Source organism: Magnolia sinica, chromosome 6 (genome assembly GCF_029962835.1).
Source record: "Magnolia sinica isolate HGM2019 chromosome 6, MsV1, whole genome shotgun sequence".
NCBI classification, from domain to species: domain Eukaryota; kingdom Viridiplantae; phylum Streptophyta; class Magnoliopsida; order Magnoliales; family Magnoliaceae; genus Magnolia; species Magnolia sinica.
The window spans coordinates 52687709-52831887 of record NC_080578.1 but is presented as its reverse complement, the minus strand read 5'-3'; positions in this window follow the sequence as shown (position 1 = coordinate 52831887).

Genomic DNA, 144179 nt, shown 5'->3' with positions numbered 1-144179 from the left:
GTACCTAACTAACAAGCTGTTTGGCCAGTACGTTCTTGGGCCAGCATGTTCCAGAGAGAGAGAGAGAGAGAGAGAGAGAGAGAGAGAGAGAGAAGAAGAAGAAGAAGAAGAAGAAGAAGAAGAAAAGCAACAATATTCTAAAGTTGAATAGAACTACTTCCAAGTTTCCACCCAAGATTGAAGGGCAGTTTGAATTTTGTCCTGGTGCGTTAGCTTGTTAACATAATGAATAAACTTGTCCATTTGTTTGAACCAAGATTCAGCATATTGGTACTGAAAATCATCACCCATTGTCCACATGATGTGATTTGTACGTGTCACATTTTCTGTTCATCAAAGCCAAATAAAATGCATGGGCTGCATTGTACTCTTATCAGAAACCACTGGGACACTTCATATGAAGAGTATACAAAATTCTTACTTGAGTCCTAGCAGCATCAATGAAATCATTTATGCATTGTTCAACATTGTAGTCATATAGACGAGGATCATCCTACAATTGTTCCATGTTAGCAATGAGGAGATACACAGTTATAACAAAATCCAGATGAGTACATCAGAACTGTCATAAGAAGTAGGTACTGTATAGGTGAAGATTCATCACTGACTTCAAAATGGAAACCATTTGGAGGACTATAATGAATAGGAAAGGCACTTGTGAAAATCTGGTGGTTGGACAACATGATATGTCAGCAAACTATAGAAATTTAAAATAATAAATAAATAACAGAGCAAGAACTTGAAGTTTCATACCTGAGAAGAACCGAAAGTCTTTGAAACAATTTTTCAGTTTCCCCAACAATGCATGGGTACAGATTTCCATAAAAAGTTTATAAAGATTGTAAAACAGAGCAAATTCATATGTATTATTCTGAACTCCAAAATTGGGCACTTTTGTATTGTACTGGTAAGGAGCTATTTCACATCCATGTGACAAACCATTGTAATACTTCAAAGAACCAAGTTCAAGCTTGAATCCTACTTTAAGTTCTTGAATGTCATTGACAATAGATTAAGACCACATACAGTGAAGAGTAGAAACAAGAAACTATATGCAGAAAACTGCTTTGTGCTTTATACAATTTACCAATAAGAGAAATATGCTCAGCTGCAGATAGTAATCAATCAGTTCAATCAAGTCAAAGATAACCCCTCAATCTATTTCACAAAAGCAGCTCTGTTTCAAGTTGAAAATGTCATATATGAGCCATCATTTTTAATTGAGCATGACATTGAGAATTCTTCAAAAAAGACAACAGAAAAAATAATAATAAAGAGATCTTGGAGCTCAGTTTCAGTTGGATTTTGCCAAAGATCTCATCATAGTACACACAGTTCTTTGGTAGTGATGCAACCTACATTAAAGAACATCAAATTTATATTACCAAAATACTTGTGTTGCAATTATAATTCAAACACCGCACAACTACATTTTACCTGTTGATGCAAAAGTCTTGATAGCAAAAAAAAAATAAAAAATAAAAATCACTCTTCTTCATCCAATATGTCTCCAGTTGAACCCTTGCCAAATGTGGCACTTGTCTAGTTTCAAAACATCAGAGTGTGTCATATCAAAGGTACTTCAATAAATACAAAACATGTGACATGATGCATTCAGACGACATTTGGAACCATGGCATCTGGCAAGAAAAAGATCACAGGCATAAATGATAGTGAAATTTGAACTCTGTGTGCATATGTTTCTCTTATTTTTGTAATACCATAACCAAAGCCAGAGCAAAAAAGACAAAAAATGAATATTGTATGCAGACAAAAACTAGAAGAATAACCCCAAAGTGCAGTGTCAGAGAGTATCCACAACCAAGACCCAAGATAGTTTCCAGCCATATAGAGTAAAACAGATCCAATTTTCCCACAAGCGGAAGCAAGAGTGGATGAAATCGAATACAGTTGCCAGCTTGAAGTCTTTTTTAGGGTGTTTGAGTTGGAGTCTAAGTCTAAATCTTCGTACTGAGTTTGATATCCTTATTTAAAGAGTTGTAATTTTGTTTCCAAAGAGCTCAGTGAGACGGTGATCGACCTCATCATGTCCTTGCTTGCACCACACCGGGGTCCACATGTAAAGAGAGTCCAATGATTTGAACCAGAAGTGGCTGCATTCTATCGAGCCATATCCCTGATGCAAATGCACTCATTGACAATGAGCAGCAATGTTTGTAGCTCCACGTGTGACAAAAAAAAAATAAAATGAAAAACTATGCTACGGAAAAAACAAAGGAGCTGAAGGACTTGATGACTAAACCAAGGACCCATGCTTGTATTTGTTATGTGATGAGATTGTCCATTTTCCATGTAATAAAATAGGGAAGTAACTTCGATACTCTGGCTAGTGCGATGGATGATACGCAGGCATTTTGAAATTACTTAGAAATTGCATAAGTGGCTTACAAGTACTTCAAAATTAAACTGTCTAAGTAACAGGTCGCATCTAGATGTATCATGAATTAAACATTATACTCATTTGATTATGTGACTATCGGATTGGTTGACATTGATTGGATGGTTATAAATGAAAAATATCTAAATGATCCTATTTCAACAAAATCTGAGGTTAGGATGGTTCCACGAATTTGATTTTGGGACTGCATCTTAGAAACAGTTGTTTACACAGCTTAGTCAGTTTGATTTGAGTTAATGCATGGCGCATGTACAATTCTGATTGCCTGTGCATCAAGTGTCCTACCAGAGTATTAAATAACTCCACTGTAAAATACAAGGCTTTTGGCTTCTGAAGGCCGGACACACACTCCCTTAAGCTTTTGATCTACCTCGTCAGATGGGCCACAGTTTATGAAACAAATGGACGCCAGATGGAAAAAAAAAAAAAAAAGGAAAGAAAGAAAGAAAAAACATTCCATCAAAACCAATATCACAACCAGTTAATGCATTCTCTTCCCAACCATCTGTGTGATATCAAGTCTCAAACAAGTATCAAATAAAAATAAATAGAACTGCTCTAACTAATTAGCCTATATTCTCATCCGTAGTTAGACTACAGAGATGTTACAGACATAAGAAAACAGGATTTGGTTTATGCTTTTCAACTGAAAATTGCTTTGGTTGTGTTGATTATTGATTTTCCAATGTTGTTTTACTTGTCTTCACCTTACAAAAGACATTATTCTTCTATTTTCTATTTCATGGTCCTCAGATGCTATTGTCACTGGCCATAGTTGTCAATAAAAAGCTTAGACCATAATTAGCACTAAAACAGGTAATTTCTCAATCAAACTGTCACTTACAGTTGGCTGAAAGTTGTTCTATCCTGAATGTTTGAGTTCTATCTTTTCCCTACACAGGTAGTGTCATGTCAATCGAGGAACCGGGATTTGAAAATGCAAATGGGGAAACAGACTTCCCGAAAAGAGATAATATGGTAAACTAGAATCTTCATGGTTTTCTAAAGCAGGGAAATAGGGGATTTATCAATATTGGAACAGATGCTGTAAGAAGGGGTTGGGTGTACCTGTCTGCACATTGTTGTTGTTGCTGCTGCACTCACTCCCTCCCTTCAGTCTTCCCCATTCAACCGTGGAGGACAGATATGGAGCTGCTGTTACTACTTCTACAATGTTAGATTTGGGGACTATCGTGGGATGGTGGATGTTGTAAGGAGAGGGAGATCGAGAGAGGGAGGGAGAGTGAGAGGGAGATTGAGAGAGAGGATTAAGATCGGGAGAGGGAGATCAAGAGAGAGGGTTGAGATCAGGAGAGGGAGATCGAAAGAGAGGGAGATTGAGATTGGGAGAGGGAGAGGGAGAGGGAGAGGGAGATCGAAAGAGAGGGAGATCGAGAGAGAGGGTTGAGATCGGGAGAGAGAGATCGATAGAGAGGGAGAGGGAGATCGCGTTTTGGCATTATGGGCGTTTTGGAGGGATTAGGGCGTTTTGGCAATGAAAATAATTTAGTAGTCTGCGGCATATTTATATAAATGTGATTGTCGGGCCATGTGGGGTCCACATAGAGGGTTCTAATAGAATTCATTCTGTCCATCTGTTTCAAAATAATACAATAAACTATAATAATAAGAAATAAGAATATACAACAATCAATCGAGACACACCAACAACAAAGTGAAAGCAACAACGTACAACAGCAACTATTCGAGTACGGTTCACTACCGTTTCAAATCAGATATGGCTTAAAGCTGTTTCTGAACCAAAAAGCCAACTGTACCGGTTTGGCGATTTTGGTGTAGTGTTTGTTTGTTGTTTGTTGTAGCTTGAGTTTGGGAGCATTTTCATTTTGTTTTTCCTCCACTGCTTTGTGTTGTTTTAAATTGGACTTGGGCTCTTAGATGGTAATAACATTCCATTAACAAAAAAAAAAAAAAGGTCCACTGAGACTTAATTACTACCATGTGAGAACGTGTTTTTATTTTTTATTTTTTTTCCAAGACGTTTTCTCAATTATTATTTTGGGATGGAAGAGGTGTCTTATTTTCTGTTTAAATGTCTTTTGTTCCTCTCACTGTATCGAAACAGATCTCCTTTCCCGTACATTTCTCATCTCTTCCTTCTATTGTCTTGTCTGTTTGTTGATTTGAAGAAATGGAAGGAGAAGAGTCGAGTATTACACTAAGGAGACAATAGGGTAAAATGGTAAATGTTGTTGACGCGGGAGTAGAACAGGCGGCAGAGACCGACCGAAGTGTTTACTTTAGATAAAGCTGAAGGTAAGATATATACTACTGCCCAGCGACAGCTCCCACCGTTTTGAGATTCTCTTTTCTAATGCTAAATCACCGTTTTTCTGTTGGCACTCCTGCTTTTACGCTACCCACCGAGGGCTGCTTTCTGCTGTTAAAGTTTATGTTTCGAGTTTCAGCAGTAAAGTATAGAAATGGAAAATTGTAATCCTGTTTATTTATTTTTTGGCTGCGTTTTGGGCAGGTGTGGTTTTGCGGTAGCAAAGAAAATCGGAATTGTGTTAGGTGGGCTTCCGTTTTCTCTAATCCGGATGATTATTTGATGAGCTTCGGTGTGAGCTTAAATGCCTTGAATATGAAGCACTCCGGTTTCTCTCAATACCATGGGACACCCAAACAGCGGGAAAGCTTGATCCTTTTCAAAAAAAAAAACTAGAATTAGCATGTTGGGTTTACCAAGGGACACCCAAAGAGAAGGAAAGCTTGATCCATTTCAAGAAATAGAATTAGCATATTGGGTTTATCTTTGACCCAATATGAAACAGTTTTTCTGTAGGGATTTTTCAATATGACCTTCTGTCTTTTGGGTTACGGACAAAAAATAAAAATAAAAAATCGACTTTTAAACTATTTTCAAAACCCGCCTCCAGTTCCTGCCAGTTTAAAGAGTCTTGTAATTTAGTTCCGTAGCAAGAAATTCTCCTAACCACCTCATGAGTTAAGGCTCACTGGACAATGCTTATTGACTGCTCTCACTCCCACCACATGTGGGGCCTCGTTTGTGACAAATCCACTCTGTTCATTTATTTTGGCATCCCATATTAAAACACGAGGCCAAAAATCAAGCAGATCCAGATCTCGGGTGAATTTCTCACAGACCCCGTTGTGGGTCCCACCTAACTTCCCGCCAGGACACTAACAGCCCCGTCCCTCCCAGACACACAAACGAGTGGTGATGTGGGCCTTATCATGATGTATGTGTTTTATCGATGTTATCTATTTATTTTTTGTAGATTATTTTATGGTATGACTAAAAAATAAGCAGATCCAGATCTCAGATGGACCACACCATGAGAAATTGTGGTGATATGGAATGCCGACCATGAAAAACTTCTTGGGGGCTACCAAAATTTTGGATCAAGTTGATATTTGTGATTTCGCTTCATCTAGATATATGTGACCGAATCAACAGGTTGGATGGAAAATAAAGATGACAGTGGGCCCTAGGAAGCTTTTAATGGTGGGCTTTGAATCACCACACTTTCCTATGGTGTGGCTACTTGAGAGTTAGATTTGCTCTCTCTTTTTTATTTTTTTTCAAGCATTTGTACGCTTAAATGAGCGGGAAAAATGGATGGGCAGCGCGGATAAGACACATATTTCTTGGTGGGCCCACACAGCTTTTTCAGGCGTCGGTGCTGTGTGATGCACTACGCCAGCTCCCTGCCAGTTACAGCTAATAAGTGCACTAGAGCGAGCTTGAATGACCCGAGCCCTTACTCCCACCGCAGGTGGCGCCCATCGTAATGTTTACAAGAAATCCACAGCTCATGATAAGATATGAAACCAAATATTAGGCAGATCAGAAAATTAAGTGGTCCACACAACTGGAAACAGTGGGATGCCATCTAAACCGTTTATAATTACGCCCAACCGTTCAAAAGGTCATTTCAATTGGGATGAAATGTAAACAGAAAGATATTAGCCAAACGAAAACTTCTGTAGCCCACGAATGTTTCAACGACAAGCATACAATCTCCACTCTTTTCTGTCACCCGGCCTACTTAGAGCTGATCTGCTTATTTTTTGACCCACTAAATAAAATAAACCGGCAAAACTGATTGACGTCCTGGATTTGGCAAGAAACGTCTCTGGCCCAGAAAATGTGTCAACTGCGGTCTGTTAATTAAATCCCCATAGTTTCCTTGCCGATTGGGTCCACTTCAGGGTTGGATCTCAGTCATTTTTTGCGCTCGTGCCCTAAAATGAGTTCACAAAACAGATAGATTGGGGTGGATATCTCACAAACACCATGGTCGGTCCCACCTAGTTTCTGACCCAGGACACTGGCAGTCCGTTTCTTGGCCCGTTGTACCCTATTTCGGTTCATCCTGATAAGAGCGGGTAAGAGAGACGTGGGTAATTTTACAAGAGATGCACGGTGAATTTGAGACATGTAGCGATATTTAAAAAGAATTTTGTGGTGACACAGTTGATATCTATCAAGCAATGCCATGTTATCTACAAAACAAGGGTGGCTGAACAAAATATATTCGAGTCAATAAGAAAGCTTAGATCAGTCTATAACATGTGGTAGGCTAAGAAGGAAGGCTAAGAAGGAAGGCTCCGGAAGATCACCAATGATAAAACAATGATATCAACCATCAAAACATGGGAAGCATCTAGATAATCCTTTTAAGGCTATAAATAGTAAGAAATTCAGTAAAAGAATAGCCTCGTACCAACAAACCAAATCAAATTTATCTTTCAATTACCTTATGCTCCTAAACATTATCAGTCATTTTGCATTCCTTAGTGTAATTAGCATTATCAATTGTTTACATTCCTTAGTGTAATTAGTAGTAGTAATCAAGTAGCCATTAACTTTAGTTGTAATTTGAGTCTACGCACATACTCTGGATTCAATCTGAGTATGAAGCAAATTCTACATTCCGAAAGGTGCTTTGCAATTGTTCTCCGCAGCTGACTATAAGAATTTACAATTGGTTTTATCTATATTGAAAAAATCATTTCATATGGAAGGCAAAGGTGCAACTCATCTTCAAAGGATGAAATCCACCCTTTGGTAATTACCTGATCATATTAAACAAACGTTGTGCAAGTAGCTGAATAGGTGACCGATCTCATTCAATCTCGGTCACATATGGTCCATTCCAACATATATGCCTATCTTGACACTTGGGGTCATACTTGTTCGGTTTGAGTTGAGTCGCACATTCAATTCTGGTACGCCCGCATAAAACACATGACCGAATTTGAAATTGAGAGGCAACATATATTTTAGCATCTCTAGTTTACTTACCGGTTTAACATTGCGATTTGACCAATCTGAAATATGAATACAATGAGCAATCAAATTGCTGGGGTTGAACCCTTCAATGCTAATAGCACTACCTCCAATTGTGGACGTGCCGGTTCAAGCTGTCGACAAATCATTGTATTTAAACCCTAGTTCAACACCCAGTCTCATCAACCAAGAAGGGTATCAATCTCCTGGACTATTTCTCGTGAAGAGATAACGGTCATATTTCAGCATGTGCAATTGAGTATTTAACATGTGTAAGAATATGGAAGAGCTCAGGCAAAGTTAATAATGCCAGCTAAGAAATTCCATATCTAGATTGAGAATGTTAATAGATGGATGGAAAACTAGACTGAGGCCATGCATTGATTGATGTCCATCATTCACAAAAAGCACCTATGGCGACACAGTATAATACTGAAGGAAGTTCTGTCAGCAACATCCTTTATCCGCCTTTAATACCTCGCCTGCAGTGAAACACACCACCCGTTCTGATCTAGGATATGCGAAATGCTTCATTACCCGCCAAGTTAAGCCAACCGAAGTGGGAGGTCAGGAATTTTATCCCTGAAGCTCAAAATTAGGGTATGCCGGGACGTCAACCTTTTCAATATTTTCTCAGAAATTTATTGTTCTATGAGGGACAGAACTGGGTACATCCTTATTCACTGCTGAAGATTGAACCCCAACAGGTGGATTGTGACCAAATCATACAAAAGGTCCAACAGGTAGCAGGCCAAGTCCTTGACCGCAATATTATTCCAATCTACCAAAAGCCATATCCTAAATGGATTGACCGACAACACCCATTGCCGAGGAATTATCAACCAGATTTTACACTATTCTCGAGCGATTCTGGTCATTCAACCATTAAATATGTAGGTCCATTCACTGTGTAATATGGTGAATACTGACTTTCATCCGACCATCGAACTGAGCAAATACTAACTATCACTAGTTGCAACTATCTAGTCATTCATTGACTGTAGTGGCCTTCACATGATTTTGCAACTTATTGTCAAATACAATCCATACCTGGCAGGATATGGATGAAAAAAAAAATTATGCTTAGTTCTTTTTTAAGGATAAGAAGATGACCATGGCCGATCTCGCACACCTTTAAAAGTTACCAGGGGAATCTTGTGAGAGTTACATTATCCGGTTCAAAAGAACAAGAGGCCGGTGTAAAGTGTCACGACCAAGGATGAATTTGTACAACTTGTATAAGATGGCCTAGAATACAATCTCTGAAAGAAATTCATCAGAACTAAGTTTGTGGATTTATATGATCAAATCAGGAAAGTTTTTAATTATGAGAAACTTTTTCAGGAAGGAGTTGGATAAAAGAACTCGACAATCGGGAATATTATCATGACAAGGAGCCAGACAAAAGAACTCAACAATTGAGACATCTTATCATGACCCTAGCTATGAGCTTGTGATTGCTTAAGTAGTTACAAAAAATCCACTCATATACTCAGTACTAGTCAAGGTAGAAACAACTGCACCAACCGCACAAAAGGCTCAAAATATATACACCTTTGATATTACTCCAGGTCAATGAAATATTAGAAATACTATTCGTCAGGAAGTTTATTGAAGTTCCTAGTAATCCCAAAATACCCACAACCGATAAATTGAAAAGGGTCAAGTATTGCAAATGACAGGGATGCATTCTCATTCCACTAACAAGTATATTATGTTCAAGATTATCATCCAAGATAACATTGATTGGGGATTATTGAAATTCCCTAAGAAGGGCGAAGAAGCAATGCTGATCGATACTGATCCATTCCTGCCTAATCTAGATGTTAGCATGGCCATGGTGAATCCATGGAAAATTTATCAACCATGATAAAAGGTTGATCTTGGTTCTGGTAACTACCATGGCACATCATGACAACCAAGGTTAATCCAATATCAATTCTATACACCTACCACAAATTTCACAGAACAATCGAGAGTAGTACAGTATAAAGATCGAGACTGGCAACTATGTGGCCGATGTGCTAGAGTGGTTTAGGACTTATAAGTTCCACCTGACTTAGAAGCTCCACCTCGGCCAACGAGGTAGGTTGGTGTAACTTTGAGAGGGACCGAAAAGAAAGAGCCCTACTGATTGTAGAAAACGTTCTCGCCCAATGACCGCCAACCTTAGTAAAGTACTATAAATCAAAAAATGGTCAAGCCTCCACCAACTCAGGAGGAAGTCTGGAGAAGAGTCAGACATCCTGATTTCCCTACCACCCCTAAAGCCATGACTCAAACGTAGAATCATCATTGGTCGTGGCGTCAAGCAGCTAAAAGAGGAGAATTGATAGCAATCGAGAATGCATCTCGGTTAGGGAGTCATGCAGCCACGTCCATTTTGGAGAATTTCTCAACCTGAGGAACAATTGACTGTAAACACAATCGAAGCAATTTTAAAACCCATCATGCACAATCAAGTCACCAAAGATGTTATCCAGCTTAATAATATAGTAGAATTTAGAAACATTGACAATCGTGATGACTTGTCAAATTATCTCAGTGACGAGCAGGTCTTTGGTGACGATTTGCTAAATGAAGAACTAATAGTGACGACAGAAGCATTGGGAGTGTCTTCACCCACTTTCAAGAAGTTAGGGGTGACTTCGGCAATCGATGAGAATGCCAAATATTTCAGTGTAAGCTCTAATGAGTAGCACGGTTCGAAAACACTCGAGGGGGAGGGGAATAATGTTTGGTTCAAAGTTTGTTTTTGGATCATTGCCACCCATGATGTTTGATTACAACATGGTGCTTAGTCTCCTATTAGTTTTTAGCTTAAGCTATCTTAGCCTAGTGAGATGGTAGGCGATGTGGAGGAGCTCAGTCCTCCTGTAGTGATACAACACACTTCTTTTTCCCAAAAGATGCAATTAAAGGAGTACAAAATCAAGCAAACACCATAGGTGAACACTATCACCGTGGAGTCAGGTGTATCATATGAAAGAGTGCTTATAGAAATGCCCACTCATATCATGACACATTACCTTAACCACTGTACATATCCTTCCATCTTGAGGGCTGCACGGCCACTAGAATTTTGGTCGACAATGGGGCTCCCGTTAATCTTCTCCCAATGTCACGCCCCAAACTCGAAAACCGGGCTCACAAATTCCCGATCGCGGAATCCGGTGCCGACTTCCTCCGTAGTACCCCACTCTCGGCTCCCGGCACCCATATACCAGATTCTGATCTTGGGATCCGAAAATGAGGATTTTCAATATGAATTTTTTTTGATAAATAAGCATAACCACAAGCATAACCAAGAACAAAATAACATCACCACATATCCACTATATCAAAAACTTTGAGTACAATGCGGAAAGGAAAATATAAATATAGATATCGGAACTCTAAAAGCTCAGCTACATGCTCCTGCCTCAGTGCTGTTGCGATCCAACGTCACCTGCACGCAACGATCGTGCATAAGCTTACGAAAAGCTTAAAGGGTGGTGTAAGTGTGTGTGCAAGGCAAGTGCAAAGTATGTGATATTGGAGTACTGTGGAAATATGTTGGTGAGTCCATGAATACCATCAGTCGTACCAAGGCTATGCAATGCAATGCATGAATGTTATCAGCCATACCAAGGCCATGTGATGCAAGGCCTATGTAGCCAAATGTCATATGTGAGATGCAATGCAAGCATGTCAGTCCTCATCAAGTACATATATCAGTATAGTTCCCTATCTGGGATATCACCAGGGTCTAGTAAACTTCACACTGACTGCCGCCTCCCTAGCCGCATAGCCCAGCGAGTGGAAGAGAACACACTATCCGCCTGACCAGTAGTCTACCAGTACCTACCCAGCTCATCGATAGCGGAGCCATCTACGAGCTGGTCAAACTAAGCCTAGCTTATAACCCCCTCACTCGAGCGGATAAGGCTACACCCCCTTCCAACCAACCACGACATAGTGGGAGGCACGGCCTACTGGTATTCGGCACCCGTGCGCTCGTGTATTCACTTGGTCTAGATGTTGGATCATCTCCTAGTACCAAAAAGTTCTGGAAGTTTCACCTAAGGACATCTTATGTGCCCATAGTGATAAAGCCAATATTTTTGGTATCCAATCCGGCCATCCACGATGTGCCTGTGGAGGCCACGGCCGTGATGTCACTAGGGCATATAGTGATCATGTCACACCAATGTGAAATGCATAAATCATACCATCCATTCATGGACCAGTCTTGCATGTACCGCGCGATCATGTGGGCCACTCCGTCTCATAAGGAGTCCCATAAATGTCTCATCCCAATGGCGTATGATATGATTAAACACTCCTCATAACAGGCCTACAAATGATGCATATGGGCATGTATCATGATGCTATGCTAAGCATATTCTCAGTGTGTTTTACTAGACTAAGTAAACTAGCATGATTGTCAGATCTAGCAGGCGATGATCGGCCTTAACCGGTATGCCACTTACAAGAATATGGGCTTAACAGTATAAAAGGTCTATATGGAATGGTCCATGTTAGACTATCATAATTTATTCAAGGTACTAGTATATCATATATCTTAAGGTGGGGTCCACTTGAAAGGACGGTGGAAGGTATCATCATTAATGGGGGCCCAACAGTTTGGGTTAGCCCACTAAGGGAAGATGAGAATGGGCCCAACAATGGGCCTAACAATGGGCCCTAAGGAGAGTTACAATGCAGACATTTAATGAACATTGCTTTTACAATATGGACATCAAGCCATCATTACTCTCAAGGCATGGCCCGGCCCATCAAAACATTATTACATACATCATAGTGGAATCACACATCGTAATGGACCTCATATACATCAAGGTGGGCCACAACAATGGGCCTCATATGCATCAAGATGGGGCACAATAATCGGCCTCATATACATCAAGATGGGCTACAACAATGGGCCTCATATACATCAAGGTGGGCCACAACAATGGGCCTCATGTACATCAAGATGGGCCACAGCAATGGGCCTCGTATATATGGGCCTCATACATTCCCAAAAAGAATCATATCGAAAGATCATCTGGACCGAACCACAAATAGCAGTGGAGATAATGATTTCCAATATTAACAATATACAAGGCCCGCCATAACGTTGATTTTCCATCCAATCTGTTCATAAAGGTCTCAAAGACCTAAATTAAGAGGAAAACAAATTTCATATTTATCCAAAACCTCTGGAATCCTAAACGAGTTTCAATGGTAGACATTCGATTCTTCACTATTTTTGTAGTGTGGTCCATTTAATAGATAGATTTGCCTTATTTTTCTTCTCAAGCCTTAAGACGAGCAAATAGGTGGATGGACGGTTTGGATCTAACATATACATCACGGTGGTTTTCACCGTCCAGACCGCTGGAAATTGTGAATAAAATACATAAATCATGTGGGGTCGACCACTCATCAGGGTAGGCATGTGGGATTCCACCGTCCAGAGTACTGGACGGTGTGAATACAACATATACATCATGAGTGGGTCCACAAGCGTGGCCCACCAGAGATTTGAATCTGCCACATCTTCTGGACAGTGGCGTACTCCACCTGATATTTGAATCTGTCTCATTCCCTGGCCCATGGCCAGGGAGTTGGGATGGATGGTGTAGATATAGCACATACCTCATACGGATATAAAATAGATGGACGATGTGGGTATAAAACATACATCATGGCGTGGCCCACCGTCCAGCCATCTGGATGGTGTGGATGAAGGACATACATTACAGTGTGGCCCATTGTCCAACCATCTGGATAGTGTAGACCATCACATATACATCACGGTGATCCCACAAAACTTGCTAACTGTAATATAACGTCTATACAGTTGGTGTCCACGTACACCAGTCAATCCCCTTCCCTCATAGGTGGGTCCCACGAAGGGCCCACCATATAATAATAATAATATTATTATTATTATTTAAAAAAAATCATGCTAGCGTCCAGGCGTCTGTAGCTACTGGACAGCAGTCCAGCAGCATGCTGCAGATGGATGGCCCGGATGATCGCGGTTGCATGCATCAAGTGAGGTCCATGTATGCGTGGCCCCCCATTGAGCCAAACTGATATTTGTGTTCTCCTTCGTCCAGGCCCACATCTAGATGGAACATGTCCATCACGGTGGGCCCAAAGATGTAGGGTTTGCCCTTAAAATACATACATCATAAGGAGGCCATAAAATTAGGAGAGAGAGATGGAGAGAGAGAGAGAGAGAAAGTCGCGTGTGATGGAGGGACCCCGACACTATGGGCCCTCCCTTCCATACATTACAACATACATCAAGTGGGTCCCATTACATGTGGACCCACTAATCAAAATCAACGGTGGAGATCCCTTCTCCACCAAAATGAAAGGTCTAGATGACCCTTTTGATATAACAAAATTAAATATCATGATAGTGTCCATGGAGAATGGCCCCATCATGGAATGGATATATGAATCATGGTGGGCCATCGGCCACACCTAGGGTCCAAAGTGAGATCCATACCATCAATTGGTAGGCCCCACTTGGTCCATCATCAAAATATAAAATATAAGCCTATAAAACACCCACCGTTGGATCTTCTTGGTTCGATGGAATGTCAAACTCCTTAGCTCTCTCTTTGATGGAGGTTGATGAAAGTTAGAGGGTTGAGATGGGAGATGAGAGTGGTAGGAAGTGGGCCACATACAAAGCTCTCTCACTCCTTAGGAATGCTTGGACGTCCACCTCTCTTGGTCACTTGGGAGAATGGGGGGAGAATGAGAGAGAGAGAGAGAGAGGTTGTAAGAGAGGTGATGGGTGTGAGTGATAAATGTGAGTGATAGATGTACTTAACTTGAGAGTTGACTTAGGGTAGGTTGCTTGTCTTGGGGAGAAAGAAAGTATGGGCTATAGATGTGACGTGTACTTGACTTGATGTGATTGATTGATGGGATGGGTTGTAGAGATTCTCTCGGGATTGAAAATGTGCGATGTTTCTTTGAGATAAACGCAGGCCCAAATCTCCTAGCCTGCGTATCGCATCGGTGCACAAGATGCGGTGTTGGAACCGCGGCGACGGTGCGATTGTAATAATACAAGTCTCAGGTCGAACGGACTCAGATGTACGGGATACGACTTAAGGTCGCGCGCAAACGTTAATTATAGGTCACAGGTTGCTGGAATTTAACAGGGTGGATAACGGTAGTCTACAAAATGGTTCAGACTAGGATATGGGCCTTACATCTCTCCCCTCTTAATAAAATTTCATCCTCAGAATTTACATAATCATTGCAACTAAGCATAACTCATAAGAGAATAGGAAACATAACATCATATATAATTAAAACACAATACAAAATATAATCAAACATCAAAGAGATGAGGATAATGCTCGGGAATCTCAGCCTTGCGCTCTTGAGATGCCTCGTATACGCTATGATGACCCCACTACACCTTCACCAAGGGAATAACCTTAGTTCAGACAACCTGCTACTTCCAATTAAGGATACGAACTAACTGCTTAATATAGGAACATCTTCATGAACCTCCAATGGCTGCCAATCAATAATAAGAACGATGTCTGACTCACACTTCTACAACATAGATACATGAAAAACGTTGTGGACGCTAAACAAGCTGATAAGACACTGCGTCAATGCGCCGAGTGATCTCAAAAGGTCCAATGAATCTCGGGATAAGCTTACCCTTCGCTCTAAAATGAACCACACCCTTCATCGGTGAGACCTTGAGATACACATGGTCCCTAATGGTAAACTCCAAGGGATGACATCGACAATCAACAAAACCCTTCTGCCGGCTCTGAGCTATGTGCATCCTCTGCCTGATGATATCAATGACCTCTAATGTCTACTACATAAGCTCGGGACCTAGGTGTAAGACCCGTGTCCTAGTCCGTACCGTTTCGTTAGCTTCCGCGGTCCTTTCGGTCAAATTCCGGTAACCTTCGCACCGTATCCAGTGTTTGCGCACGATCCTAAGCCAGGTCCCGCGCACCAACGTCGGCTCGATCAGAAAGTTGTATCATAGCGACCGCGTCGTCACCACGGTTCCAACGCAGTGACTTGCGCACCGAACCGATACCCAGGCTAGAAGATGTCGATATGCGTTTATTCCGAAGAAACGCCGTATGTTACGAATCTTGAGGGAATCTCTACGATATGTCCAATCAATCAATCAATCAATCAAGGTTAAGTATAAGTCAAGTCACTCCATACCTCAAGTACAACAACCCATCCCTCTTTCTCCACAAAGTCAACTCTCTCTCTCTTCACCCATCCCTCTTCTACCCATTTTTCAAACCAACCCATGCTTCATTAATTACACCCATCACTCCATCACCTCATATCATCCATCACTTCTCTCTCTCCCTCATTTTCTTCCAAGAAAAAAAATTCTCACGTCCAAGCTTTCCTCTCCCTCCCAAGTGTGGTCCACCTCCTCATCTTCCATCTCAATCATCAAAAGTCCATCAACCTCCATCAAAAGGCAAGCTAAGGAGCATTGGAGTCTAAGGGACCAAGAAGAAGGAAGATAAGGTGGGTGATCTACCGTTGTTTCCAATTTTAAGGGCCACTTGTTGTGGGACTCACTTTGATGTATGTGTTGTATCAATGGAGGGCCCATAGTGGCGGGGTCCCTCCTCTCTATCATCGTATATCTCTTTTTCTCTCTCTTTCTTTCCTCTCCCTGGAATGAAGTGGGCCCCACCAAATCATGTTAAATCCACTCCATTCATCAATGGTGTGGCCCACCACATTTTAGGCGAAATCCATCGTCCATTTTGGGATGGTGGAAAGTTCCGTATGTTATATGTTATATTATATTTATTTTTATATTAATATATATAAATGTATACTTGGTGGTGGGCCATGTACATGTGGGACCCACCATAGTGCAAGTGTTGTAGCAACACGGTCCAGCGTCCCTGGACGCTGGACGTGTAGCCGTGGTCTGGGGTGGCTAACAGTGTGTGCACTGATAATGGATGTGTACTGATAAGTTAACAAAAAAAAACTTATAACTTTTAATGTGGGCTGCTCCTGCAGGCCCCACCCTGATTCATGAGTCTGATCCACGCCGTCCATTCCACTCTTCAGCCCATTTTAGGCGTTGAACCAAGAAATGAAGCTAATCTCATTTTCTGGCAGGCCATACCATAGGAAGTAGCGGCGTTACCATTACAATCCACCCTGACCCTTCTATTCGCCAAAAGCGGGCGGCATATTGGACTCTTTTGGTCGATCTTGGACCAAGGAATCCAATTGCCGGAGTGGATCTTGTTTATGTGGGCCCCATCTACTAAAAATCACTGAAAAACCAAAAAAAAAAACAAAAGAGCAAAGACAGCAGCTGCTACTGCTGTCAGCGTATGCAGCAGGCGCTGTCAATGTATGCAGCAGGCGCTGCCTGCGGCTGACGAGCGGGCGGACGGGCTAGGGCTCACGGCCCCAGCTGTGGGCCCCACGTGATGTGTTTCAAAAATTAACACCGTGCGTTTGGTGGGCCATCCTCCTGGCTACAGTCCAATTAAAAATCAGCCATAAACGGAATTCAGGTAGACCATACCATCTAAAATCATGTGAAGACATGCCTAAAACATATAAAATCATTTGGTGGGGCCTACCTGAGTTTTGGATGTGATTGAAACTTGATTTGGACCCTTACATTTGTGGGACACACACAATGAATGGGCTGGATTTGTGAACCACATCACGGTGGGCCCTAGTCCACGTGATCTCATCAACACTTTGAATGGCAAATAAACTTTATCGTGGGCCCTGGTCCACGTGACCTTGCAAACAGATTGGATGACTGATAAAAATCATGGTGGGCCATGCCCTGGACCACGTGACCTTATGAACAGTTAGATGGCAGTGGGCCCCAGTCCAGTGGGCCCTCCCCTAGTCCACATGATTTTATGAATAGATTGGATGGCAATAAACGCTACTGTGGCCCATGGTCCATGTGAACTGTTTGGATGGCAAACAAATATCACAGTGGGCCCTACCTTAGTCCACATGGATTTATGAACAGTTGGGTGGAAAATAAACATTATGTTGGGCCGTAAGTTGGGTGGAAAATAAACATTAAGTTGGGCCCTAGACTGGGTGGAGAATAAACATTATGGTGAGTCCTACTTAGAACCCACCTATGTATGTATTGTAATCCACACCCTCCATTAGTGTGGGCTCCACCATGATGCATGTGTTTCACCCAACTGTCCAATCATTTTGGAAATAATTTAAGTCCCATTGTTGAGGCCCATCTTGATGTATTGGTGGTCCTTGTTGAGGCCTACCTTGGTTTGTATAAGGCCCATATTATGAGGCCCATTGAGGCCCACCTTGATATAGATATGGGGCTCATGCTATGTAGCCCATTTGATGTATTTGGGTCCTTGGGTCGAGGCCCAATAAGATATACAAAAGGCCCATTGCAATGTGTGATTCATGGAAGGCCATCCCTTGGGAGCAATGTTGGTTTGATGTCCACATTGAATGGATAATGTTGGTTAAATGTCTGCATTATGACTCTCCCTAAGGCCCACTGATAGGCCCATACCAGTGGTAAGTAGGCCGTCTAGGCCCATCTCCGTTATACATAGAGCCCATCTCTTTATATATGTTTAGTATAGATCCATGATTCATGATCATTCGCATCATATGTATGCCTGATATGAGAAGTGACTGATCATAGCATATGCCTTTGGGCAGATCGTTATGGGCTCCCTGATAGGCGAAGTCGCCCCACATGAGTGCTCGGTACGCGCGGGATTGTTGCATGTTTGGTAGTGTGATTCATGCACTTGCATCTATGTGATCATGATTATTGTATGCCCTAGCAACATTAGGGTCATAGCCTCCACAGACACATCATGGGAGGCTAAGTTGGATACCGAAAATGTTTGATTCTAGCATATGGGCATCATAGATCTCCTTGGGTGAAAATCCTTAAACCCGATGGTACCAGAGGATGACTCCAATGTCGAGACCGAGTGGATATATGAGCGCACGGGGGCCGAGTACCAGGAGGCCGCGTCTCCCACTATGTCGTGGTCGGTTGGAAAGGAGTGTGGCCTTACTCGCCCGAGGGTAGGGGGCAATACTAGGCTGAGTTTGACCAACTCGTGAATGGGTCCACTATCGACGTGCCGGATAGGTATTGACAGACTATTGGCCAGGCGGATAGTGAGGTTTCTTACGCTCACTTGGACTGTGCGGCTAGGAGAGCTACAGTGCCATTTGGAGTGTATCGAACCCCAGTGATTATCCAGAATGAGAACTGTACTGATACATGATGAGGATTGGCATGCTTGAGTTGCATCTCGCATCGCATGGCCGTGTTATGGCCGATAGCATTCATATCTTGCACCGCATAGCCTTGGTACGGCTGATTGCATTTATGTGCTCATCACCATGATTCCGCATTACTCTGACCTTACATTTTGAGCACGCTTATATTGCGGACATACTTACACCACCCTCTAAACTTTCTATAAGCTTATGCACGATTGATGCGTGTAGGAGATACTAGGATGCAGTCGCAACCATAGTCTCGCCGTAGTTGGAGCGTGCAGCCGAGCTTCTGGAGTTTTGTTTCTTTTGTTACATTATATTTTTCCTTTCAGACGCATTGTACTCAAAAGTTTTTAATCATAGTGGATTTTGTGGTGGTGTTCTTGTGGTTATTGTTCATGGGTTATGCTTTTGGTTATGCTCATTATGAATCAGACTGATGATTATAAATCGTCCTTGTATTATCCCAGGATCGGAACCTGGTGAATGGGTGTTGGGAGCCTAGAATGGGGTTCTACGGAGGCTGTCGGTGCCGGATTCGGCGATCAGAAATTTTGTGAGCCCGGTTTTCGAGTTCGGGGCGTGACACTAGGAGATACCGATCTCTAACATCGGTCCAACAACTCAAAGATTTGCACGGTCTACCGTATAATGCCTCAAAAGGAACCATGCTAATGGTCACCTTATAGCTATTGTTATATATGAACTCAATCAATCACAGGTGCTCATCCCAGCTACCCGAGAAGTCAATCACGTGAGCTCGAAGCATATCCTCAAGGATCTAGTTGACCCTCTTGGTCTGCTCATCGTTCTACATATGATACGCAGTGCTGAGCTGCAAAATAGACCCCATCGCCATCTGAAAGCTCCTTCAAAACTGAGACGTGAACCTCATGTCTCAGTTAGAAACGATCGAAACTAGAACGCTGTACAGTCTCACAATCTCCTCGATGAATAACCTCGCAAGCCGATTCAAAGTCCAGGTCGTACGAATTGTAAAAAAATCCGCCAACTTTGTCAAACGATCGACGACAACCCAAAAGGGATCGTGATCATGTTGAGTCCTTGGTAAACCCATGATAAAATCGGTGGATACGTGCTCCTACTTCCACAACGGGACGCTTAATGACTGTAAAGGACTAAGGGATCTCTGATGATCGACCTTGACACACTGGCACATGTCACACTCGGCCACAAAACTAGCTATCTGACACTTCATCCCTACCCAAAAATATTGACGCCTTATATCGCGATATATCTTCCTTTAGCCAGGGTCGATAGAGAATCGCAATTGATGTGCCTCCATCATCAGATCTCTGCACAACTCGGGAATATCTGGGACACATAATCGACCTCTGAAGTGAAGTTCACCATCAGAACCAATCTGCCAATCTGACTGACTCTCAGATGCTACATCTGCGTGATAACTCTGCAATGTCTCATCTGCCTGTTGAGCCTCGATCACCCTTACGATAAGAGAGGTTTGAATCGATAATCTTGATAATTGCACAATAGAAGACTACAAGCCGATCTCAAAGTCGAATACCGACACATCCTTAAGCATCTTCCGCTCTTGAATTATCATGTGCGCCATCAAGCCTTGTGGCTGACGGCTGAGGGCATCTGTCACCACGTTCGCCTTACCGAGGTGGTACTGAAGATCAAAGTCATAGTCCTTCAGGAGCTCCATCCAACTCCTCTGCCTCATGTTCAGTTCGGATTGAGAGAATAGATACTTTAAGCTCTTGTGGTCGGAGAAGAGCTCGAACCTAACCTCATAGAGAAAGTGCCTCCCCACCTTCAGTGCGAAGACAACTATTGCCAGCTCCAAATCATGCGTGAGGCAGTTCAGCTCATGGACTTGAGTTAGCAAAACGCATAAGCCATCGCCTTCCCATGCTGCATCAGGATAGCACCCAGGCCAACTTGCGAGGCATCGGTAAATACAATAAATCCATCACTCCAAGATGGAAGAGTGAGGATAGGAGCGAATGTGAGGTGGTCCTTTAGCTCCACAAATGCTTGCTCACAAGCGTTACTCTAAACGAACTCAGCACCCTTCGGGGTCAACATGGTCAACGTGGCTGCAATATGGGAGAATCCCTGAATGAAACGTTGGTAGTAGCCCACCAAACCAAGGAAACTGCAAATCGTGGACGCATTCATGGGCTGGCCCCACTGACGCACGGTATCAATCTTCAAGGGGTCCACTGCAATGCCCTACCTTGTCACCACATGACCGATGAACTTAAGCTCCTCCTGCCAGAACTCACACTTCTTCAGCTTCGCGTAAAGCTGGTGTGCGTGGAGGGTCTACAAAGTAATATCTAGATGCTGCTCATGCTCCTTATGGGTCCTCGAATATATTAGAATGTCGTCGATGAACACCACAACAAACTGATCGAGATATGGACAAAAGACCTCATTCATCAATTGCATGAATACTGTGGGTGCATTGGTCAGTCTGAAGGACATGACCTGGAACTTAAAATGACCATAGTGTATCTTGAAAGTCGTATTCAGAATATCCTCCTCTCGGACCCGAACTTGATGATACCTGGACCGCAAGTCTATCCTCGAAAAGAACTGCGCCTCCTCCAGCTGATCAAACAAATCATCAATCTTCTGGAGTGGATACTTGTTCTTGATCGTGACCTTGTTGAGCTCGTAGTAATCCATGCAAAGCCTCAACAACTCATCCTTCTTCTTTACAAAGAGTACTGCGCTTCCCACCTCGAATTGCTCAGATGGATAAAGCCTAACTTGTGTAACTTGCCGAACTGCTTCTGCAGTTCCCACAACTCCAATGGTGTCATGCAATACAGGGCCTTCGAAATAGGCACGGTACCGGGCATGGGATCAATCTAGAACTTCATGTGCCTGTGAGGTGGTAAACCCAGAATCTCCTAGAACACATCAGGAAAACCACAAACGACCGACAGCTTGTGCCTGCGAGGTGGTAAACCCAGAATCTCCTAGAACACATAAGGAAAACCACAAACGACCGGCAGCTGGTTGATACTTAAAGCAACTAACTCCTCAATGGCACAGGACCACAAGCAGGAAAGCTGCTCTTCTCTGGGCTCGGCTACAAATTAGAATTGCGGCACACTAGGTATACAGAATGTGACTGTCCTTACAGAGTAGTCCAATATGGCATGATACTCAGCAAGCCAATCCGTGCTCAGGATGACATCAAACTCAGACATCGACAATGCAAATAGATCGCAGGTAAAAACATATTCCCAACCAGAATAGGACAAGATAAGAAAAATTGGCCCAACACTGCAGTCTTCCCCAAGGGCGTTGATACTGACAAACCCTCATGAGCAGACTCCAACGGCAAACCAGTCTATTGGTAGAAATCCTCGGCCACAAAGGAATATGATTCACCAGAATCAAACAATATACATGCTATCGATTCAGAAACGAGGAGGGTACCCTCGACGACCCCTCATGATGACTGAGGGTCCTGATGGGAGGTATAAAATCTACCCTGAGCCTGCAGGGGAGGTGTATGTCCCCTCTGAGGTCTCTACTGCTGATGATGCCGCTGTGGCGGCCTGATCTGCTACCTCTGCTGTTGCGGGGGAGATCTCGGAGGCTGGTACTGCGGTCACTACTGCTGCTATGGGGGCTGTTACAGAGGCTGATTTAGTGCCCTCAGCTGCTACTGCTGGAGATGGGGATACTCGTGCTTATGATGTCTTGTCCTATCATCCAAAGCAAGCACATGGGAATGGTCCCGAAGGTGGTGCTAAAGGTGTCACTGGTGCTCAAAATGCTGGGTGGATCAGGCATCACTATTATGGATGATGTTGCTGCTGCTGGGAGCTACCGGATGACGCCTTCCTCTTCCGATCTCTTCTTTGGTCACGGGCCCTCTCCAAACTGGCCCAATATACCCTGTAGACCTGGGCCCTCTACATAATCTGCTCAAACGTCGAAAGTATGTGTCTGACCACACGACTCTTAAGGGAAGGATGCAAGCCGTTCTCAAAACGACGGGCCTTCTGCCCCTCATCATCAACAAGGTACGTCGCAAATCTCGATAGCGTGATGAAACGTGCCTCATACTAGGACACTATCATGTCTTCCTAGACCAAGGTCTCGAACTCATGCTATTGTTGAACATGCTCGAGAAAGAACTTCTGGTCGAACCAGTCTACAAAGTCCTCCCAGGTCGACTTAAAATTGTTCGCTGCCGCTTGGGCGACTGATGCCCGCCAGTGCTGAGCCTCGCCCTAGAGAAGAAATACAGCTAATGGGACCCGCTGCTAGGTCATGCAACTCATAGTGTCGAATATCATCTCCACCTTGGATCACCATACCTCTACTGTAGTAGGGTCTGTCTCACCTCGAAAGCATGGGGGATTGTGCTATTAAAAATCTTGGAGAAGGATGCTTGCGCACTCTTACTCTGCCTAGGTTGGTGTAATAGCGGGCCTCCTGCCCTGCCCCTGAAGGATAGTAGTCATCGCCTACAACATCTATTAAAGCTGATCTGCAGTCACGGGTGTTGTCGAGGCTGTGCTAAACTTAGACGCGGGAGTGGGAGTCGCTCGGGTCACTCTCCTATGTGACATGTCCTATAGGAAAGAACAAAGGGCCTATCAGCCTTAAGAACTTTCAAAGGCACACACGTTAAGGGTCTATATCAGAAATCACTAATTTATTCGGACTTGGTAGCTATTTATTCTAAGTTCATAGCAGATATGTGATGTGATCCTCAGGTATTCCCAAGTTATGCTCTGATACCAACTTCTGTCACGCCCCAAACTCGAAAGCTAGGCTCACAAAATTCCCAATCACTGAATTCGACACCGACAGCCTCCGTAGTACCCCATTCTCGGCTCTCAGCACCCATATGCCAGATTTCGATCCTAGGATCCTAAAAGGAGGATTTTCAATATGATTTTTTTGTAAACGAACATAACTCAAGCATAGCCAAGACACAAAACAACATTATCACATATCCACTATATCAAAAACTTTAAGTACAATGCGGAAAGAGAAATAAAAATATAGATATCGGAACTCCAAAAGCTCAGCTACACGCTCCTGCCTCAGTGCTGTTGTGATCCAACGTCACCTGCATGCAACGGTCATGCATAAGCTTATGAAAACCTTAGAGGGTGGTGTAAGTGTGTGCGCAAGGCAAGTGCCAAGTATGCAATATCAGAGTAATGAGGAAATATGCTGGTGAGTCCATGAATACTATCAATCATACCAAGGCTATGCAATGCAAGGCATGAATGCTATTGGCCATACCAAAGTCATGCAATGCGAGGCCCATGTAGCCAAATGTTATATGCGAGATGCAACCCAAGTATGTCAGTCCTCATCAAGTACATATATTCTCATCTAGAATATCACCAGTGTCTAGTACACTCCACACTAACTGCCGCCTCCCTAGCCATATAGCCCAGTGAGTGGAAGAGACCGCACTATCCGCCTAACCAATATTCTGCCAATACCTACCCGGTACATCGATAGAGGACCTATTTATGAGCTACTCAAACTCAACTTAGCTTATAACCCCCTCACTCGGGCGAATAAGGCTACACCCCCTTCCAACCGACCACAACATAGTGTGATACACGGCCTACTAGTATTCGACACTCGTGCGCTTGTGTATCCACTCGGTCTAGACGTTGGAGTATCTCCTGATACTAAAAGGTTCCGGGACTTTCACCCAAGGACATCCTATGTGCTCATAATGCTAAAGCCAATATTTTTAATATCCAATCCGGCCATCCACGATGTGCCTGTGGAGGCCATGGCCCCCATGTTGCTAAGGTGTACAGTGATCATGTCACACCAATGCAAAATGCATGAGTCATACCATCCAGTCATGCATCAGTCTTGTGCATACCGCGCGATCATACGGGGCACTCCATCTCATAAGGAGTCACATAAATGTCTTAGCCCAATGGTGTATGCTATGATCAAACACTCCTCATAACAGGCATGTAAATGATGCATATGGGCATGTATCATAATGCTATTCTAAGCATATTCTCAGTGTGTTTTACTAGACTAAGTAAACTAGCATGATTATCAGATCTAGCAGGCGATGATCTGCCTTAACCGGTATGCCACTTATAAGAATAAGGGTTGAACGGTATAAAAGGTCTATATGGAATGGTCCACGTTAGACTATCATAATATATTTGAGGTACTAGTATATCATATATCCTAATTAAGGCGGGGTCCACTTGAAAGGATAGTGGAAGGTATCATCATCAACGGGGGCCCAACAGTTTAGCTTAGCCCACTAAGGGAAGATGAGAATGGACCTAACAATGGGCCTTAAGGAGAGTTATAATGCGGACATTTAACCAACATTACTTTTACAATATGGACGTTAAACTATCATTGCTCCCAAGGCATGGCCCGTCAAAACACTATTACATACATCATAGTGGAATCACACATCGCAATGGACCTCATATACATCAAGGTGGGCCACAACAATGGGCCTCATATACAACAAGATGGGCTGCAACAATGGGCCTCATATACATCAAGATGGGCCGCAACAATGGGCCTCATATACATCAAGGTGGGCCACAATAATGGGCCTCATATACATCAAGATGGGCCGCAACAATGGGCCTCATATACATCAAGATGGGCCACAACAATGGGTCTCATATCCATCAAGATGGGCCACAACAATGGGCCTCATATACATCAAGTGGGCCTCATACATTCCCAAAAAGAATCATATCGAAAGATCATCTGAACCGAACCACAAATAGCAGTGGAGATAATGATTTCCACTGTTTACAATATACAGGGCCTACCATAACGATGATTTTCCATCTGATCTATTCATAAGATCTCAAAGACCTGAATTAAGAGGAAAACAAATTTCATATTGACCCAAAACCTCTGGAATCCCAAATGGGTTTCAATGGTAGGCGTTCAATCCTCCACTATTTTTGCAGTGTGGTCCATCTAATAGATAAATTTGCCTTAGTTTTCTTCTCATGCCTTAAGACCAACTCATAGGTGGATGGACGGTTTGGATCTAACACATACATCAAGGTGGTTTCCACTGTCTAGACTACTGGTTGGCATGAATAAAATACATAAATCATGTGGGGTCTACCATTCATCAGGGCAGGCCCCACACACACGTGGCAGGTGGGATTCCACCGTCCATATTACTGGACGGTGTGAATACAACATATACATCATGAGTGGGTCCACGAGTGTGGCCCACCAGAGATTTGAATCTGCCACATCTTTTGGACGGTGAGTCTGCTTCGTTTCATCATTTCCCTTCAAGACCTGAAGATGAAGTTGGGATGCAGCTTCTTCATGAGCTTAACTCGGAAGAGAATGGGGTTGATACAGAAAGAGGGATTATGCATGCTATTTTCAAGGTGATTATTGGAGCGATGCTCATAGACGCAGTGATATCTTGGTTTGTTTCCTCCCTTTGATAATAACAATGTGGAATAATTGCTTCACTGGATGACTGGGGCATAAAACACATAATCGTTCGGACTCCGGAAAAGCCTTTTTGGGTTTAACTTGTTCATAACTTTTTCTTTTCTACTTTTTTTGTTAATGTTTTCTTTTAGTTAAAGCAAGTACGTAATTAGGTATTTGTATTAAATGTATTACATTTCTGTTATCTATTATCAGGTTATTATTATTTATTTTTGGGTTATCTATGTGTCGTGGACTGCATGAAAATTAGTCGGTTGTCTTTGGCCCACACCTTGACATATGCGCTACAACCACTGATCTTCGTGCATATGAGACAACCCAGATGAAGGATTCATAAGAGATTCAGCTTGATCCAGATGTTTCGTTGACCCCAGCATGTTTTCTACAGTGTGGATTTATTGCGCACCGCATCCTGGACAGTTTGGAGAGTCTGGATGAAAGACACATCGTATTGGTGCCCCCCTAGAGCATTTAACACCATCCATTGGGTGGTGTCAAGTTTTAGTAGCCAATCCATGCTCCATAGCAACAAACACATGTGGTCTATGTTACAGATTGTTCGCACTAGGGAGTCCGTTCCTTGAACAAACATTGAATTGGGTATATCCGCTGAATAGATATCCAAGGTCACTCCATACCAAACATTCTACTGATCTATGATAATTCTCATAAATACAGTGTACAATGTCCGGAGTATACGCGTTGTACAGTATTACATGGTAATACAATACTATACGTGAATCCAAACACGCCCTAAATGGGTCATGCCTTGGGAGCAATGATGGTTTAATGTCCACATTGTAACCCTCCCTAGGGCCCGTTGTTAGGACCATCCTCATCTCCCCTTAATGGGCTTATCCAAACTGTTGGGCCCCCATTGATGATTATATTACCCATCTTTCCCTTGATTACGCTACCCCAAACCGTTGGACTCCCATTTGATAATTATGCTTTCCACCATACCCTGTAGGACCACCCAAGCCTTGGAACCCATCTTATGTTCATACTGAGCCTTCCATAGGGAATGTGGCCTACCTAGATGCATGTGTTTGTCCAAGTTTAATGACCCAAACCCGAGGCCCACTTAGATGATGAGCAGGACCGTTTGTAGGGTTACGTAGTCCTGGATGTGTGGATCCTACCAAGGGCAGCCTTATATTCATATCAGGCCCTCGTAGGAAATCCCAGTTGTCATGATAAAGGAAGTGAGGAGGCCAACTTGTCGTATACCCACTTGACTCGCCCCGCGAGACATATCTTATCCTTGTATCCAGTTGCTAGGACCTTAGTGTCACGTATATATTGGCTCACTGTCCATTTAGTTCCTTGGGACAAGTGTGAGGACTATCCTTGACACTAGTACACCATTACCTCTTGCCGTATATAGGAGAATATGTGATACTAGATTTAGTATATCCTCTACGTAGAGCCTATCTCGATGTATGGCGAAGATCCGTCGTCCTTCCAGTTGACCCCGTCTTGGAATATATAATATATCAGTACCTTAGAAGGCTAATGTAGGACATATGGCATGGACTCCTATAGTTATAGAAGAAGCATGTCGATTAGTTCATAATCTTGGCATGTGACATACCCGTAAAAGTCGATCGTGGTATATTATTATCTGCCTTATCTGATAATCATGCTAAGTGTACTTTGTCTAGTAGGACACACTGAGAACATGTATAATATTACATCATGATACATACCCATACACATCATCCGTATGCTTGTTATGAGTGATTGAGCATAGCATGTGTCATTGGGTTGATTGTTTATGAGACTCCTTGAGAGACAGAGTTACCCCACATGAGCGCGCGATATGCGCATGTTTGGTGCATAACTGGATGGTATGACTCATGCATCTCGCATTTTGTGATATGAACACCGTACACCCTAGTGACTTCAGGGCCGTAGCCTTGACATGCATACCGTGGATGGCCAGATGGGACACCGAAAATCTTTTCTACTTAGGGTGTCATAGATGTCCTTGGATGAAAGTCCCTAAACCCTCTTGGTATCAGAGAATGCTCCAACGCCTAGACCGAGTGGATACATGAGCGCCCAAGTGCTGAATACCAGTAAGCTGCGTCTCCCATTATGTCACGGTCGGTTGGAAGGGGGTGTGGCATTACCCGCTCGAGGGAGTAGGCATAGCTAGGTTGAGTTTGACCAGCTTATAAATGGATCCGTTATCGATGTGTCAGGTAGATATTGACTAATTACTGGTCAGGCGGAAAGTGAGGTCTCTTTCACTTATCCAGTTGTGCGCTTGATGGGGTGGCAGGTGGCGTTGAGTGTACTAAACCCCAGTGATGATCCCAGAGATGTATGGTACTGATATGTGGACTTATTGAGCAAGAGTTGTATACTCAACCTTTTTACTCATTCATTCATTCACTCACTATCCACTCGGGCTAGTGGTGCGCAACTAATTGTTATGTGCACCTTCACAATGGCTAGGATTTCAATTAGGGCATGCGAGCAACTTGAGGTTAGGAGTTTACCACATTGAGTATATCTATCCAAATTTAGGTATGAGACTGGTTTGGATAGAAGTCCCTTATGATGGACCCCATAGCCTGTGATACTACGTACTATCATCTCAACTTCACACTCTAGCTTGGTCATTTCATTCACACCGCATATTGCATTACATTCGCAGAATATGGTATTATAGGTTGTTATGTTTCTGCATTTATATGGCCTATATGAGGTTGACGACATTCATGGACTCGTCAGGATTTGCATATTGCATTGTATCTTTAGTATATGATATTTAGTTTACTATGTATCCGCATTGCATAGTTAATCTACATTACTTCCTCAGTATATGATATTGGCTTATTATCTTTTTGCATCACATAGCCTAGATAAGGCTAATGGTATTTATGGACTTACCAGCATATTCTTGCATTACTCTGATATTGTATACTTGACACTTACCTTGCGCATAGACTTACACCGCTCTCTAAGCTTTCTATAAGCCACGATAGATGTGTGCAGGTGGCGTTAGGTCATAACAGTCTTGAGCTTAGAGTGTGTAGTGGTCTTTTAGAGCTTTGATTTTTGATATATGTATATTTCCCTTTCAACACTATAATCAACTGTTTATATTAGTAGATATGTGATGATGATGTTGCCTTTGTGATTTGGGTAAACTTGTGGTTATGCTTCTTACGAGATAAATGTATGCACTAAAAATCCTCCTTGTAGGGTCATAGGATCAGAACCTGGCATATGGGACAGGCACCTCCCCGGCCACCTTAAGCTTGACTTATTTTACACAACTGAGCAGATCCCTTAGTTATTGTTGAGGGTATTCTCCCTATCTCCATGTGTAAATATTGTGTTCTGGTGCATCACACCTTTTTGTATCAAAGGGCTTTTGTTCGATCAGATTGCTATTAGAGTCTGCCGTAAGGGATTGTCAGTATCGACACTTTTTGGGAAGGCCGTTGTGCTAGAACGATGTTGTTTATCGTGTTCCGTCTTGGTTGGTGAGATGTTCCTGCCTGCTGATTTATTTATATTGCTGATGTTGAGCTTGTTGGCTTGTTTTGTTATCAAGGCAGTATTTCTGGTTAGGGATGGTATGCCAGATTCCTAGCTTCGTGGCCGAGTGTGACACTTGTTAGCATGTCAAGGTCGATCACTAGAGACCCCCTAGTCCCTTGCAGCCATTGAGCATTCCAATGTGGAAGTGGGAGCATGTGTAGATGGATTTCATTGTTGGTATGCCGAGGACTCAGCGCGGTCACAATACTACCTGGGTTGTCATTGATCTTCTGACGAAATCAGTGCAATTCATTCCGAAGTGTGCTTCTTGATCTATGGACTGGTTGGGGAGGATCTTCATTGAGGAGATAGTGAGACTGCACAACATCCCAGTTTCAATCATTTCTGACCGAGACTCCAGATTTACGTCTCAGTTTTGAAGGAGTTCCAATAGGCGATAGGGTCCACTTTGCATCTCAGCACTGCTTATCATCCACAGACAAATGGGTAGACCGAAAGGGTTAATTAAATCCTTAAAGAGATGCTCAGAGCCTGTGTGATCGACTTCGCGGGTAGTTGGGATGAACATTTGCGCCTCGCCGAGTTCATATACAACAATAGCTATTAGGCGACTATCGGAATGACTCCTTTCTAGGTACTCTATGGTAGACCATGCAGATCTCCTAGGTATTGGACAAAGGTTGCAGAGCGTTATCTCCTAGGTCCCGAGCTTGTGCTGCAGACGTGGAGATTATTGATGTTATCAGGCAGAGGATGCGCACAGCTCAGAGATGGCAGAAGAGTTTTGTTGATAGTTGGCATCGACCCCTCAAGTTTGCAGTTAGGGACATGGTATATCTGAAGGTCATTCCCTTAGTGTAGGTGCAGTGAGGTCATCATTCGGAGGCCGAGGCATCTTGGGAACACGAGGCCGAGATTAAAGAGCACCATCCGTGTGAGACCCGTATCTTAGCTCATACCATTTCATAGGCTTCCGCGGTCCTTTCGATTGAATTTTGACGACCCACGACACGTAGATAGCAGTTGCATGCATCCTTGTGTTACATCCTGTCGATCTGAGTTAGCTTGACCTGAGACTTGTACCAGTGCGACCACGCCATCGCCACGGTTCCGACACCACGTTTCGCACATCGATGCGATACCCTAGTCAGGAGATGTGAGAGCGTGTTCAGTTCGAGGAAAACACATCAAAGAGAACATGTCAAATCAATCTATTAATCATGTCAAGTACAACACTCATCCTCAAGTACAACCACCCCCTTCCCTAAAGTCAACTCTCTCTCTCTCTCTCCACCCATTAGGTACACCCATCACTTACTCACCCATCACACCCCATCACTCACCCATCCCTCTCTCTTACAGCCTCTCTCTCTCTCTCATCTCTCTCTCCCTCATTCTCCAAGTAACCGTCCACGGCTTCCATGAGAGAGCTTGGTGTGGCCCACCTTCCTACCACCCAATCCCACCATCTAAAGTCCATCTTAACGATTAAAATCCATCCCTTAGAGCTCTAGATCGTGTTGGTGGAAGGAGGAGTCCAAGATCCAACAGTGGTTGTTCATCATCTCAGTTTTTGATTTAGGGCCCACTTATAATGGGACCCACTTGATGTATGCATTGTATTTAGGGGGACCCATAGTAGCGGGGTCCCTCCCATCTCCATCATACTCTCTTTCTCCCTCTCTCTTTCTCTCTCTCTCTCTCTTTCATTTTTTTATGTTGATGATGATGAAGTGTATAGCCCACCTGGCGTGTGTGTGTGTATGGCTCACCATGATGTTTCTATATCCATGTCGTTCATGAAATGCGCCCACCTTACTGGACTATCCAGTGGACATGATTGCTGCCCGTCCGTCTGGACAGACCTGGATGAAGGAAAGCACAAATGTCAGCTTGAGCTAGAACGGGTGGGCCACACCACGTGGACCAACCTTGATGTTGATGTCATCCACACTGTCTAGACCCTTGAACAGTGGGCCCCACCATAAGGGATGTGTTATAGGCAAACCGTTCATCTTCTATGCAACGTTAGCTAGAACGGTGGACCACACTGTAATGTATGTGATTTACATCCAGACCGTCCTGTTATTGGACGTCTAGTAGCAGACGCTGTTAGACTGTATGCATGGAAAACACAAGTAGTAGCTTGATGCTGCAGCTGGTGGGCCACTCATGTGGACCCCACCTTGTTGCATGTGCGTACCCCACACCGTCCATCTATTCTGGTAGCATCTGGATGGTGCTGTGGGACCCACCTTGATAGGTGCTTTATCTAAACCATCCATCCGTATGGACTTCAGCAAGTCCATAGATGCTGGATGCTTTCAAACAAAAAGAATAATAATAATAATAATAATAATAATAATAATAATATGTAATATTATATATAATATAATATTATGATGGGCCCAACATGGGGCCCACCTGTTGTAAAGAAGATTGGCTGGTGTATCTAACATCAGCCATATATCTGTGTATAGCTATATCTAATATAATATATAATATAATATGATTACCATATAGCTGCTGTATCTCACATTAGATATATATATATATATATATATATAATATTATAATATATCTGTATAGCTAGTGGGCTCAACGTGTGACCCACTAGATGTAAGTGTTTCATCCCCCATTCACCGTCTAGTGGATTGGACGGTGGATGACCCACCATATACTTTCATCCACACCGTCCACATGTCTAGATGGTGCTGGAAAATGTTTGGATGGTGTTGTCTAATGTTTGGATGGTGTATATTTGCATGGACAATGTTTGGATAGTGTTAATTTACATAGACAATGTTTGGATAGTGCTGATCATCATTAGTGAGCCATGTGCTCCACAGAATGATAGTGCACAGTGATACACATGTTGCACCTACCACTATTAAAATGATTTTAGATGTAATCCAAGCCCTCACCCAGATTATAATGGGACCCACCGCAATATATATGTTATTCACACTGTCCATATGGCCCTCACGTGATGTACATGTTTGATCTGAGCTGTCCATGGATGAGGCCCATGTCGTGTATTTGAGGGCCCATATGCAGGGTCCACCTGTAGTGTGTAGAGCCCACCTTAATGTATCTATTCTATATTCACTCTGTCCATATGCTAGATTGGTGGGGGCCACCTTGAGATGTGTGTATATCTATACCGTTCACATGGAAACCCCACCTGTGATGTATATTTGAGGCCCACTTGTGATGTATTGAGGCCCATGTGTGGGGCCCACTTATTGTGTATTTGAAGCCCATGGGTTGTGGCCCATTGTGATGTATTCGAGGCCCATGGGCGAGGCCTAATGTGATGTATTCAAGGCCCATGGGCGAGGTCCAATGTGATGTATTCGAGGCCCATGGGAAAGGCCTAATGTAATGTATTTATGGCCCATGTGATGGGGCCCACCTGTTGCGTATTTGAAGCCCATATGTCATGGCCTATTGTGATGTATTTCCAGCCCATATGTCATGGCCCATTATGATATATTTTCAGCCCATATGATTAGGCCTATCATGATGTATATTAGGCCTTTGCCTGAGGCCATGGGCCCACTATATGTTTGGCTCTATGTGGGCCACTCATTAGGAGCAATGATGGTTAAATGTCCACATTGATGGGTGATGATGGTTAAATGTCCACATTGTGACCTTCCCTTAGGCCGATTTCGACCGATTATCGAGGTTGATTCTGATTATTGAGGCCAATTCCGATTATCGAGGTCGATTTCGATTATCGAAGCCGATTGTATAGGCCGATTATCGATGCCGATTATCGGTGCCAGTTGTCAATACTAATTATGAGTATGTGACAGTATAACATCATGATACATGCCTATATGCATCATCTCTATGTTTGTTATGAGATATGGTTGACCATTACATATGTCATTGGACAGGTTGTTATGAGACTCCCTGATAGGTGGATATTGTCTCATGTGCATCTCGCATTTTGGGATATGACTACTATACGCCCTAGTGACATCAGGGCTGTAGCCTCCACAGGCATATTATAGATGCCTAGATGCGACACCAAAAATCTGTTACTAGCATCATGTAGCCATAGATGGCTCTGGGTGAAAATCCCTAAACCTCTAAGGCCATGAGACGCCCAACATCAAGACTGAGTGGATATATGAGTGCCCGAGTGCCAAATAACAGCAGGCTGCATCTCCCACTGTGTCATGGTCGGTTGGGAAGGGGTGGTGGCCTTACCTGCTCGAGGGTAGTGGGCATAGCTAGGTTGAGTTTGACCAGCTCGTGATTGGGTTCGTTATCGACATGCCGGGTAAATATTGGCTGACTACTGGCTAGGCGGATAGTGAGGTCTCTTCCACTTGCATGGTTGCGCCTCCAGTAGGCGGTGATTACATGTAGAGTGTACTAGACCCCAGTGATGATCCCAGAGATGAACAGTACTGATATATGGACTTATTGAGTAGGAGTTGCATACTCATTCATTCATTCATTCACTATCCACTCGGGCTGGTGGTGCGTAACTATTTGTTATATGTACCTTCGCAATGGCCAGGATTTCGGTTAGGGCATGCGACTAACCTGAGATCAGGAGTTTATCACATTGAGTATGACTATCCAAATTTAGGTATGGAACTAGTTTGGATAGAAGTCTCTTGTGACAGACCCTATAGTCTGCGATACTACGTATTATCATCCTGACTTCACACTCCTGCATGGTCATTCGCACAGCATATTGGATTGCATCCTTGGTATTTGATACTTGAAACTTTATGACTACTCATTTGCATAGCTGATTTATATTGCATACTCTGATAATGTATGACTCATGGACTTGTCAGTATTTTTGCTTACTATGATATCGTATGATTCATGATCTTGTCAATATTTCTGACATTGTATAATTATGGCATTGTATTGTATACTTGACACTTATCTTGTGCACACACGTACACCACCCTCTACGCTTTTATAAGCTTATGAATGATAGATGTGTGTAGGTGGCATTAGGTTGCAGTAGCGTTGAGCTTGGAGCATGCAGTGGTCTTCTGGAGCTTTGATTTTCGATATATGTATTTCCCTTTCAGGATTGTATTTAAATATTTATATTAGTGGATATGTGATGATGGTGTTGCCTTTGTGATTTGGGTATTCTTGTGGTTATGCTTCTTATGAGTTAAACATACATTGGAAAATCCTCCTTGTAGGGTCCCAGGATCGAAATCTGGCATATGGACGTTGGGAGTTAAGAATGGGGTACTACAGAGGCTGTCGGCACTAGATTTGGTAATAGAGAATTTTGTGAGCCCGTTTTTCGAGTTTGGGGCATAACAATCCCCATTTGTTTAATGATTGATATATGATTATTTGTATTGCCTTCCTTATATGATGATTGTTATATGATGGTGGTGTTTTGCCTTTCGTTTTGCCTTGGATTGGTCAATTTCGAGGATGAATTTTTTTTATTGGTGGGGGGAATTATAAGACCTGACCCGAGTTCATATGTGTGCATGTGTACGTGTAAGTATGCATTCCGTTCATCTTGGTCCCACGGTCAAACTGGTAGAATTTTAGTGACCTTCGACTTTCGGTTAGCGTTTGCAGTCTTCCTGGAATTCGGTCATGTTGACCAGACTCGGATCAGCCTGAGACACTTGCCATCTTGTCCGTATCGGCGCCGCAGTTCCAACGCCACGTCCCATGCGTTAATCTGATATGTACATCTCAAGTTATAAGCATCAATCGATATGGGCCATTGATTGCATGATTGGTGGACTCCACCATGAATTACACATTTTCCCATGCCATCATTTCACCCTAGAAAGGTTAGTACCCTAATCTATCCCTTCTCACTTAATCTTAGCCTTTGATCCATGTTGCTTGGAGCCTCTAAATGATGGTGATGTAAGTTTCAAGGTTGATCTAGGTGGGTGCTTTCTTCATCAAGTATATCATTCCTCTCCTTCATGTAGCTTTTTCTTCCTCATGTGGTCTCTTTCATCTCTCTCATTTGCATGTGTAGGACCCACCAATTAATGGTGGAGATCCTACACAATCATCTAATTGTGGCCATGAGGCCCACATTATACATGCATGTTCATGCATGGGATTCTTCCCTTGATAGATCCCTTGCATGGGGATTTTTCCTATTTCTCTAGGTATGATGGGTCATATAGGCCCTTGCATGTGGCTAAGATGGCATCCCAACCATTCATCTCAAGGATCTAGGACATACATCACAAGATCTATGTTGTAAATGTGTTTATATTATTGTTTATGATTGTGATTGTGTAGGGATGACTCAATAATGGCAAAGCCCTCCCCTGATGGCCAGATGCCCTTCCTTCTCTTTCCTTCTCTTGTAATCTGATGACATTATGTGTGGTCCACTTAGTGGACTTGGATTGCCCAGAAAAGCCTAGTAAGGAAGGGACATCTATACTCAACCTACATTATGGTTTGGATGCCCCTTTTTGCCACCTTAAATGTTCATGCAAGGGTGGGAATTTGGGGGTTTGTTCTGGACAATTGTGGGGCCCACTATGGTGGGCCATGACACCCAATTTATGGGCCAATTCCTTCCTTAATAGGCCCATACATTTTTTTATTCCATGCATGTATTGTTGTCCAGAAATTTTTAGGTAGACTTTTGTTGAACTTTGGGCTCGAATTTGGGACTGATCAGGGGACCTTATGAACCCATCAAATATCTTTTTCTGCAATGTGGGGATCTAATCTTGATGTGGCCCAAGTGATGTGGTTAGCCTAAAATTTCAGCCCTATCCGACCCTGATTGAGGCCCTAAAGGTGTGGCCCAAGTGATGTGGTTAGCCTAAAATTTTTGGACTATTTCCAGCAACTTATGAGAGTGAAAATCCTTAATTATAAAATAATTTTTCTATTGGTGGCCACATCCGTGGACCCCACCTTGTAGTACACATATGAGGGGACTTAAAACCTATTTTTTCCAAAAATTTTGAGGCCATTGATCCACCCCATTGGAGGCTTAGATCAGGGTCTATCAAAGTTCTGCACTTAGCAGATTTTCTGGACAGTTTAAATTCCTTAAATTAATTAAAATACTTTTGTAAATTCTAAAATTGTGAGATTTTACAAAGGTGTGGCCTACCCATGGTAGGACCTACCTGTAAATTTTCGGGGCCAACAAACCCCTGTGCCAATCGTGGTGTGAGCTGGACCAACCCACTAAGCTGGGGTGTCCAGCCATGATTGGCCGTCCACCCCTCCTTGTGGGCCCACCATTGATGTATTTATTATCCCCACTGTCCATCCATTTATTGTCCATGTGAGTCATGGCCATCTCCCTCAGTGGCATCCATTTTTGGGACCCATTTGGATGAGTTTCGGGCCAATTGCCCAAGCCCATAGGTCCGTCTACCCCTAGGATGTCGAGGCCCATTAGACCACCATTGGACTTTCGTTCTAGCAGCATGGTCCAGCTGTTTTATGTGTGTAATCCAGTCTTCCCATCTGGTGGGACCCACAGAGATATATGTGGGCCATCAGGGAACATATACCTAATTTATATTATTCATTATTGGGCTCTAGCAGTCCCAGAAATTGGTGGGCTGGAAATTCAGCAATGGGCCCAAACTGGCTGCCCTTAATAGGCTGTTTTGGGGCAGCATGGACCACCAAATTAAGGATGCATTATGCACATAAGATTGTCATTCTTTGAAATGTCTTAGGGCTTCATTCATGTTTACTTGGAGGCCCACCTCAATTGGATTTTATTTTGGATCTATGTTCATAGTTTTTGGTTGGACTTTGTAGGCCCATTTATCTTGGAATCTTCTAGTTAAGTCCCTTAACCTTTGGACCTGCATCTCACTACTTATTGTGATGTGTTTGTGGGCCATAATGTGTAAGTATTTGGGCCCTTGGTTACCCACCAAAATAACTTTGTACTTGGACTAAGTTGTAAGGCCCAACTCACTTGGATAAAGCATAGAAATTGCCTACATGGTTGGATTACCAGGCTGCCCATTAGTCCCACCACAATATGTGGGTTTATGACCTTTATGGTTGGGCCCAAACCTTGCTTGAGGGGCCACCATATTGCCTATGTGTTGGGCTTGGTGTATAGCTCACAAGGCTATGGATTGTTTAGGCATTGGGCCTTGTTTCATATTCGAGTAGTGGCGGGCTACCTTTTGGGACCCAGTTGAGGTTGGATGTCCTCTTTGGTGGCCCTAAGGTAGGCCCATGGGTTCCTCTATAGATGGTTAAAGGCCCACCATAGATCCTAGGCCATTAATTAAGGCTTAATATGAATGAATGTGGAGCCTACCTTAATGTACGTTTGGTCCAGGCCATCCAAGCCTTGGATCGTTCGATCATGGGAACACTCTCTGTCTTGGGCTACTGCTGAACTCGTAGTCCAATAGGAGCCCCACTTGATCTTTTTATGATATATACACACCCTCCATCTGGTGGGGACCCCTGTGAGTATTGTTGGCCTTCATGAGATTATTCCCACATAGTTGACTAATTTCTAGGCTTTAGCAGGCCCAAGAAGTTGAGTGGGCCGAAAGTTTATCAAGGGGCCTTAAATGTACATTGTCATGGCTGGAACTTCATTAGATGTGGGGCCTACCATATTGAAAACTTGTATATGTGTTGCATGCTTATATTTTTTTATATAATATTTGGACTTAATTAGTGTATTCTTTTGGGTCACCTTTAGTGATCATATAAGGACCCCATCTTAAATAAGATTTTTGGGACATCCAATGGGCCCAGAGTGGACTGGGATGTCCCAACTTGGCCGAGCCATATGTTGGGCTGACTTCCACCATTTCGATGGACTTGTGGGCTAAGATAAGGATGGTATTGGGCCCTTGGTTGCCTACTTAAATTGCTAGTATTGGGCTGATGTAGTGGGGCCCGTTTCACCCAAACTTAGACTTATTTTTGGGCCATATATTGTGTACATGGGCTGGCCACCAAGTCCAACTTAATGCATGAATTTCATGGCCATTGAGATTTGAGCCTTTGGGCCTTAAATTTCCCTCTTTGGGCTCATGTTGTTGAAGGTAGCATTAGACCCTTTTTCTTATGGCCCATTATGAGGGATATATGTATGTGGCCACCTATTTCTATATTGATTGTGGGCCTTGGGCCTTCTATCCATATAGTTCATGGTTGATATGCCTTTCAGGGAGTGGTGGTTAAATGTCCCCATTATGGATCCCTCTACTCCTGGTAGTATCTAAGTGTGATTGGATGCCCATCTTAGACTCTTGTTAGGGCCATTTCTATATTATTTAGCCCTGTAACTTATATGCTTAGTCTCGTGGACTACCTCAGGTAAATGGGCCTCCACTGGAGGTTGGTTCCTTATGGATATTGTCTAAATAATACCTAGTCTTGGTCCCTTCTTGGATAGGAGTGTCCACATTATATATCGCCACATAGTGTGTCTAGATTCATCTTCATGGCCCATGTACATCATTGTATGCTTGGTTGGTACGGTGTGTGTATGGTTATGGTTATGCCATTGGGCATTATATGTTACCTTCTCCAAGGGACGTAATATCTCCTCTTGAGCACGTTGGATGCTTGGAATTGATGCCTGATTGATTGTGTGATTCATGCATCTAGCATTGCATAGCATGTAGATATTCGCCCTTGCTTCATTAGGGTCATAGCCTCCATAGGTATATCGTGGATGGACATAATTGGACACCGAAAATGTTACTTGGGGATATGGTGTACATAGGATGCCCTTGGGTGAAAACTCCAAAACTTCCATGGTACCAAGGATATGCCCCAGCGCCGTGACCGAGTAGAAACCATGAGCACACGAGAGCCTTACATCATTAGGCCGAGACTCCCACTGTTGTGTAGTTGGTTGGGATGGGGTGTGGCCTTACCTGCTTGAGAGAAGAGGGCAATAGTTAGGCTGAGTTTGACAAGTTCGTGAATGGGTCCGCTACTGTCGAGCCTTGCTAGTGATTGGCTGACCACGAGTGGGTAGTGAGGTCTCTTACGCTCGTTTGACTATGCGGGTCTGGAGAGCGGCATTCATCCTGCAGTGTACTTAACCCCAGTAGATCCCTTATGATGAACAGTACTGATACGTGGATTAGATACGAGGACAGGCATCACTTTACATTACATTTGCATCAGTCGTATAAGCCTTATATTGCATCGCCTTAGTATGGCACCCAACACTCATTGCATTATATAGCCTTAGTATGGTTTCCTGCATTATTGTACTGCCTTGGTATAGCTTCTTGCATTCACGGCAGCCTTGGTAAGGCTAATGGAGTTGGCTTTGATCATGTTTCCTTCCTATATTCCCTATTATTCTTCTGCGCACTATTGTTACACACTTTCACCACCCTCTAAGCTTTTTATAAGCTTATGCATGATTAATGCGTGCAGGAGATCCTAGGTCGGCATCGTAGTAGCAGAGCCTGGATAGGAGTTGAGCCAAGGACCTAGTGTTGCAGATCTTTCATTCTTTCTTCTATTATCATGTGTATTTTTCTTCAGCCTTGTATCATGTCTAAAGCTCAAATTCATAGTGGATTTTGCAATGTGTGCCTTTGTTATTTCTAAGATTTACTTGTTGTGATCTTCGGTATGTTCCTATTGGAATGGATATAGGGTTACGAAAATCCTCCTTGTAGGATCTCAAGATCGGAACCTGCCTCAGGAGCCGAGAATGGGGTACTTCGGAGGCTGTTGCGACCAGAACTGGTAATTGGGTTCCTTGTGAGTCCGGTTAATGAGTCTGGGGCGTGACATGTTCACATACTTATTTTTCATATATTGCTTTGTGTAGGAAAATATTATGTTGTGGATATGGGATATGCCCACTCTCCCGGATTCATGACACCTTATCGAGGTGTTCGATATCATTTGAATGAATTTTGTACAGGAAGGAATCCTACTAATGAGAAAGAACTTTTCAATAATCGTCATGCCCAGTTGAGAAATGTTATTGAACAGCGTTTCAATCTTTTAAAGGGCCGATTCTTGATAGTGCGGATAACACCACAGTTCAAGTTTATAACTTAAGTAAAAATTGTTATAGCTTGTTATGTCGTGCACAACTTCATCCGTGTTTCTGATGAAGACGATTTTATTGAAGCAGATAAGGATAGTGGAGACAGTTTTGAGGAAATTTTTCCTTCCCCTATAGAGGTCAATACTACTGATGAAGATCGCGATTTGTCTTGCCTAAGAGACCATGCAAGAGAGGAGTGGGTCAAAAAAAGGGATGATATTGCATAGAGGATGTATAATGACAGTCTTCCTCGTACACGGTAGTGGCATTAATTTCCTCTTCTATATTTGATGTATTAAGCTGTTTGTGTAACAACGAAATTTTAAACAACATTATTATGGTCTGGTGTTGGGATGTGGGGATCGTTTAATTTTTAATCTTTTTTACATGGATGTCATGATACTCAACTAATTAATATGTCATTATGTTTCAGGCCATACTATTTAATCTTATGGACATGCCTCATCCTATTATTGTTTGTCTTACACTGTTTCATGAGATGCTATTTTCCATTGATTGTTACTGCTGTGTAGGTAAAACGAATTTCCTACAGAGCTCCAAAAAGGTAGGCTGAGACAGGAAGGAGACTGCATCTCCTTCAAAGTGTAAAGGCTCACCCAATAAGCACCGAGTCCAATATTTAGTACCCCAAGCAAAAAAAGCTCGACAACATTATGAAAGCACCATCACCTGTGAGTCCGATAGCCTACAATCGAAGGACTGTAAACCCCAAGAAATATTCTCGCATATGGTGGACTGATGCCATGGATAATGCATTGGTCGATACACTGGTCGAACATGTAAATCTTAGTCGAAAAAGTGACGTAGGTTTCAAGCCCGAAGCATACAAGGCAACTATAACTGATATCTTCGATAAATGTGGAGTTGAATTAGAGAATAAACATATATCTAACAATCTTTGCACTTTGAAGAGATTCTATTGGGCTGTGAAGGACATATTGAATGAGAGTGGCTTTGGCTAGGATGCTGACTTAAAAATGGTAGTTGCTACGGATGATGTATGGGAGGGGTACATTGTAGTAAGTAACGTGCGTAATGTAGCTTCAGTTGATTTTATAGTCTACGCATATCTGATTTAAAAATAGTTGTTGATACTAATTTTGTAAAATATGTATATATGTTTAAGAAAATTGCATGATGCTGCTAATTGAACCAGATATGCATAGCTGATTTGAAAATGCTTGTTGCTACTAATTTTTTTAGCAATGCGAATTTGATAAATGAAAAACAAAATAGAGTTATTGCTATTGATTTATTAACTGATGTTAGAAAATGGTTGATATTGCTGATTTTATCACCTATGCATATCTGAGTTCAAAATGGTTGTAGCCACTGATATTTTCAACTGTGTATCTGAAAATGAAAATGGGTATTGCTACTAATTTTTTAAACTATGCAAATATGATATTATTAAAATGGTTGATACTACTGATATTATCAACTATACATATCTGCTTTGAAAATGGTTACTGCTGTTGATTGTTTCAGCTATGCAGATCTAAGAAGACAAAATGGGTGTTGCTACTAATTTGTTAAACCTATTAGAAGTTAGATGAAAATGGTTGTTGTTGTTGTTTTTTTCACCCATTGCATATATGAGAGGAGAATATGGTTGTTGCTACTGATTTACAAAACCATGCAAATCTGTTACTGAATGTTACAGATATGCATATATGATTTGTTAGTTGTATCTGATACTGATTTTTGGTTTGTGTTGGATATCTGATTATATAGTTGATGCCATGCTAACATACTATTTTGATTTTGTAGTCTCACCCATTTGCGAAAAAAGTACTTGGAAAACACACTGATAGGTACAATGACTTGACTTTTATGTTTCGGAATGATTGTGCCCATGGGTCATATGCTAATACTGCGTACTCTTCACCCCTTTTCGGTCGACGCCGCCAAAGAGATGAGGTCAATTCTGACAATGAGTCTGAAGATGATGTTAATGCTATTGTACATCTTTCTTCATATGACGAGGATGAAGACAACAGTGGTTCGGTCCGTTGTCTTAATGAGGGTTCACAAAAACAGTAAAAAATAGTTAATAAAGGCCCTGGGGAGACCTCGAGAGGGTCTAGAAATAGTCATAGCACTGCTAGTGGCACTACCTTACAATGAAGGGGTAAGCCGAGTGATCACATTGGAGATAAGATGGGTGAAATGGCTGAGGCTGTGAGGACCCTAATGAAAAGGGTGAGCTCCCAGTCCTAGAAGGGGGGTGGTGAATAGGACTATGCCAAATAAAAAATAAAAGCGGAATATAAATACAAATAGCTGAAATAAATAACAACCTCAAATGCACTAGTCTTGAGAGGTTGATACAAACTTTGTTCAAAAGACAACCTTATGCCAAAAAACCAAGGTTTATGGTAGGACAACCTGATTTTGTGAACTTAGTAAGGATAAAAAACTCAAACTAATACAAAAGGCAAATGAAACAAATCTAGCTATTACAACATTCACTATAAGTACATGAAAATAAATACAAGTATTCACCACATCACATACATCATCATCATCATCATCCAAACTCCAAGAATTATAGTGGTTCGGTGTGTACACCAAATGTTTGTAAACAACCACACCTACTCCACTCCCAATATCCACAACCCACGTGATATTGGCTTTCACTATGAAAGAAGGTTTTCCAAGGTTCACCTTAAAACCTTTACAATTGTGTTTTCAATGGGCTACCACAATTAAAAACCCCATGCTGAGATTTTTTGACTTATCTCAGTCAAAACCACAATAGAGATTTTCTGCCTTATCTCACAAACCAAAAATAATAAATAGAATAACAATACTTATCTAAAGATTCTTCTTCGATGTAGTCCGGTAGAACCGCTTCTTTGAAGATATAGATGTTCAATGTCTAATCTCACAAATGAAAGGGTTCTAAGTCTAAGCGAATTTTAAATTAAATCCAACCTTGAGCTACTTTGAGTCAATTTCTTGGATCTCAAAAAGGGATAAAACATAATTCCCTTTTATTAAATAAGATTGAATAACATGAGATCAAGAAATTAAAAACCAAAAAGCTAGATTAAAGAATCTTAATTACCATACAATAGCTTCATAAGAACAGGGACTTATCTCTTAGAGTGGTGGCTTGAATTGGCTTGAAATGAATGAAAAAAGCTGAGAAAAGTCCTCTATTTATAGGCCAAAATTCGGTTCCCTCAACTAGTCTAAGGTCTGCCTCTACTGGTCCTGAGAACAACCAAATTTCAAAAATTCTGGCGCGATCGGATAAAATAGATTCTCGACTGGTCGAGTGGGGCTCAAAATGCTTGCTGGAGTTTGAGTCAAGCCAGTCTTCACGACCGGTCAAGGACCGACCAGAATTATTTGAAAATTTGAGTTAATTTCTAGATTAGTCGAGAAAAATCCTGGACTGGTCGAACCAGTGCTTGGACTAGTCGAACAATGACTAGGACTAGTCGAAGCAAAGCCTAAAATAAGTATTATGACCCAAATTCAATACGCAACATGAATGACCTAAGCCTATGGTCTTTCTAGGGTCACATATACCTTAAATGTGAACATTAAACATGTACGTTCAGTTGCTTTGGTAGGTAGTATACTTGAAGTACTTGAAGCTTAATCTTGTATATACTTGAAACTTGAACTTGTATACTTGATCATGTAAAGTGTTTGGACTTGAAGTCGCACTTGCACTTGGTCTAGTACGTGAACTTGATCTTGTTCTTGCAGTTGAACATGCATTTTAACTTGAAGATATAGTAGCACTTGATGTTGATGTAGATGACTTGAAACTCATCTTTGTATGAAGGTGAACTTTCCATCTATTAAACAAGTCAATCACTCCAAAGTAGTTTGTGTCACGCCCCAAACTCAGAAACCGGGCTCATAAAATTCTTGATCACTGAATCTGGTGCCGACGTCCTTCGTAATACCCCATTCTCGGCTCCCAGTGCTTATACGCCATATTTCTAATCCTGGGATCCTACAAGGAGGATTTTCAGTGTAAAATTTTTGTAACGGAGCATAACCACAAGTGCACCCAAATTACAAAAGCAACATCATCATCACATATCCACTAATATAAATCATTGATTACAATGTTAAAAGGAAATACATGTATATAATAAAATATCCACAAAGCTCGGCCACACGCTCCTACCTTAGCACTACTGCGTCCTGGCGTCACCTACACGCATTTATCGTGCATAAGCTTATAGAAAGCTTAGAGGGTGGTGTACGTGCATGCGCAACGCAGGTGCTAAGTATATAATACAAGTCCACAATTCATACAGCATCGAAAATATTGGCAAGTTCATGAGTCATATGATATCAGAGTAAGCAGAAATACTGACAAGTCCATGAGTCATATAATATTAGAGTAAGCAGAAATACTAACAAGTCCATGAGTCATACAATATCAAAGTTGCAATGCAGATCGGCTTTGCAATGTGGGGTTGTGGTAAACCAAATGCCATGTGCTGGGGATGCAATGCAATATGCTGTACGGAAGAAATGACCAAGTTAAGGCATGAAGTCGGGATAATAGTAGGTAGTATCGTGGCTGTGGGGTCCATCACAAGGGACTTCTATCCAAACTAGTCCCATACTTAAATTTGGAAAGCCATATTCAATGTGGTAAACTCCTGATCTCAAGTTGGTCGCGTGCCCCAACCAAAATCCTGTTCACTACGAAGGTACACACAATGATTTGGTTGTGCACCATCAACCTGAGTGGATAGTGAATGAATGAATGAATCAAATGTTGAGTACGTAACTCATGCTCAGTAAGTCCACGTATCAGTACTGTACATCTCTGGGATCATCACTGGGGTCTAGTACACTCTACACTGGCCACCGCCTCCCTAGCCGCACAACCAAGTTAGTGAAAGAGATATCACCACCCGCCTATCAATATCGGCCCCGCTCGTTGGTAGTGGACCCACTCGTGAGCTGGTCAAACTCAACCTACCTTACAGCCCCCTCACTTGAGCGGATAAGGCCACACCCCCTTCTAACCGACCATGATACAGTGGAAGACGTGACTTAATGGTATACAACCCTCATGTGCTCATGTATATCCACTCGGTTTAGACGTTGGAGCGTCCTTAGGTACCATGAGGGTTTAGAGAATTTCACCCAGGGACATCTATCGTGCCCCATGTAAGAAAAGGATTTTCAGTGTCCCGTCTGGCCATCCACGATATGTCTGTGGAGGCCACGACCCTTATGTCATTAGGAAGTATGGTGATCATATCACAAAATGCGAGATGCATGAGTCATACACTACCACATGCAAAGAGTCCCATAGTGAACCAACCCAATGGCATATGCTATGATCAATCACTCCTCATAGCAAGCATACATATGATGCATATGGCATGTGTCATGGTGTAGTAAAGTACATATGCATGATTATCTGATAGGGTAGACAACAATAATCCACAATCGACCATCTTCTACAACTATATGAGTTCATATGGTATGTCTTATGTTAGACTAATATTAGCCTCCCAAAGCATTAATATATCATATATCCCAAGATGGGGTCCACTGGAAGGGCAGCGGGTCTAACCCATACATTGAGATAGGCTCTACACTATGGATAAACTAAATCTGGTACCACATATTCTCCCATTTATAGCAAGAGGTGATAGTGTACTAATGTTAAGGATAGGCCTCACACTTGTCCCAAATAAATAAATGAACGGTGTAATGCCCTGAAAATCGAGGGTCAAGCAAACGCTCAACTCTCGAGTTCCAACGCATCACTTATGCAACATAGAAAATGATAATTGAATGTTGTCTGTATTAGTGCATTAAACATGAATGGGATTATACCAAATCAGTATATCATACTCCAGAGACAATTTGATTATGCAAGCGGAAGACTGATGATAAGTATATAAAGCATATAAGTGGTTGTAGGTCCCCAGAGTATGAACATGATACCAGGTTAAATAATTACATATATAGATCCAAAATATACAAAATGATAAAGTGTAACGTCATCTAATCCATATCTCGGTAGCCACGGTGACGCAACTCCAGGTCTACATACACCCGCTAGAGAGTTGCAGGTATGAGAACTCCTCCTCGTCGACGTAGAAGTCCGGATTTGCCTCGTAAGCCTCGACATCACCTGAAACTACAACAGAGTCTGACTGGTGTTTTAAAACATTGTCCCAGAGTAGGAGTGAGTGATCAACTTAGTGGAGCTATAAGGCAAAGGTAATACAACAAGCATTCCTAAGTACTCTGGTTAATGCAAGGATGGTATGCATTAATGATGTATGCCCTCACCTACACTCCCTCTGCGACATTATCTCATGGTCATGCATGCAACACTCTCGCTGTGTTCAACTTCAACACCAAAGGCACATGTAATGTGGTGCATGTGCGTAATTAGCCAAGTTCTTAATTAGACCTATTCATACAGCAGGTTTGGGAAGCTAAGGTACCTCCCTTTATATTATTGACTCAAATAATGATCCATCTAGGGTCATCAATCCTTGTTAATCACATACGATAGGCAGTTTTAAGTCACTACAGAGAGGCTCGTCACCTCAGCGTAGGCCTAGTTTATACTCGAGGTCACTACGGGAAGGCTCGTCACCTTAGCGTCTTAGCGTAGTCCTAGTATATACTCGAGGTTACTACAAGAGGCTCGTCACCTGATCGTAGGCCGATAGCTCGAATACAGTGTCTCATACCACCGTATTCAGCTCACGAGTTGGTTTGCTCACTGGTCACTATGGGGAGGCTCGTCACCCCAGCATAGGCCGACAACTCGACCATGGTGTCCCATACCACCATGCTCGGCTCATGAGTCTTAGCGGATCATGGTACCAAGGTTAAACGGGCTTTACACTAGTAAGTGGTACCTTAGATTAAAAAAGTAACGTCCATATATGGTGAACATACATTAGGTCAATCGGGTTACTTGACAAGCTCGACTGGTACGAGCCTACGTTGAATTAATCAACATGGAGCGCATATGCACTCCTCGTGGCCTAACCATTACCGATAATCACCGCACGACTCGAATTCATCAAACGTATTCGTCGTGGCTAAAACAATTCGGCCATCGATCGTAAACCATTACCGATTACCTGGACTACATCGTAGCCCCAATCACACTCCAAAGTAATAGCATTCACATGTGATAGTTAAAGATAGAATGTGACAACCAATCTGAATATAAATCTCATTTGAGCATTTTAACAAACACATAGTATACATGTTATCATACATAGGCATTTCAACCATAAAGCACGTAGTAGCGATATAGGTTACATGAAGGAAACTGTAACGATAGATAAAGTAATTGAGAATCCTATCTCAACACCCTTAATAAACACACTTCAACAAGCAATTTCTCATTTAGGCATTTTATCAAACACTTAAACTACACATTACAATATACATGTAATATATTAGTTATAACATATATTATGGCAAGTCCTTTCACAAAGGAGTTATCACAGTACAACAATTATGTATTTACAATTAATAGTTAAGGCAAACACAAATCATAATTCCATATTCATACAAACATTTCAACAAACACATGGAATGCATTAATTTCAACATAGTTCATACATATATATATGTAATACGCGGAAAACATTGCATCTAAGCATATGTGATAGCAATCAAGTCAGTCATAAATCATTAACTGACATTGAAAGTCTTAAAAACCATAACCTAAACATTTATAGTCTGCACCTTTCATCAGTAAACTCATATCAAACTCAGTTCGAACACTATGCCTTCGTCTATGGCACAACGACTACCTAAATCATGAAATAGGTTAGCTATTTTGACGATTCATCTACTTGGATACTTAAAACAGATTAGGGTTAGGATTTCTTACCCAAAAACAGAATCAAAATCGCCGATAGAGAGATATAGATGAGGTGATTCGGCACGTGGAGTGGCGGGATCAAATCCCAGCAGCTATCTCTCGCACTCTCTCACTTCTCCTCACTTTTTCTTTCTCTTCTCTCTCTTCTCTCTCTTAGGGTTTTGGAAAATCGTATGGAATGAGAGTGGAGTGGGTTAAGGGTCTTATGTAGGCCCAGAACTGATGTCAATCGCCTTGGGGCCATGGTATACTTAGGTTATAACCAAAGGGCATCTGTTTCGAGCCAACGGAGCTCATCTAGAGGTCTATTTCCTACATACGGTCCATTGAAAGTTCCCTGACAATGGATCTATGTCAGGTTAAGTTTTTGGTCCGATCGGGTTTATAGATCGACCGCGGAGGACCAGTTTCAGTTCAACGGTCATCGTCTCTCGATCAGGGCCACAAGTGCACTGACATGTGTAGGAAAATTTCCCTGATTCGAGGGTGTAGTTGGGTAAGATTCTAACAGTCTAAAACCTTAAATTTGGCCTGCAAGTGAACAGCCCAGATTACTTAAGTTTGAATTTATTTTCTAATGATACTCACGTTTCTCACGCACTTTGCTCCGGGCTCGAGTTGTGCATTTTTGGATACTATTTAAACTTGTTTTTCATGATGATTGTTAAACCCAGTAAGGCAGTCATAACTGTATAGCTTCACGTTAATCAGACTTTCGACACGCGGTCTAGGTCCGATACGGAGTTTCGAGATGCTCCCGAGAGCAACTAGGTTTTTAGATTGATCTTAGGTTTTTAGGTAATGTAGAGTTAGTGATTCTACTGGTTTTGGGTCTTGCAGTTCATATAGAAAGCAGTTCAAGCTAATCTTCCGATTAATTCAGCTTAGCACTTAGTTAATTCTCGTCCAATTTCCAAAGGACTCATTCCTTAATGTTTTCTGCCTGAGGTGGTACTCGGGTCTCTGTACGGATTATTTCGAGACGTTACAGGTGTGGATGATATATACGTGACACTGAGGTCCTAGCACTGGATACGAGAATAAGATATGTCTCATGGGGAGAGTCAAGTGGGTATACAACAAGTGGGCTTTCCTTTCTCATGAGGCCCAATATGAATACAAGGCGGGCCTCGGTAGGGTCCATACATCTAGGACTATGTGTCCTTACAAACGGGTCGGTAGTTCACCCATCATCTAAGTGGGCCTCGGTTTGGGTCACTAAGCTTGGGCAAACCCATGCATCTAGGTGGATCACATTTACTATGGAAGGCCTGATACAAATCACAAGGAGTGTTCCAAAGCTTGGGGTAGTCCTACAGGGTATGGTGAAAAGCATTAAATGTTTTGGGGTAGCCCATCAATACATATGATGCACATGGGCAAGAATCATGAGGTTATACTAAGCATGATCTACGGTAATGATGTACTCTTATATATATATATATATATATAGTGGCAGCCTAAATGCCATACTACATCAAGGATGAACCTCACAGGGTGAATCATTCAACGATGGGAGTTGAGATGATGACCCTAAGTATATTAAGTGGGCTTTCTCACCCAATCTATCATATGGTAAGTTGGACTTTCTTATGGGGCCTGATACAAACAAGGTGGGTCTATAAGTTGTGGTGATTCTTACAAGGGTGGTGGAGAGAACTAGCATGAATGGGAGCCCAGCGGTTTGGGTTAGCCCTTTAGGGTAAGATGGGCAACACTTATGGGGGCCCCAATGATTTGAGATAGCCCAATAAGGAAAATATGGGTATTACTAGCATCAATGGGGGGCCCAATGGTTTGGGTTAGCCTGGTACGGTGAGATGGGTATCATCATTGGAGGCCCAACGGTTTGAGGTAACCTAATGAGGGAAGGTGGGAAATACAATCATCAATGGGGGCCCAACGGTTTGGGGTAAGCCCAATAAGAGGAGATGAGAATGGGCCTAACAATGGGCCTTAGGGAGATTACAACGTGGACATTTAATCATCATTATTCCCAAGGTAATGGGCTTAACAATGGGCCTTGGGGAGGATTTCAATGGTGGACATTTAACCACTATTGTCTCATAGTGTGTTGTCCACTTGGGATTTGACTCTAACTCTCTATGGGGCCCACAACCCTTATACAAATCGGGAAATGGATGGACATCGTATATGAAACACATACAACATGATGGGCCTCATAAGGCAGCTCCATGGTGGGCATATAATCCATAAATTAGGGTGGGCCTCTCAAGGCAATGGGGCCCACGACCTTAGAGAAATGGATGAACGATGTGAAGATATCAGATACATCATGGTGAGCTTTACACATCACAACTAGGCCTCACATATATAATGGTCCCCACACATAATGGGCCTTGTACCATCACGATGGGCCTCACATAAGGGCCTTATATACATCACGACGGGCCTTATCACATGGGCTTATACAATCACAATGGGTCGCATCTTATGGGCCTATATACATCATAATGGGCCACATCTCATGGGCCTATATACATCACAATGGGTCACATCACATGGGCTTATATACATCACATTGGGCCTTAAACATGGGCCTCATGTACATTAGATGGGCCCTACACAGTAGGTAGGCCCTGAAAATTTTAATGGTGGGTGTTAATCCTTGCTGTCCAGTAGCGCCCGGACGGGGCTGCTAGACGACATGGATTTAAACATACATCAAACGTAGGTCTCACACATACATTAGGTGGAGTCCACGTGTGGACGGTGTAGATAAGGCACATACAACATGGTAGGTTCCACCGTCCAGGGACTAGACAGTGGAATAAACAAATGCATCAAGTGGAACCACGTACATTAGGGCCCACCATCCCATACACATTGACATTGTGGATATATAACACATCAAGGTGGGACTCACACATGTGGGTTAAACACTTGCATCACGTGGGTCCCACGCAGATCGATGGTTTGGATATAACACATACCACATGATTAGACCCACATAGCTTACTAACGTCAATATAATAGCTATAGGCTGGATTGCTGGCCCAGCGTCCAGCACAACAGATGAATAGTTTAGATATAACACATGCCTCATGATCAGGCCCACAAAACTTGCTGACGTCAATATGGTAGCTACATAGCTAGTGTGAGGTACACCAGCCAATTCAATTCCCACCATCCAAGGTCTGGACGGTGTAGATATACAACGTATACATCATGGTGGGTCCCACCGTCTAAGGTCTAGATGGTGTGGATACCACACGTGTGGCCTGGGTCCACCGTCCAGAATGTTGGACGGTGTGGATATCAAATACATCAAGGTGGTTACCACTGTCCAAGGTTTGGACGGTGTGGATAGACCCATACATCACGTGGGTCCCATGGACAGACGGAGTGGGATACAATACATCAAGGTGGGGTCCACATCAGTGTGGCCCACCAGCATGTGAATCAAACTGATATTTGTGTTATTACTACGATCCGGGCCAGTCCAAAACGGATAGTAATGGTGGGCCCCAAACATGGTTGCGAGGTGGGCCCCTCTTAGACAGCAGTGTGGCCCACTAAATGTATTGTGTGAATAAAATACTTGTATCATGGTGAGTCACAAACAGGGAAGAGAGAGGGAGGGAGGGAGGGGGGGGGGGGAGAGAGAGAGAGAGAGAGAGAGAGAGAGAGAGAGAGAGGTGTGATGGAGGGGTGGGGCTCCGCCACTGTGAGCCCTCCCTAGGTGGGCCATGCAAATACAATACATACATCAAAATGGGCCCAAATCATGTGGACCTTAAATCATAAAAAGATCAATGGTGGAGATCCCTTCCCACCAAAAAAGCAAGGTCTAGATGAGCTTTTCACAGTGGAAAAATAAATATCATGATGGGGTCCATGGAGAATGGCCCCATCATGGGATGATCATATGAATCATGGTGGGCCATCGGCCACACGTAGGGTCCAAAGTGAGATCTATACGATCAATCAGTAGGCCCCACTTGGCCCATCATCAAAAACACAATCTAACCTACAAATCACCCACCGATTGTTAATCTTCTAGGCTCCTTGGAATGCTTAGCTCCTTGGCTTCTACTCTGATGGAGGATGATGAAGATTGAAGGGCTAGGATGAGAGATGAGGGCGTAGGAAGTGGACCACACTTGGCTCTCTCTTTGGGAAGCTTGGATGTCCACTCTTGGTTGCTTGGAAAATGGTGGAGAGAGTGAGAGGGAGAGAGAAGGTGATGGGATAAAAGGGATTGGAAGGAGTGATGGGTGTGAGTGACATGAGAGTTGACTTTGGAGATGGCTTGTGTAAGAGAGGGATGGGTTGTCATGGGATGTGTACTTGACTTAATTGATTGATGTGATAGATGGTAGAGATTCTTTTGGGATTCGCAATGTGCGGCTTTTTTCTCGAAATAAACGCAGTCCCACAACTCGTGGCCTGGGTATCGCATCGGTGCACAAGATGTAGCGTTGGGACCGCGACGACGGTATGGTCGCACTGGTACAGGTCTCGGGTCGAGTCAACTTAGATCTACAGGATACGACTTAGGGTCACGCACAAATGCTGATTATAGGTTGTGGGTTGACGAAATTCAACGGGGAGGATCACAGGAGTCTAAGGAACGATACAGATTAAGATATGGGCCTTACAGTTTTTCACTATGAAATTTGACAATACAGGGTGCTAGATCTACAACATAACACTTACAATCTCCCTCTTTGTCAAATTTGTGATAAAACTAACTTAGAAGATCAACCTATTCATAATAGACAGGTTCACAAACTACTTCATAACTAATCAAACTTTTTAAAAACTCCCCCTCAATCTACTCCCCCTCAATTTGAGCTGAGTAACTTGTAGAGACCTGTATTAACAAATATATATCCAAAAAAAAAAATACATACAGCATCTCTCTACATTACATTGTTACATAACCACACAATTCTACAAAAATTCTCCCCCTTTTTGTCACAAAATGATAGAGGAAGAAATACATGATAAAGAACAAACATGATTGTGATTATGAAATATGTAAAGAGTAGTAGAAAGAGAGTGAAAGTTAAAAGATTAAAACATAGTGAACTAAAGTGTCAACATTAAACAGTTATACACATCCAAATATCAAATAGTCAACGAGTGAAAGTAAAGAGTTAATCATTAATACATGCCCAAAATCAAATATCAAGAAAAAGTAAACTAGTCTGAACCAGATGAAGGAGGAGGTGGAATGGACAGATCAATCTGATGTAATCTCTTTGTAATGCATCGAAAATATTTACGCATATAATTTCATTTAACTATCATGGGATATCTTCAATCCATCCACCTTCTCCTCTAAGGCGCGAAGACGCTCATCAAACTTAGAAGGCTAAAAAATAGGATCAGTCTCAATATCATCTTTATCTAATTCATCAAAGATATCGTCCATCATAATGTCAGTTGGTGACACATCTTCTTCTCCAACTTCCTCTGCTTCCCCATCCCTTTGACTAAGAGCAAGCTTTAAATTCATCTTGTTTATATTTGAATTATTGAACGAAAGAAGCGTAATTGGAGCTTCACCAGGTGGCATGACCACATTACAATGCAAAGCTAGGGCGCTCATCAAATAAGCAAATGGGATATAGCTATGGCCCGGATGAAGTCGAAATTGAATAATGATGTCACAGATCAAAGAAGGAAGAGACATAGGAATACCGGACACGACTGAATCAATAATACGAACCATAAATGACGTCAATTCAGCTTTGTTTCTAGATCGGGGATAGACATTAGAAATAAAAATGTGATGTAAAACTCTATATTTGGGCAACATTTGGTTGGCCCAGAGCACATTCCCCGAACTCCATTCCGAGTCCATGTTACACAATTTGCGAGTCATGGTACACTTTTCTGACTCAGACATTTTATCGGCTAAAGTCGGTATAGGTATACCATCGTCATTTACATTGACATCAAGTAGGTCAAAAACTATATAATGATCAACTTTGAATAGACCTTCTCTAAAGGTGATTGTGAAGGTTAATTCCTCAAGAGAGACATCACTAATACAAGTGAACATGGCTTGCGCAATGGAGCAGTATGCTGGTCCGTTCCAATTCAGAATGTTCACCTATCCTACAGCAATAAGGAGTGGAAGAATATGAAAATGAGCAAGATGGTTTGAATTGACCATCCGCTCAACAATACCCTCTCGATGACGAAAATCCCGCACATATTCAGGGTCATCTCTGGGAGGTCGTAGGGTTCGCACCCTAACATGAATGGACATTGAAGAGGAAGCTCTAGTGGTTTTCTTAGAGGAACGACCTTCCATTACAAGAATCAACAAAGAAATGCAACAAAGGAATCAAGGGTTTTAAACCCAATAGATGTTTCTCAAAAAGAACTAAGAAACCACAAGAAAAGATCAAATAAATGCAAGAATCTAGTAATGTAACATTTAAGGAACCCAAATACGAAAGGAAATCGAAAATGGAGCACTTACTAAGCACTAATTGAAGATGGGTTCGATGGGTCGGAGAACGGGTAAGTGAGGAAGAAGAGAAAAATGGTGAAAATGTGATATTCTCATTCATAAAGGGCCTCCAACTACGCGTCACGACTGGTCGAGTACATGCTCGACCCGTCGAGCCACGACTGGTCAAGTATGTGCTCGACCGGTCGCGTAAGCACAAAAAATGCACATTTTGTTTAATTTTAATTCAAAATTATTTGCATGAAAATATACAAAAATAAAGCATGCAAACATGATAAACTCAGTTTGAATTGCACATACCAATATCCATTTTTAACTTAGAAAACCTTTTTCTGTCAAGTGGTTTAGTAAATATGTCTGCAAGTTGATTTTCCATTTGTACATATTCCAATGAAATGATTCTATCTTCTACTAATTCCTAAATATAATGATACCAAATGTCAATATGTTTGGTACAGGAATGCTGGATGGAATTCTTAGAAATATTAATTGTGCTAGAGTTATCGCTATACAATATCATTGTATCTTGCATAATACCATAGTCATTGAGCATTTTTTTCATCCACACCAGCTGGGTACAAGCATTTCCGGCTGCAATATATTCAGCCTCAGCTTTGGATAGTGATATGAAGCTTTGTTTCTTACTGTGCCAGGAAACTAAACAGTTTCCAACATAAAGCATCTTCTATCATCTATATTCCCAGCACAGTCTGCATCTGTATATCCAGCTAATTGAACATTAGTATCATGAGGATACCATAGGCCTAGATTAGCCAAACTTGCAACATATCTAATAATTCACTTGACAAAAATAAGGTGAGATTCTTAAGGATCTGATTGATACCTAGCACAGATATCTACACTGAATTTTATATCAGCTCGGCTCGCAATTAAGTATAATAAACTACTAATCATATTATGATATAACTGAGGATCTACACTTTTACCTGTTGCATCATTAGAAAGCTTAAGAGTTGTACTTATAAGAGTATTAAATTTTTTACCATTCTCAAATCCAAATATCTTGACTAAGTTGAAGGCATACTTGGTTTGAGAAATGAAGATACCGTCTTTAAGTTGTTTCACCTGTAGACCTAAAAAGTAGTTCAGTTCTCCCACCATACTCATTTCGAACTTGGATTTCATCAATTTTGCAAACTCAGTAGACAGGTTAGAGCAAGTAGAACCATGGATAATATCATCAACATATATCTATATTATATGTATGTGTTCATTATATTTCTTAACAAAAAGAGTGAAAAGGCCGAGCTAAAGTCCTAGAGGAGGGGGGGGGGGGGGGGTTGAATAGGACTATGCCAAATTAAAATGATAACAACGAAATTTAAACAATTAAAGGAAAGATAGCACTATAAACAATCTACAATACGGAAATGTAAAGCAACCTCAAAATTCTAGTATTGAGAGGTTGATACAAATGTTGTTCTAAGGGTAACCTTACACCATAAAAACCAAGGGTTTATGGCAGGACAACCTTACTAGAACGATTTGCGTATCAAAAACTCAAACTGAAGAGGAATAAAAAAAATAGCAAGAAAGGAAATCTAAGCTATTACAACATTCCCCACAATGCTAAAATCTAAAGATTACAACATTCACGTCCACAAATACATCCCACAATCTTGAATGATAAAAGATATAGAAAATAAGCCACACATCCACAAATCACAAAGAATTATAGTGGTTCGCCTACGTGTACACCAACTGTTAAACAATAGTCACATAGCTATTCCACTTATAACATCCTCACACAGTGGATATTAACGTTCACTATGAAAATAGGTTTTTCCAGGTCACTTAAAACCCTCACAATTGTACCTTTCAAGTGGGCTTACACAATTTAAAAAACCCCACCCTCTAAGTTTTCTGGATCTCCTCAGATAACCAAAAGAATGAGATTTTTCTGGCTTAATCTCAAAAGAAACTAAAACAAAGGAAATTACAATAATGTAAAATACCTGGATATTCTCCTTTTGTTGCAGCCTGGAAGAACCAATTCGAAGTAGAAGTTCGAATATGCAAGTTCAATGTCCACACTCACTTATGAAATGGTTCTAGGTTCTAAATTGATTTTAAAATAAATTAAGTTGGGCTAGCTCTATTTGATTTTGATTCCAAGAAGTGGGAATTCTTTAATCCCTCTTTCAAATCAGATTGGAATGTAGAATACAAAATCAAATATAAAAAAGCTAATAGAAGAGAATATTAAATATGCATAATATAGCTTAAGAAGTTTACAAACTTATCTCTCAGAGCGATGTCTTGATTATACTTGAATTGGATACCAAACTCTAAAATTCGTGCTCTATTTATAAGTGCAAAAGTCGCACCTTTGACTAGTCATAGGACCAATGGATATTTGAAATTTTGAGCTCGATCAGATAAAACCGTTCCACGATTGATCGTAGGCCTTACATGACCGGTCATGTGTCTTTCACGACTGGTTGTGACCTATCCACTATTGGTCGTGAGGAACCAGATTTAGTCGCTAGACTTTGAGTCATGGCTGCAGGACTGGTTGTGAACGAGTCGTGCATTGTTCACACGACCGGTCGAGCAGTGTCCAGGACTAGTCGTGGCTTAACAAGAAATTTTAAAATTTTGCAACAAACTTAGGACTAGTCTTAGAATTTCTTGGACTGGTCGAGCCAGTGCTAGGACTAGTTGAACAGAGTCCAGGACTAGTCGAAGAACAGTCCAAACACTTATAAAATGATTTAATTTGAATTATATATTCAAAATGACCTACCCTAAGGTCAATCTAAGGTTTTCATACCTTAACCATGATATATGAACATTGAACCTTATTTTCTTCAGATGATAGATGATCTTTGAAGTTCATGAAGCTTGAGATCTCGACATATGATGAAGCTTGTACTTAAGATCTTTTAAAGCTTCAATTTGTAGTTCATGAGTTGTACTTCACCTTGAGTTTTGAGTATGAACTGTTGACTTGTCTTTCGATGTTGCTTTAAAATAATGAACTTTAAAGCTTAAAGAAGTGAACAATGTACTTGATCTTGCATTTCTTGATATAGTTCTTTGTTCTTGAGTTAAAGCATTATCCTTGTACATGTGATGCATTGCCTAGAACATATATATCAATGTAATATACAAGACACAAATTGTGGTTTTGGCACTACAAAATTTGACAATCAAAGGAGCAAGAAACCATAGCACTTACAATCTCCCCCTTTGTCAAATTTGTGACAAAACACACTCCATTAAAAATAAGAGAAACATCACATTCTTAATAAAGAATCATGCACCATATATACACAAGAAAGTATAATGGACCAGATGCAATAACCAGAATACACTATCATGAAACACCTTCTTACTTACTCAACACCTTCTTACTCCCCTTGAGTAGCACACATAAAAAAATGCTACTATACCCACAATCCATATCCATATCCATAAATATTCTCCTCCCTTTTGACACAATATGACAAAGGAAGCAACTAAGATATGGAAGAGGAAAATAAATAAAAGAGGAATAAGGGAACAAACTAGGCAAGATATAAGCAAATAATGTTCACATATAAGTAACCAACATGAACCAAGTTCATCCAAAGTCAGTCTCACAAACTAAAAGATAGCAAACTATCATAAGAGTTATTACAGGCCATATGAGAAAACACTTAATTAGATCCAGAAGAGGGAGCAGGAATAGATAGATCAATTTGGTTAACCCTTGTTAATGCGCCTCATATATTTATGCATATAAGTAAATTGAGAATCCTAAGTTGTATGAATCTGAGCCATCTGTTCCTCAAGAGTATGCAACCTCTCAGCAAAATCAGAAGACTGATAGTCAGGGTCAGCCTTTGAATCTGATTCAATCTCATTAAAGATATCATCCATGTTTATATCATTTGGAGGTAAATCGCCACCTTCTTCTTCATTCACTGCTTCAGCTCTACCACCACTCACATTCACTTCGCCATCCGTCAATCACAAATTCATTTTGTTTATATTTGAGTTGTTGAAAATAAGGTGATGAATAGGAGCCTCTCCAACAGGCATAGTTACTAACATATGAGTAGCTAACACAGTCATAAGATATGCAAAAGGAATATCACTGTGTCCAGGATGGAGATGGAATCAAATGATGGAATAACAAATTAAAGAAGGAAGACAGACATTTGTACCAAAGATGATGGAATACAAAATCCGAACCATAAAAGAGGTCAGTTCGATTTTGTTACCAAGACGAGGATACAGATTTCAAATAAATATCCTATGAAGAACCCTATGTTTGGGTAACAAGTACTTTGAAGAAAGCGCATTTCCATTTTGACTCTATTGCGCATCCATATTGCATAATGCTCTAGTAAGCATGCATTTTTCTGATTCAGATGGTTTCTCAACTAGAGTACTGATAGGAATACCTTCATCATTGACAGGTATGTTCATTAGACTAGAAATTAGATGTCGGTCTACTTCAAATGGACCTTCTCTAGTTGTAATTATAAATATTAAATTTTCAGATGAAAAATTAAAAATGCAAGCAAACATAGCCTGCGCAATAGACCGGTATGCCAGCCCACCCCAATGTAGAATGTTAGCCTAACCTACAGATTGGAGAAGAGGAAGGAGATCAAAAGGAGCAATATCTTCAAGATGAACAGGTCGTTCAACAATAACATTGCGCAATCATAAATCCCGCACATAGGAGGGATCATCTTCGAGTGACCGAAGGTGATGCTTTGTTATTGGTGTCGATCTAGATGTTGAAGGACCACGAGTGTTTTTCTTTCTACCACTATTATCGATTAGCAACTAGAAAAACAAAGAAGCAAGAAGTTACAAAAGAAATAGAGTGGGGTTTCTTTAGATTAGATTTTGGAGAAGAAAACCCCAAAAACTTCAAGGAAACAAGAAATAAATCACTCCAAGTAAGAAAATGAAGTGATATGCACTTGAATCTACAGGAATAACGGAAATAACGAACTAACCTTGAAGAATCAAGAAGTTGGGTACGACCGATCGAGCTTAGACTCGTTGGAGTGGAAGAGAAAATGAGGAAGGAAAAAGATTTTCCCCCCAAATTAAAAGCACCAGACACGTTATACGACTGGTCAAGCACATCCTCGACTGGTCGTGCACAGCCAAAAATATGCATTTTTCATATAAATTTAAAATTTAAACAAATAAATTAACAAATATATATACTATAATATAGAAATGCATGAATAATCAATTTAAATTGCACATACCAAGATCAAATTTCAATTGGTTAAACTTGCTTTTGTCAAACGGTTTAGTGAAATTGTCAGCAAGTTGAGTCTCGGTCGGAATGTATTCTAAAGAAATTAGCTTTTCTTCCACTAATTCACGGATGTAGTGATATCTAATGTCAATGTGCTTAGTTCGTGAATGCTGGATTAGATTTTTAGATATATTAATTGCACTGGAATTATCACAATATAAAACCATTGAATCCTGTGCAATTTCATAATCGCTTAACATTTTATTCATCCATACAAGCTGAGTACATGCATTTCCAGCTGCAATGTATTCAGCTCAGCAGTTGAGAGCGATACGGAACTTTGTTTCTTGCTAAACCAAGAAACTAAATAGTTTCCAATATAGAAACAACCACCACTGGTTGATTTCCTACCATCGATATTACCAGCCCAATCAGCATCTGTGTAACCAGACAATTGAACATTAGTATCATGTGGATACCAGAGACCCAAATATGTTGTACTTGCGAGATATCCCATAATCCGCTTAACAACAGTTAAATGTGACTCTTTAGGGTCAGATTGATATCTAGCACAAATTTCAACACTAAAAGCAATATCAGGTCTACTTGCAGTCAAATAAAGTAAACTGCCAATCATACTACGATATAATTTAGGATCCATACTTTTACCTGTAGAGTCCTTTGAGAGGCTTAATGTCGTACTCATAGGAGTATCAAAATTTTTTCCATTCTCAAATCCGAACTTTTTAATTAAGTTCAGAGCAATTTCATTTGAGAAATAAAGATACCATCCGGTTGTTGTTTTACTTGCAACCCTAAGAAATAATTCAACTCCCCAACCATGCTCATTTCAAATTTAGATTTCATAAGATCTGTAAACTCAACAGTCATGTTAGTACAGGTAGATCCATAAATAATATCATCAACATAAATCTGCACTATTAAGATATGATCATTATGTTTTTTAACAAAAAGAGTCTTATCAACACTTCCCATTAGAAAATTATGACTTAGTAGAAACTTAGTCAATTTTTCGTACCATGCCCTAGGGGCTTGTTTCAAACCAAAGAGAACCTTTTTTAAGCGATAAACATGATCAGTATTTTTAGGGTCTTCAAAACCTGTCGATTATTCAAGATACACTTCTTCATGTAAATCGCCGTTTAAAAAAGCACTCTTTACATCCATTTGATAAATTTTGAATTTTCTAAAGCAAGCAATAGATGTAAATAGTCTGATTGATTCAAGATGAGCTACTGGGGTAAAGGTTTCATCATAATCGATGCCTTCAATTTGAGTGTACCCTTATACAACCAGTCTAGCCTTGTTTTGAATTATATTACCAAGTTCATCAGACTTATTTTTGAAAATCCACTTAGTTCCGATAATATGTTTATCTTTAGGTGTAGGAACTAAGTATTAAGCATCATTTCTAAAAAATTGATTAAGCTCTTTTTGCTTTGCAATAATTCACTTTTCGTCAGTAAGAGCTTCCAAAAATTACGTTAGCCGGTTCTATCTGAGATGTAAAGCACACGTAATTACATACATCTTCTAGTTGTCTACGAGTGCGTTCACCTGTGAAAGGGTTTCCAAGAATCTGAGTGGTTGGATGATCTTTAACAGTTCTTAGTTCAGAGTTATTTTGACTTGATGAAGTATTTGGTTTGTCAATTAGAAGAACTTCATCATTATCTGAACTTAAGGCTGGTGTATTCAAGTGATCGTCAATGACCACATTAATAGACTCTTGAATTACACTAGCCCTCTTATTCAATACTTGATATGCTTGACTGTTCAAAGCATATCCTAAAAAGATCCCTTCATCACTTTTGGTGTCAAACTTACTTAGATTTTCATGGTCAAGTAAAATATAGCACTTACTGCCAAAAACTTGAAAGTATTTGACAATAGGCTTCTTATCAAACCACATTTCATAAGCCATTTTATTATTTGACTTACTTATATAAACCCGGTTAATTATATGACAGGCAGTATTTATGGCCTATGCCCAAAGATTTCTTGAGAGCTTCATACTATTTAACATTACATTTGCCATTTCTTGAAGAACTCTATTTTTTCTTTCAACAATTCCATTTTGTTGTGGTGTTTTGGGCGTAGAGAATTCATGTGATATTCCCTGATCGTAAGAAAATTTCTTAGAACCACTATTCTTAAATTCTAATCTATGATCACTACGAATCTTACAGACTTGAGAACCCTTTTCCATTTGGATCCGTTTGAGTACCATTTTTACTTCATTAAGAGTTTCTGATTTATCCCTTAAAAAAACTACCCAAGTGAAGTTGGTAAAGTTATCCACGATTACCAGTATGTATTTTTCCCCCTTAACTCTTCGTCTTGGTTAGTCCTATAAGATCCATGTGGAGTAGTTCGAGTGGTCTTGATGTGGCATTGGAGTTCACCTTTTTGTGAGTACTCCTAGTTTGCTTGCCAATCTGGCAGGTGCCATATATTTTGTCTACTTTCTGTAATTTAGGTAGACCTCTTATCAGTTCTCTTTTGCTCAATCTATACAAATTGCGGTAGTGTACTTGTCCAAGCCGTTTATGCCATAACACAGTCTCATCGATATGGACCATGTAACATGATTTATTAGATGAGCTAGAGTCACTCACAATGTAGCAGTTTTCAGAAGTTCTGTAACCAGTTAATATTATAGAACCCTTTTTGTTTAAAATTTCACAACCTTGGTTAGTAAATTTTACACTATGATTGTTATCGCATATTTGAGATATGCTTAACAAGTTGTGTTTTAACCCTTCAACATATAAAACATTCTTAAATAAGGAGAGATTAAAGAGTTGAATCATACCTTGGCCAATAATCTTACAGTTGCTACCATCACCAAATGTGACTGATCCATCAGCCATGTCTTTAAGATTGGTGAATAGACCTTTGTCTCTAGTCATATGCCGGGAGCAACTACTGTCTAGGTACCACTTTGAGTGGCTTATAGCTTTAAAAGCCATGTGGGCAACCAAGCAAGTAACCTTAGGAACCCATTTCAATATAATTTTGGGTTTAGGAGTATAGTTGGTCTTCATATGTTTGTAGCTGTTGTAAGAATGACCTACTGAGTTAGATTTTAAGAGCTCCTTAAGTAAATCAATTATTTTCTCAACTAAAGGATTTTGGTTTTGATTTAATAGTTGATATGGTTGTATTTAGGTTTTAAAGATTAAAAAGTTTTAGCATTTTTAGAAAATTTTTGATTTAAACTATTTCCTTTTGAGTTTGAAGACTCTCCTTTCACAAACTTAGGAGTATTCTTCTGTTTAGGAGGAATATTTCTATCGTAGCCCAAACCAGATTAGTCGCCACATTTTCTTGATCGAGACAAAAGCTTTTCTAACTTTGGATCACCTTAGGCATACCTCCATGTATCCTTTAAACTCAAAAGTGAAGAGACTTCAAGTTTAAGTGTTTTTTTTTTTCAGATTTAAGATTTTCAATAAGGGAGGTTTTGAAATCTAAATCGCATTTAGATTTTTCAAAACAATCTGAAATGTGGATTTTTCTAAAACAAGAGCATCAAAATTTTCTTTAAGTTTTAAAAACTTTTCTTTTTGAAGTTTTAATTTAACAGCAATTTTACAACTTTCCTTGTAAAGGGCATTATAAGCATCTTGAAGATCATCTTCATTTTCATGATCACTATTCAGATTTTCTTCACTAGTTGAATCATCATTATCTGAAAAAGTGAACTTAGCTAGAGTTATAAGGGCTTTAACTTCACTGCCCGACTCGGTTTCAGAATCTTCTGATTCAGAAGAGGTTTCAGAGTCAGAGGATTCATCCTAAGTAGCCAACATTCCTTTCTTTTTAGGTTTGTCCTTTTTAGGACACTTGTTTGCTAAATGCCCATATTCATGGCAGTTGTAACACTGACTATCTTTTAAAGTTTTTTGAGTTTTAGATTTAGATCTTTTCTTATCATTAGATTTTTGAAAATCAACTCTCTTTTTACTTTTGAAAATTTTATAAAACTTTTTCGCTAAAGGGCCATAACATCTTCAGAATTTTCTAAATCAGAATTACTATTTTCTTGAGAATTACATTTAGACGATTTAAGAGCGATAGATTTACCTTTAGGAGCTTTAAATGTTAACTCATAAGTCTATAAAGAACCAACTAATTCTTCTACCCTCATATTATCCATATCACGAAGTTCCTGAATCGCAGTTACCTTAGAATTGAACTGTTTAGGAAGTGAGCGTAGTATCTTTGTACAAACTTTACTTTCTGGGATTTTATCACCAAGACCCCACATAGAGTTCACAACGTCATTTAATCTTGTATAGAAGTCCATGAACATTTCATTTTCCTCCATACGTATCTCCTCAAATTTGGTTGTGAGGATTTGGACTTTAGATTTCTTGACAATTAATGTTCCCTAGTGTGTCATTTCTAAATTATCCCAGGCTTACTTTATAAAATCACAGGATATAATTCTTTTGAAATCATCCGGTGATAGTGTGCAAGTGATTGCATTTAGTGCTTTTGCATTGGCACTACTCTCACTTGTTTGAAGAGTGGTCCAAGAAAATTAAGGTGTTACTCTCATAGATTTTGACCCATCGATACCAGTTACTTCAGTGGTAGGAGGGGTCCATTCAGTCACTATGGCTAACCACACACTCTCATCCATGGATTTTAAGAAAATCTTCATCTGGCTTTCCAATAGGCATAATTGGTGCCATCAAATGGTGGAGGCCTAGTGATTGAAAGGCTATCAAAATTTAACATCTTATAAATAGCTCAAATCGATTAGCCTAGGAAATAAATCCAAAAATAAAAAAACATCGAGCTATTAGGCTCTGATACCACTTGAAAAGGTCGAGCTAGAGTCCTAAAGGGGGGGGGGGGGGTGAATAGGACTATGCCAAATTAAAATGATAACAGTAAAATTTAAATAATTAAAGGAAAGATATCATTATAAACAATCCACAATATGAAAATGTAAAGCAACCTCAAAATTCAAGTATTGAGAGGTTGATACAAATCTTATTATAAGGACAACCTTACACCATAAAAACCAAGGGTTTATGGCAGGACAACCTTACTAGAACGATTTGTGTATCAAAAACTCAAACTGAAGAAGAATAAAAAAATAACAAGAAAGGAAATTTAAGCTATTACAACATTCCCCACAATGCTAAAATCTAAAGATTACAAAATTCACATCCACAAATACATCTCACAATCTTGAATGATAAAATATATAGAAAATAAACCACACATCTACAAAACACAAAGAATTATAGTGGTTCGCCTATGTGTACACCAACTGTTAAACAACAGCCACACAGCTACTCCACTCCTAATATCCTCACATAGTGGATATTAGAGTTCACTATGAAAATAGGTTTTTCCTGGTTCACCTAAAACCCGCACAATTGTGTCTTTCAAGTGGGCTTACACAATTCAAAAAACCCTACACTCTGAGTTTTCTAGATCTCCTTAGATAACTAAAAGAATAAGATTTTTCAAGCTTAATCTCAAAAGAAACCAAAACAAAGGAAATTACAATAATGTAAAATACCTAGATATTCTCCTTTTGTTGCAACCCAGAAGAACCAATTCGGAGTAGAAGTTCAATGTCTACACTTACTTATGAAATGGTTCTATGTTCTAAATTGATTTTAAATTAAATCAAGTTGGGCTAGCTCTATTTGATTTTGATTCCAAGAAGTGGGAATTCTTCAATCCCTCTTTCAAATCAGATTAGAATGCAGAATAGGAATTCAAATATAAAAAACCTAATAGAAGAGAATATTAAATATGCACAATATAGCTTAAGAAGTTTACAAACTTATCTCTCAGAGTGATGTCTTGATTATACTTGAATTGGATACTAAACTCTAAAATTCGTGCTCTATTTATAAGTGCAGAAGTCGCACCTTCGACTGATCCTATGGACACTACGACTGGTCATAGGATCAACAGATTTTTAAAATTTTGAGCGCGATCGGATAAAACCGTTCCACGACTGGTCATAGGCCTTACACGATCGGTCGTGTGTCCTCCACGACTGGTTGTGACCTGTCCACGACTGGTCGTGACCTGTCCACGACTAGTCGTGAGGAACCAGATTTAGTTGCTGGACTTTGAGTCATAGCTGCAGGACTATTCGTGAACGAGTAGTGCACTGTTCACACGATTGGTCGAGCAGTCTCCAGGACTAGTCGTGGCTTAACAAGAAATTCTGAAAATTTGTAACAAACTTAACACTGGTCGAGCCAGTGCTAGGACTAGTCAAACAGAGTCCAGGACTAGTCGAAGAATAGTCCAAACACTTATAAAATGATTTAATTTGAATTATATATTCAAAATGACCTACCCTAAGGTCAATCTAAAGTCTTTCATACCTTAACCATGATATATGAACATTGAACCTTATTTTCTTCAGATGATAGATGATCTTTAAAGTTCATGAAGCTTGAGATCTCGGCATATGATAAAACTTGTACTTGAGATCTTTTGAAGCTTAAATTTGTAGTTCATGAGTTGTACTCTACCTTGAGTCTTGAGTATGAACAGTTGACTTGTCTTTCGATATCACTTTAAAATATTAAACTTTAAAGCTTAAAGAAGTGAACAATGTACTTGATCTTGCATTTCTTGAAGTCGATCTTTATTCTTGAGTTGAAGCATTGTCCTTGTACATGTGATGCATTGCCTTGAACATATATATCAATGTGCTACACAAGACACAAATTGTGGTTTTGGCACTACAATATTTGACAATCAAAGGAGCAAGGAATCATATCACTTACAAAGAATTTTATCAACACTCCCCATAACGAAATCATGACTTAGTAAAAACTTAGTCAATTTGTCATACCATGCCTTAGGAGCTTGTTTCAAACCATAAAGTGCCTTTTAAGGCGGTACACATGATTAGAGTATTTAGGGTCTTCAAAACCCTTAGGTTGTTTAACATAAACTTCTTCATGTAGATCACCATTTAATAATGCACTTTTAACATCCATTTAATAAATCTTAAACTTTTTGAAACATGCAATGGATATGAATAATCTGATGGATTCAAGATGAGCTACTGGGGTAAAGGTTTCATCATAATCGACTCCTATCTCAGTTTACCCTTGTATAACCAGTCTAGCATTGTTTCTGATTATATTCCCTAACTCATCAGATTTATTTTTAAAATTCCACTTGGTTCCTATAATATGTTTATCAGATGGTCTTCGAACCAGATACCACACATCATTTCTAACAAATTGATTTAGTTCATCTTACATGACAACTATCCAATTTTCATCATTGAGTGCCTCTTTTACATTAGCCGACTCAATTTGAGAAGTAAAACACACATAATTACATATGTTTTCTAATTATCTTTGAGTATGCACACTAGTGGGAGAGTTACCTAGAATTTGATCAGTAGGATGATCTTTGACTGATCGTAGTTTAATGTTGATTTAATTAGATGAGGAGTCAGGTTTTTAAATAACATTGACTTCATCATCTTCTGAACTAGTGATTGGTGTATTCAGGTGATCATCTATAACCACATTTATGGACTCCTGAATGACACTAGTTCTGTTGGTGTATTGATTGTATGTTATATCATGTATACTGTCTCCAATTTTATTGATGATGCCTTATTTCCTCTTCTATCATGAGTTAAGTCTGGTTGCGATGATTGTGTAAATTTTGAAGATGAAATTTTTATTTAGAGGGAAGAGTTGTAAGACCCGTTTCCTAGTCCATACCATTCCGTAGGCTCCCGCGGTCCTTTCGGATGAATTCTGGCAATTCTCGACCCGTATCCGACGTTTGCATGCGATCCTAAGCCGAGTCCTACATGCCAAAGTTGGCTCAGCCCGAGACATGTACCTTGGCGACCGTGCCATCATCACGGTTCCAATGCCGTGACTCACGCACCGAACCGATAACTGGGATAGAAGATGTCGACCCATGTTCATTTCGAGAAAAATGTTGCGTATTGCGGACTTCGAGGGAATCTCTATGGAATGTCACATCAAATCAAGACAAGTACCCCACCTTACCTCCATGCCACCTCACCCAACAACAAGTACAAGTGGCCTCTCTCCCTTTTCCCACAAGTCAAACCTCTCTCTCCCTTCACCATTCCTCCTTTTTACAATTTTCAAACATAACCATACTCCTTTTACAAATTTTCAAAACTTACCCATACACATCCATCTCCCATCCTTACAACACTACTCCATCCATCCTTATACCCATTATTTCTATCTCCCTCTCTCATTCTCTAGCAAATATCCAAATCCTGTGAGAAATTTCACACGTCCAACACTCTCTCTCAACTCTAAGTGTGGCCCACCCTCTCATCTCTCATCCCCACCATCAAAACCCCATCAACCTCCATCAAAGTTGAAGGCAAGGAGCTTAGGAGCCTAAGGGAGAAAGTAGAAGGCCTAGAAGTGGGTGATCCACCGTTAATTTCAAATTTTAGGGTCCACTTATTGTGGAGCCCACTTGATGTATGTGTTGTATTAATGGAGGGCCCATAGTGGCGGGGTCCCTCCTCTCTATCACCATCTCTCTCTCTCTCTCTCTCTCTCTCTCTCTCTCTCTCTCTCTCCCTCTCTCTCCTTCTTTGAATCGTGATGATGATGAAGGGGTGAATGGCCCACCTGGTGTGTGTATGTGTGTGTGTCCCACCATGAAGCATATGTTTTCCCATGCCGTTCATCTTCATGTAGGAGCCATCTGATGGGAGTGATAGATCTACATCATCCAACCGTTAGTGGGCATGGATGGAAGGGAAAACACAAATATCAAGTTGATCCAAATCATGTGGGCCACATCCACATGGGACCCACCACGATGCTTGTGCTATATGCAGACCATCCAGCATCTTTGGACGTTGGATGTGGTGTGGCAAACAGAGAAGTGTGATCTGACATTGGTGTACTAGCCAGCTTTTATAAAATAATAATAATAATAATACATATATTTTTGGGCCACTCATGTAGGCCCAACCAAGATGTATGTATAAAATTCAAGCCATCCATCCTTTTCTTCAGATCATTTTAGGCGTTGAGACAAAATTTGAGGCCAATCTGATAATCGGGCAGACCATAGTATAGCAAATTGTGTTTCTACCATTGAAATACTGCCGGATGTTTAGGTATGCCAAAATTTGTCCAATATTGGACTCGTTGGGATTGTATCGAGCCACAGAGACCAATGGCTGGGTTGATTCATCCAAGGTGGGCCCCACCTACCAAAAACCACCGAATTTTAGTTTTCAAATAAAAGGGGATAAAACAGCAGTAGCGTTGCTGTCAGAAGACGCAGGCAGCACCAGCGGCTGCGTGGGCGGGCGGACGGACAGGCTGGCCCTCACGACCCCAGATGTGGGCCCCACCATGATGCATTTCAAACATCAACACCGTGCATTTAAGGCGTCCCCTTTAAATTATGGGATATCCCAAAAATCAGCCATAAACAGAACTCAGGTGGGCCACACCATCTAAAATCATGTGAAGACATGCCTAAAACATATAAAATCACTTGGTGGGGCCTACCTAAAATTTAAATATAGCTGAAACTTAGTCTGAACCCTCAGCCAAGTGGGACACACATAATGGGTGGGCTGGATTTGTGAACCACATTACGGTGGGCCCCTGACCGTGACCCTATGAACAACTTAGGTGGAAAATAAATATTCCAGTGGGCCCCAGTTTTCCCAGGTCCACGTGACATTTTAAATAGGCTGGATGTCAAATAAATATCATGGTGGGCCCCATGTATACGTTAGATGGCAAATACATATCACGGTGGGCCCCATGTATACGTTAGATGTCAGATAAATATCATGGTGGGCCCCACTTGTGTATGAATTATGTCCACACCTTTCATCAGTGTGGACCTCCACCATGAAGTATGTGATTTATCTATGCCTTCCATCCCTATGGGACCTACCATGATGCATATGTTTCATCCAAACCATCCAACCATTTTGGAGGTTATTTTAAGGCCATGTGATAAGGCCCATTTGATGTATTTGTGGCTCACCCACTAAGGCCCACTTGAGATATATGAGTCCATGGTTTGAAGCCCATTTGATGTATTTGGGCCCTTGGGTCGAGGCCCAACAAGATCTATATAAGGCCCATTGCAATGTGTGATTCATGGTAGGCCGTGCCTTGGGAGCAATGATGGTTTGATGTCCACATTGTAAGGATGATGTTGGTTAAATGTCCGCATTGTCACTCTCCCTAGGGCTCATTGATAAGCCCATACTTGTAATGTGTAGGCCGTCTAGGCCCATCTTCATTTTGATCAAAACCCATCACCACATAATATGCTTAGTAAAGATCCATGATTCATGATCATACGCATCATATGTATGCCTGATGTGAGGATTGACTGATCATTGCACATGCCTTCGTGTAGATTATTTATGGACTACCTGATAGATGGAGTTACCCTACATGGGCGTGTGGTACGCACAGGATTGTTGCATATCTGATAGTATGATTCATGCACTTGCATTTGTGTGATTGTGATTATTATATGCCCTAGTGACATCAGGGCCATAACCTCCACAGACACATCGTGGGTGGCTTGATTGGATACCAAAAATATTGTTATTAAGCATCGGGGAGCCATAGATGTCCCTGGGTGAAAATCCCTAAACCCGATGGTACCAGAGGATGACTCCAACGTCGAGACCAAGTGGATATATGAGCGCACGAGGGCCGAATACTAGGAGGCCGCGTCTCCCACTGTGTCATGGTCGGTTGGAAAGGGGTGTGGCCTTACTCGCCCGAGGGTAGGGGTAATACTAGGCTGAGTTTGACCAGCTCGTGAATGGGTCTGCTAACGGCATGCCAGATAGGTATTAGCAGACTATTAGCTAGGCGGATAGTGAGGTTTCTTACGCTCACTTGGATTATGCGGCTAGGAGAGCGGTAGTGCCACTTGGAGTGTACTAAACCCCAGTGATTATCCAGAGTGAGAACTGTACTGATACGTGATGAGGATTGGCATGTTTGAGTTGCATCTCGCATCGCATGGTCGTGTTATGGCCGATAACAATCATATCTTGCACCGCATAGCCTTGGTACGGCTGATTGCATTCATGTACACATCACTATGATTTTGCATTACTCTGACCCTGCACTCTGACTACGCTTATATTGCGCACACACTTACATCACCCTCTAAGCTTTTTATAAACTTATGCACAATCGATGCATGCAGGTGATACTAAGACGCAGCCATAGCCTTGTTAGAGTTGGAGCGTGCAGTCGAGCTTTTAGAGTCCCTGTTATTATCATCATCTTGTATTTTCCTTTTATATGCATTGTACTCAAAAGTTTCTGATCATAGTGGATTTTATGATGGTGTTCTTGTGGTTATTTTTCGTAGTTTATGCTTATGGTTATGCTAATTATAAATTAAATTGATATTAGAAATCCTCCTTGTAGGATCTTGGGATCGGAACCTGGTAAATGGGTGCCGGGAGTCAAGAATGGGGTTCTACGGAGGCTGTCGGTGCCAGATTCGGTAATCAGAAATTTTGTGAGCCCAGTTTCCAAGTTCGGGGCATGACAGAAGTTGTTATCAGAGTATAACTTGGGAATAATCGAGAACAACATCACTTGTTAGCTATGAGTTTAAAGCGGTTAGTTCCGAGTACGAAACTTCCCAATTGAATTCCCTAACTGCAATTCTCAAGGTTAATTGACATCATTGTTCTTTCCCATAGGACATGCCCCCCAGGAGAGTGACCCGAGCGCACCCCGCTCCACCACCTGAGGCTTCAGCTTTACCACCTGTGCCTCCCGTTCCACCGCTAGAGATCCCTGCTCCCCTGACTGAGGATGAGGTTCCTCCACCTGATGCCGGTGCGGATCCGACCGTGCCTATGAGTGCCTCGTAGTTACAGCAGATGTTGCATGATGTGACTACTGCACTTCAGGGGCAGGGCAGGCACCCAGTTGTTTCTCCAGCCTAGGCCGAGCAGGAGCACACGAGCGCCCTTCTTCGAGAGTTCAGACAGCTTAATCCTTTGTGTTTCCAGGGCGAGCCAGATCCGACAACAGCTAAGAGATGGTGCTCCGATGTGGAGAAGATCTTCGATACTATGGCATGTACGACCGAGCAGCGAGTCCGGTTGGCTGTATTTCTTCTCCAGGGAGAGGCTAAGCACTAGTGGACCTCTGTTACCCATGTTGGAGGACCTGATTATGTCTGGACATGGGAGGACTTTATCGATCGATTTAAGGAGCAGTACTTTCCTTACCACATTCGACGTCAGAGAGCACTGGAGTTTGAGACTTCGGTGTAGGGGGATATGACTGTGGCGCATTACACTACCCATTTTGTGGTGCCATCGAGGTTCGCGTCATATATGGTTGATAATGAGGGGTGGAAGGCCCGTCGTTTTTGAGAACGGCTTATGTTACGGTCTTCGAGGTTGTGTGATTGGGCACGAGCTCCCGACTTTCCAAGCAGTAGTGCGGAGGGCCCAGATTTATGAGACTGAGTGGGTCGGCTTATAGAGCGATCGAGATCAGAGGAGGGGTCAGAATTGGAAGAGGCAGGCCTCCTCTAGTAGCTCCCAGCAGCATCGACGGTCATAGTGGTATAGGAGCCACCCACCTATTAGAGCACCAGCAGCACCTCCAGTGCCCCCCCAACAACCATTTTTAGGGACCTGTTTTGGATGCGGTGGGATAGGGCACTGCCTGTCTGAGTGCCCTCGCCCTCATCTGCAATAGTCGAGAGGGTCACAGCAGCTTCCAGCGCAGCAGTGGCCTCAGTAGCAGCCTCCAGCACAACAGCGACCCTATCAGTAGTGACCGCAGCCACCTCAGATGCCGAGACCCTAACAACAGCAGAGACAACATTACAGGCTATCGCAGAGGCAGCAACAGCACCAGGGACCTCAGAGGGGATAGGCACCTCCCCAACCAGCTTAGGCTAGGTTCTACGCAGCTTAACAGGATCCGCAGTCATCTGAAGGAAGTCATTGAAGGTATTTTTTCCGTCTCCACATGTATCGCACGTGTACTGTTTGATTCTGGTGCATCGCATTCATTCATGTCTGAGGATTTTTATCATTCGACTGGATTGCCGACAGAGTCTGGGCACAAGGGGTTGACCGTATCGACGCCCTTGGGGAAGACCACAGTATTGGGCCATTTCTGTTCATCTTGCCCAGTTTTAGTCAATGATATCTTTTTGGCCACCGATTTATTTATGCTACCGATGTCTGATTTCGATGTCGTCTTAGGCATGGATTGGTTTACCGAGTACCATGCCGTGTTGGACTGTTCCGCGAGGACCGTCGCATTCTTTATACCTGGCTTGCCACATTTTTAGTTCGTCGCCGAGCCTAGAGGAGAGTCGTTGTCATGCTTGATGACATGTGCCGTCGAGGAGTCTATTACCATTTATATTAATCAGTGGCCAGTTGTTTGCGATTTCCCCAGCGTGTTCCAGGAGATGCCGGGATTACCGCCCCACCGTCATATTAAGTTCTAGATAGATCTTGTGCCTGGTACCGTGCCTATCTTGAAGGCCCTGTACCGTATGACACCGATGGAGTTGCATGAGTTGCAGCGGCAGTTGGACGAGTTGTGTGAGTTGAGATTCATTCATCTGAGCAATTCACCTTAGGGAGCGCCTGTACTCTTCTTCAGGAAGAAGGATGGTTCGTTGAGGCTCTGCATAGATTACCGCGAGCTCAATCGGGTCATAGTCAAGAACAAGTACCCGCTCCCAAGGATAGACGACTTATTTAATCAGCTGCAGGGTGTACAGTTCTTTTTGAAGATTGACCTGCATTCCAGTTATCATCAGATTCGTGTCTGAGAGGAGGACATCCTGAAGACGGCTTTCAGGATGCGTTACGGTCATTTTGAGTTTTAGGTCATGTCCTTCGGGCTAACCAATGTACCCGCGGTCTTCATGCAGTTGATGAACGAGGTCTTTCGTCCATATCTCGATTAGTTTGTGGTGGTCTTCATTGATGACATTATGATATATTTGAGGACCCGTCAGGACCATATGCAGCATCTGGAGAACGCTTTGCAGACCCTCCGTGCCCACCGCTACATGCGAAGCCGAAGAAGTGAGAGTTCTGGCAGGATGAGGTGAGATCCCTCGGTCACGTGGTGACGAGGGAGGGTGTCGCAGTGGACCCCTCGAAGGTTGAAGTAGTTCATCAGTGGGGTCAGCCCATGACTGTATCCGAGATCTGCAGTTTCCTCAGTTTAGCGGGATATTATCGACGTTTCATTGAGGGCTTCTCCCGTATCGCAGCCCCGTTGACCAGGTTGACTCGGAAGGGCGTAGAGTTTATTTAGAGTGATGCCTGTGAGTGAGCATTTGTGGAGCTGAAGGATCATCTGACGACCGCTCCTGTCCTCACTCTTCCCTTTGAGAGTGATGGATTTATTGTATTTACTGATGCCTCACGTATTGGTTTAGGTGCTGTCTTGATGCAGCACGGTAGGCCTTTAGCCTCGCGTCTCATCAGCTCAAGGTCCATGAGTTGAACTACCCCACACATGATTTGGAGCTGGCAAAAATTGTCTTCGCACTGAAGGTGTGGAGACACTATCTCTATGGGGTCAGGTTCGAGCTCTTCTCCTACCACAAGAGCTTGAAGTATCTATTCTCTCAGTCTGAGCTGAACATGAGATAGAGACCTGGATGAAGCTTTTGAAGGACTATGATTTTAACCTCTAGTACTACCCAGGCAAGGCGAATGTAGTGGCGGATGCCCTCAGCCGTAGCCACGAGGCCTGGTGGCACACATCATGATTCAGGAGTGAAGGATGCTCGAGGACATAGCAGAGTACGACTTTGAGTTTGGTCTGCAGTCTTCTATCATTCAGTTATCAAGCCTATCGATTCAACCCTCTCTTGTCACCTGGGTGATCGAGGCTCAGCAGATAGATGAGTCGTTACAAGATTACTGAGCAGAGGCAGCATCTAAGAGTCAGACAGATTGGCAGATTGGTTTTGATGGTGGACTTTACTTCAGAGGCCTATTGTGTATCCTGGATATTTCTGAGTTGTGCAGAAATCTTATGACCGAGGCACATCAATCGCGGTTTTCTGTCCACCCTGGCTCTACGAAGATGTATCGTGATATGAGGCGACAATATTTTTGGGCGGGGATGAAGCGCCAGATCGCCGGTTTTGTGGCCGAGTGTGACACGTGCTAGCGTGTCAAGACCGATCATCAGAGACCCCCTGGTCTATTACAGCCATTGAGTGTCCCGATGTGGAAGTGGGAGCACGTATCTACCAATTTTATTATGTATTTACCGAGGACTCAGCACGGTCATGACGCCATCTGGGTTGTCGTGGACCATCTGATGAAGTCGGCACATTTTGTTGCGATTCGTGCGACTTGGCCTTTGGACAGGCTTGCGAGGTTATTCATCTAGGAGATTATGAGATTACATGACGTTCTAGTCTCGATCATTTCTGACCGAGATCCGAAATTCATGTCTCAGTTTTGGAGGAGCTTTCAGAGAGCTATGGGCACTGATTTACAGCTCAGCACCGCGTACCATCCACAGACCGATGGTCAGATCGAGAGGGTAACCAGATCCTTGAGGATATGCTTCGGGCCTGCATGATTGACTTTGGGGGTAGTTGGAATGAGCATCTGTGATTGGCTGAGTTCGCATACAACAATAGCTATTAGGCGACCATTGGCATGACTCCTTTTGAGGCATTGTATGGCAGACCGTGCAGATCTCCGAATTGTTGGACCGAGGTTAAAGAGCGGCGTCTCCTAGGTCCTGAGCTTGTGCAGCAGACGTCAGAGGTTATCGATATCATCAGGCAGAGGATGCGCACAGCTTAGAGCCGGCAGAAGAGTTTTGTTGATCGCTGTGTCATCCCTTGGAGTTTGATGTAGGGGACCACGTGTATCTCAAGGTCTCGCCCATGAAGGGCGTAGTTCGATTTGGAGCGAAGGGCAAGCTTGCCCTGAGATTCATAGGACTTTTTGAGATCACTGAGAGCATTGGCACAGTGGCCTATCGGCTTGCCTTGCCATCTCAGTCGTCTGGCGTGCACAATATTTTCCACGTCTTTATGTTGAGGAAGTGTGGGTCAGACATAGTTCTTGTTATTGATTGGCAACCATTGGAAGTTCATGAGGACGCTTCTTACAATGAGCAGCCAGTTCATATCCTTGATCAGAAGGAGTAGGTCCTCTGAACTAAGGTCATTCCCTTGGTGAAGGTTCAGTGGGGTCACCAATCTATTGACGAGGCATCTTGGGAGCGCGAGGCCAAGATTCGAGAGCGCTATCCCCATCTCTTTGATGATTGATTGTATGTTATATCATGTATGTTGTCTCCGATTTTATTAATGATGCCTTGTTTCCTCTTCTATCATGAGTTAAGTCTAGTTGCAATGATTGTGTAAATTTTGAGGATAAAATTTTTATTTTAAGGGGAGAGTTGTAAGACCCGTATCCTAGTCCGTACCGTTCCATAAGCTTTCGCGGTCCTTCCTGTCGAATTTCGGCAATTCTCGACCCGTATCTGACGTTTGCTTGCGATCCTAAGCCGAGTCCTACATGCTGAAGTCGGTTCAACCCGAGACATGTACCTTGGTGACCGCACCGTCACCGTGGTTCCAACGCCGCGACTCGTGCACCGAACCGATACCCAGGATAGAAGATGTCAGCCTATGTTCATTTCAAGGAAAACGCCGCGTATTGCGTACTTCGAGGGAATATCTACAGAATGTGACATCAAATTAAGACAAGTACACCACCTTACCTCCATGCCACCTCACCCAACAACAAGTACAAGTGGCCTCTCTCCCTTTTCTCATAAGTCAAACCTCTCTCTCCCTTCACCATTCCTCCTTTTTACAATTTTCAAACATAACCATACTCCTTTTACAAATTTTCAAAACTCACCCATACCCATCCATCTCCCATCCTTACAACACCACTCCATCCATCCTTACACCCATTATTTCTATCTCCCTCTCTCATTCTCTAGAAAATATCTAAATCCCATGAGAAATTCCACACGTCCAACGCTCTCTCTCAACTCCAAGTGTGGCCCACCCTCTCATCTCTCATCCCCACCATTAAAACCCTATCAACCTCCATCAAAGTTGAAGGCAAGGAGCTTAGGAGCCTAAGGGAGTAAGGAGAAGGCCTAGAGGTGGGTGATCCATAGTTAATTTTAAAATTTAGGGTCCACTTGTTGTGGGACCCACTTAATGTATGTGTTGTATCAATGGAGGGCCCATAGTGGCGGGGTCCCTCCTCTCTATCACCATCTCTCTCTCTCTCTCTGTCTCTCTCTCTCTCTCTCCTTCTTTGAATGGTAATGATGATGAAGGGGTGAATGGCCCACCTGGTGTGTGTGTGTGTGTGTCCCACCATGAAGCATATGTTTTCCCATGTCGTTCATCTTCATGTGGGAGCCATCTGATGGGAGTGATGGATCTACATCATCCAACCATTAGTGGGCATGGATGGAAGGGAAAACACAAATATCAAGTTGATCTAAATCATGTGGGCCACATCCACATGGGACCCACCACGATGCTTGTGCTTATGCAGACCGTCCAGCGTCATTGGACGTTGGACGTGGTGTGGCAAACAGAGAAGTGTGATCTGACGCTAGTGTACTAGCTAGCTTTTATTTAAAATAATAATAATAATACATATAGTTTTTAGCCACTCATGTAGGCCCAACTTGGATGTATGTATAAAATCCAAGCCGTCAATCCTTTTCTTCAGATCATTTTAGGCGTTGAGCCAAAATTTGAGGCCAATCTGATCATCGGGTGGACCATAGTATAGCAAATTGTGTTTCTACCATTGAAATATCGTCGGATGTTTGGGTATGCCAAAACCTGTCCAATATTGGACTCGTTGGGATTGTATCGAGCCACAGGACCAATGGCTGGGTTGGATTCGTCCGAGGTGGGCCCCACCTACTAAAAACCATCGGATTTTAGTTTTTAAAAAAAGGGGTAAAACAACAGCAGCGTTGTTGTCAGAAGACGCAAGCATCCCATAAATCATGTGAAGACATGCCTAAAACATATAAAATCACTTGGTGGGGCCTACCTGAAATTTGGGTGCGGCTGAAACTTGGTCTGAACCCTCAGTCAAGTGGGACACACATAATGGGTGGGTTGGATTTGCGAACCACATTACGGTGGGCCCCTGACCGTGACCCTATGAACAGCTTAGGTGGCAAATAAACATTCCAGTGGGCTGCAGTTTTCCTAGGTACACGTGACCTTTTAAATAGGTTGGATGTCAGATAAATATCATGGTGGGCCCCATGTATACATTGGATGGCAAATACATATCACGGTGGGCCTAGGTCTACGTGACCTTATAAACAGATTGGATGTAAATAAATAGTACAATGGGCCCCCAGGTCCACATGACCTTATAAACAGGTTGGGTGCAAATAAATATTATGGTGGGCCCCCAGGCCTGCATGACCCTATCAATAGATTAGGTGGAAAATAAACATTTCTGTGGGCCCCAGGTTGGGTGGGAAATAAACATTATGGTGGGTCCTACTTGGGACCCACTTGTGTATGAATTGTGTCCACACCTTTCATCAGTGTGGACCACCACCATGAAGTATGTGATTTATTTATGCCTTCCATCCCCACGGGACCTACCATGATGCATATATTTCATCCAAACCGTCCAACCATTTTGGAGGTTATTTTAAGGCCATGTGATAAGGTCCATTTGATGTATTTGTGGCCTGCCCACTAAGGCCCACTTGAGATATATGAGTCCATGGTTTGAGGTTCATTTGATGTATTTGGGCCCTTGGGTCGAGGCCCAACAAGATCTATATAAAGCCCATTGCAATGTGTGATTCATGGCAGGCCATGCCTTGGGAGCGATGATGGTTTAATGTCCACATTGTAAGGATGATGTTGGTTAAAGTCTGCATTGTCACTCTCCCTAGGGTCCTTTGATAAGTCCATACCTGTAATGTGTAGGCCGTCTAGGCCCATCTTCGTTTTAATCAAAGCCCATCACCACATAATATGCTTAGTATAGATCCATGATTCATGATCATACGCATCATATGTATGCCTGATGTGAGGATTGACTGATCATTGCACATGCCTTTGGGTAGATTGTTTATGGACTCCCTGATAGGTGGAATTGCCCTACATGAGCGTGCGGTACGCGCAGGATTGTTGCATGTCTGATAGTATGATTCATGCACTTGCATTTGTGTAATTGTGATTATTGTATGCCCTAGCGACATCAGGGTCATAGCCTCCACAGACACATCGTGGGTGGCTGGATTGGATACCGAAAATATTGTTATTAAGCATCGGGGCGCCATAGATGTCCCTAGGTGAAAATCTCTAAACCCGATGATTCTAGAGGATGACTCCAACGTTGAGACCGAGTGGATATATGAGCGCACGAGAGCCAAATACCATGAGGCCACGTCTCCCACTGTGTTATGGTCGGTTGGAAAGGAGTGTGGCCTTACTCGCCCGAGGGTAGGGGGCAATACTAGTTGAGTTTGACCAACTCGTGAATGGGTCCGCTATCGGCATACTGGATAAGTATTGGCAGACTATTGGCCAGGAGGATAGTGAGGTTTCTTACGCTCACTTGAACTATGCGGCTATGAGAGCGGTAGTGCCACTTGGAGTGTACTAAACCCCGGTGATTATCCAAAGTGAGAACTGTACTGATACATGATGAGGATTGGCATGCTTGAGTTACATCTCGCATCGTATGGCCGTGTTATGGCCGATAACATTCATATCTTGCTCTGCATAGCCTTGGTACGGCTGATTGCATTCATGTACTCATCACCATAATTCCGCATTACTCTGACCTTATATTCTGAGCATGCTTATATTGCGCACATACTTACACAACCCTTTAAGCTTTCTATAAGCTTATGCACGATCGATGCGTGTAGGTGATGCCAGGACACAGCCGTAGCCTTGTTAAAGTTGGAGCGTGCAGTCGAGCTTTTGGAGTTCCTGTTATTATCATCATCTTATATTTTCCTTTTATACGCATTGTACTTAAAAGTTTCTAATCATAGTGGATTTTGTGATGGTGTTCTTGTGGTTATTGTTCGTGGATTATGCTTATGGTTATGCTTATTATGAATTAAATTGATATTAAAAATCCTCCTTGTAGGATCCCAGGATCGGAACCTGGTAAATGGGTGCCGAGAGTTGATAATTGGGTTCTACGGAGGCTGTCGGCACCGGATTCAGCGATCAGGAATTTTGTGAGCCCAATTTCTGAGTTTGGGGCGTGACAGGTAGACCCCTAATAAGATCAGCTTTGCTCAATCTATATAAATTTTGGTAGTTCACATGTCCAAGGCGTTTATGCCATAACTCAGTATCATCGGTTTGGACCATGTAACAAGATAAATTAGATGAGCAAGATTCATTAATGATATAGCAATTTTCAGATGTTCTACGACCATTTAATATCACACAAACTTTCTCATTTGAGATCTCGCATTCATAATTTGTAAATTTAACACTATGCTTGTTATCGCAAATTTGAGAAATACTCGAAAGATTGTGCTTAAGAGATATGAACCGTACCTTGGCTAATTATCTTACAGTTGCTTCCATCACCAAACATGACTGATCCATCAGTCATTTCTTTGTAGTTGGTGAACAAATCTCTGTCACCTGTCATATATCTTGAGCAACCACTGTCTAGGTACTACTTTGATTGACTCGAAGCCTTGAAGATGGTACAAGCAACCAAACAAGTAACCTTAGGAACCCATTTCATTGTAGTTTTGGGTTTTGTAACATTGTTGATTTTTCTTTACTTAAAATTATTATTAACTCTTACATTAGAGTTAGATTTGAGAAGCTCCTTAAGTAAGTCCATAATTTTTTCAGCTAAAGGATTATAAGATTATTTTCTAAAATTGACATTATAAGAATTGACTCTAGGCATTTGAAAAGTCTTTAAATTTCTAGAGTTGTTTTGATTATTATGTTTTAAGTCATTTCCTTTTGAGTTAGAGGATTCTCCTTTGACAAACATAGGAGATGTACTTTTTTTTTAAAGAGGCATGTATTTATCATAGCCCAAACCCGATTTATCTCCACTTGTTCTAGATGCGATTAATAACTTTTCAAGTTTAGGGTCTCCATGAGCATACCTCCATGTATCTTTTGAACTCAATAGGGAAGACACTTCATTTTTTTAATTTCTCATTCTCAGTTCTTAATTTTTCAAGTTCTGATGTTTTGAAATTCGAATCGCATTTTATTTTTTCTAAACAATCAAAGATATGAGATTTTTTCTAAAACTGTTTTTTCAAAATCCTCTTTCAATTTCAAAAACTTCTCTTTTTGAAGTTTTAGCTTGACAGCAATCTTACAACTCTCCCTGTATAGGGCATTATAGGCATCCTGAAGATCGTCGTCATTATCATTTTCAGGGTCACTCCTTAGATTTTCATAATCTGTTGAATCACAAGTATCTATGGAAGTGACTCTGGCTAGAGTCATTAAAGTCTTCTAAAGTTTTGGGTTCTGATTCATCTGACTTAGAAGAAACTTCAAATTTGGATGATTTATCCAATGCGACTAACATTCCTTTACGCTTTGGGTTGTCCCTCTTTGAGCACTTATTTGCCAAATGCTTATATTCATGGCAATTGAAACACTGGCTATCTTTTAGAGATTTTCATGTTTTAGATTTACCCTTTTTCTTCTCAGAGGTTTTTTGAAGATCAACTCTTTTCTTAAAGATCTTATAAAACTTTTTTGCTAGTAAAGCCATATCATCCTCTGAGTTTTCATAATTAGAATAATTATCTTGAGAAATAGATTTGGATGATTTTAGAGCTATAGAGTTACCTTTTGGAGCTTTAAAATTTAACTCATATGTTTGAAGAGAACCAACAAGTTCCTCAACCTTCATATGATCTATGTCTCTAAGTTCCTGAATGGCAGTAACCTTGGAATTAAATCTGTGAGAAAGTGACTGTAGTATTTTTGCACAATCTTTACTTTTTGGGATACGATCTCCAAGGCCCCACATAGAGTTAACTATGTCATTTAGTTTCGTATAGAAGTCCATGAAAGACTCATTTTCTTCCGTACGAATTTCCTCATACCTAGTGGTGAGGATATGAACTTTAGACTTTTTTACAACAGATGTACCCTCATGTGTCATTTCAGGAATGTCCCAGGCTTATTTAGTTGTATCACAAGAAATAATTCTTTTAAATTCATCAGGTGATAGTGCACAAGTGATTGCATTTAAAGCCTTGGCATTAGCACTGCTCTAATTTTTCTGAAGAGTAGTCCACATGTAATATGGTGTTTCTTTATGGGACTTGGTTCCATCACTACCTAGAACTTCAAACATTGGTGGAGTCCATCTAGTAACTATGGCTTGCCACACACTTTAATCAATGAATTTCAAAAAAATTCTCATCCTAGCTTTCCAATAAGCATAGTTGGAGCCATCAAATGCTGGTGGCCTAGACACAGATAGACTAGCAAAATTCGACATATTGAAAGCTCTAGATCGATAAACTCAGGAAATAAATCCAATAAAATAAGCAACTTATCTCTGATACCACTTGAAAATGGTGAGCTCTCAATCCTAGGGGGGTGAATAGGACTATGCCAAATAAAAAATAAAGCAGAGTATAAATGCAGATAGCCGAAATAAATAACCTCAAATGCACTAGTCTTGAGAGGTTGATACAAACTTTGTTCAAAGGACAACCTTACACCAAAAACCAAGGTTTATGATAGGACAACCTGATTTCTTGAACTTAGTAAGGATAAAAAAGCTCAAACTAATACAAAAGGCAAATGAAACAAATCTAGTTATTATAACATTCACCATAAGTACATGAAAATAAATACAAGCATTCACCACATCACATACATCATCATCATCATCATCCAAACTCCAAGGATTATAGTGGTTCGGTGTGTACACCAATTGTTCTTAAACAGTCACACCTACTCCACTCCTAATATCCACAACCCACGTGATATTGGCTTTCACTATGAAAGAAGGTTTTCCAAGGTTCACCTTAAAACCTTTACAATTGTGTTTTCAATGGGCTACCACAATTAAAAACTCCACACTGAGATTTTCTAGCTTATCTCTGTCAAAACCACAATGGAGATTATTTGGCTTATCTCACAAACCAAAAAAATAAATAGAATAACAATACTTATCTGAAGATTCTTCTTCGATGTAGCCTGGTAGAACCTCTTCTTTGAAGATGTAGATGTTCAATGTCCAATCTCACAAATGAAAGAGTTCTAGGTCTAAGTAAATTTTAAATTAAATCAAACCTTGGGCTACCTTGATTTAATTTCTTGGATCTCAAAAAGGGATAAAACAGAATTCCCTTTTTTCAAATAAGATTGAATAACAAGAGATTAAGAAATTAAAAACCAAAAAGCTATATTAAAGAATCTTAATTATCGTAAAATAGCTTCACAATAACGGGGACTTATCTCTCAGAGTGATGGCTTAAATTGGCTTAGAATGAATGAAAAAAGCTGAGAAAAGTCCTCTATTTGTAGGCTAAATTTCGGTTCCCTCGATTGGTCCTGAGAACAACCAAATTTTAAAAATTCTGGTGCGATTGGATAAAACAGACTCTCGTCCAGTTGAGTGGGGCTTAAAATGCTTGCTGGAGTTTGAGTGGAGCCCTACTCGATTGGTCGAGCCAGTCTCCATGACCAGTCAAGTAGGGTGCTCGACTGGTCGAGGACCTACCAGAATTATCCAAAATTTTGAGTTAATTTCTGAACTAGTCGAGAAAAATCCTGGACTGGTCGAGCCAGTGCCTGGACTAGTCGAACAATGACTAGGACTAGTCGAAGCAAAGAATAAAATAAGTACTATGACCCAAATTCAATATGCAACATGAATGACCTAAGCCTAAGGTCTTTCTAGGGTCATATATACCTTAAATGTGAACATTGAACTTGTAACTTCGGTCGCTTCGGTAGATAGTATACTTAAAGTACTTGAAGCTTGATCTTGAATATACTTGAAACTTGAACTTGTATACTTGAAACTTGAACTTGTATACTTGATCATGTAATACGTTTGGACTTGAAGTCGCACTTGCACTCGGTCTAGTACGTGAACTTGATCTTGTTCTTGTAATTGAACATGCACTTTGACTTGAAGATATAGTAGCACTTGATGTTGATGTAGATGACTTGAAACTCATCTTCGTATGAAGGTGAACTTTCCATCTATTAAATAAGTCAATCACTCCAAAGTGGTTTGTCACTACAAAATTTGACAATACACGGTGCTAGATCTACAACATAGCACTTACACCTAACAAGTACTATGGCACAGGGGAAAACCATAACCCGACTCCAGAAACTGTTGGTCATTCTAGAGGAAGTGGATGGTCTCAGCAATGAGGACCAGGTTCGGGCTGCTTGCGTGCTTCAGGATGATATTGTGTCTGCCATTTTTTTTTCTGAAAATGGGGCATGAGAGGAGGAAGGAGGAAGGAGTGGATACAGAAGCTCCTTGACCGCAATCAAGTTGTCTGAAACATTTTTGCCTTGGCTAAAACTACTAAACTATCTTATTTTTAGTTTGTGTAAATTAAACCAGTGGTTTTTGGGATGGTTTTTATGGGTGGCTGGATGTTTTGGGAGCTGTATGAATACCCAACACCCTACTTTTGGGATCTTATGGATACTGTTCTTAACAAAATTGGCACTTCAGGTATCTATTTGGTGCTTGTTAATAGGATTATATATAATATCTAACTAATATGGGTGTGGAATGCATCAGTGTAGGCACATTAGAATATCTGCCTCTGAAGTTACGAACGGTCGATTAATATGGAATGATATGTTCTTTTAATGTTAATTATCAGACAAAATATGTTGATAGCTTCAGTTATTGTGAGATATCTGATTTAAACCATGTTGAATCTCTGTTTTGTTAGCTGATCCTTAAAGTGTCATCACTTAATTATATATCTTGATTATCTGTTTTGTTAGTTGATACTGAAAATGTCATCACTTGATGATATTTGTTGATATTTTTGTGGTATATGGATGGAAGAATTTCCATTTATATTCTGTCTTGCCATCCTAAACTGTAATATATGCTAACAGTTTACATAATTGCAACTGCTGTAGTTGCTTCATTCACTTCATATTTTGTATGGCTGATAATGTAATTTTTTTAGGAACGTATGGGGAAATATTACGTGGTCTTTGTGGGCAGACATCTAGGCTTATATTACAGGTGAGAGGATGCACGAGCACAGGTAGATCATTACAGCGTATGTAGGCACCAATCCTATATGTCATATGATGAAGCTGAGACAGCTTGGCAAAATTTTTAGGCACGGTAGAAGCTTTGTAATTTTCAAAGGTGGAAGGGTGAATAATTTCGGATTCCCAGCTATTTATAAACCATTTCAGTCATTGCATTCCTTTTTTTCTTTGATATCATGCCTACACGACACAAGGCAGATTTTTGAAGGACCTTCTAGGAGGTTTGAGTTAGAAGATCATCTTATCCATGGTTCGACTCAAGTGCAAGAGGATGTGGTTGAGGTACACTTATCCAGAGAATCGATGACGGACTTGAGTGGAGAATATGACTTTTTTAGTATGATGAATGCTCTATTCAAAGTTGTAATTGGGGTCTTGCTTATATATCTAGTTCTCAGCTGGAATATTTCTTATATCGTATCATAAACTGTAAGTTGAGACGTTAATAACTGTAGATGGAACCAGGCATCTTGCATGGAGATCTCTCTCCCTTATTAATGGTTTCTGTTGTGGAATTAGAAAGTGAACATACGTATAATGCCTCACATTTGGTTGGAAATATTTTGAAGTCAAAGCGCAATTCTTAATTTAGGTGCATTTCTAATTTTAATTGTGTCTCAGTTTGTAACGCCTTGAAATTTGAGGGCCAAGTAAGAACTCGGCTCCCGAATTCCTGGGTGCCACGTATGCCCTAATGGGCCCCATATGCAATTATAAATGAAGTATCTTATGGGCAATGGAGAACTAAACCAAGCATAGAGTAACAAAATAACATAAGGAAATGTCAAGTTCTTCTAATAAGGTAAACATCCAAACATAAGACTGAAATATCGAAAATAATATCCAACCAGGGATGTAGTCCCATCCATACATACGACCCAAAATGACTAGGGCCCTAGCCCACTCCTGCGATCGACCACCGAACTAGAAGGATCCGCCAAAGGTCTGGAAGTACACCCACTCTTCCTCGTCGTTCAAATCGGTACCCTCCAATGCATCCTGCTCCATCATCCATGCATCTATGACCAGTTTTGGTTAGTGTTTTAAAACACCAACCCAGAGTGGGAGTGAGTAACTTACTTAGTAGTACCATTAAAAATAAGTTACACAAGTTATCATGCATAAGAGTAAATTTAGTGAAAAACATACATTCATAGAACCCTAGATAATTTGATTAACGCAAATGTATGGTTTAATGATATGATGCATGCCTCTCACCAAAACACTCCCTCTTGCGATAACATCTAACGTTCGCGAACCAACACTCCCACAAGCGACCTCGTCTGCCCAATTGCAAAAGTAGCCAATGCATGTAGTGCACATGCTAGTCGAGTTGATTAGTTAGGTTCATTCATCAAGCAGGTTGGAGAAGCCGAGATACCCTAACTGATCATTGCCCTAATCCGATCGCGCGACTCTAATGGCCATGGTCGTATGACACTCGCTATCCTTAACCCCTGTGGCTTCGTCAGTCCCATAGTTCTCAAACTCATACAAAAATAATTAGGACTCTAGAGTCTTGCTCGTGGTCACTACAGGGAGGTCGTCACCCCACCGTAGGATGACAGCTCGGGTATAGTGTCCCATACCACCATACCCAACTCACGAGTTTTTAATGCGCATTGGTCACTACGGAGAGGCTCGTCACCCTAGCGTAGGCCGACAACACAGGCATAATGTCCCACCATCCCCAGCTCATGAGTCTTGTGGGTCATAATTATGGTTATTAGTGAGTGCAAGGGTCATAGGGTACCTCAGGTTCAATCAGGCATGTACAATCATGGTTAACACATAAGGATGGCCAACCAGTGGGCTAGTATGCCCCCACGAGACGAACCACAAACTGTACGGCCTGAGAATAATGTCTCGTGTAGTCCAATTACGGCCGGCAATTCGCGGTTTGACTAGTCGGGCCAAACTTGTTCGTGGGCGGACCCAACGGAAAGGTTGCCCAAAGGAGTTCTGGTTGGTTGGCTGATCCATAAAGGGACATGTGCGCAAGTATGTAGCATATATTCAGCAATACCAGAACAATTTCAGTAAGTGACATGCATGTTTTCAAACCTTGGCAATATAAACAGCAACACACAAGATTCCACCGAAACATCCACATGTGGAAAAGTTAATCTTACAATTTTAGAAACAAGGAAGATCAAGTTCAACATATTCCAGCAATTCAACAAAATGAACAGCCATGCACCCGCTCGTATCAATCAATTTCATGTGCTAATAAAAGACATACAAATCAGCAATATAACAGAAGTCAAGTGCAACAAATTCAGTAATTCAACAGGTAGACAACAATTCACACATCAGGGAATTCTCGGGACCTAAATCCCTCTACAAATTTTAGGGAATTTCTACGCATATGTCCTAAGTCAAGCAACACATAAAATTCAGCAACATGCACACACATTCGTCATCCAAAATCACGATGATTTACGCTAGGCACAATAATTGGCCACCAAGAGGTAATCGTCCACACCTATTATTGATTGGAAGCTCTTGTGGTCGCCCTAGCAATTTTCAGGTCCACGAACTTGACGTGTAGGGGCCCTGCGTCACATTAAATTTGTGGTAAGGTGCATGCATGTGACTTGTTGTTAGAGAGAGATTGATTGGAGTCCAGATCTTACCTTGGATCAGATGTAGCTCGTCCCTATGACAATTGGGTCGGGATTTTCGGCAATGTAGAGGTGTAGGTGCGGGGAATTCTGATCCCCAAATACCACATACACCCATACACCTCTCTCCCCTCTTTCTATCTCCTCTCTCTCTCTCTCCCTTCTCTCTCTTCTCTCTCCTATCTCCCTCTCTCAACTGCTAGATTTCTGTGGGAATGAGAGAGAGAGAGAGTTTAAGGGTTTTATACACTGAAATTAGATCAGTTGGCCTCGGGTTCCATTAATTTCTTCAAACAGCCTTGTGGGGCCCATTTCTGGCTATTGGAGCTGCCCTGATGGCGCCCTGGCCCATTTAATTCATGGGACAGGTGCCCCATGGCCTAATGAAGGCCTGGGTAAAGTTTGACGGCAAACGGACGCGGGGTTTTATCGTTACGGTCTGGTTTGCGATCAACAGTCACCGATTCTTAATCAAGGGTTAGATTTTATGGACGAGTGCTGGGAAATATATTCAGCCTTTGGTGTAAGTTTGGGAGAAATCTGACTGCTGAAATGCCCTAATTCACTGACTCAAGTAGCGAGGCCATTTGATTTTAGATTTTAGATTTTTATTCCAAGTTAGGGCAACTTGCATTTTACAAGTGTCGACTGGACAACCCGATTTGTTCATTTTTGAGTGTCGTCCGAGTCTGTCATCCATGATGAACCACAAGCCTAGTGAGGCCCATGGCCTCCCAAAGTTTCAAAATTTTTTACCCTACTTTGGGCGATGCACGACCTATGCAAGCAGTTCGCCAAAGTGTAATTTGGCTGATCATCTCTATGGCCCGTGTTAAACCCGATCATAATTGGATCTAATCGCATTTGTGGTTTAATCTGGATTAATTTATCGGTAATAAATCCACACATGCGATCAAATCGCATGGTCCTATGTCAATTCACATGTGGGTGCCTCAGGACACTGTTCCGATTTGGGCTAGGTGTTATACAGTTTGACAGGAATATTGGTAGATGTAGTATTGTTTTGAGATACTAATATTTATATGTTTGTTTTTTAATTATGGTAGATTCCTTTATTTATGTAATTACAGTAGACGTAAATTTCTATATGCCACCATGGTCCGTGGGCCCCACCATGACGTATGCTTCTCATCCATTCCATTCATCCATTTTAAAATAATTTTTTAAGGTTAGATATGGATATTTTGTGGGATATAAGTCTCATGGTCGGACCACGCCAACTATCCTCAATAGTGATTGGATATTAACCATTAAAATCCACCTAAGGCTTGATCAAGCGGGTCCATATTTCACAAACAAACCGTTGATTATGTTATACTCGCCCAAAACTAGAGAAAAAAGTCACTGATTGATCATGATCCATATCCGTTGTAGCCCCCACTTGTTCTTTAATGGTCGACCCTCGATCAACATCACTTCCTATAATGACTTCAATCATACAGTTTGTATTTATGTCATTTTCGAACTGATGGTGTAGATGATCTACAAAAATAGGTGAACGGTATAGATGTAATAAGAACATCATAGTGGGGGCCACATAGCGTGCGATCATTAATTAGTCCATTGATTGCATTAGCGATGTCTTTTCGTACCCATCCAACTCAAGGCGGGTGGACATTAGTTACACCCTTTTTTATTGTTGTACTTCATCCAGTGCAGCACTCAGGGACTCCACTCCCAAACAACGAGTGTGGATATCCAAAATGTTAAGGTATACATTTCTAATCTTACCCAAACAATGTGATTGGAAATCACATTTCTCACGCAAACTTGCTACAGTGTCGCGAATACTATGATGGGACAGTTTTTATAAGACCCGTATCCTAGCCCGTACCGTTCCATAGGGTTCCCCGGTCCTCCCAGTCAAATTCCAACGATCCGGGAACTATGATCAACGTTTGCACGCGACCCTAAGTCGTATCCCGAAGATCTGAGTCGGCTCAATCCAAGGCTTGTACCATTGCGACCACACCGTCACCGCGGTTTTGATGTCGTGTCTCACGCCCCAAGGTGATACCCAGGCTAGGAGATGTGGGCCCACGTTCAGTTAGAGGAAAATGCCACACGTTGTGAATTTTGAGAGAATCTCTACGACATGTCCCATCAATCACATCAATCATAAGTACATCCCATCACTCAGCCATACCTATCTCTTCACCAAGTCAATAACACCCATACCTAACCATTCCCTTCTTACCAAAAGTCAAAAGAAACCATACCCTCTATCCTATCTCCCTTACAACAACCCATCCTCTCTTTCATTTCTCACTCCATCCCCAAGCACTAAAGGAGAGCCAACTTCCAAGCCTCCTATGAGAGAGTCAAGTGTGGCCCACTCCTTACCACCTTCCTACCTCCCATCCCCACCATCCAAAGTTCATCTTGACCGTTGGAATCATTCCATTGGAGCTCTAAAAGCTATAGACGAAAGAAGGAAGAGGAGATTAAAGGTGGGTGATTTTATTTATTTAATTTGTTATTTGAGGGCCCACATATGTGGGACCCCTCTTGATGTATGCATTGTATAGGGAGGGCCCATACTGGCAGGGTCCCTTCCCCTCTCACGATCTCTCTCTCTCTCTCTCCCTCTCTTTTTATTTTCCTTATGTGATGATGTGGGTATGTGGCCCACTTGGATTGACCCCACCTTGATGTGTGTCTTATTTACACCACCCAACCATTTGGTGGCCCACCTGTAACATCTGTAGGTGGGGCCTACCTTATATATATGTATTACCCAAACCGTCCAGCATCCAGGGACGCTGGACGTGGCTGCTTAGTGAAGTATGAACCGACAGTTTGGATACCGTCCAGCAACTGAAAACAAAAATAACAGTTTGATTCTAAACATAATGGTGGACTGCTCATGCAGGCCCCACCTTGATGTATGGGTCTAATCCACGTCATCCATCATGTTCCCTAGCTTATTTAGGCATTGAGCTGAAAAATGAAGTTAATCCGATTATCTGGCGGGCCATTGTATAGAAGACAATGGTTTTACTCTTGAAATATACTTTGATATTTCTATACACTGAAACATGCTCAATATTGGGCTTGTTGGATCTTCTATGAGCTGTAGAATACAATGGGTGGAGTGGATTCATCTGATGTGGACCCTATCATGGAAAAACCCCAAGAAAATCGTTCTTAAAAAAAAATTTAAGAAATAGTAGTAGGCGCTACTACTGCATGTCCGGAGGACGCGCAGCACTGCTGCGCTGAGACATGAAGGAGGGCAGGGACGTGGGTCCCTGCCATGGGCCCCATTGTGATGTTTATTGCACATCAACACCGTGCATTTAGTAGGCCCCCATCTGGGACCATGGGCCACCCTAAAATCAGTAGTATGTGATGCCCAGGTGGCCCACATCACAGGAAACAGTAAGATTAAACGTCTGCCATTGAAACCCTTTTAGGTCCAGAAGTTTTGGATAATTATGAAATTTATTTTTCTTCTTTGTTTAGGTGTATGTTATCTTATGTGCAGGTTGGATGGAAATCAAGTTAGGGTGGACCCCACGTGGGACCCACCTGCCTTAAGGTGGATTGGCTAGTGCATTCCACGGCAGCTATATAGCTGGCCGTATTGACGTCTGTAAGGCCTGTGGGCCCTGTCATGATGCATGCATTAAATCCATATTGTCTTGCCATTTGAAGAGCTCATGGCTCGTGTGGGACCACCCTGCACGTGTGTTAGGGGTGGGGCCCACCTTGATGTTTGTATCAACCGTCCATCTGTGTGGGTTCCACCTTGATATATATTTGTCATGTACGTGGACCCCACCATGGGGTACGTGATTTATCTATGCCATCCATCCTTATGGGACCCACCATGATGAATGTGTTGCATCCAAACTATCCACCATTTGGCAAGCTTGTCTCAAGGCTTGAGGCTAGAAGTAAGATAGATCAAGGTGCAAGTGGACCACATTATAGAAAACAGTGGATTTGAACGTCCACCATTAAAACCCTTGGGCTACAGGGTTTACACCAATATGATATTTATTTATCATCTATATTCAAGTCCTTATAACCTTATGAATAGATTGGATGGGAAATAAGCCCTATGATGGGGCCCACTGAAATTTAACCGTGGAAATCATTATCACTACGGTTATATATGGTATAGTCCAGTTGATCTTTTGATATGATTCATTTTTAATTCTCTTTATTGATAGCTAAAAATAGATGCATTATGTTTGGCCCGTTTGAATTGGCCCATTCAACTTGACCCATTCAACTTGGCCCACTTGATTCGACCCATTTGATTAGGCCGATATGATATACGAGCCCTGTTGTTAAGGCCCGCCTTAATGTACTTATGGTCCATCCATGAGGCCCACTTCAATGAATTTGTAGCCCGTCCATGAGGCCCGACATGTTGTATATGACGCCCATGTAATGCGGCCCACTTGATGCTTATATGGCCCATGTGGTGTATTTGAGGGCCCATGAGCAGGGCCCACCTGTTATGTATTTATGGCCTTTGTCTGATGTTTTTAAAGTCCATCTTGATGTATTTATGGCCCATCCATTAATGCCCACCTTGATGTAATTGTAGCCCGTTTGGTGGGGCCCATTGTGATGTATTTTAAGCCCATGTAATGCGGCCCATGGTGATGTATATTAGGCCTTTATGTGAGGCCATGGGCCTATTATATGTTTGCCTCTATGTGGGCCACTGCTTGAGAGCGATGTTAGTTAAATGTCCACATTGAAGGGCAATGATGGTTAAATGTCCACATTATGACCTTTCCTTAGGCCCTGGTTAGGCCAATCTCGATTGTCGTGACCGATTGTCGATTTCAATTGACGTAATTGATTTGTCGATTCTAATTATCGATCGATCTCGATTGTCGATTTCGATTGAAGTGACCAATTTGTCGATTCTAATTATTGACTAATCTCGATTATCCTGATCGATTTACGGATTCTGATTATTGATCGATTCTGATTGTCATGACCGATTGCCGATTCTGATTAACATGACTGACTTGCCGATTATGATTATCGATCGATCCTGATTGTCGATTTCGACTGAGGTGACCAATTTGCCGATTCTGATTATCGACCGATCCCGACAGTTGTGACCGATTTATCGATTCTGATTATCGATCGATTTCAATTGTCATGACCGATTGCCAATTCTGATTAACATTATTGATTTGCCAATTCTGATTATCAATCGATCTCGATTGTTGATTTCAATTAAAGTGACCGATTTACCGATTCTGATTATGGACCGATCCCGATTGTCATGACCGATTTATCGATTTTGATTATTGATCTATTTCGATTGTCATGACCGATTGCCGATTCTGATTATCGATCGATTCCGATTGTCGTGGTCGATTGCCGATTCCGATTGACCTGACCGATTTGCCGATTCTGATTATCGATCGATTTCGATTGTCATGACCGGTTGCCGATCTCGATTGATGTGACCGATTTACTAATTCGATTATCAATCAATTTCGATTGTCGAGGCCGAGTATCGAGGCAATTACGACTTGTCGAGGCCGATCGTATAGGTCGATTCCGATTCTCGAGGTCGATTGTATAGGCCGATTCTGATTGTCGAGGCCGATTGTTGAGACCTATATGATGTATAACTGTGATGTGTATTCAGCCCATGTGTAAGACCTAATGTGATGAATATGAGGTCTGTGTGATGAGGCCCATTTTGATGTATTTGAGGGCCAGGCGATGGAGTCCATTGTGATGTATGTTAGGCCCATGTGAAAGGCCCATCATGATGCGTATTAAGCCCTTGAGTGAGGCCCATGGTGTTATATATTTGGCCATTGTGTGAGGTCATGGGCCCACTATATGTTAGGCTCTATATGGGTCATTCCTTAGGGGGCAATGTTGATTAAATGTCCACATTGTCGAGGCCGATTGACGATGTCGGTTATTGATACCGATTATGAGTATGTGACAGCATGTCATCATGATACATACCCATATGCATCATCTGCATGTTTGTTATGAGGTGTGATTGACCATTGCATATGTCATTGGGCAAGTTGATATGAGACTCCTTGATAGGATGAGGTTTTCTCACATGAGCGCACGACATACGCAGGATCACTGTATGACTAGATTGTATGACTTATGCATCACGCATTTTGTGATATGACTACTGTACGCCCTAGCGATATCAGGGCCATAGCCTCCAAATGCATATCGTGGATGGGTATATGGGAAACCGAAAATGTTTAGTTCTAGCATACGGGCACCGTAGATGTCCCTGGGTGAAAATTCCTAAACCTCGATAGCCAGGAGATGCCCCAACGTCAAGACTAATTGGATGTATATGAGCGCATGAGGGCCGTATACCAGCAGGCCGCGTCTCCTACTATGTCATGGTCGGTTGGGAGGGGGTGTGACCTTACCCGCCTGAGTGAGGGGGTAATATCTAGGTTGAGTCTGACCAGCTTGAGAAATGGGTCCACTATCGAAGAGTCAGGACCAATATTGGCAGGCGGATAGTGAGGTCTCTTCCACTTACCTAGTTATGCGCTCGGATAGGGGAGGCAAGCTAGCGTAGAGTGTAATAGATCCCGGTGATGATCTCAAAGAGGATCCATACTGATATGTGGACTTATTAAGCAGGAATTACATACCCATTCATTCATTCATTCACTATCATCCTGTCCTCGCACTTTGCTTGGTAATTTCATTCGCATCGCATATTGCATCTGCGGGCATATGACATTTTGAGTTGTTATGTTTTCTATACTTATATGGCCTAGACGGACTTAACTAGATTTATATATTGTATTATACCCTCGACATCTAATATTTTGCTCTTTATGACTTATTTGTATAGCTGATCTGTATTGCGTACTCTGATATTGTATGACTCATGGACTTGTCAGTATTTCTGCTTACTCTGCTATCATATAATTTATGATCTTGTCAGTATTTCTTCTTATTCCAATATTATGAGATTTACAGATTACCAGTATTTCTGGTATTATATAATTATGGCATTATATTGAATATTGGCACTTACCTTGTGCACACACTTACGCCACCCTCTAAGCTTTTTATAAGCTTATTCACGATAGATGTGTGCAGGTAATGTTAGGTTGTAGCAACATAGAGCTTGGAGCATGTAGCGGACTTCTAGAGCTTTAATTTTTACATTTGTATTTACTTTTCAGCATTGTATTCAAATGTTTATATTAGTGGATATGTGATGATGATGTTGCCTTTGTGATTTGGGTATACTTGTGGTTATGCTTATTATGAGTTAAATGCATATTGAAAAAAAAATCCTCCTTGTAAGATCCGAGGATCGGAAACTGGCGTATGGACACTAGGAGCTGAGAATGGTGTACTACGGAGGCTGTCGGCACCGGATTCGGCGATTGAGATTCCTGTGAATCCGATTTCTAGGTTTGGGGCATGACAGTTTTATTGTACAGTACAATACTATACACGAATCCAAACAGGCCCTTAAAACATTTAAACATATTGTTGATGTTATTTTTGGCTCGCCCACTTTGTGGGCCCTAGACCTACATAGGAAGAAGGAGAAAGGTGACCCTGGCCTTACCAGGGGACCCTATGATGCTTAAGTCAGAATCTAGGTCTTAGAATAAAGGTTTTAGGGTGAGAGTTTCTGTATACCTTTCTCCATGAAGGTGTTCTTATTTATAATGGTGTCGTACCATGTAGGGCTTCCACAATTAGAGTAGATCTTAATCTTTTAGGATCCGTGATCCTTGATATTCCCGGATTTCCAAGAATCTTGGTTTATCTCCTGAAAATCTCGAGTGAAGATCTAGATTTCCAGGGCTGTCTTTGTAGAGGGCCAGTTAGAGAAGGCAAAGGCTGTTCTTGAGAAGGTCATGGTGGAAAGGGACCGTGTGTGTAACACCCCGTACTTTCGGTACTCGGGTGCTACCAAATAACCCCACTTAGTATAAGTACAAACCTAGCTCTAACAAACGTTCACATGTATCCTAGCCTAGATCCAACCGTTGAAAACAGTACCAATCCATACGTCAAGCTATCTAACCATCGATTTTCAAGATGAATCATCATACCGCCAAAGAAACCTATCTTCTTAGGATCCACCGTTGAGAACATAGATCGGGTTACATATCCAACTCGCGGATCACACCAGGCATTCTTTAATATCCCTATGGTTATTGAAAATTTAATGTTAGTCAATCCAATCGTTGGATTGTCTGAATGCTTAGTAAATCTTGATTTAGCAATTAGAGATTCGTGTTGTGTAGCTCACACTAATGCAAAGCAACCCTAAAGTTAGGGTAGGTAGTTGAATGACATGCAACAAGTAGTCTCACATCCTACATAGGTATAATAATAATAATAATAATGAATAAATAAATAAATAAATAAAGATAAATAAATAACACCACATAGGCGATATTGGTTAAATACTAATAATATAAAACCATAAAGTGGGTAGTCCCACATCTTAAATATAAACACAACAAGAAGATAAATAAACAACAATGTATGTATAATAAAAATAATTAAATATTTAATAATATAAAGTCTTGAGATGGATGGTCCTCACTTACAGAGTGGGACCCACAACATGAAAAAAAAATGTGCGCATGTGTGAAGGAGAAAAATAATAATGATAATAAAGTGAAATAAATAATGGATACTTTATAATAAAGAAAAATAATGGATTTCAATAATATTAGTGTTTGGTTAGTAACTTATCAAGAAAGTCTTATAAACAGCCTATTAGGACCCTTTTAACCATGGATATTTGAAGATAGAGTGATCTGACTATCAAATCGACGAAATCTAATGAGTAAAGGCAGAATGTAGGAGGATGGCCTACCTAGGCATTAGGATCTACCTCATCCTTTGGACCTAAGTTCTAAAATAAACTGAGAAAATGAAAGGACGGCTTGGATTCATCAGGACATCGATGGGACCCCATATCGGTGGCGTGTGTGTACCCTCCATACTCTAGAAGTGAGGTTGGGTCAAACGTAGTTTGACCCGATAGTTACTCGAAACGGAGAGGTGCTCTCCCTCCTTTCTCTCGTTCCCGCTCGTACAGATTTCAAACTCGAAGCTTCGTGGCATCGTTTGTAGCCCACCATCATGGCCCAAAAGCATGATCTAAGCCGTCCATCAGGTTGGGCTCTCCATTTTAGTCAAAACCCAGTGATTTTACACGTTGGTGGGCTAGTGCGTATACACAACACCAATCGCCAGTAGAGCCTACTAGCACAAAACGTTTCCAAAAATGAAAACCGCCAGCTAGTCGATCTGCATGTGAGGAGGGATCCTCCAATCCCACCCTTTCATTTAGGAAAGATCTCGGCGTCCGATTTTCTTAGGGCATCCCAAGAAAAACCAGACCGGTTTTGGTTTCAACCCACCGTTTAGGGAAAGCTATTTCTACCAAATCGAATTTGGTTTGTCCATTGCTCATCCGACGATGCTGAGTGAGCCTAGGTTAAGGTATAAGGCAAGCAGAATAGGGTAGTAAGGCCTCTCCTTCCTGTTATTGCATCTGCTCGAGAAAAACTGGCCGCAAGCTTTCTCTATCGAACCCACCGCATAAACCTCATTAGAGCTTCAATCCGACCACACTCTAAGCTCCCACAGACTCGTCTACACCATTCCCATGCATCATTTTGGAGCAAGACATGGCCATTTGTGATCTGCCATTAATGGCAGGTCATCTTCCTTACCAAGAAGAACAATCACTAACCCCTATTACAACCCTTAATCTCATATCAGTTTCACTCACAAGGTGGGCCATCTCTGTAGCGCTCTATGCAGATTGAAGAAAAGGAGAAGAAGGAAATAGAGGGTGGGAAAAAGAGAGAGCGAGTGGTCGTTGTTGCACCTGCTCGAACCGAGGTCGGTCTAGTTGTAAGCCCTACTGGTTTGGGTGCTGCTGGAGTTCCAGCACACGCACACACACATAGAAAGAAGGAGGAGAGAAAAGAGATGTCCAAGGAGGAGAAACGAGAAGAAAAAAAGAGAGGTAGGGGGTGCAGTTACTGCTACCACACCGAGTCGAGTCGAGGTGCAGTCCAACTCGGGTGAGTCTTGTTCAGTCCAAATGTTGTTAGACTGGGGTTGTGAGAAGAAAAGAAAGGGTGAGAGATAAGAGAACAAGAGATAGAAAAGAAGTAGGAAATGTGAAAAAGAGAGGAAGAGAGAGTTTCAGCTTGAGTTATGGGCTGACTCGCTGCTAAGTCAACCGAGTCGAGTTGGCTTTGGTATGGTCAAGATTTTGCTCGATTTCCAGTAGGTGGAAAGTAAAAGGAAAGGAATAGAAAAAAAAAAGAGAAAGGAGGAGGATAGAGGAGAAGGAGAAGGTGAGATAGAGAGAGTTGAGCCGAGTCAACTCGGATGCCGAGTTGTGTTGATTCAAGTCAAATCAATCATAGGTGCGCTTTCTCTCAAACATTTTGCATTGGAATTAGAACATTAATAGATTTTTACGCTATAACTAGCTATTATAAATAAGATTGTATTTACCAAATAATAGTAGTCTTAAGGATCATCATTAATAGTAGATCTTCGTATTTAGTTATCATCATTAGTATTTGCAATTATATAATGTGATTAACTATTAAAAGATTTTCCATGCTTATATTAGTTATTATAAATAAATAAAAAGTTTTACAGTTATTGGATATTAACATTCTATTCATTATGCTCAAACATTATCATTAATAGTAGACTGTACAATTTGATATCTTCATAATGGTTATCATTGTTGCGATACCTAGCATTAATCGTAACAAGGATGCTAATACATATTTTATAACTATTAAGTTAAGATTATAATTGATTACGCGCCACTAGGGTTCAAACCCTAAAAAACTAGCCTGGCCTAAATCTTAGGTTAAAACGTTAAACGTAGATGATGTGTTGAGTTTGGATCTAGGTGTAGAATCTAACGTCAGTATATTTAAAATGTGAACTTTTAAACCATCATTATTAACACATTAGCTAATATAATTTATAACACTGACGCTAATAGTATTCTTGCAATTATTAAGATTTAATTTTAACTAATACACCAAGTAGATTCAAATCCTAGAATTTAAGTTTAAGACTAAACCCTAGGATGAAAACCCTAATTCTACACTAAAACCTTAAAAGATAACCCTAGGCTATGATCTTAATCCTTAGGTGGTGATTAGAACTTGGACTTAATTATACAAGTTTATGAATTGTGGTAGGATACAATTCTAGGGGCACAAGCACTTGGTGACACTAAAAGACGATTCAAAGTATAAGGTGATGATTCTTTCCCTTGAGCTTTCCACTTTCCCATTAGCTTAAGTTATAGTTTTTATTTCAATTTATAATTGATATCTCCATTTCATGGTCATATATGTTAATTGTTGAAATTGAATTGCTACATTATATGCTAAATATTATCCTGCATATTTATTCATGCTAGTGGGTTATTTGTGGATTGCTTATGGAACTTAAACTGGTACATCAGTGGGAAACCCCCACCTATAAATGTACACCCATACTTGGGATGTAACTCGACTGGTTGTGATTATAATGAACCTTTAGTTTAGTGGTTATTGAATGGTGGTTTAAATTGACCATTAATGTGGGCCTACCATCCAGGGTTGTTGTGTCCAATAGTTTTCAAGGATGGTCTTTTATCGCATGGTTTTGATACTCACCCTATGTGACCTATTTGGAGAATTGCCCTATGTGGCTTGTTTGATATCGCCCTATGCGGCTTTGTTCTGGTATTTTCTCTATATGGGTTTGATGTTTTATACCGTGCAACCATGTAATGGTAAGCCCCTTATACTTAATATGATTGGCCACTAGTCAACGGGTTTCCATTAAACATCCTAAGATGGTAGTCTCATGAGCCAGGGATGGTGGTATGGGACCTTTGCCCGAGCTGTCGGGCTACGCTAGTGACAAGCTCCCGTAGTGACCTTTGAGCTTAATTAAATTGACTGAGTGTAATTGGATTAATAATGGACTAGCTAATCATACATACATGGCACAGACCAGCATCTATTACTATCGTACGTGATGTACATATTGTTCCGACTGGATGATTTTCCCAGGTTCGATGATTGCATGGATGACGAGCCCATTGTCCGCATGGATGAGCATCTCCGGGGCAACGATTGCATTCACGCATCCATGCACATAATAAGACCTGCATCATGTATTATTTTGTATGTTTTTTTTTATAACTATGCTTACCTAATGCGACGGTGTGTAATCTTGAGGGAAATTCACATTAAGTTGGCCACTCATCCATCAAATAAATATAACCGTATAGGTAGCACAGGTGGCTTAAGTGATTTTTCAGGTTCGGGCTGATGGGGAGCCGGGTTCAAGTGCCAAGGTTGCATGACTGTATCTACCTTGAGAAGCTGAGGGGTCTTGTGGCTCAAATTTACTTGCATTCTACTATTTCTCATGTATTGGATCATGAAATTTTTGTATTTGTTAATTTTGGAGAAATTGGTTTGTATAAGTCATTATGGGTAACTTCTTGTATATTTGAATGATAATGAAATTTTCCTTTATGTAGATTTGTCCATACTACGCTCATCTACTTACTCTGAATGAAGAAAAAAATGTACACTCGAATTTGACCATCCTTTAAGGTTAACACTCGGGTTTTTGGGACATGGGTCATATACTCGGGTCCTGAAAAGTCGAGGCGTTACAGCGTGGCCACGTGATTGGAAGAGGCCAAGGTGGCCTTCAAGCAAACCGCCAAGGACCGTGCCTCAACTTGCAAAAGGCTTCAGGAGCTTGCGGCAGGGACCAAGGCTGCTCTCGCGACCGCGTAGGTTGATGCGGTGGAAGAGTATCTCTCATCTTTAGCCTATGAGGAGGAGCGAGTCCTTGTCTATCGAGAGGGCTATGTAGATTGTGTCAAGGTGATAAAAGAAGCCTTCCCCCATCTAGATCTGTCCGGCTTGGATGAGGGCAAGTAAAGGTCTGGTGGCGCAGTCGGGGCAGATCCCGAAGCATACACACTTATGACGTCTCTGTTACTACTCTTGATGCGGCTCCATCACCTCCTGATGTAGCTCCATCTGCATCTTCTGGGTTAGCTCCTAGTGCGGCGGGTGAGGCCAAGCCCTGAAGTTAGTGTGGTGGAGCAAAATTCCTTTCTACTCCCCACATCTGCTTCAGGCACTTCAAGTACACCAGGCTTCAGGGCCGAGCATGTCAATAACAGCGACCATCGTTCTTTACTGATGTCTGAGCATTGAGCATTTATCAGTTTGTTAATATGATACAATTGTAAATGCTGAACCGACAATGTAACACTTTACTGATCAATGAATATATATTTTTTGCTACTTATTTGCGCACTCTACATTCTTTACATGATTCTTCTAAGTGTTAAAAGAAAATGAGCCGAGTGTGGGTTGCTCCTTGACCAAGCTAGGGATAATATAATTTAAGATGCTTGGCATTCCAAGGATAAGGTAGGAGTTGCCCTATTAGGTCCTCTAGTCGGTAGGTACCTAGCCAGACATTATTTGCGATTATGTAAGGGCCCTCCCAATTGGCCCCCAGTGTTCCCACACCACTTTCCTTGGTATTCTGAAAAGTTTTTCGAAAGACTAAGTCCCCCGCTCAGAATCGCCTGACTTTGACTCGGGCGTTGTAGGCTCGGGATATCATCCGTTGATAGGCGGCTGTTCGGAGACGAGCCAACTCCCTGATTTCGTCAAGGATGTCAAGGTTGAGAGTCAGCAGCTCCTCATTGTCTCGCTCGTTGAACGAACATACTCAAGTGGTAGGTAGGTCAATCTCCACAGGGACAATTATTTCCGAGCCATATGCCAGAGAGAATGGAGTTTCTCCTGTTGCAATTCGAGCCGTAGTTCGGAAGGCCCAAAGAACTTTAGGAAGCTCTTCAGCCCATGGCCCTTTGGCTCGGTCTAGCTTGGTCCTGAGGTACTACTTCATAACCTTATTAACGACTTCAACCTGTCCATTCGCCTGTGGATGACACGGGGACGAGTAAACGTTCCTAATTCCGTGGTTTTGACACATTTCCCAGTACTGCTTATTCGAACCGCCTCCCGTTATTGAAAATAATGGTCTGAGGTATTCCAAATCGATAGATGATGCTTTTTCAGATGAAGTTGTGATCTTCTACTCAGTTATCTTGGTCAGGGGCTTGACTTCGGCCCACTTGGTGAAATAATCCACGAAGACGACGGCGAATTTAGTCTGACCCTTTCCTAAAGGGAATGGTTTGATGATGTCAATTCTCCATTGGGCAAAAGGCCAAAGACTAGTCATTGGCGTTAGTTCTTTAGGTGGCTATCAGGGGATAGTTGTCAAGCCCCAGACTTGGTGACTGGACTCGTAAGGATCCTGATAGCCAGTTCTGGCCATAACAGCTCCGTAGTACCCCATTCTCGGTTCCTAGTTCAGGTTCCGATCTTGGGATCCCACAAGGAGGATTTCCATAACATAAATCTAATCTAATAGAGCATACCCAAGATCATAACATAATCTCAAAAAGTAACCATAGGACCACATTGCAAATCCACTAGAAATTTAAACTTTTGCAAGTACATAAGGCTCAAAAGGAAATACATAATATCATAAGGGGGAAATGAAAGGTCTGCAACTGGTCCTCAGCACGCTCCAATCAAATGCCCCACCATACTGTGCTGACCTAGGATCACCTGCACATATCAATCGTGCATAAGCTTATAGAAAGCTTAGAGGGCGGTGAAGGTGTGTGACAATGGTGCTTAGAAGAAGATAGAGAAGAATGCGGAATGTAACATGAATGATACTAGTCGTACCGAGGCTAATCTATGAATGCAGTAAGCCGTACCTAGGGCTATTCAATGCAATACATGAGTACTGGGCTCCATACTAAGGCGATATAACATAAGGCTTATATAGCCGATGCCAATGCAATGTGAAGTAATGCTATTCCTCATATCCAATCCATACATCAAGTACAGTTCCATTATAAGGAATCCACCGGGGTCAAGTATATTGTAGGATGACTGCCACTCTCTAAGACTCGCATAACCAAAAGAGCATAGGAGACCTCACTACCCGCTTGTGAATAGCCAATCACCAGCGAGGCTTAATGGTAGCGGACCCATTTACCAGTTGGACAGACTCAGCCTAGCTATGCCTCCTCACTCTGGCGGGTAAGGCCAAACCCCATCTCAACCACCTTGTAACAGTAGGAGTTACGACTTAACGTTATAAGGCACTTGGGTACTCATGATTTCCACTCGGTCTCGGCGTTGAGGCGTCTCCTCGGTACTGTGAAGGTTTACGGGCTTTCACCCAAAGACATCATATGCACCCCAAATGCTCAAGTATCATTTCTAGTGTCCACACATGGCTATCAACAATATATCTATGGAGGCTACGGCCCTGATGAAGCAAGGGAGAATATCCACATGCTATGCAATGCCAGATGCATGAATCACACAATCACCCATGCATCAATTGCAAGCATCCATCGTGTTCAAGAGAGGGAAACTCCATCCCTTGGGGAGATACCAACATGTCCTACACAATGGCACAACCATGGCCAATCATACCTCAACTAAGCATGCATATGATGCGTGTGAGAGTGGACCATGAAGATAATAGGGGTGCCAATGAGGTGAAGATGAACTCTCTACCTAACCATGAAGGGTCTAGGTACTTAACCAATTCCTCATAAGGAATACAACCTCTCGTAGGGGCCCATTTACCTGGGGTAGCCCACGAGACTAAGCATACAAGCTACGAGCCTAAATGATATAGAGGTGGGCCTAGTAAGAGTCTAAGGTGGGCATTCAACCACACATAAATAGAAACGGGCTTAGAAGGGTCCGTAATGGGGACATTCAACCACCATTTCCCAAATGGCATAACCAACCATAATCCATATAACTACAAGGCCCAAGGCCCACATCCATATCACATACATAAGCCACACATAAAGGCATAAGTTGGCCCAAGGCCCAAGCCCCAATGGCCATAGAATCCATGCATTTAGGGGGCCCACCTTGATGTAAACCTTGGGCTAGGCCATCCAGGCCTCATGGGATGCCCATTGCTAGTGGGCTGCTGCTGGACTTGTAGTATAACAGCAGGCCCACTTGATTTTGTGACAAATTCCATTCTCCAATTTGGTGGGGCCTCCTTCTAAGTGTTGCTGGCCCTCATGACTCAAATTCCATATAGTTTAGCACATTTCTGGACTTCAACAGGCCTAGGAAGTTGGGTGGGCTGAAAGTCCAGCAAGGGGGCCCAAAAATACATGGTTGTGGTTGAATTTGTGTTGGTTGTGGGGCACACCACATCATGAGATTTGGGTACATGTTGCATGCCTTCATTCTAGATATTCTTGGGCTTAATTAATGCATAGTTGGGCCTCCATTGATGATCATGTGTAGCACCTAAATATAGAGCAGATTTTGGGACTTCTTAGTGGGCCCAGATTGGGTTGGAACATCTCAGCTTGGCATAAGCAATATGTAAGGGTTACTTCCACCATTTTACTGGACTTGTGGGCAAAGGTGAGGGTGGAATTGGGCCCTTGAGTGCCCACTTAAATTACCAGTTATTGGGTTGATGTTGTGAGGCTCATTTCACCCAACTTAGACTTGTTTTGGGCCATGTATTTGTGTTCATGGGCTGCCCATCAAGTCCAACTAATGTATGGATTCTATGGCCATTGGGGCTTGGGCCTTGGGCCTTAATTCCCCTCTTTGGGCCCATGTTGTTGAAGGTAGTATTGGACCCTTTTTCTTATGCTTTTATGTGGGGCTTATGTATATGGTTTGGATGTGGGCCTTGGGCCTTGTAGTTATATGGATTATGGTTGGTTATGCCCTTTGGGAAATGGTGGTTAAATGTCCCCACTATGGATCCCTCTAGGCCCGTTTGTATCTAAGTGTGGTTGAATGCCTACGTTAGACTCTTGCTAGGTCCATCACTATATCATTTAGGCCCGTAAATTGTATGCTTAATCTCATAGGTTACCCTAGTTAAATGGACCCCCATTAGAGGTTATATTCCTTATGAGGAATTGGCTAAGTACCTAGACCCTTCATGGTTAGGTAGAGAGTTCATCTTCAACTCATTGACACCCTTATTCATCTTCATGGCCCACTCTCATACGCATCATATACATGCTTAGTTGAGGTATGATTGGCCATGGTTGTGCCATTGTATAGGACATGTCAGTATCTCCCCGAGGGATGGAGTTTCCCCCTCTTAAGCAAGATGGATGCTTGGGATTGATGCATGGGTGATTATGTGAATCATGCATCTGGCATTGCATAGCATGTGGATATTCACCCTTGCTTCATCATGGTTGTAGCCTCCACAGATATATCGTGAATAGCCGTATGTGGACACCGAAAATGATACTTTAGCATTTGGGGCACATAGGATGTCGCTGGGTGAAAGCCCCTAAACCTCCATAGTACTGAGGAAACACCACAACGCCGAGACTGAGTGAAAATCATGAGTGCCCGAGTGCCTTATACCGTTAGGTCGTGACTCCTATTATTGCGAGGTCGATTGAGATGGGGTTTAGCCTTACCTGCCTAAGTGAGGGGGCATAGCTAGGCTAAGTCTGACCAGCTCGTAGATGGGTTTGCTACCATCGAGCTTCGCTGGTGATTGGTTGTCCACATGCGGGTAGTGAGGTCTCCTACGCTCATTTAACTGTGCGGGTCTTGGAGAGCGGCAATGATCTTGCAGTGTACTTGATCCTGATAGATTCCTTATGATGGAACTGTACTTAATGTGTGGATTGGATATGAGGACTGGCATTACTTCGCATTGCATTGGCATCGGATGTATAAGCCTTATGTTACATCACCTTAGTATGGTGCCCAGTACTCATATATTGCATTGAATAGCCCTGGGTACGGCTTACTACATTCATAGCTTAGCCTTGGTATGGCTAGTATCATTCATGTTTCCTTCTGCATTCTCCCTTATCTTCTTCTGAGCACCATTGTCACACACCTTCACCGCCCTCTAAGCTTTCTATAAGCTTATACATAATTGATGTGTGCAGGTGATCCTAGGTTTGCGTAATAGCAGTGGGGCATTATATTAGAGCATGTTGAGGACTAGTTGCAGACCTTTCTTCCCCCCTTCTGATATTATGTATTTCCTTTTGAGCCTTATGTACCTGTAAAAGTTTAAAATTCTAGTGAATTTTGCAATGCGTTCCTATAGTTACTTTCTGAGATTACTGTGTTATGATCTTGGGTATTCTCTATCGGATTAGATTTATGCTATGAAAATCCTCCTCATGGGATCCCAGGATCGGAACCTGAGCCATGAACCGAGAGTGGGGTACTACGAAGGCTGTTGCGGCCGAAACTGGCTATCGGGCTCCTTGCGAGTCCGATCACCAAATCTGGGGCGTGGCAGGAGTGTTGGTTGGGTTGAAAGTCTAGTAAGGGGGCTCAAAAGTACATGGTTATGGTTAAATTTGTGTTACTTATGGGGTACACCACATTGTGAGATTTGGGTACATGTTACAAGCCTTCATTCTAGATATTCTTGGGCTTAATTAATGCGTAGTTGGGCCTCCAATAGTAAAAAACCTCTGGCATTTATCACAACTCTGAATGAGCTTCCGAGCTTCCTTATGAATGGTCGGCTAGTAATAGCCTTGTAGAATAACCTTGTGAGCCAGGAATCGACTTCCCGAGTGATTACCGCAAATGCCTTCATGAATTTCACATAGAGTATAGTCAGCTTCACTCGGCCTTAGGCATCGCAGGAAGGGTACGTAATATCCTTTCCTATACAGCACTGTTGAGCATGGTGTAGCGTGTTGTACAGTTCCTCAGTCGTCGAGCTTCGGCGCGATCTTCAGGGAGTAGGGCCGAGGGATCTGTTTCCTCAACGCTTGGCTCGGCCACGAATTCAACGGGAATGGACATGGGGATGTTGTCTTCGTCGGCTGAAGCGAGGTTCGCTAGAAGGTCGGCTTTGGCGTTCTCGGCCCTCGGGATTCGGGTAACGGAACATTGGTGGAATCCGATGATCAGCTTTTTTACTTTCATCAGATAGGCTTTTAACTTCTCTCCTTCCAACCTAATATGTATCGGCTATCTGGTTGACGACTAGTTGGGAGTCATTGTACACATTTAGATGAGTGACTCCTAAGCTAACTGCTAGCCAGAGTCCTATGAGCAAAGCTTCATATTTTGTTATATTAATGGAGGCTTTAAATTCAAGTCTCAAGGCATATTATATAACCGTGTGATCAGGAGTCTCTAGAACTACCCCTGCCCTGCTTGCCTTAGAGTTGGATGAGCCATCCACGTAGAGAGACTAGACGGGTTGGGTGGGCTGGGATTCATTATACGATGTTCCCGGGTTAGCAGAAGAGATTTCTGTTTACACTGTTGCTTCGACGATGAAGTCTGTCACAACTTGTCCCTTAATTACTACCCTAGGTTTGTAATGGATGTCGAATTCACTGAGTTCGATTGCCCATTTTGTGAGTCATCCTAAAGCCCCCAATTTCTGTAGTACTTGCCGGAGAGGTTAGTTGGTCACAACAATGATCGAATGAGCCTGAAAGTATGGCCGTAGGCGTCGAGATGATATGACTAGTGCCAAGGCCACTTTTTCTAAGGTCAGATACCTTGTCTCTGCTGGGACGAGGGCCTTACTAATGTAGTAAACTGGAAACTGTTTGCCTTCATTTTCACGAATTAGGGTCAAGCTTATTGTTGCGTTGAATACTACCAAATAAATTAGTAGAGGCTCGCCTGACTCGAACTTAGAAAGCAGTGGTGGTGATCCTAAATACTCTTTGAGTTGTTGAAGGGAAATCTCGCATTCCTCTATCCAATCGACAATTTGTCGGCCCTTCAATTGTTTGAAGAAGGCGAGACATCTGTCGATAGCTTGGGATACGAAGCGATTTAGGGCCACTATCCTTCCAATCAATTGTTGAATATCTTTGATCATCTTCAAGGATTCCATGTCGAGCAAAGCCTTAATTTTCTCCAGATTAGCTTCGATTCCCCGTTGGCTGACCAAGAACCTGAGGAATTTGCTCGAGCCTACGCCAAATGCGCATTTGCTCAAGTTGAGCTTCGTCTTATATTTTTGAAGGATGAAGAACATTTCCTCTAGGTCAGCTATATGGTCAGTCGCCTTAATGTTCTTGACGAGCATGTCATTGTAAAGACTTCCATTGTTCGTCCTATCAGTCGGGTGAACATTTTGTTGACCAACCTTTGATAGGTCGCTCCAACGTTTTTCAATCCGAATGACATCACTCAATAACAATAAAGACCTTTATTAGTGACAAAGGTGGTTTTTAATTTATCAGACTGATGCATTACAATTTAATTATAACCTGAGTAAGCGTCCATAAATCTAAGTAACTCATGCCCCGCGGTACTATCAACCAACCGATTGATCCGAGGAAGGGAAAAACTATCTTTAGGGCATGCTTTGTTTAAGTCGGTATAGTCTATATAGACTCGCCACTTCCCATTAGTATTCTTGACCAACACAACGTTGGCCACCCACTCGGGGTAGTATATTTCTTCAATGAAATTGGCTGTGAGGAGTTTTCTAACCTCTTCCTTGATTATAGCGTACCTCTCGAGGCTGAGTGCACGCTGTTTCTGATGGATCGGATTATAAGTTGGGTCAATATTAAGGCGATGAGTCATGACTGAAGGGTCAATACCCGGCATGTCTTCACGAGTCCATGGAAAGACGTCGACGTATCGGTGGAGCAAGGCTACTAACTTCTCCTTTTAACGGCGATGTCAGGGACGAGCCAATCTAGACGGTCTTCGAGATGTTCGACTCATTCAATGGCACCTGGATGAGGTCCTCCACGGCTGGCCACATCAGGGAGATTCGTCCCGTGGATCCAGGGTTCCAATCATCGAAATTTCTGCAGGTGCCCGTAGAGCAGTAGCGTAGCATCGCCGAGCGTTGTGATGATCTCCTCTTATGATCCCGACACCGCTGTCGGTCGAAAACTTCATAGAAAGGTGATAGGTTGAAACGATGGCTTAGAGCAGGTAGAGGGAAGGTTGACCGAGGATCGCATTATAGATTGAAGACTAGTCAACTATCAGAAAATCAACCATGACAGTATCTTGATTCGGTGCATCCCTGGCAGTAAGCGGGAGCTGAATCGCTCCTTCGGGAAGAATTTTTCTGCTTGAGAATCCGATCAGTGGAGTCCTCACGGGCCTCAAAGCCGAACGTTCGGCACCCATCTTGTCAAATGCTTGTGAAAATAGTACGTCCGCAGATGAGCCTGTGTCGATGAGGCCCGAAGACTTGGTGGTTAGCGATAGTAATAGTGATGACCAGAGCATCATCCTGCGGTTGATGAATACCCCTTGCATCCCCTTTGGTGAATGCTACACTATATTTTTCAAGCTTTCTCTCCTTTGGGGGCCGAGCTAGAACCATAATTTCGGACTCAGGAAAACCAACATTTTTCATGTGGTTTTTATGAGCGTTATTTGAGTTGCCTCCACCCAGATGGCCACCGATAATAGTTCGGATATCCTTAATGGGTCGATGATCATTCGGCCATTCTTCCGTGGTTCTAGTTCCTAGGTCAACGTGTTTGCTGAGGTGGCCCTCTCGGATAAGCCTCTCAATTTTCTACTTTAGATTATAGCAGTCACTTGTGTTATGTCCATGATCGTGATGGAAATGACAGTACTTACTCTTACTTTGTCAGTGTGGATTACTTCGAAGTTTGTCTGGCCAGTTAACGAATCATTCGTCCTTGATTTCCATTAGGACCTGCTCTTGTGGTTTATTGAGCAGAGTGTACATTGAAAACTTAAGGTTGGGCTGCTTGCCCATTTTGCGATCATCGTGGGACCAATCATCTTTTTTCTTTTTACCACCGGCCGAGTCAACTTCTTTTTTGGCTGGCTCTTTGGCCGAGGTTTTTGCATTTTGAGCAGCCTCGCGGAGGATTCGGGTCTCTTCGCGTGTGCATACTTTTTCGACCTGGTCATAAATTCAGCCAGAGTAGTGGGCGGGTTCTGGTCTAGGGATGCAAGAAACGACCTATCTTTGAATCCCTGCGTAATAGAATTGAGGGCTGTCTCGTCCGAATGCTTTTGGACTTGGAGTGATTCGAAATTGAAGCTCTTGATATAATCCTTAAGTAACTCTCCCTCTTTTTGGATTATATTGTTTAGGTGCGCGCACGACTTCAACTTTTTCTTTCCTCTGATGAAATTAGCGACGAATGCGTCGCTGAGCTCGGTGAACAAGCTGAGGGACTTTGGTTTCAATTGTTTGAACCAAAGTCGAGCCACATTGGCCAACGTGAGAGAGAAGGCCCGGCACATCATAGCATCCGAGGCATTGTGTAACTCCATATAAGTTTGAAAGGACTCAATGTGCTCAGTTGGATCGGTTTTTCCAGTGAAGGGCGTGATCTGAAGAAGGCGGAATCATTCTGATAGTCGAGCTTGTATGATCTCATCTGTGAATGGGGATGCCTTCGCTTAGGGCCCTGCCTGACTGGCCTGGTGACTTTGCTTCATATCTGCGATCTCATCCCCCATTTCCTTCCTTGGGTCCTGGAGCTTAGCCTTCCAAGTTTCGTCGCTGTCAACCGTACCCTCAACCGGAGGCCTGCTCCGCCTTCTCATATCTATTTTGTGTCGTATATCGATAGCAGGCAGCGGGGCTGTCCCGAAGATATGGGAGGGTGCGGGTTCAGCCGGACCCTGATGTTGACTTTGCTAGGGAACAACTCGTGGGGCAACGAGTAGAGGGTTGACGAATTGCCACGGGACAATTGTTCGACCATCGTCTTGTTGAGGCAGCTAGACCTGCTGGCGGTGAATTTGTTCCAACATCTACTTCATGTAGTTCATGTCGGTCTTGAGTTTCTAGACCTCCTTATCCAATCGCCTATTTTCCCAATTCTGTTGAGTGTGCTTGGTCGAAACGGAGGTTGCCTGATAGGCGGTAGAGCCTTGATGATTATCTGGTTGATTCTGGGCACCTTGGGCCCCATTTGTACCAGGCAGGCCCTCTGTCGTCCATTTTCCCGATTCCGTTGAGTGTACCTGGTCGACATGAAGGTTGCCTGACATGCGGTAGAACCTTGATGATTATCCAGTTGATTCTGGGCCCCTTGGGCCTCATTCGTACCAGGCAGGCTCTCTGTCGCCGGTGGTCCAGTGACAGGGACCTCGCTAGGTTCATTCGAGACGGATCTCCTTATTCTCGCCATTGGAGATTACTCAGTGCTTTAGAGAAGCGACTTTCGTATCGTTTCCCACAAACGGCCCCAAACTGTTGATGTTGTTTTCGGCTCGCCTCCTTTGTAGCCCCTAGACCTGCACAAGAAGAAGGAGAAAAGTGACCCTGGCTTTACCACGGGACCCTCCGATGCTTAAGTCAGAATCTGGGTCTTAGAATAAAGGTTTTAAGGCAAGAGTTTCTGTATAGCTTTCTCCATAAAGGTGTTCTTATTTATAATGGTGTCGTACCCCATAGGGCTTCCGCAATTTGAGTAGATCTCAATCTCTTAGGATCCATGATCCTTTATATTCCTAGATTTTCAGGGATCTTAGTTTATCTCCCGAAAATCTCGAGTGAAGATCCAGAGTTTTATTAGGTAACTTCTGGATATGAAGCAATACAGCTCGGCCAACTTTTATCTCTTGAACACGATCATGCCGAGATAAGTTTTACGACTAATATCCGCCCACTCTATTGACCAACTCAATTTATGGGTCGGCCTAAAGCTCAGGCGACTCTAAGGCCGACTAATCATAGGCTGGTTCGGGCTTTCCTCTGTAAGGCTTTCGATTGAGCATTGAGGTGCACCTCCTCCCTTAGAGGTTTCGCTTTTATGGTTCAGGACATTCAGGATACGGTCGAGCTAGGCGCCTCATGATCCGAACTATGTTTCTCCATTCAGTTTTTGAGGGCTTTGGGCCTTATGCGGACTCGGCGCCCGACGAATCCGAGCCATTGCTTTACTGACTCTTCTGACCCTCAAGCCGATTCAAGGACTTGTTATATTTTTTCCCCCAACACATACCATTATATCGACTTGGAAAAGGTATTACATAGTAAAGGAAATCGAGCAATTATGAAAAATCTATTTTTCACCATCATGCACCGCGTGCGGCAAATTTTGAATCAGAGTGAGCGCGCCACGGTGCTGCGTGTGGGGTGTTCACTCCAAAATTTGAACCGGAGTGGGCGCGCCTTACAAAATAAAGAAACCAAGCAATTCCAAACAAATCTATTTTTCATCATCAAGAACCACGTGCGGCGAATTTTGAACGGGAGCGAGCACGCCACAGCGCTGCGTGTAGGGTGTTCACTCCACTGCCACATCTAACCCAAGTACAACAGCCTGTTAGCCCAGCCCAAATCTCGACCCTTTGGAGTTTGCACGGGCTGTTTTATAATATCCAAAAAAGTAAAAATTCTCTAAATCTGGCCCAGCCGGCAGCCCTTTGGAGTTTGCAGAGGCCGTTTTCTAACATCCAAAAAAGTAAAAATCTAAGCTGCTCATTCTCTCTCTCTCTCCATCTTCCTTCCTCTCCCTGTGAGGTTTGTGCTTTAGCTGAACCGGGACTTAGGCCCATCATAAATAGTTCAGATTGAACTTGCCTGTTCTGTTTCAGCCCATCACATGCCTAGGTCAGGTTTACACTTATGTGTAACAATGCGGGCAGGCTTGAACAGAGATTGACCTAAACCTTTGACATCCTTTGAAAAGAGTATACTCGAGGGAATCTTCGTGGTACACCTGCCACCCTGGCACAAATGTACCAAGCCTGAGGCATTCATAAGGTGGGGCCCAGTTTGAACATGCCCTTCAACCAAAAGGCTGGTCCACCTCTTTCTCCTCATGTGAGCCAGATGCGTACGCTGAATACAGATTCGAATTAGTTGCTTTCTAATAACCATCCATTCATTTTTTTTTCTCACGCACGTGGGGCCAACCTCATGAACGAACCCGCCTAATACTTCGGCTGTGGGTCCTACCATGCCACGAAGATCAACCCCCTCACCTTGTACATAATGCATGCATATGCCCATGTTGTGGTACATGTGATGAGGAGTCATGGTACCAGAATCTATTTCCTCCTTTTGTTGAGCGGCCAAGTGGTGGCTATTTGTTATATCTCACTGAGTGCAACAGCCTTTCTTGTCCGTCTAAAGGGGAAGAAACAGTAGAATAATACAAATGGTTTCCTGAGTTGTCACCACGTGACTTTAGCCAGATTTGGATGACTAATTCCCAATAGCCTAGGCAATTTGATAATATTATTTTCAATAAGACCCACATTCCATATGGATTGAAATGATTCCGTAGGCCTGCCAAATCTTTGTATTTGTCTTTGAGGCTGAGAATATCCAACCATTTGAATTCTACTCGTGTCAAGGTTGCAAGACTCGGTGACTCCGACCAACTCATCCCATCTTGAGTCAAGTTGTGCCGGAGGAATCGGGGTGACTCAGACCACTAGCTTCTATTTTCAATTAATCCAGACCATTGGATTGTTGATTCACATCTTGAATGAAGCATGCCAAAGGAAGCACCAAATTCCCAGCATGTAACAATCCAAGGGCCCATATTTTTCAGCGGCATATGTATTGCTGTTATTTATTTATTCTTCACCATTATCAGAGTGTCGGTCACCAACCTGGAAATTATTTGAAGCGGTCCATCTACTTCTATTGGTAATATAACTAGCCTGGATTGAACCGTAGGACCTCCTTCCCAGAATTAAAAGTCCAAGTACATGGTAAAAATTCTCGGTGAGATGAATTTCATGGATTAACATGGCTTACCTCAGCCACATCATCAGAACCCGTGATGGACTCGTCCAAGTCTAGCCAAGTTGTCATGAGTTGGCCCCTACTTTATAAGGCTCATGGTGTCGAATTAGATTGGACTCGGATGAGTCCAAGTTGTCCTGAACGAGCCGCATGGACTCAAAAGAGACCTCCAACCATGGTTTGTGTGAAAAAAAAACGAAAAGGGAGCTATCTAATATTTCTTGAGGAGCCTTATATTGGTTGATGGGCAGCACTAACAAATTGCAAACATGGCATGCATTAAGACAAAATACTGTAATCTTCCCGAAACTCAATTTCAATTGAAATATGCTGCGTTTGTTAGTTGAAATTGGACTGTTCACGATTTCTCATTTGAAACGTCGGTTAAGTTATGTGTCATCCATGATTTGGATGGTTTAAATTATCAGTATGCACTTATATAAGCATGGTTTTAAGACTCAGATGAGTCTGATGGGACCCGTCAGATTTGACCCAATTTGGTTCAATACCACCAGTCGCCCTCAGCACAGGTGAGTCGAGCTAATTCAGCCCTAACTTGGGTTAGTCCCGATTCAACTGAGGACCGAACGAGCCAGGTCGAATTGAAAGTTTTTTAGCTATCCGCTTGTATTTCATCCATCATACACCTTGCCAGAGCATTGAAGTTCCTCTAGGAGAGGGAAAGAAAAAAAAAAAAAAAACTTTCTACTGTTTCTGTTTAGTCGCTGTCATGATCATGAGCCTGCTTCGTGGCTGTTCCATATTCTAATCACGTGCGGGTGTATGGCCCAGTACGTCTAGATGCCAGAACACGTGCCAAGATCAATCTCCCCCGGCACGATAATCATGACGGTCCTCTCATAAGGTGGGTAGGTGTGTACAATAAATAGATGGACAGAACAAGTTTTTTTTCAGCAGTCCATTTGTTCCATGCAATTGGGCCCACCTGATGAGTGGACCAGCCTTTTCGTTGGCCGAGCTGTCTAGGCCGTGCCAACTGCATGATAAATGGCTTGGATGTTCAACGAACATTGCCATTTTGACACGTGGCAGGCCCGAAGGATAGCATGCATGCATTTGCCACATGTACGAAGGTTGATCCAAAATTGCACTGATCGGACATTCAAGCGCTTTGTTTTGTGACAGTTAAAAGGATTTTGACCAAAAATAACCGTAGTATTTCCGAATGCTCGGAATATTAGAAGGGATTAAACAAATGTCCTCATTATTCGCTTGATACTCCTTTTTTTTTTTTTTAATTGTTGGGACAAAATTACTCTTGGGTACCTTTTGCGTTGAGGCAGTACGTGACAGTTGCAGGACGGATTCGGATGGATAAACACTGTGGGCCTACTATGCTGTTTGTGAGAAATTCACGCCGCTCGCATGTTTTGTCAAATCATTTTATGACATGAGCCCAAAAATGAGGTATATCCTAAGCTTAAGTGGGCCATAAAGAAATGGAGATCGTACACCCACGGTTGAAACATTCGTGGTGCTACAAAAGCTTTTGCTCAGGCTAATATTTTTATTCTTCCAGTCTATTCCCATGATAAGGAGTTTATGAGCATTTGGGCTACTTTATAAATAGCTTGGATTGCATATAAACAACACAGCAGAGCCTAGAAAAGTTTGAATGGTAGGCAATTCCTTTTCACGGTCATGTGGTCCACTGAGTTTCAAATCTATCCAATTTTTTGTCTGGACATTATCTTCCAAAATGAATGAATGGAGTAGATTTTCCACAAACATCATGGTGGGCCCAACGTAGCTTACGGTGGTAGAAACGGCCTCCAAAAGCTTCTCTCGAAATCCAGGCCAATATAATGTGATGTGACGGGTATTAGATAACTAGACCTATCTAGAGATGGATGGTCCTATGGGGCTCACTGTGATGTATATATTTTTTCCACGTCATCCATCCATTTTGAAAGATCAATTCAGGGAATGAGCTAAAAAATGAGGAATATCAAAGGCTGACGTGGACCACACCATAGAAAGCATTGAGATTAAAAACCTACCATTAAAAACCTTTTTGGGGCCATAGAATTTTTAGATGTGACTCATTTTTTGGGTTGTGACTTTAAATTAAATTCTAAATCCAATGGATGAAGTGGATTTGACACATAACCCACGGTAAGTCCCACACCCGTTATAATATGACAATCTCGACCCCTAATACATTACGGCCACAACCTCGACCCTTATTGTAACATCCTGATTTTTTGCTATATATATATATATATATAACTGGCCCACGTCATCACTTATTGATCCTTAACACTCGAGATGAGCCTATATGTAGGTGATACCAATAAAGAACTACACAAATTCGATTAACCAATCATATGAAGCCAACTAATCCGCCTGATCACTTAAACCTCAAGTCTAGCCTCGTCAATTGTTCATCTAGGGCCCATCACTGACTAATCAAGACAACTGTAACTAAATTAAAGATTTACCCAAAGCCGAGTCAGCTATGGCTCGGATCTTAACTACTGGACCAAATCAATCCGGTTAGTCATTTAGCCCAAGAACCAATAATCTAGAGTGATCATGACCAAATAACCGTATTCGCTAATTTCGAATAGGCCACACTGTGAACTTAATTAATCCAGCCCTAACAAATGCGCCCAAGAAATCTGTAACGCCCTGAAATTCGGGGGTCGAGCATAACTCAGCTCCCGAGTTCCAAAACATCACTTATGCAACATATTTAATGATGAATGTATGTTGACTGTATTAGTGCATAAAACATGGAATAGATTAAGCCAAAACACAGATATGATTCAGGGATAAGTGAATAAAGCAAGCGGAAGACTTATAGCAAAATATGTGTACAAGTGTAAATTCCTGAATTACATATACAAGCCAGATCGTATGAAAGTGTTATTTAACAAAATTTAAGTATCAAATTACATCATTTAAGTTCCCAAAAATAATCCCAGAGATCCCGCGCATCAGACCGAAGCTCGCTAGAACCCGTCTGAAAACTGCATATAAGAGAAGGCAGCCTCGTCGTCATCCAGCTCCCGCTCTGTCTCAGACGTCGCATCCACATCTGCAACATCAGGGCCTAAAACAGAGTCTGGTGGGTGTTTAACACCCCCCCAGAAACGTGGGAGTGAGTGATCAACTCAGTGGAACAATAAGGCACTGGTTAACATGTTATCAGTTTAATCAAACAGTAATGATAAAGCAGGACAATTAAATAAACCCTAAGTACTCTTGTTAATGCAAGTATGAATGCGGTATGATGCGTGCCCTCACGCGTACACCCTCAGCGTCTTCATCTTACGTTACGCATGACATCACCTCAAAGTGCGCCACATCTACAAAGCACATGCAAATGCGGTGCATGGATATGATTACCAAGTTGTTATCAGTCCGTTTCACACAACAGGATTGGGAAGCTAAGATACCTTCCTCATATCACCATCCAAACAGTGATCCATACTAGGGTCGTCAATCCTAGACATCTCATACGATCATATGTTGAGGTCGTAGCAAAGGGCTCGTCACCAATCAATGCACGCCTTTCATGCCTTTACTACCACAGATCGGCTCGTCACCTCCTTGCGGTATCCAGGTATGCTCGAGGTCACTACAAAGGGCTCGTCACCAATCAATGTAGGCCGACAGCACGAATATAGTGTCCCATACCACCATAATCGGCTCACGAGTTTAATTGCTCATTGGTCACTACGGGGAGGCTCGTCACCCCAGCGTAGGCTGACAACTCGACCACGGTGTCCCATACCACCATGTCCGGCTCATGAGTCTTAGCGGATCAAGTACCATAGTTAATAGGATTTCACTGGTAAGTTCGGTACCCTAGATTCAAGCAGTAGCATCCATACATGGTTAACATACATCGGACAATCGGGTTATTTGACGAACTCGACTAGCACGAGCGCACGTTGAGTTGAGCGACATAGAGTGCGCAAACACTCCACGTGGCCAAACCACTGCCGACAACTCTAATACGACTCGGGTTCGTCTAATACGTCCTACGTGGCGAAAGCAATCTCAACCACGCATATAGGGTCAATTACCGATTTCCTGGACTAAGGCATATTCCCAAACACTTTACACTACTACAGATATTCATATGGAATGTAAGACAGTAATGGAACAACAACTCAAATCATGGTACATACACATCTGAAGAATATCAACTTAACATAAATGTAAGCATAGGAAATGCTTGAATTTAAATAACATGGAATGTAACTTGCATAAAGGAAATCATGCGCATCAATAGGAGTGTTGAGAATCACTTCTCAACGCCCGCTACTAGTGTAATAAGTTACACTTTAGATCATTCATGCATTTCTACAAACACTTAGCATACATGGAACAACATACATGACGTATATTGGAATACATGCACTTAGACAATTCCTTTTACCAAGGAGTTGTCATACATGCATCTAGCATACATACATGACAAATAATCATGGCAAACATAAGTGCATATTTTATACGTATACGGTACTTTATAAATACACATAGTATACACAAATCTCCATATGGCACATGCATATCAGGAAAGCAATGTAAACACAACATTTGGCATGTGAAATCTCATCCATAACAAGAATAAATCACTAACTGGCGTTGAAAGCCTTGAAAACCATAACCTATACACTTAAAGTCCTCACCTTAAACGAAGAAAGAACCACCGAACTGATTTAGACGAGTTGTCTTCGTCAACGGTGCTAGAATACCCTAAAACAAGGATAGAAATGAGATACAACAACACCAAGACTAATCTAAGCTCTAACACAGGTTAGGGTTAGATTAACTTACCCAAAAAGAACTCAGAACCGTCAGAAGAGCGATTCAAAGCGAAGATTCAAAGATGAAGAAGAACCAAGAAGAATCCAAGATGATTCACCAATTTATCTCTCTCACTTTCTCTCTCTTTTCCACTCTCTTTCCAAGCTAGGGTTAGAGAAAATCGTATGGAAAAGAGAGCTAGGGTTTAAGGACTATAAATAGGCCTTTACTTGATGAAAATAACCCTAAGGACAAGGTATACTTAGGTTATAACCAAAGTAAGCCTTTCTCGATCCAACGAAGCACTTCTGGTGGGCCTATAACTACGAAAGGTCGGACTTAAGCTCCTTGACCATGGATCTAGGTCAAGCAGAGTTTTCATACCGACCGGCTCTTCAGATCAGCCGTGGCGGACCACACTCAATTCAACGGTCATGGAAACTCGATCAGGTCCACAAGCACTAGGATATGCCTGGGCCAGCCATCCTGATCAGAGGGTGAAATTGGGTCAGAATCCAATGGTCAGAATGCTTAAAATCGTCGCGCAAGCGACACGACTCAGATTTCAATAAAAGCTTAATAAATTCCAACCGTTCTCACACTCTTCACTCCGAGCTCAAGCAAATCGACCCAGAACATCAGATGGACTTGATTTTTGAGGAGATGACCAAGCCCAACTCGGTGACCGCAACAGCCTAAGATCATCGCCATCGGAGTTTCGACGCGTGGTCTAGGTCCGATCCAGATCTTCCAAAAATTCCCTAGAACAACTGGATTTAGCGATGGATCCCAGATTTCAGAGTAACATAGCGCTCACTAATCTACACATTTAGAGCCATGCAGATACAATATAAAGTGATTGATGCGAATTTCACAAGCAATTGAGTAAAGCGCTAATTACCCCAAAAACAACTACTTAAGGAAAGATTAGCACAAAAATCCAAGGTCGTTACAATCCACCCCCCTTAAAGAAAATTTCGTCCTCGAAATTCATACCTTCATATAATCCTCGAGGATCAGAGGGTAGGTCTTTCTGACCTCAGCTTCAGATTCCCAAGTAGCCTCTTCCACACCATGATGCGTCCATAGCACCTTCACAAGAGGGATAACCTTGCTACGCAATACCTGCTCCTTCCTGCCGAGAATACGCGTCGATCGCAGTACATAAGTGGCATCCTCACTCAACTGCACTTGCTCCCAACTGATAATATGCGAAGGATCAGGAACGTACTTCTTCAGCATAGAAACATGAAATACGTTATGCACGCCCGCAAGAGGTGTGGGAAAAGCAAGGCGGTATGCTACCGCTCCCACTCGATTTAGAACTTGAAATGGACCAATAAATCTCGGCGTCAACTTCCCCTTCTTACCGAACCGCAGAACTCCCTTCATAGGAGAGACCTTCAGAAACACATGGTCTCCCACTACAAACTCAAGCGGTCGACGTCTCGTATCAGCATAACTCTTCTGCCTACTCTGCGCTCTCAGAAGTCGACGTCGAATGATGTCAACCTTCTCAGAAGTCACCTGCACCAACTCTGGGCCAAGCAAACTACGCTCACCAATTTCTGCCCAACAATGTGGTGCTCTGCATGGGCGACCATACAATGCCTCATAGGGAGCCATGCCGATACTCGCCTGGAAACTATTATTATACGCGAACTCTGCATACTGAAGACAATCATCCCAACTGTCTTTGAAATCCAAAACATAAGCTCGCAACATATCCTCCAGGACTTGATTCACGCGCTCCGTCTGCCCATCTGTTTGCGGATGAAACGCGGTGCTGAACTTCAGTTTCACACCCATTGCTTCCTGGATACGAGTCCAGAAGATAGATGTAAAATGCGTGTCTCTATCAGACACAATCTCCAGGGGAACTCCATGCAGACGCACTATCTCCTTGATATACAACCTAGCCAACTCGTCTACAGAGTGAGTGACTCTGATCGGTAAGAAATGCGCCGACTTCGTTAATCGATCGACGATCACCCAAATAGAGTCAAATCCCTTTCTCGTCCTCGGCAACCCAAAAATAAAATCCATAGAGATGAAGTCCCACTTCCATTCAGCTATGGGCATGGGCTGCAACAACCCAGGAGGTCGGAGATGCTCTGCCTTGACCTGCTGGCACGTGAGACAACGAGAAACAAATTCAGTAATCTGGACCTTCATATTGTCCCACCAATAAGACCTCTTCATATCCTGATACATCTTCGTGCTACTTGGATGCATCGCAAGCTTAGAACTATGGGCTAACTCGAGAACCTCACGTCTCAAGTCAGGGATGTCAAGAACACATAACCGGCCACGAAAACGTAGGCCCCCATCAGAACTAACACTCCAGTCGGAGTTCTCATCTGTACCAACCCGCTGCCTCATCTTCACCAAAAGCTCATCATCTGCCTGAGCTGCAACGATCCTCTCGTCGATAACGGGCTGTACACGATAACCTCATACGGCTCAACCACCGTAAGCTTCTGCTCAAAATCGCGCACGAACTCCAACATATCCCACTCTGCTATCATCGGCGGAGCCGCAAACTCAATAGCCTTCTGCGACTCAACGCATCGCCACAAGGTTCGCCTTACCGGGATGGTAAGAAACATAGAACTTGAAAGTCCTTCAATGTTTCCATCCATCTCGCCTCATATTCAAATCACGCGCCTGCGTGAAAATATACTTAAGGCTCTTGTGGTCGCAAAGAGCTCGAACTCCTCATCATAGAGGTAATGTCTCCAAAGCTTTAATGCGAAGATGACATGTGTATGTCGTGCGTAGGGTAATTCTCTTCGTGTTTCCTCAATCGACGCGAAGCATAAGCAATCACCTGTCCTTCTGCATAAGGACACAAACCAGACCAACGCGAGAGGCGTCCGTATATATAATATACTTAACCCCTTGCTCGGCAATACTAGCACAGCGGCGGACGTCAACTTGTCCTTCAGCTCCTGAAAAGCTAACTCCGCCTGCTCACTCCAAGCAAACTTCAAATCCTTCCGTGTCAGCTGCGACAACGGTCTGGCAATCTTCGAGAAGTCCTGAATAAAGCGTCGATAATAGCCTGCAAGGCCCAGAAAACTCCTCACCTCAGTAACTGAACCAGGCTGCTTCCAGTCCTGTACCGCAGCTACCTTGGCAAGGTCGACGGCTATTCCTTCCTTGGACACCACATGTCCCAGGAACTTGACTTCCTCTTTCCAGAAATCACACTTCTTGAACTGTGCGAAAAGCTGATGCTCCCTAAGAGTATCCAAAACCGCTCTTAAGTGCTCCTCGTGCTCTGCCCGGCTCGCTGAATAAATCAAAATGTCATCGATAAAGACAATGACGAATCGAAACAGGAATGGCCGAAACACCCTGTTCATCAGATCCATGAACACGGCCGGTGCGTTCGTCAGACCGAACGACATCACAAGGAACTCATAATGACCGGCCGGTCTGAAGCGGTCTTACGCGCCGCGTCCCCATCCTTGCGCGAATCGATGATACCCCGATAGATCAACCTTCGAGAAGTACCGTGCCCCCTTCAACCGATCAAACAGATCATCAATCACGGGCAAAGGGTACTTATTCTTCCCAATTACGTTTAACCTGCGATAATCAATACACAATCGCAAGGAACCATCCTTCTTCTTCACAAACAAAACAGGTGCTCCCCAAGGAGACACACTGGGCCGAATAAAACCCAATTCCAACAAACCATCAATCTGCTTCCTCAACTTCTCCATTTCACTCAGAGGCATTCGATAGGTGGGTAAAGAAATGGGCGCCGCACCAGGCATAAGATAGATAGCAAAATCAATCTCACGCTGAGGAGGTAATGTAGGAATCGACTCAAACACATCTTCAAACTCCTGAACTACCGGCGTACTAACCAATGCCGATTCGGCCGAACTCTCCAACAAAGAAGAATAAAAATCAATACGAAGAGGGTAACTGAACTGAACTGGGAAAGTAACAATCTCGCCCTCAGGTCCATGGATCGTCACTGATCTCGCTTCACAATCAATCTTAGCTTGCATCCTCGTGAGCCAATCCATACCCATAATAACATCGTAGTGATAAAGCGGTGCGACTAGCAAATCAACACGGATCGATCCACTTCCCAGATCGACCAAACAATCCATACAACGCTTGCCCAAAGCAGAGGACATCCCCGTAGCGGTAGTAAGCATCACTCCTTGCATAGGAACATATCTCAAACCCAAATGCCTAACTGCTGCATAAGAAATAAGAGAAGTAGTGGACCCTGTATCCACTAACACAGAAACAGAAATACCTTCAATATGCGCTGTCACCTCAAAGGACCTCGGCACCAAGTCAGACATAGGCGCTTCAGCTGAAAGCGCATGAACACGAGCCTGCTGCTGACGATTCGGCGGAGGAACCATGGGCCGCTGAGGTGGCCTGAAACCAGGAACTGCAGGTCTGAAGGATGGATGAGCTGGCGCTGATCGAAGAGGAGGAGGAGAAGTAACCTGAGGCATCGGACGGCTAACCCTCTGCGGTGGAGTAAAACCACCTGCTCGCATACGGGAGAAGCAGAAACGGTCCAAGTACCCCACCTTCCCACAATAAGAACATCTAAGATCAGCTCTCATCTGCTGGGCGGCGCTGAATGCCTCGGAGGAGAATCAACACGCGGCCTCTTGCCGAGGAAAGGTGCACCCTGAAAGTCCGGTCGCGGCCTAGGAGCCATCGGTGCTCGCATGCGGAACGCTCTATCTCCGTCCTGCTCTGCTCGTAAGGACATGCTCACCAGCTCCGCATAAGAAGAAATGCTAGCACAGCAAATCTTCGATCGGATCTCAGGTCGCAGTCCCTCAGAAAAATGCCGCATCCTCATCGGCTGATCACCTAGGATCAAAGGAACATACCGCCCCAACTCAGTAAACCGGTTCTCATACTCCGTAACCGACAACCCTCCCTGGCGGAGGCGAAGGAACTCACTCTCCTTCTCGTGTCGGTACGTAACCGAGAAATACTTCTCGTGGAAGCGCGCCTCAAACACCTGCCACGACCAAACAAAGTCATCCTCGACAGTGCGAAGCACACTGTCCCACCATAAACTGGCCTCCTTCTCAAACATGAAGGTGGCAAGCTCAACCTGCTCGACCTCAGAGCAGTGCAACGGTCTCAGCATCTTAGAGATGCGGTCAATCCAATACTCGGCCTCCTCGGGTCTATGAGAAGCGCTGGAATCGCTCGAATGTGCCGCTGGCACTGGCACTGACACTGGCACTCCCAGATGGAGGCATAGGTGAAACAGGTGGAGTCGCCCCTACTGACTGAGCAAAGATGCCAGCCATGGAGGAGAGGAACTCCTGCTGGTGGTGGTGGTGGTGCTGCTGCTGCTGGTGCAGCTGAATCTGCTGCTGCTGCATCAACAACATCATCTGCTCAAACCTATCAACAGGTGGAGTAGATGAAGGTGCACGACTCAGCTCAGGAACCGAGGGTGTGACTGGGGAGCCATAGGTGTCGACCCAACACCGGCACGAGATGGACCCGCCTGCGGATCCGACTGGCTATCGCTCAAGGGAGGAACCCCAGCAAGCGACTCAATCAGAGAGAGACGGGCCGAAGTCTTCGAACCCTTAGAATGCATCCCTACATTCAATCAGAGGATGCAACCTGTCAGATTCTAAGTCACATAATCCATCCACACAACAACACAACACAACTCCAAAGGCAAACAACATGCATTCCATTAATCAAAATCGTCGCAATACAAGTAGTGCAGCAATACATGAATCACGACTAGGAAAGCATGAAAACAACAACATCTAACACTTCATCAACCATAGCAACTACAACCACAAACAACCACCACAACTACAACACTACAACACTCCAACTACAAGCCAACAACGGCTACACACAGAAAGAAAACACCAAACAAAGCAAAGACAGCCACGATGATGCTACTCGTCGGAATCAGGAGATGGAAGCGGAGCACCCTTATCCTGCAAGCAACACAGGATAGACTTCAGAGTCCGAGACATCTTCTTAAACTTATGCTTAACAAAGCCTCGAAGATCAACCATCTCCTGGCGTAAAGCAGCTTGCCCTTCTTCAAGCCGTGTAAGACAGGCATCTCTGGCAGTCTGCTCTGTGCCCTGCTCTGGCACCACAGGAGGAGAGCTATCACTTGAATCATGTGCCTCAATCTCTTCCTCGTCTTGCTCTGCTTCTTCCTCAGACTCCGCACCACCTTCAGCAAAACTCTCATCATCACCGCTCTCAGACTCAGCCTCACCCTCTGAGGCAAGCCGACCAGAACCAACCTCCATCAGCTTGAGAGTCCTCAGATTGATATGGCGAATAGGAACTGGCTTCTCAGCTCCAAGCCTATAGCCAAACTCATGTGCGATCTTACAAATGAGGCGGCCAAAAGGGAGTGACTCGGTCCTTCTACTCGAACGAGCGATGAGAATAATCTAGCGCAAGACGTACGTCGGCACACACAACTTCGCTTCCTGCCCCACTTGATATAGGAAATCCACCATCAGGCGCGTACACTCGCTGCGGTTACTCCACCTTTGATATACGTTGAACGTAAAGATGTGGTGAAGCAAACGGAAGTCGTCCGTCATGTGAGAAGCCAAAAGACTCCTATTCGGCTGCCATTCGACCAGACGACCACACAAGGATCGGGTGGGACGATCCCTCTTGCGCACACTGTCCACATTCTTCTCGCTGGCATGCACTTCCCCAAGTGGCACCTTCAAGAGTCGGGATATCAAAGCAACATTGACAATACATGCATCTAATATACATACATGACAAATAATCATGGCAAACATAAGTGCATATTTTATACGTATACGGTACTTTATAAATACACATGGTATACACAAATCTCCATATGGCACATGCATATCAGGAAAGCAATGTAAACACAACATTTGGCATGTGAAATCTCATCCATAACAAGAATAAATCACTAACTGGCGTTGAAAGCCTTGAAAACCATAACCTATACACTTAAAGTCCTCACCTTAAGCGAAGAAAGAACCACCGAACTGATTTAGACGAGTTGTCTTCGTCAACGGTGCTAGAATACCCTAAAACAAGGATAGAAATGAGATACAACAACACCAAGACTAATCTAAGCTCTAACACAGGTTAGGGTTAGATTAACTTACCCCAAAAGAACTCAGAACCGTCAGAAGAACGATTCAAAGCGAAGATTCAAAGATGAAGAAGAACCAAGAAGAATCCAAGATGATTCACAATTTATCTCTCTCACTTTCTCTCTCCTTTCCACTCTCTTTCCAAGCTAGGGTTAGAGAAAATCGTATGGAAAAGAGAGCTAGGGTTTAAGGACTATAAATAGGCCTTTACTTGATGAAAATAACCCTAGGGACAAGGTATACTTAGGTTATAACCAAAGTAAGCCTTTCGCGATCCAACGAAGCACTTCTAGTGGGCCTATAACCACGAAAGGTCGGACTTAAGCTCCTTAACCATGGATCTAGGTCAAGCAGAGTTTTCATACCGACCGGCTCTTCAGATCAGCCGTGGCGGACCACATTCAATTCAACGGTAACGGAAACTCGATCAGGTCCACAAGCACTAGGATATGCCTGGGCCAACCATCCTGATCAGAGGGTGAAATTGGGTCAGAATCCAATGGTCAGAATGCTTAAAATCGTCACGCAAGCGACACGACTCAAATTTCAATAAAAGCTTAATAAATTCCAACCGTTCTCACACTCTTCACTCCGAGCTCAAGCAAATCGACCCAGAACATCAGATGGACTTATTTTTTGAGGAGATGACCAAGCCCAACTTGGTGACCGCAACAGCCTAAGATCATCGCCATCGGACTTTCGACGCGCGGTCTAGGTCCGATCCAGATCTTCCAAAAATTCCCCAGAACAACTGGATTTAGCGATGGATCCCAGATTTCAGAGTAACGTAGCGCTCACTAATCTACACATTTAGAGCCATGCAGATACAATATAAAGTGATTGATGCGAATTTCACAAGCAATCGAGTAAAACGCTAATTACCCCAAAAACAACTACTTAAGGAAAGATTAGCACAAAAATCCAAGGTCGTTACAAAATCTTCCTACCCAATTCATTCGAAAAATACCCTGATTATCCGAACAAGCTCCAGATCACTCGTTAGTAGGCCACTGGTTCCGAAATTATAGAATAATATCCTTCTCACTAGGCTTGACGTTCATTGTGGGTGGTGAACCAAGAAAGTGCCCAGAACTGCTCAACTTGGGCCAAAAGCCAAGTGCTTGAAACGTGCGAATCCCCTAAGCTAAAATTTGAAAACTTAAGTGAAATAGATCTTCCATTCTTTAGTTAAGTTGTGACATTCTAATTGTTGAATTGTAATTAAACTCAAGCCATGAGCCAGTGATATTTTCCTGCTCATATCCGCATAATTGGGACCCCAATCGAACATCAATGACCATTGATCACAAATTTGGCCCCCGCGGCCAATCGAGTCATCCGTTTACCACCAAACTTGGAATAACCCTTCATCTGACAATGAGACACATGCCCCATGACACAGATAGGTCAGGGGGCCACGGGGATGGCCCCAGGGACCAGAAATCTACCTACTAGGGGTATATATGTTAAAACAAGAGTTTATAGGGCCAATTAAACAAAGCTTCAGACTATATAAGTCCCAAAAATTCTCCTACACTCCCATATGAGTTTTCTTACAAGTGGGGAGAGAGAGAGGGGAGAGAATAGAGAGAGTAGAGAGAGAGAGAGCTCCAATGAGTTAGAAATTAAGGAATTTCCCTCTCCTACCACAACCCCGCGCCAGAACTCACGACTCCACCACCGTAGAAGCGGTCCACCAGTGATCAGAAGGTATCTGTCCACCCCTTTTCAAGTCTTAGCACATTAGTCCACATGCATGCACCCTAACATGTAATTCTATCAGCACAAGGCTCCGGCACACCAACCCGCTAGACTGACGCCTTAAGAGTGGTTCCACAAGCCATCAAACCATTCTTAGGTGCAAACCATTATCTTTAGGTGGCCAATTATTGAACCTAGGCTAGAATTAATGATTGTGTGTATGAAATTTTCTTTGCATGTTGATTTACAAGAAATTCGTTACTAGATAGTTCATTATAAATATGCCTGAATATGTTTAGATTAAGAGATGCTTAATTCTATGTCAAATTAGACTAAGTCATTATAATGTTTCCCTTTTTTTTTCCTTGTTTCCCTTCTCATATATGAAATTGAATATGGATCATCTCCAATTCTGAAGTAATTTGGGGAAATTGTACCGCATGTCTCCAATGCAATTAAATTGAGTTAAATACTTGTGGATTGTCTGCATGCATGCCTGAATTTTTTGAAATTATGAGTAATACATGATTTTCTTATGATGATATGTAATTTGAAACTTATTTATATGCATGCCTGAAATTTCTACAATTAAAAGTAGTTCATGACTTTCTTATGGTATTAACTAATTGAACCTTATATACATGCATGCTTGAAGTTTCTACATTTAGAAGTAATTCGTGATCCTCTTTATGTTGTTAGGTAAATTTAAATCCATTTCCTGGGTTGTTCAGTGAAACTTCAACGTCTGTACGGATAACCCCACCGGTTGGGCCGCCTAACGACCAATCTAATGAATTTAGGTCAAACATGGGTAGTCGACAGTAGTTGGACTACGTGGATTGCTTGCACATAGTGCTTGATGTCCCGTAATTCGCCTGGATCGGACAAATTAGCCCACTAACTGACCAACCATGTTTATTAACTATTTATGAACACACCTGTTGAACTTGATACACCCTATACCCATGTAGCGCCTACTAATAACAATTACGATGCGATCCACAACTCTCGTGAGCTAGGCATGGTGGAATGAGATACTATGCTCAAGCTGTCGGCCTACGCTGAGGTGACGAGCCTCCCCGTAATGACTGCGAGTAATCCAAGGTACAAACCCGCCTCGTGAGTCAGGCATGGTGCAATGGGACACTATGCTTGAGCTCTCGGCCTACGCGGAGATGACGAGCCTCCCCGTAGTGACCGCAAGAGATTCATATCACAATCCACCATTCATATGTGTTTACTGGGAGTAACGAACACAAACGGATCAAGGATCGCAAGTGCAAGGCCATTGTTGCTACTTGCATCTCGCGGTCGGGATAAGGGCATTGACTTTGTTAAGGTGTCTCAGTTTTCCCAACATATTGAATGAATGAATGTAATTAAATACTTGACTAACATATTCACCATCACATCGCATTAGTTAGGATAACGACTCGGCAGTCGAGGTCGACTTGAGGGAGTGTTGAGCATTGTGAACGTAAGATGGTGTCGCTTAAGGGAGTGTTGGATGATGAGGGCATGCATCATATCATAATAACATACATGTGCATTAAGAAGAGTTGATAGGAACTATGTGTTAGATGCTTTTTATTAATTACGCTTATGGAATTGATAACATGTGTAACTTATTGCTAATGGAACCCACTGAGTTGATCACTCACTCCCACTTTGGGACGGTGTTTTAAAACACCAAACAAAACCTATCTTAGATGCAGGTGTTACAGAGCTCGACGCGTTGGATGGGGCGAGTATAAACAAGGAGGAGGAGCTCTCCTACTCTCAGTTTTTGGGTGGATCATCATAGGTTGTCCTAGGACTAATAATGGGGCCTTAGGGAAAAGGGACATTTACACATTTTTTAAAACTATATATTTTGCTGGGACATTGTCCCGTATATCACGCATACTATTTCATTTTACTGATCATACATTTTATTAGTCTCACTTTAATTCAGTAATTTAGTTGTGGTTTATGTCACGTGATCCATTTAATTTCTTAATTGCTCATGTATCAATTATATTATACTCGCATTTTGCCAATCCGCAAGACATAAGTGGCACCCGGGATGTCGGGAGTTGAGAATCTACTCGACGCCATGAAATCCGGGGTGTTACACTTATAACATGAAAACCTTAATCCTTACCATATTACAATCTCGACCCTTATAACATGACAACCTTGACCCTTACCACATTACAACCATAATGTTGACCCTTATAACATATTCTTTCACTATGGATTTAATCAGTATCCTTTGATCCATTTTTGGTGGTGAAGGCAGTGAACAAATGACAACATCGACCCTTATAACATGACAACCTTGAACCTTACCACGTTACAACCTCGACCCTTATAACATGATAAGCTCGAATCTTAATACATTACAACCATGAACTCGACCCATATAACATGACAACCTCGACCCTTACCACATTACAACCATGACCTTGACCCTTATAACATGACAACCTCAACCCTTACCACATTACAACCTCAATGGATTTAATCTATATCTTTTGATCCATTTTTGGTAGTGAAGGCAGTAAACAAATGACAATCTCAACCCGTACCACATTGCAACCTTGACCCACGTTACAACCTCAACCCTTATAAACTGACAACCTTGACCCTTGCCACATTACAACCATGACCTCAACTCTAATAAACACGATCTCGAAACTTGTAACATATTCTATCATTTAATCCATTTTTTGTAGTGAAGGTAGTGAACAAATGACAATCTTGACCCTTACTACGTTACAACCTCAACCCTTATAACATGACAACCTCAACCTTTAACACATTACAACCATGATCTCAACCTTAATAACATAACAACCTCGACCCTTACTACATTACAACTACCACTTTGACCTTTATAACATGACAACCTCGACCTTTACCACATTACAACTACGAACTCGACCCTTATAATATCCAACCACAACATCGACCCTTATAATATGACAACTACGACCCTTACCACATTGTAACCTCCACCTCGACTCTTATAACATATTCTTTTGTTGCAGATTTAATCTATAGCCTTTGATCTATTTTTGATAGTGTAGGCAGTGAACAAATGACAATCTTAACCCTTAACATATGATAACCTTGACCCTTAACACATGACAACCTCGAGCCTGACAACCTCAGCCTTGATAACCTCAACCCTTAGCACAAGATAACCTCAACCCTTAACACATGATAACCTTGATGCTCAACACATGAAAACCTCAACCCTTAACACATGATAACCTTGATGCTCAGCACATGAAAACCTCAACCCTTAACACAGGACAACCTCGACCCTAACACTTAACACTATAAGGATACCATCTGTGGGGTCTACCATCACATATCTGTGGAATTCATTCCATCAATTAACTTCAAAATTTCATGGAAGGACATGGTTGGAAGCATGATCAACATTCACTAGCCACATTGACCACATCACAAGAAAATAGTTCATATCAAACGAACACGATTATAAATAATCAAGTTTTGTGGGACACAAAGATATCATGTCAGCAATAAGTTAGCATCTTTCCATATAAATAAAGTGTTACACAGAAAATGAATGGATTTGATCTAGATATCATATGTCCAATAATAACTTCTGTCTACGTCACTTTCTCAGGATTGAATATGACATAATTTCTTCTTGTAAGACCCGACCCGAGTCCCTATGTGTGCATGTGTTTTTGTAAGTATGCATTTAGTTTTCCTTGGTCCTGTGGTCCTACCGGTCGAATCCCAGCGACCTGCAACCCTCGGATAGTGTTTGCGGACATCCTTAAGTCCGGTCACATTGACCCGACTCGGATCGGCTTGAAACCTATGTCATCTTGTTCGCATCATCATTGCGGTTCTAATGATGCGTCTTGTGCGTCCATCCGATATATAGATCATAAGTTATGTATGTTTCATTTTATGGCCCATGATTATGTGGCCCACTTAGGGTAGTGCATGTGGCCCCACTCCCTCTTTGCATAAGTTCCAATACAACACTACACACACCACCTAAAACTCCATGTCTTACACTACCAACACTACACACACCACCCAAACCTACCCTACCCTAGCAACTTTGGTTTCTCCTCCCTAGCTAATCATTACTTTTCTTACAAAACTAATCATTGCTATCTCTCTCTCTCTCTCTCTCTCTCTCTCTCTCTCTCTCCTTATCTCTCTCCCTCCTCATTTTCTTCATTCTAGCAACCCCTCTCCCAAACGTCCCACATTCCTCCATTACTCCAGCCCCTTGAAGCTTCAAAACCCCTCAATCCCACCCTTAGAAATTCATACTACCCATTAAACCTTCTTCCTTGGTCTAAGATATACCTTGTGTGGAAGATCGAGAGCTTGATTTGAAGGTAGGTGCCTACAACTTGTTGATCTCTCTTCTCTCTCTTGATCCTCTTATTTGTTCTTGTGTGGAACATGTGGGACCCACCAATCCATGGTGGGGATCCCATTTAATCCCTTGGATGTGACCCTTGGACCATCCTACATGCATGCATTATTCTATGATGGGGCCATTCTCCATGGACCCCATCATGATGTATCTCATGATCCAAATCATTATAAGGTCATCTAGACCTTAGCCTCAAGGTGGGGATGGTATCCCAACCCTCCATTGTGATTATAGGCCATGTATGTGCTAGTTTCATGTTGCAATTATAAATCAATAAAGATGTATGGGTGTGATTATTCTTGGGAGGGCTCATTAGTGGCAGAGCCCTTTCCCTATGGCCGAATTTTCTCTCTTTTTCTCCCTCTCTCTCTCTCTCTATTTTCTCCCTAATATTTGTTGATCATGGTGGCCCACTTGATGTGCAAGACACATCCATCCGTCCACCCTTGATGGGACGTCTCCCTTATCCCATTTTCCGGACATATGGAGATCCACCTTGCTTTCCATTCCCACATGCAAGGTCTGAATTGATTGGGAGCATGTTCCGGATGTGTGAGGCCCATCTAGGTGGCCCCACCTTAATGTACATAAGGATTATTCTTGCTGGATTTTTATTTGTGGGCTGCATTAGGCAGCAATATACATTGCGGTCCAGAATTTTTCAGGCCCATGTTGCTGATTTTTAGGAAGTGTTTGGCCCATATGTTTGGCTTGATTTTGAAGGAGTTGAGGGCTAGTCATTGGTGTGTGGACCCCACCCTGATGCATGCTGAAAAACCACCCCATGCAGCCCTTCTTTGGGACGTCCAAGGGCCTGGACGGTCCAACATTTGGGACCGTCTAGCCATGTGGTTTGGATGGGAGATCCCACTTGTGGGCTACGTTTTGAGGTGGTGGGCCACTAATGTGGACCCTACCTTGTTGTGCAATGATAGGTGCACCTTTCCCAACCATTTTCCCTTGATTTGGGTGGCAACAACCAATTTTTTTCCAGCAACCTTTCTGTCCACATTTATTAAATTCTATGACTTGTGATTTATCTTTCCACCTTACCCTCCTTGTGGTCCACCTTGCTGAGGCCCACCTAGAGTACTTGAGGGGTATGTAAACTGAACATTGTGAGGCTTAATGAGGTTAGGCTAGTAGCCCAAACTGTTGGATGTCCCAACTGGGTAACATCCAGCAGTATGGGTTAGACGTTTTCCCCTTGTTGGCCCACCTTGCTGACGTATCTTTCCCCAATTGTTTCCTTGCCTTGTAACCCTGTGATGGTGACCCTCCCTACTTAGATGATCCTAGGTGGAGCCCGCCTTTTTAGGCATGATTTCCAGCCCCATTGGATGTCCAAACCTGACCATATGTTGCTGGAATTTTTGTCCAACAGCAGGCCCACCTCACCTTGTGATTTTTGTGCAATTCCTTTTTGGGTAAGACCCTTTGTATCAGGTATGGGCCACCCTAAGATATTTATTTCACCTAGTCAGCCCATTTGCTAGACCCCAGCAGGACCAAGAAACTGGGTGGGCTGAAATTCCAGCAAGGGCCCTATTTTTGCTGCATATTATTAAGTGTTTTGGGGTAGTTTACCCCAGATTGGGAGTGCTATGTGTACACCCTATGTAAGAATTTTCCTGAGATATTGGGCCCCATTTATGCCTATAGTCCCTTAAATTTTAGGCTTAATAAATTCACTTTTGAGGCCCACCACAGTTGGATTTTTATTTGGGTCCATATTTCTAGCTAATTGTTGGACTATTGAGCCCCTTTTGGGTTGGAACTTTTTAGATAGGACCATGGGACCTTTAGTCCTATATTTATCATGCTATTGTGATGGGTTTTATGGGCCAAAATACTCAAGCAGTTGGACCCTTGACTGCCCACTCAATTAACCCCATACTTAGGCCAAGAAGTGAGGCCCAATCACTTGTTTCAAACATAAGAATTTTCCCATAAGGTTGGAATACTGTGCTACCCATTAGGTCCACCACAATGTATGGGTTTGTGATCTTTATGGTTGGGCCCGATGCTTGCTTGGGAGCCCACTATGTTGCATACTAAATTGGGCCATATACATCGGCCCCTTAGGCCCCTGGATTGCTTTAGGCCTTGGGCCTCGATTTGCTCGAGTAGTAGCAGGCTACCTTTTGGGACCTAGTTGAGGTTGAATGTCCTCCTTGGTGGCCCTAAGAAAGGCCCATGAGGTTGTTATAGGTGGTTGAAAGCCCACCTTGGACCCTTGTTAGGACCGCTTCTTCCGTGGGTTTTAATGGCCATCTTAGCTTGTGGGATACCCCAATGTATTGGGCCCTCACTAGAGGATTACTCCTTAGAGTACCTATCTATGTATCTAGGCTTAGTCCCTCCTTGGGAAGGAGGAGTATGTTCCACGTCATTATTGCCGAGTGTCGCACTTACACCCTTATGACCCATATGCATCATTTGCGTGAATGGATTGCAATTGTGTGTGATTATTATGTTGATATCATAGAGGGATGGGGTTTCTCCCCTTGTGCACATCGAGTGCTTGGAGCTAGTGCATAGTCTGTATGCGTGACTCATGCATTGGTATCACATTTCATAATAATATCGCCCTTGCTTCATCAGGTCCTTGCCTCCACAGGGACATTCATGGATGGCTGTATGTATGGACACTAGAAATATAGTACTTGAGCGTATTGGGTGCATATGATGCCCATAGGTGAAATTTCTAAAACTTTTATGGTACCAAGGATCTGCCCTAACGCTGTGACCGAGTGGAAACTATGAGTGCGCGAGGGCCTTACACCGTTAGGCCGTGACTCCCACTGTCGTGTAGTCGACTGGGACGGGGTGTGGCCTTATCCACCTGTGAGGGAGGGCACTACTAGGCTGAGTTTGACTATCTCGTGAATAGGTCTGCTACTGTCGAGCCTCATTGGTGATTGGCTATCCACGAGCGGGTAGTGAGGTCTCTTACGCTCGTTTGACTGTGCGGGTCTATAAAGCGACAGTCATCCTGTAGTGTACAAGACCCCGATAGATTCCTTATGTTGGAATTGTACTGACTTGTGGATTTGATGTATGGACTGGCATCACTTCACATCACATTTGCATTGGCTACATAAGGCCTTCATGCATCGCCTTGGTATGGTGCCCAGTACTCATTGCATTGTATTCATGACAAGCCTCGGTAAGGCTAGTGATATTGTCATTGATCATGTTTCCCTTCCTGTACATCCTATTATTCTTCTGCGCACCACTGTCATACACTTTCACCACCCTCTAAGCTTCTATAAGCTTATGCATGATTGATGCGTGCAAGAGATCCTTGGTCGGCATCGTAGCAGCTAAGCTTGGATAGGTGTTGAGCCAAGGACCCAGTGTTACAGATCTCTCCCGCTTTCTTCTGTTATCATATGTATTTCCCTTCAGCATTGTATCTAAAGTTTAAATTTATAGTATATTTTATGATGTGTGCCTTTGTTATTTCTGAGATTTACTTGTTGTGATCTTCGGTATGCTCGCATTGGAATGAATACACGGTTATAGAGATCCTCCTTGTAGGATCCCAGGATTAGAACCTGCCCCAAGAGCCGAGAATGGGGTGTTGCGGAGGCTGTTGCGGCCAGAACCGGCTATCGAGTTCCTTGTGAGTCCGGTACCAAGTCTGGGGCGTGACACTTCTTCACTCAAAAACCATATAGCTACTTATACAAGGATAAGGACAATTTTGTCTAAAAAAATTTTCAAAACTTATCAGATGACTACCTTCGGAATATTTGAAACTTCCCTTCGATTTTTGAGAATTCAACTATACCACAATGCTAGTACGGTCAAAATCTCGGCCATTAAATGGATGTTTGGAAGTAAAACAGTCAATTATTCAAATGTAACAAGTGAAATTGAAGGATTAGTGTCGTCGGATTAGTAGCATGTTGATCCTACAATGGGCCTACTATTTAGACAATCCATACATATTGGAAAAACGTCGTGTGGCATGTGCTCCATGATTGTGATGGAGGTACGAAGTAGATGAAAGAGGAATGATCATAGGTCTGGACCTTCCACCAGGTGGGCCCAAGTTTTTGCTTGGGGCTTGGAGGATTCTAATGTTCTAGTTGGTGGACATTTTGTGGTAGAATGCGGATGGTTGTCATTGCCTGCATCTCAGATGCCCATTTACAAGATCTCTGTTTGAATTGATTGGATTATTAGGATCAGCAACAATTATTATTTTTTGCCATGGGGAAATGACAATCCAAGGTCATACTTCCAAAGTGGACAGTCCACATTTATGGTAGCAAAACATAATGCCAAAAAACCAATATGCATGAGCTATTGGCTAGAGTTGTTAGGCTGAAGGCATGGGCTACCAAGGTGGGCCCCGATTGGCTGAGGCAGAGGCCTGGGGTGCAAAGGTAGAGGTAAGGTTAGTGGAGACCGAGGATGTGGAGGCTAGTGTGCTGGCACGGGAGGCACCTGCGACGGAGGCTTACAAGGTCTCCGAGCACCAAAATGCTGAGCTGGAGGAAGTCTTGAATGCTAGCTTTCAGAACTGCCAAGAGGAGATACAAAGCCAGTTCTCCAAGCTTGATTTGTAGTGGTTAGATGACGAGGCGGTCTTGGCGGTTGGGGAAGCTATCAACTATCAAGTCGTTTAATATGAGATCATCGGTGAGGTCATCTCTGTTCAACTGCTAACAAAGAAGGCGCTGCTAAGGTCTTCCCTTGGCAGGAGGGACCCCGCCCGCACAGGCTAGTTGTTATGGGCCTTAGTTTTGTAGCTTCTATAACATTTTTTATTAAATTTTTTTTAGTCAAATTTCTTTTTTAATGAAACTTTCTTCACTTTAAATCTTGCCTTTTAATGTGCTTGCCTTTGTATGTGTGTATGATTGTTGCCCCCCTCCACTTCCAAGCTTGGTTTACTTGGGCTCAAAAGTGAGATGGTGAAATGTAGTAGGGGTTATAGGAGTCTCCTTGGTAATATTTCCTTTCTAGGTCAGTGTCGAATGTTCATTCCTGGGTTGCGCCCCTTCAGTTCATTACCTTATCAGGGTAATGAGCTCAACTGAAGGGTGCCTTTTTTGTCCTCTCCCTTTCCTCAACTACCTAGTTGCTATGTCATTCATAGTTGGAAGGGCATCAACTCGGGTTTTACCCTTTCCTAGGATCTCTTGCCACTGCACTTGTCACTTATAGATGGTAGGTTGTTGATGTAAGAAAAACCAAGCATTCAATTTATAAAAGATATTTACAAGTAATTAACACCTGAGGTGTTTCGTCAAACTAACACACCCGATGTGCTTATAGCGCTCGATCTTATCAATCTCTACTGATAGTAAATCTCAATGCTCTACATTTCAATGATGAGGTAGAGCTCGTCCCTTTAAGTCTTCTAGCTAATATGTCCCTTTTTGAGCTATACCGGTGACTTTGTAGGGCCTTCCTAGCTTAGTCATAAGTCTTCCAAGCTAGGCTCTTTTGTTCTTAGGGAGACCCTTCGAAGCACTAGGTCTCCCACTCTAAATCTTCGTTGCCTCACTCTTGAGTTGTAGTGTCGAGCAACTCTTTGCTGGTATGCGGCGACCCTCACCTGTGCACTGTCTTTAAGTTCCTCGAGCATATCGAGGCTCAGTAGCATATATGCGTCATTCTCCTCTTGTCAGAATAGTTCAATTTAGCTCGAGGGCATCTCAATTTCTACTGGGACCACCGCCTTTGTAACACCCCAAACTTTTCAATACCCGAGTATTGAAAGTTCTTGAGTGTTACCATAGAATTTAACCTATTATGTACATGTATACGGTACAAATCTAGCTAACCTAACCTTGCATCTATTCCCCAACATGAATCTGACCATGGGGAATAGTCTCTATTCATAGATCAAGCCCTCTAACCTTTGATTTTAAGACAAGACCATTCATCATGTGATTTGACATATGTACCTTCCCTTAAAAGAATTAGCGAATAACTCTATTCATAATGATTTAGATGTAAGATCTTTTGTAAGAATTATTTAGAAAGGTACATATAACCAGGTAGAACCATTAGATTTCACAAAACTCTTGGATCAGAAATAATTATGAAAATGCCATTAACCTATACCTTGAATTCCAAATCACATGGTTCTCATGATCCGTTTCATGTGAAATTTTATACCAGGCCTAATTATCATAAATTAACCACACACATCGAATTTAAGCCCTTAGATCATTGTAAAAGTGGCCTAATTAACAAATTAACCCTTAATCATTGATTTTTGGTGTCCATCGAGAGAGGAAAGCTCATAGGTGGTTCTAGTAGGATATCTTCCTCCATATGAACAACTTGTATTGGCCATCATATATGCTAAGGGTAAAATATGAAGACCCTACTTTGGTAGGCTTTTACTTAGCTGTTAAGTTATCCTTTTAGGACTAACCAACTCTATATAAAACTAAATCTTCAGATCTAATCACTTCCTGTTGTCCAATGCAACTCAAACGTGGACCACACCTTGGCCTCACATGACTGCGATATAATACAAAATTTGGACCCCGATCTATAATCCTACACTGTTGAACGCTGAAGTCAGTTCCTTCCTTTTGTTGCGAAAGATAAGATTTCGGATTTAACCTTTCTCCACCATCGATTGGCCACCCAACTTTGTCCAATTGTTTGCCTACCTTGACTACACATGTCCTTTAAGACTGCTCCATGATCATTGAACATGGACTGTTACTTAAGGTCTTGTCCGATTTAGCATCCGATAAGAGGAATTTCACGATAAGGGTACCTAAGCCTTAGATCAACTTCGTAGTTAGTCCTATGGCCCAACACAACTTGCTTAAGCTAATGAGTGGAAGGGATCTCCCTAAAGACCATCATAGTGGGCCCCACAAAGATCGGATCCATCCCAGATTTTGGCCCATGCCCCGACACAATTACACAAAATAGATGAACGAAGTGGACCTTCACAAGGAACATCATAAGTGGACCCCACAAGGATCACAGACTGAGCAGCACCTTCTGCTCGCGACTTAATTCGCAAACTAAGAAACATCTCCTGCTAGCGACGACAAGTTTCCAGGGACCCATAACTGGATGGATTACACCACCAGTCCTCAATCTCAGGAGAATCTGGACCATCCAATCTCTGCTATAGGGAGATCTGACCATAGCCAAGGGGCCAAAAATGTTTGAAAAAACTTCACGATTTAGAGCCCCTCCGCAAGACGCAATCGAATGTGTTCCAAGACCTCCCAAGACCGAACCGTGGATCATGGCTTCAAATCTACACTGATCAAACCCTAAGGATGTGGATTCTGACCACTGCCACGTCGGCAGAAGAGGAATGAAAGAAGCAGAGGATTGGCATTCCACCGAATTCCATGAAGAGTAGCCACACGACGCTGGAAACTGCAACCTTATTTCGATAAGAAACAAATGCATTCGATTTGGGGGAATTCATTTCACTTAATAATTTTTTTAAAAAAAGAAGAATGGAGAGAACAATCACAATATTCATTTATTCTGAATTCATTTATATCATTTATCTCATTTGATTCCAAAGTAAAGCATTTACATAATCCAAGATACAAATATTAAATATTCAATATTAATTTCAACAGCATTTCAGATCGCATCATGATCTTTAGTGTAGAGATATTGTTGTGCCGAACTTATATTCATTCTAATTGATTCCATGCTTCTAGCATTACATGGTCGTCAAATAGTCATTACTTTGAGTTGAGCTAACTGTCCACTTAATGGTTCCCTTATTCAAACAAAATTGTTGTGCGCTGATAAGGTTGTGCGCCCATAGGGTTGTGCACACATAGGGTTGTGCGCCCACTTGAGATGTGCACACACCTAGATTGTGCGTCGCACAATGACTCCCTTCAGTACCTGAGTCTTTCTGAAGTCTGTGTCTCTCTCTGCTATCTTGATATTGCTCCAATGAATGAATTATAAGGAGAAACAAAATGTTTATAGACTCCCACATGTGCCAACCTCTCAGTTTGCACAACACAAATCTTCATTGTGCCCTAGTTCCCTTATGTGCCCATTCACATATGTGCGATTTCAACCGTTGTGTGTCGCACAACCATAATCCCAAGTAAGCCTTGTTGTGCACCACACAACACTTCTCTCTAACCATATCCTACTGTGCTCTGCACAACACTACTATCTAACCATATCCTGTTGTGCATCGTACAACACTACTATCTGACCATATCCTGTTGTGCGCCACACAACACAATGATAAAAACTATATCTTTTTTCTACTGATCAATTTTTATGCCTCAACAGATGCCCCCTTGATCCTACATCTTTGCCTTTTCCCATCTTTAAGGTGAAAATGTGGGATCAATTTCTTCGATTATCACTTTATCCCTTCCCTTTCACACTTTGCAAAGTTGCTTTCCACATAACCAAACCCCTTGCGCACAACTGAACCCGAGTACAATTGTCTGGCGTGTGCTATAAATACCAGACTAAAATCACTCTACTCATTCAGAGCCTTCCTGCCTACTCTGCATGCCATTCCCTCCGCACAACGTCCTCTTATGCACAACCCTACCCTACGCACAATCGATCTCGCGCACAACTAAACCTGCACATAACCAAACTTGTGCACAACTGCTTCTTGCAAACAACCAATCTTGCACATAATCTGCTTCTTGTGCACAACTGAACCTGCGTACAACTGCTTCTTGAGTACAATTTGCTTCTTGCGCACAACTGAACGTACACACAACTGCTTGGCGCACAACCAAATTTGTGATTTGAAATTTTTCAAGTTTTTGTAACGCCCTGAAATTCGGGGGTTGAGCATAACTCAGCTCCCGAGTTTCAAAACATCACTTATGCAACATATTTGATGATGGATGTATGTTGTCTATATGAGTACATAAAACATGGAATAGATTAATCCAAACTGCAAACATAATTCAAGGATAAGTGATAGACGCAAGCGGAAGACTTAAAGAAACATAGGTGCACGTGTGCAAGCCCCTGAATTACGTATACATGCTAGGTCATATTACAAGTGTTGTTATAAAAAAATACAAGCATTAAAAGACATTATCTATTCCAAAAAGAAAATCTAGAATTCCCGCGCATCAGGACATGGCTCACAAGAACCCGCCTGAAAACTGCATAAAAGAAAATGCAGCCTCATCATCCTCGAACTCCTGCTCTACCTCAGGGGTCGCATCAATATCTGCAACTACGACAGAGTCTGGTGGGTGTTTAAACACCGTCCCAGAACGTGGGAGTGAGTGATCAACTCAGTGGAACAATAAAGCAAAGGTTAACATGTTATCAATTCAATCAAGCAGTAATGATAAAGCAGAACAATCAAACATGTCCTAATTACTATTGTTAGTGCAAGGATGTATGTAGAATGATGCGTGCCCTCGCCTGTACACCCTCAGCGTCTACATCTTACGTTACGCATAACATCACCTCAAGTGCTCCACCTCTTCCAGGCACATGCAATGCGGTGCATGAACACGATTACCAAGTTGTTATTAGTCCTTTTCATATAGCAGGATTGGGAAACTAAGGTACCTTCCTCATATCACTATCCAAATAGTGATCCATTCTAGGGGCGTCAGTCTTAGACAATCTCATACGATCATAAGGTTTTAGGTCACTGCAAAGGGCTCGTCACCAATCAATGTACGTCTATCATACCTTCGTCACTACAATAAGGCTCGTCACCTCAATGCAGTATCCAGGTATGCTCGAGGCCACTACAAAGGGCTCGTCACCAATCAATGTAGGCCGACAACAAGAATATAGTGTCCCATACCACCATAATTGGCTCACGAGTTTGGTTGCTCACTGTTCACTATGGGGAGGCTCGTCACCCCAGCGTAGGCCAACAGCTCGACCACGGTGTCTCATACCACCATGTCCAGCTCATGAGTCTTAGCGGATTAAAGTACCATGGTTAATAGGATTTCATTGGTAAGTTTGGTACCCTAGATTCATACAATAGCGTCCATACATGGTGAACATACATCGGATAATCGGGTTACTTGACGAACTCGACTAGCACAAGCGCACGCTGGGTTGAATGACATAGAGTGCGCAAACACTCCGCGTGGCTAAACCACTGCCGACAACTCTAATACGACTCGGGTTCGTCAAATCACGTCCTTTGTGGCGAAAGCAACCATAGCCACGAACTCAAGGCCGATTACCGATTTCCTGGACTATCTCATAGTCCTAAACATATTCCACTACAACAGATATTTATATCAACAATTTAGAATAGTAATGGAACAACAATTCAAACCATGTAGTATGTGAGCATTTGAAGAATATCAACCTAAAATGGATTTACACATAAGTAATACTGGAAGTTAAACAACAGGGAATGTAACTTGCATGTGGGAAATCATACACACCAAGAAGAGAGTTGAGAATCGCCTCTCAATACCCGCAACTAGGATAATATATTACACTTTAGATCATTTAGACATTTCTACAAACACTTAGACTACATAGTTCAACATACATGACGCATGTTGAAATACACACATTTAGACAATTCTTTTTGCCAAGGAATAGTCACACATACAATTAGCACAAGTACACGACAAATAACCATGGCAAGTACATGTTCATATTTTATACGTAAACGGTACTTTCTACATATACATAAAATACACAAATCTCAATATAACACATACATATCAAGAACGCAAAATAAACATAGCATTTGGCATGTGAAATCTCATCCATAACAAGAATAAACCATTATCTGACATTGAAAGCCTTGAAAACCATAACCTATAGGAATATAGTCCGCACCTTAAACTAGAAATAGTGCACCGAACTGATTCAAACGATATGTCTTCATCAACGGCGACTAGATAACCTAAGGCAAGAATAGAAATGAGATAAAACAACACATAAACTATTATAAGCTCTAAAACAGATTAGGGTTTAGTTTACTTACCCAAGAAGGAACTTAGAATCGCTGGAATAATGATTCAAAAGTGATGGTTTAAGGATGTAGAGTAACAGGAAAGAATCTAAGATGATTCACCAACTTCTCTCTCACTTCCTCTCTCTTTTCCTCTCTCTTTCTTAGCTAGGGTTAGGAAATTCGTATGGAAAAGAGAGTGAGGGTTTTAAGGTCTATATATAGGCCTAACATTGATGAAAATAACCCCAGGGCCAAGGTATACTTATGTTATAACCAAATCAGGCCTCTCTCGATCCAACGGAACACTTCCGGTGGTCCTTTCTCCACGTGCGGTCGGACTTAAGCTCACTGACCATGGATCTAGGTCAGGCTGAGTTTTCGTACCGATCGGATTTACAGATCAGCCGTGGTGGACCACGCTTAATTCAATGGTCACCGAAACTCGATCAGGTCCACAAGCATCATGACATGCCTGGGCCACCTTCCCTGATCAGAGGGTGAAATTGGGTCAGAATCCAATGGTATTTCATAAAATCACATTTAATTTCTCACCGTTCTCACACTCTTCACTCCGGACTCAATCAAATCGACCCAGGACATCATCTGGACTTGATTTTTGAGGTGATGGTCAAGTCCAACATGGTGACCATAACTAACTATGATCATCGCCATTGGACTTTTGACGCGCGGTCCAGGTCCGATCCAAATCTTCTAAAAATTTCCAAGAGCAACTGGATTTTGCGATGAATCCCAGATTTCAGAGTAATATAGCGCTAATGATTCTACAGGTTTTAAGTCATGCAGATCAAATTTAAAGTGATAGATACAAATTTCACAAGCAATCGAGTTTAGCGCTAATTAACCCATAATTAGCTTCTAAGGAA